General features: G+C 37.8%; 3 protein-coding genes across 11 annotated transcripts in view; 2 read left to right on the top strand and 1 right to left on the bottom strand.

Annotated features, from left to right (window-relative positions):
- LOC140163527 (uncharacterized) overlaps positions 1–6,717 on the top strand; it is an 11,648-nt gene extending 4,931 nt beyond the window's left edge. Inside the window, exon 3 of the mRNA XM_072186841.1 lies at positions 6,516–6,717. Coding sequence (XP_072042942.1) covers positions 6,516–6,717 — 202 coding nt within the window. The remainder of the gene's footprint in view (positions 1–6,515) is intronic.
- A 73,886-nt stretch (positions 6,718–80,603) lies between these two features.
- LOC140164487 (uncharacterized) lies at positions 80,604–126,208 on the bottom strand. Of its 9 annotated transcripts, none has more exons than XM_072187772.1 (6): positions 126,077–126,208; positions 103,830–103,957; positions 102,983–103,099; positions 102,223–102,335; positions 98,021–98,144; positions 91,688–94,949 (listed from the first exon to the last, which is right to left on the bottom strand). In XM_072187772.1, the coding sequence occupies exon 6, from the start codon at positions 94,105–94,107 to the stop codon at positions 91,747–91,749; it is 2,361 nt and encodes a 786-aa protein (XP_072043873.1). In that variant the 5' UTR covers positions 94,108–94,949; positions 98,021–98,144; positions 102,223–102,335; positions 102,983–103,099; positions 103,830–103,957; positions 126,077–126,208; the 3' UTR covers positions 91,688–91,746. The 9 variants fall into 9 exon arrangements, with proteins under 9 accessions (XP_072043879.1, XP_072043873.1, XP_072043871.1 ...); XM_072187770.1 differs by having other exon boundaries at positions 102,219–102,335; positions 103,841–103,957; XM_072187769.1 differs by having other exon boundaries at positions 103,841–103,957.
- A 228-nt stretch (positions 126,209–126,436) lies between these two features.
- Positions 126,437–140,082, top strand: LOC140164486 (uncharacterized). The gene is made up of 6 exons (XM_072187768.1): positions 126,437–126,567; positions 132,411–132,796; positions 133,707–133,878; positions 134,617–134,708; positions 135,268–135,342; positions 139,423–140,082. Exons 2-6 carry the CDS (start codon positions 132,428–132,430, stop codon positions 140,080–140,082), a joined length of 1,368 nt encoding a protein of 455 aa, XP_072043869.1. The 5' UTR covers positions 126,437–126,567; positions 132,411–132,427.
- The last annotated feature ends 4,097 nt before the right edge of the window (positions 140,083–144,179 follow it).

The raw sequence follows: 144,179 nt of genomic DNA, 5'->3' as shown, positions 1-144,179 counted from the left end.
TATAAATCATTATGGGACACCCTGTACATCCTGATATTATTACGGTAATAGGATATTCATGATGACATTATAATAAAGTAATTTGGCTAAGTGTACGTGGCAGTTATATGGTTGGAAAATGTCATTAGCTTATCGGAAAATGCAGATGCAAGTAATTGAACCTTGTTCATTTTCACGTCATAAATTTAATTACTGCTTTCTAATTCTCTTGTCATACCACATGATTATAAATACAAGCAGGGTTTGGTTAAATTGTTTTCTTCATTAACTTTCATTCAACATTATTAAAAAAAGTTTGCTTTAGGGAGCACGGTGGCCGAGCGGAACGGGCTCCGACTCATAATCGGGTTCGAGCCCCGGCGACGCCATCGTGTTGTGCCCTTGAGTTAGGCACTTTATCTCGATTACTCCTCTCTACCCAGGTGTATAAATGGGTACCGGCATTCTTAAATGCTGGGAAGGTAACAGACTCGCTGTGGAGGAGGTGTAGCGATCCCCCTATTCAGCATCGAAGTGGTTACGTAATTCTCTTGGTTACCGGATCACGCTATTTTGATATGCCTTCAAGTGCCATATACTTTGTGTGGTGATTGTTTCGATCGTGGTTCATAACTCAAGCGCGTGATCCCGTTGACATAGTAACATTACGTAACTTCGATACTGAATAGCAACATAACATGGAGGAGTCTGGCCCAATCGCCAATGAAAGAGAGATGGGCACTCCGATTACTGTTTATACATGATCGTCTCCTTTACTTTTTTTTATTAAAAAATGCCTAAATATGTGACCCAATTATAATTAGAGACAGGGATAAAAAGAATTTATCGCGTCTGATGTCACTGTCAATTACGATCTTTGATTGGTTAACGCAGGTTAATCAGCGCGTAAAAGGAAGACCGATCTATCTGGTGCTGATCGGAGAAAAGGAATAGCAGCAAATGGCGAAAAATTCAGTACTTTTACAAGGCAAAAAGCAGCTTTTCTATAGGCATTGTGGATATGGTGCCTTCGGTTAAGAAAGTTTCCTACTATAAAGACCTAACTTTTGAGATGGTTTGCATGTCGAAATGTGCAAAATTAACTATAAGGCTCCCGGTTATAAATCCGCGTTCAGCAAGTCATCATCACGACACTTGTAAACAAACCGTGCTCGAATTTGATTGACAGATGACGTCAGACGCGATAAATTCTTTTTATCTGTGTCTTTAATTATAGTCAGAGGCCCTAAAGTGAACCCCATCCCAGTGGCATCCGCAGGGGGGGCTCTGGTCTCTGCTCAATCCTGAATTTTTACCCGACTGGATAAAGGTGCCGCCCCCCCCCCCCCTGCGCACGCCACTGCCCTATCCATTATCCCCTCCGCTCTCATGGATATTGGGGCGTTAGAACTCTCTACATCATGTACATTTTAAAGGAATCAAGTTGAGGATCTCTGCTATAGTTGTATCCAAATTCAATTTTAATAGTAGTAAACAAAGTTTTCATGCTAGAGCTGCCACTAATGGAATAATATTTCTTCATCAACGTTGATCTTCATGTATTCACCACACCAATCATGCCAATTCAAATCACGGATCATATCAACTTATTAATTTATATTTTCACATATAGTTCTGTTTCATGATCAGTGGCGGTGCCAAACATTGGGGGGGGGCATAGTGACATAGAGTGGGTCATCTTATGGGGGGGCACCGACCATGATGGGGGACACCAGGTCTCATTGGGGGCACAAGCCGTTTTTCGGCAATTTTCAGCTATGATACTGGGTTTTTTTTTGGGGGGGGCTGCAAAGTGAATTTTAGAGGGAGCAAAATCAACAAATATTATTGGGGAATGAGGGCATTTGGGGAAAGAGTTCTGACTGGGGAATTATCCCCATGCTCTCAAGTTCTCCCGCCTCGAGGTGACACCAATGTATATAATGTATTTCCTTTGTAATTTTGTAAATTAAGTTTTAACTATTTCTTGTATTAAAGGTCTATTTGTACATTAAAGTTTTCACTTTCAACAACTTCTCACAAACTTCATTGGTCCCTGTTTAGAAATAATATAGAAGTGGTAAAACCCATTACTTTGTACAGGTTTCCTTTGTATTCATTTTGAGAATAGACTGGGTGCAAGATCTGGATGTGCTCTGTTCACCAAGGTACGGTATATTTCGTCACTATCAACCCATGTGGCGCAACATAGCAAATCAGTACAGAAAATTTTAATGGAAGAAAAGCATTATGGGAAGTGTAAGATACCTTCTCTGGGTTGAACCCAGTAGAAAGTCGACAGATTACAAATACCTATCATAACAATTTAATTTCCGTACATGTAACCATATCGTAAATCTGTTTACAATATATACAAGGTGGAAGTTGGAATATAAACAAAATTTCTTTAAAAGCTTTAAAAATGATCGAATTACGTGTCACGTTAATCTTGCCACTTTCCCCATGTAATGTATTATAATATTGTAAACAGGTGAACGATATTATTACAATATTGTTACAATATACGTGTTGAAAGTAGAAGATAACAAAAACACAATTTTCTTTATACAGAATGATAGAATTACATGTAACGTTAGCCTTGTTCACTTTTTTGTAATCAACTTCCAGTTTTTGCCATTAATCAGTTTCATCACCAAGAGTAGTGTCCGGAGTTCATTAGCTGCAACTTATGTATTGGTAAAAGGGAAAAAACTTTGTTACCTTTGATACCTGATATTGGTGTAGCCACTTAGTACTTAAAAAATATCAAAACTCTATCATACATAATAGCTCCATAAAGATCAGCAGATACCCTTTGAAATCAAAATGGCACCAAATTTGTTTTGGAACATGTAGCCCTATGTGCAGGGAGGTAAATAGCAAAAGGAATTCTTTTCATCTGGGTGAGCAGCTCCATTTGCCCACCCAGTTGTACGGAAGTAACTAAGGGTCATGCGGTTCGCTTTGTAACTCACGAAGTCAAGATCTTGCGATCATGAATCCCGACTTCTTGTGTTCGTGACTTAGAAATAAAGAAATTGTAAAGATATAAAAATAAAGAAATAGTTAAGACAATTCAGGATCTGAAGAACTCATGAAATCTGTTCAATTTTCACGGGGTCAGTACTTCTATTGTAAGCCCATCCACTTTTGTTATCTCGATATTCTATTTTCGTGACTTTAAAAGTCAGGAACTCACGCACTCAAGAATTCAAGCTCTCGCTCAATCTGGACTGAAAATGAGTCATTCACCAGATATCGTTGATTACAGCACATTTCATATCTGCCTAAATTCTTCGACAACCTCATCTCTTTTCTGAAAATAGACTTTATATCTTGAAGGTCATCACCAGAAAGTCATGCATATGCGAAATGAAGCAAATTCCTATTACCAACTTGGTAAAATGCATACTCGTAGCCCAATCTCGTACATCATAGCACCCAGGTTTGGTTTGGTTTGTAGTTTAAAAAAAATTAAACATTGGTTCTTTCAAATATGAGACGCAAAAGCCAAATCTAGTACAAACAATCATTGTATTTATAAAGATATAGCAAACTTTTCATGTTAGAGATTGGACCCAAGACAAATTGATAAGTGTAAATTCAGGGTTAACCCGCCCATGGCAGAACATGGCGGGGAAATGGTGCACCAACATACTTCATTTTGAAACAATTCTAGCAGATCCATATCACCCTCGGACACTTGATAGTGGGTGACCCGGTTGACAGCCTCATTCCCCACTTTACCTCATCAAAATGCATATTTTGGTATTGGGTGAAATCTCATATTTTCCCCATTAACATAATTAGGCATTCCAAATTGGTATTTTTCCGAAGAAATCGTCAAAAAAACCATCAGTTAGTCGCGACTGTAGTATACCTCGTCCTCATTTGAGATTAATTCAAACAGTTTTTGATGATATCTGTGGAAAAACACCAATTTGGAACTTTTCAATATGTTATTAACCCCTTCCTATTGATGACCGTGTTGAAAGTTGCAGTACTGTTACACATATGCATGTCACTTTACCATTAGCATTAGAGTTTCCTCATTCAGTGAGACCTGGGCTATTTTGTTTGCTATAAAAGTTGTCAAAAAAAGGAGTCTAGCCTAAATTATTTGGGAAAATTGCAAAACTCTGGTCGTTTGAGAACAAAATAGTGTAAATTCGGTGACGACAAAACAATAAACAGGTGGCATTGGGTGAGATAGGTATGAAAATGGGGGTTAACGTGGCCGTACATGCATCCGTCTCCCATCTTCAGTGAGTGCCCCCACCAAACATGTTTATTGTTTATAGTTAAAAACATGTTTACCAATGGAAATATCTAATGAATCTATTTTATTTGTGGTAAAGTTGGGCAATTTTATTCTTTAACTTTAGGCAACTTTGTGTAAAGCTTAGATAACAAAGCTTAGGCAGTGTTTTGAAACTTTATTTAGTTTTGGCAATTTATTTAGGCAAGTAATATTTTAAGCAATTTCCTGGCCAAGTGACATAAGCCTCAAATTCTGCGTCACCATCATGTTTATAGTTCTGAGAATTGAATACATCGGAATACAAAACCCACTCAAGGCCATGGAAAGTGATTTTGAGAAAACTTAAAACAAGCGGTGTATCATTTTAATTCCTCCAGTTAAATAGGGCAAGTTTTACATGCAGTTGAGTGGGTTAAACTGTATTAGCATTTTTAATCGATCGGGGATTTCGTGCGGCCCGGCAGTGGCGTAACTTTGGGTCAGGATGGCGGGTGCGAAAGTAGATCGGGTGCCCCTGACCAAGGGTGTGCATGGTGCAGAGCTGATCAATTTTGGTATTGAAAGCCATTGACCTACCGAACAAGTTACAAATAATTTTTCAGATCAAATTTATTTTATGTTTCAATGCACTTCATGTTAATAAAAAAATCATCTTCTGCAATGTTTTTACTTTGGAAGATTCTTCACTAGCTGCAGTGACGTAGCTAGGAATTGTGGCCTCCAGGGCCAAGAATTCAAAATACCCCCTCTTCCTAAACAATTGTGCGCGGATGTGAGAAATGTTCATAAGTACCACTAATTTGGTATAATCAAGTGAAATGACAATTTATGTTGTAATGCGCGCAAAGCTCGAGAAAAATTTGTGTTGAAGGGAGCACCCAAATGAAGAGTAAGGTTTCCACGTATTTCCTATAGCAAAGTATTATCGTGTCGATCGAAAGCGTATCCTGGCTGGGTGCCCCTTAGCCGGGTGCCCGGTGGCTTGGCCCCCCAGATCGCATAGGAATTACGACAGGTGCAGGGTCATTTTGTATGCCGGATTTGATTGGTTTTTTTTTAACCACATAATAAGTGTATTATTTACCCTTTGCTCTCACTCAGTCTTTTTTCTTGTTCTATGCCCATTCAGCTTCATTTCTGTGGTTTCTTTACCACCTTTTTTTTTTTTTTTTTTTATATCACCTTAATTTAGCACGTCAGCCATCTTGCCCTGTTTGCGAGGGAACTATACAGATAGTATGTGTGCAAAAACCTGATGGACTTGGGTGGGTGGTTTTTGGATTTTGCATGCTCAATAGATGCACGTAGAGGGTGGATTTGAGTTGTTCTTTTATACATGATAGGCCTAAGTATAAGCAACAATTTCCCATGCCTAACTCAATTTGGCCAAAGTGTGGACTTGGGTGGGTTTTGTATTCAGGTATTCAATTGTTCAACTACTATTAGGTCTGGTATTGCGAAAAATGCCAATAACTTCTGCAAACAAGGGTGGATCGGGGGCTGAGCCGCTGGGGACCCACACCTCTTCTTTATTTTGAGATTAATTTTTTTGCCTGTATTCAGAATGAAACGTAACAAATTGAAATGAAAACAACATTTAAGCATTCCATATAATTTCTTTCATTTTATTTTATTAACTAATTACACAATGGCAAAATGGTTCACTTTAGTGTCCCACAGAGCAGGCCCCAATCATGTGGTGGTACACTTTGGCAATAGAGGGTGTCCCACAAAGAGCAGCCCCAATCATGTGGCGATATACTTTAGTGGTACATTTTGGCAATAGAGAGTGTCCAACAAAGAGCGGGCCCAATCATGTAGTGATATTTTCCACATTTTCCAAAAAATCATTCAATGTTTACATTATGTGAAAGCAACACCTTTTTGAGCTATCATTTGCACAATAATCATAGATAAATAAAAAATATCGAGTTCATTTGCTCAAACAGTTTTGATGGGCTCACATCACAAAATCAAGCCTTTTCTTTATGTGCAAAAAGGTACAGGGGTATTAGTCATTATCTCATTGTCAAAACGCCATGGTGCATACAAAACACAATTTTGTCCAAATATTTATATTCTACCCTATAATCAGCAATTTCCTGGTAGTTGGGCTTGTTGAATTTTTAGATTGGTGCATCGAACACAATGTAAACTATACCAAATTGCAGCACATCGCTTCTATGTTTAATGTTTTGATGTAATTTAGTGAATTGAACAAAACAGTGTGCCTAAAATTTCTGAATAGTAATATCTTTAATATTCATATGCTTAGATATTGTGTAAACCAGGAGTACTTGAATTTTAGCTGGATACCCATGCTCGAGGGAGACTATAGAACTAGTCTGGGGACTCTCACAAGGGGTATCATCAAATTTACTGCAGCCTCATCTAGTCCCGCTAGGAACATCAAATTCACCCCTTCCAGTATCCAAGGGGGTATCAAATTTTCCATGCCCACGTATCTAATATTTTGAAAATGTGACTTTCACTTAAAAAGTCTTTTCTAGTACGATAATTGTCATATTTGTGCACTCGGTCTTATAGGGGGACTTTCCTTGAAATTCCCGCCAAAAATAGTCGCGTTTAGGGCTATGTTTTCATAGAAATCTCGTCGCTAGGAGTTTGTTTCTATAGAATCTGGTACCACTAGGGATATATTTTTACTTAAAACTAGTCTCGGTAGGGGTTACCACCAGGAACCCTGGATCTAGCATGGGTACCCAGAAAATCCTTGAGACCCCCTCAAGAAAAATCAACTACAAAGCACAACTATCACCAAAACAAATGCGCACATCAACCTTCATTCCATTTTTTTTTCTATTTACTTGCCCATAGCCACCACAATTATTGGGTGGGGGCAAGTACGGATCCACTGATGGATGCACATAGCCTGATCACACAAGAAAATTGTAAAATTGGTTTTGCAACCATTCAATTAAATTTAATATCTTTAAAACTGTTTTATTATCACTCTATTTTGCAAACGATGGAAAGAGATGTAAATATAAAACACTGAATCACTGTTTAAAACACAATTTTAAAGATAGCATTACATTTGTCAGGGCCAACTTTTGGGGGACACCTTGTGCAAAATTAAAGAGACTTAAGCAGCATAGATTTTTAATAAAGGGACAATTTTATATATATCAGGTCTTCCAGGGAGACCAGTACACTTGTATTGATGGAATCACTTGAATATACACAAATAAAATTGATATAATTAAATTTTATAAAGTAACAACAATATGGGATAATATTAATATATATTTTTTGCAGCTATTCATTCAGTGCTTCTTTGCAAACATGTTGAGCAGGATAAAAAAAATGGTATGTCTCAAAGGTTAACAAAAATATCGTAAAAAATGTTTTAAAAGCATTTGTTGGTGGAATTGTGAGCTATTGTGTGATTAACAATTTAAAGTTGTGAAAATATTTTTATGCATAACATAAGTTTTCAAAGTTTCTAGCATCTTAGCTTATTTTTCGACAGAGTTTTTGAGTTGGGTGGGGGTGTAGGAGCGGGAAAACTGCATTCCGCATTACATTTTAAAATCTTCGCAAGCTTTGAGACATACATTTTTTGGTGTCTTATGTGCAATTGAATTACTAGAGACCAGAGATCATACAACACATGAACTAACCATGTATACAGACCTCTTAAAAGAAACTAACGAACATATGTGACCGTACAGCACGAATGAGCCGTAAATGTCCTCAATTGTATTCTGAGTTACAGTGTAAAATGGGCATGAAGGTCGTATTCATAGGTGCCTCAATTTGGTGCTACGTGTACCTCATTTAATGAGGTACACGTAGCACCAAATTGAAATACCTATGAATATGACCTTCATGCCCATTTTACACTGTAACTCAGAATACAATTGAGGACATTTACGGCTCATTCGTGCTGTACGGTCACATATGCTCAAGTGTTTTTAAAGTGAGTAACAAGTATCGGTAATGGCCTTTAAAACAATGAGTTTTCCCAACAAAATTTCCCCATGCCCCTCTGACCTCTCCCCTTGAGGTTCCACCAATTTAGGGACCGTTCACAAACACTTGTTCGGGGGGGCCTTATGCTTATTCAAAATAATTTCATCTCGATTTTTTCGGGGCCCCCTTTAAAGACATCAACAATTTCACCCCACCCCCTTTTGGCATAAAACTTAGGGTCAACCCCATTGAAAAGCATATAAACTCAATTTTCCAGGAAAATTTGTGGTCATTTTTTTCAGCCCCCCCCTTAGGAGTGTCAACAATTTTCAGCCCTCCCCTTTTTTTGCATCAGGCCCCCTAACAAGTGTTTATGAACGGTCCCTTATATAATTCATGTTCTTTGTACAAAATGAATATTTGAATTTTTGTAAATTAAGTTTTAAATATAAACTACCTGTATGTTCTTGTAAGGTTTATAAGCTTTCACTTTCAACAACTTCTCACAAACTTCAGTGGCGCGTTTATAAATAACATAGAATTGGTTGAACCCAGTAGAAAGTTGACAGATTACAAATAGCTATCATAACAATTTAATTTCCGTACATGTAACCATATCGTTAATCTGTTGACAATATATACAAGGTGGAAGTTGGAATATAAACAAAATTTCTTTAAAAGCTTAAAAAATGATTGAATTACATGTGACGTTAATCTTGCCACTTTCCCCATGTAATGTATATATTGTAAACAGGTGAACGATATTGTTACAATATTGCTACAATATCGTTTATCCGTTTACAATATACGTGTTGAAAGAAGAAGATAACAAAAACACAATTTTCTTTATACAGAATGATAGAATTACATGTAACGTTACCCTTGTTCACTTTTTTATAATCAACTTCCAGTTTTTGCCATTAATCAATGTCATCACCAAGAGAAGTGTTACAGAGTTCATTAGCTGCAACTTATGAATTGGTAAAAGGGAAAAAACTTTGATACTTTTGCAAATAAAAAAGAAGTTTTTGTAAATTAAAAAAAAATTGCCATCCCTGATATTGGTGTCGCCACTAACCATAAAATTCCAAACATACCTTACAAAATATCAAAACTCTATCCTATAATAGCTCCACAAAGATCACCAAATACTTTGAAATCAAAATGCAGTGGCTCCGGAACCGCCGCACAGTGGGCCAGGTCAATGTCAAAGTGTGCCAAAACCCTACTTTAGTGACTTTCAATGTTCGAATTTTTTTTTATGCGATTTGGAAAGATAATGAACCTAAGAATATTTTCTGAAAATATTTCACCACTGGTTTGTTCTTAAAGGTGGTATTTTTATAATAAACACGCGAAATCGCCACAATCTGCTTCTTATTAGAAAAATCATGATTTGGGGGTAAAATTCTATAATTTTGTTTTGACATTTCTGATTCATTTGTGCTTTCACAGCTATTTGAGAAACTATTTGTAGAATATAACAATAGGATATGAAGAATTTGAAAACCTCCAGGGAATTAAATATTTTAGCTTAAACGTCCTCGAAACTAAGGAAAAATTACATTTTAACAATTTTGATCTCGAAAGATTAGATTCCCGTCGATTCCCGCCTTAAAACTTATACAGGCACATTCAGAAAAGGTTAATCTTTGCAATGGTACCAAATTCAGCTGCAGCTTTTTGCAGTCTTCTGCAGTGGAGTCAGGTTTATGAGGCCCTGTGCCAGTAAAAGTGGCCATAAAATCGTAAATTCAGGTGAAAAGAGATGTACCGCGCTGTGAGCGTGTACACACATCTGCACGGAAAACACCGGTACAATCGCCATTATAGAGATGGATAAAGTTTAACAAACTTTTAAATACACAAGTAGGCCTAGAATTTAATATTTAATTTGCGAATTTAACATTGAATTCGGAGATTTAATATTTAATTCACCGATTTAATATTAAATCTGCGAATTAAATATCAAATCTGCGAATTTTAAATTTATAAATAATTAATTCACAGATTTAATATTAAATTGGCAGATTTAAAATTTATTTTGCGAATTTTATATTTAATTCGAAATGTTCATATTTAATTCTTGAATTTAATATTTAATTCGCAGATTTAATATTTAATTCGCAGATATAATATTTAATTTTCAGATTTAATATTCGTATATTTTAATATTATATTTGCATTTGAATTCGCAGATTTAATATTTAATTCGCAAATTTAATATTTAATTCGCAAATATTAAATTTGCAGATGTAATATATAATTCGCGGATTTAATATCAAATCTGCGTATCTCATATTAAATTCAAGAATTAAATATAACATTTGTAAATTAAATATCAAATCTGCGAATTAAATATAAAATCCGCGAATTTAATATAAATTTCGCGAGTTAAATTTCAAATCTGCGAATTCAATATTATATTTGTGAATTTAATATTAAATAAATTAAATATTAAATCTACGAATTGAATACTAAATCTGCGAATTATATATTATATTAGATTCGTTAATTAAATATTAAATTCGTGAATTAAATTAATAAGTTGTAACATCCGGGGCGGGGTGTCCCATTGACATGGTATACGTATATGACTTGCCTTTTGGGGTGCTTTTTGCCCATTTTTGTAAAGAGATGGGTGGGTTTTCACCACAGACGAAAGCGCCCAGTATATCATTGTGTATTTGGGCAAAATTAGTTGCTTTTCAAAGAAATTGGTATATAGTGATGGGTTGAAAATTAGGCCCAAAATTACGCTTAAGATAATGGCGACGTTTTGGAGTCCGGCAGGAAGAATCACGTACAAATTTTGGGTGAGAAACAACCCTAACATTTAGTCTGGCTGGTTGTTTGTTTGCTTGCTTATATTAAACAATTAAAATGTCAGCATTTTATTGATGTCATACGTATTAGAAAATGCCGTCAGTGAATTTTGCAGTCCGTATAACCTTGAATATGCTATTTGCTAATACTTTTCCAATCGGACATTTGAATTAGGCCTACTGTCGTATAAAGAGTAATTAGCCAATCACGGTTCGGTATTTTAATGACGTCATATGCCTTGGAAAATGGATCTATAGGATTCCACAGTCCTTAAAAACCCCGATTTGAAGGTTTTTATAATAATTCTTACACAGGCATTTGAATAACTGTCGGTGGAATAATTGACCAACCACATATCAGCATATTAATGACGTCATACGCTTTCCAAAATGTCATCACTGAATTTCGCACCCCTTGGAACCCCTATTTTGCTTTTTCAATTAAAATTTTAATATATGTCATATGAAATAATGTTGTAAAAATAATCGACCAATCACCATTCAGCATTTTGATGACGTCATACATTTTTGAAAATGCCTCCATTGAATTCTGCAGCCTCAAAAACCCCTAATATAATCATTTTACCGTGTTTTTATGCGTTTGATCGTCCGTTTATAATTTTGGCACACTTTGAGGCGATTCTGGCCCACTGTGCGCCGGGGCCTGGGGGGCCCGGCCCCCTCAATAATTTTGGTGGGGGGGCCAAGTACCCTAGAGCCCCCATCAAATTAGTCTCGACTGTAATATACCACATTTGAGATTAATACAAACAGTTTTTGATGATATCTGTTGAAATACACCTATTTGGAACTCCTAATTTCATTAAAATTCCCCTTCCAATAGATCACCATGTTGAAAGTTGCAGTCACACATATGCATGTCACTTTACTTATTAGCATTAGAGTTTCCTCATTCAATGGGACCTGGGCTATTTTGGGCCATAATACAAATATTGTCAAAAAAAAGGAAAAAAAGAAAGGAGTCTAGGGAAAATTGAAAAATTCTGGTCAAATTGGGTGACATAGAGATGAAATATGTGGGTCAATGCGGACATGCACCGGTCTCCCATTTTCAGTGAGTGCCACCACCACCCCGCAAAAAATCCCAATATATGTTTATAGTTAAAAACATGACTACCAATACAATTATCTAGTGAATCTATTTTTTGGAATAGATTCATCAGGATTGTATAAAGTCATAAAGTTCAATAATTATGTAGACAAATCCAATTTTCTACTCACGGTTAGACAGTTTCGTCAACCAGGTCGGTTGACTTCGACAGTAATGCGATGATCCACCTACACTCCCGCGAAATTTCTAATTTATTTCTAATAAAGTGCAAGCATAATTGACAAGGACACTAACAAACAAACCAGATGGATACGCGAAGCACTTTGGATTAGAAAGAGGGGCACCCAGACCATCAACCGTGACGAGCGCATCTACTCTCTAAATCACATGTATGATCCACTGTTAAGAAGAACTGTGCACCCGAGGAATGAGATATTTCGCAGGAGTGTAGGTGGATCATCGCATTACTGAAGAAGTCAACCGACCTGGTTGACGAAACTGTCTAACCGTGAGTAGAAAATTGGATTTGTCTACATACTTATTGAACTTTATGAATCTATTTTTGTGGTTAAGTTATGCAATAACTTTGCAACTAACATGGCTTTGGCAATGTTTTGCAACTTATTTAGGCAAGTAATATTTTAAGCAATTTCCTGGTCATTTTGCCAAGTGAAATGGGCATCAAAGTATAGGTCACCATCATATTATAATTCTGAACATAATGTTCAACTACTATTAGGCCTGGTATTGTGAACAGAATGAAACGTAACACAATTAAAAATAAAACAACAATTAATTAATCTATATTATTTCTTTTATTTTATTTTTATTAACTAATTACACAATGGCAGAATGGCCCACTTTAGTGGTACACTTTGGCAATAGAGGTGTCCCACAAAGAGCGAGCCCCAATCATGTGGTAATTATACTTTAGTGGTACACTTTGGCAATAGAGGGTATTCCACAAAGAGCGGGCCCCAATCATGTGGTGATATACTTTAGTAGTACACTTTGGCAATAGAGCGTATCCCACAAAGAGCGGGGCCCCAATCATGTGGTAATATACTTTAGTGGTACACTTTGGCAATAGAGGGTGTTCCACAAAGAGCGGGCCCCAATCATGTAGTGATATACTTTATTGGTACACTTTGGCAATAGAGGGTGTCCTACAAAGATCAGGCCCCAAACAGGCGGTGATGGAAGCGATATCGCCAAGTTTGAGGTCGCCATTGGATTAACACATAATCATGAAATCTTCACAAACAATTCTAAATTTGTTATGTGCTGTCAGCCCTGTATCTTCGCCAGCCTCGTACGTCACGTGTTGCGCTTCCTATGCCGCCTGGCCCCAATCATGTGGTGATATACTTTAGTGGTACAGTTTGGCAATAGAGAGTGTCCCACAAAGAGCGGGCCTAATCATGTGGTGATATACTTTAGTGGTACACTTTGGCTGTAGAGGGTGTCCCACAAAGAGCGGGCCCCAATCATGTGGTGATATACTTTAGTGGTACACTTTGGCAATAGAGGGTGTCCCACAAAGAGCGGGCCCAATCATGTGGCGATATACTTTAGTGGTACACTTTGGCAATAGAGGGTGTCCCACAAAGAGCAGGCCCCAATCATGTGGTGATATACTTTAGTGGTACACTTTGGCGATTGAGGGTATCCCACAAAGAGCGGGCCCAATCATGTGGTGATATTTTAAAATACATTTCCAACAATCATTCAATGTTTACATATTATGTGAAACCTACAACCTTTAGCTATCATGTTTGCAACAAAAAAAAAGACAAAATAAGATAATTTGCTAAAACAGTTTCGAAGGGCTCACATCACACAATCAAACTCGTATTATTTGATGTACAGAAGAATAAGCCATTTTCTCATGGTTAAGGTGGTATTACACCCCTTGATAAATTTGTGACTATTTTGCATTTTTCTCAAATAATAATAACACACTGGTAACAAGGTTATGTATATTATAGGGGCAAAGAAACCAGCTACTACACTGGAATTTCAGTGACTCATGACAAGCGGAACGTTGTTTATGATAAGAAAAGAGGTACCGCTAGAATGTACCTCATTACTTAACATAATGAACCACTTGTCTTGAATCACTGAAATTTCAGTGAAGTAATTGCCCCTACATATTTTTACACATTTTTTTTGTTACCAGTGTTTAGTTATTTTTTTAGACAAATAAATGCAAAATTAGTCACAAAAATTTATCAGGGGGTGTAGTACCACCTTACATCTCCATGGTACATTAAAAACACCATTTTGCCTAGTTTTTATGATATGTGATGCAGTGTTGTAGTCGAGTCCTCATCATCCGAGTCCGAGTCCGAGTCCTTGGTGTCCGAGTCCAAGTCCGAGTCCGAGTCCCTGTCAATTTCTGAGGTCCGAGTCCGAGTCCGAGTCCTCAATGTTCGAGTCCGAGTCCGAGTCCTTATGTACAAATTCAAGCCCCGGGGTTTTCACCAATACTTTATCAACGTAGGCCTATACTTAACCAGAATTTTAGTTCTATATTATATTCATGTAAATACATAATGTGCTAGTCATACCTAGCATGCCAGGTATTGTTTTGGGGCTGTGCAATAATTATGCGGTGCCCGGGGAGGGGTGAAATTGCAAAAAATGTTTATCCCCTCCCGGCCTGCCAAAAATCGCTTGCTCCCCCCCCCCCCCCAGCCTGCCAAAAATCTTTGCACCCCCTTTGCACATACCATTTTTTTGGGATCCCAATTTACAAACCTTAAAATACGGCATGAGAATTCCAGCATTTTTGTGGTCCCAATTTCCACACTTTTCTTAAATTTTAGCCCGTTTTTGGCCTTTTTAGCCTCATTTCGCGCGCTTTTTCAGGTTTTTTCATGGATGATCATTCTTATTGCTTGTTAAATGGTTTAGATATATGTTGTGACCGGAGCGAGCAGGGAAAATTACATATGTAAGTGTTTTCGTACTGTTTTCTAAACCTTTTTAGAGCGTTTTATTTGAAAGGTGCCCCATATGTGCCCAAAATAGCTTGTTCCCCCCTCTCGATTAGCCAAAAATTGCTTCCTCCGTCCCTTTCTATCGGCCAAAAAATTCGTACCCTCAATAAGTACGAATTTTACCTCCCCCAATGGAATGCTCATGATTTTTGCTCAGCCCCTTAGGTAGCATACCTTGGAAACGGAGTATAATCACAGACTCACAGTAACTTTTTAGGCTTGTGTTTTAAAGAGTCAAAAGATGCGATATAATAATCAAATATGCCGTATTTTAAGGTTTGTAAATTGGGATCCCAAAAAAATGGTATGTGCAAAGGGGGTGCAAAGATTTTTGGCAGGCTGGGGGAGGGGGAGCAAGCGATTTTTGGCAGGCCGGAGGGATAAACATTTTTGCAATTTCACCCTCCCCGGGCACCGCATAATTATTGCACAGCCCCAAAACAATACCTGGCATGCTAGGTATGACTAGCACATTATGTATTTACATGAATATAATATAGAACTAAAATTCTGGTTAAGTATAGGCCTACGTTGATAAAGTATTGGTGAAAACCCCGGGGCTTGAATTTGATACATAAGGACTCGGACTCGGACTCGGACTCGACCATTGAGGACTCGGACTCGGACTCGGACTCGGACATCAGAAATTGGCAGGGACTCGGACTTGGACTCGGACACCAAGGACTCGGACTCGGACGACTCGGACTCGACTACAACACTGAACGAAGGGGTGTTGGATCTGCCTGTAGGCCTATTCAGTATTATTCCGGGGACGGGGGGGGTCACTCACATGTAAAGGTGGTACGGGTATGTGCGGCGGTAAAGGGTCCCTTTTTAGGTTCTCCAGCAGTTCCTTAGACCCGCATTTGCATGTTACATCAAATATTATACGTCGAATACTCGGAGTCTGACTTTAAGCACTCAGGTGTTGACAGTGTTTTCACTCTTGTCAACTGAGTCAACTGACTACCCAGCAAACACAAAAACGTTTTAAAAACGTTTTAAATAAGTTATATTTTGGCTTTTGGTTTAGGTAAAAACGTTTTAATAACATTAAAATGTCGGGTTATATAAAGGTAATGATAACGTCAAAAGATGCGATATAATAATCAAATATGACGTCACTACCAAACTTCAGGTGTTAAACGAAGGGGTGTTGGATCTGCCTGTAGGCCTATTCAGTATTATTCCGGGGACGGGGGGTCACTCACATGTAAAGGTGGTACGGGTATGTGCGGCGGTAAAGGGTCCCTTTTTTAGGTTCTCCAGCAGTTCCTTAGACCCGCATTTGCATCATATATATGCTCCAGTTCATTGAGCCTAACACTCTGAAAATTGTATATAGTTCTTTAGATCAAATTGGAAACATTTTGAATTTGTTAGCTCAAAGCCTATAATTAGGCCCAATTTTAGTTCACAGACCTCCACAAAATGTTGAAATTTCAGTTCATCAAGCCCCTATTTTGCCCCCAAATCAGTTCTTAGTTCCCAAAGTTCGGCACAGAAATCCGAAATTTAACATGAGTGCTCCAGGGTATTTATTATTCATGTATATTCTAGACTTGCACTAACAAAGCAGTCATGTCAAAACAAACGAATATGATTAAAATAAATTTAACCAATTAAAGATATAACTGAAAGCAATCTTGCTTTTTGGTTGTACTTTTATTTACAAACTGAATTTATTTGCATGCAAAATTGCTTAAATTAATCATGTGATGTGATCATTGATCAAGCATAAGAAGTTTACAATGAACGAAAATAAAAGACCTAAAAAGACCCTATTTTGCCGGACTCGAGGAGGACTCGAAGCCGAGTCCCCGAGTCCTTGGGGTCCGAGTCCGAGTCCTTAGCTTCCGAGTCCAAGTCCGAGTCCTTGAAAAAAGGACTCGAGTCCGAGTCCGAGTCCCGAGTCCTCCAACACTGATGTGATGCAATCAAGCAAAATCAGTCGGAAGTTTTTTTTTATAGGATAGTAAAAAGCATTTATAAATCTAAATTAAAAAAAAACACTATTGAAATTGAACAGTAGGTCACCCAGTTCCAAAGATATGAGCAATTAATAGTTTTCAAAATCAATACTTCTGACTTCTGACTGATTTTGCTTGATCGCATGATCCATCACTTCTAGTTGGGCTGTTCAATTTTTCAGAGTGGTGCATCGAACACAATGTAAACCATAACAATCTTACCACAGCTCGCTACCTCTGGTAATGTTGTAACATCAGTTTGTAAATAATGTGCCTAAACTTTCTGAACAGTAATATTGTTATGTTTAGATATTGATAAAAACATCCACACAGTACAACTATCACAAAGAAATGGGCACACCAACATTTTTTTAAATTCAGATCAACCATGGTTCTGTAAATGATAAAAATTCCCTTTAAAAGGGAAAGCCAGCCTCAATGTAGAAGAGGTCTTGTAATTAGTTTTGGTCAATGTGAAAGGCATTTTTAGGATCACGCTTACATCCATGTTACATGACAGTCCACCAAACCATCAATGATGAGAACATGTACACTGAAACAGCAGAAAACATTAATTCCTAATCTCATGTCAACTCTTTAATTCATTACTCCAAAATGTTCTGGTCTGGTTTTTTTTTGGTTTTTTTTGTTTTGTTTTTTTGTCTTTTCAGTTTTTTGCCCACGATATCTCAATTTCCAATTTTATAATACCAGAACTTACGAACTCAATATCTTCGCTTAGGAATGTCCGATTTCACTGCTTTCGATATACCGCGTCACAAATACACTGCCGGTTTGAGTTAACTTACATCATTACATGTACATTTTATTTTAAAATAACTTGATATTAATTCGCAATGTATAGTTTAAGCCTACTATATTATAATAGATAGTGGCCAGCACATTTATAAAGGACTGATTACTCACTATAATCTTCACTCTTAAACTGGGTTTTTCTGAATGTGCTGATCATGTTGATTGCTAGTCGGAAACTCCTGCGAAGCTATGGACATGGCATCTTACCTATTTCATTCTATAACAGTCTGCCTAGTGCCTTGTGTGTTTTCTCTTCAATCATTTTGTTGAATGTAATTTTATGAATCAAATAAAAAAGATAGAAAGTGACTTCACATAAGTTATGTGTCATTTTATTTATAATAAAGAAGTTAGTAAGTTAATAAAGTAAGACAATTTATTTATCTATAAGTGCATAACAAATGAGTTACATTGTTCAATAGTATAGGCCTGCATGCATAAATTATGCCCATAGTATAGCTAGGCCCTAACAACTTTATTTTGCATCGGATTTTTCCCGTTGAAAAGACAAAACTGATGTTTATGATAGCAACCATTTCATCAATAACATTTTGAGTCATTTTATCCATAAAACGACACAGGATATGATAGATAACTACTTTCACATCAATATGGTTCATATGATCACAGATTGTTGAGAATCTGTGATATGATGAAGATCTTGATTCTATAGATCTGTTATCAACATGATATCACGCTGTTCAGTGGTCAAGGAGTAAGGACCCCTGGTCAAGGACACTGATATGACATCATAGGTGATGTAATTTTCTTCTGCTGACCATATGATGCTGTATATTAACTATTATTGTTACATTTAGGCCTATACCTAGAACTTTTAAAGACATATTTAGTTCAAACATAACTTTGGTAATACTCACTCGTTTTCATTCGTTGAAACGGCAAAACATACTTACTTTTCCTTACAAAGCGAATAACAATAATTTTAAAACATTCCACCTCAAAAAGTAAAATAAAATAATTCTTACCAATACCAATAAAGTTAATCTCTTGAGCATACAAACCCAATCTCAGAAATAGATACCAGCCCGCGTATGGGCTGGCGAAAACACATGTTTTTTCAGTCAGATATATATAATAAGGTTGGACCCGATTTAGTGATGTGATCTCTCAAGATATGATCTCGGATGTAAAAATGGTTGCAGGATAAATTTGCATGTTTCTGTTGACACTGCAAGTCGAACCGTACTGGTTCTTTAAGTACATGCAATGCATCACTCTAGCTCTCAATGTAGAGTATTTAGAGCCTAGTGTCTCTCTGTGGCCCAATTTGTCAAATTTTTTCAATTGAGACATGTGTCTTTAAAAAAATTACCGAATTACCAAAAATGAAATTGCGAATTTGATAGGTTTGTGGTTCTTGATTTATGGGGTAACTGTCAAAAATTGCAAGTTCTCTAACACTAATGCAGAATTAACATACCTAACAAAATGTGAATGTCATCAAACCACTAACACAGAGCTCTCGGTCTGTCAGTGGGTCTGTGGATATCTCTGTCTTTACTCTAGGGGAGTGAGTTGGCAGAAATATGGCTAAGTGGGTTATAAGGTCAGGGGAGTGAAAACAGTTTATGCAGGACTTACTTCTATCAAAGTAGTTGCTTCTATGTTCAACTGCAGTAGTAGTGGACACTACCCAGAATTCATTGCAGCAAATATTTCAGGTCCGAATGGTCTGCAAATGGTACAGATTTGTCATTTCTATCTGTTGGTAAGGGTATGGAAGTGGTTGTGTAAGCCTACCCATAATGCAATGTGAAGTGGTTGTTTACCCATAATGCAATTTGTAAAGTTGCCCCAATCGGGTTGTAACTCGGGGATAGACACTCCGGGAGTATAAAACCGCAAAGGTCATCTAAGGTCAAAGGTCAGGTCAAATTTAAAGTTGCTCCGATCGGGCTGTAACTTGGGGAAAATAATCCCTACCAAACTGCAAAGGTCATCCGAGGTCAAAGGTCAGGTCAAATTTGAAGTTGTTCCGATCTGCCTTTAAGTCAGGGAAAATGATCCCTGACACTTGGGGAAACCTCAAAGGTCATCCGAGGTCAAAGATCAGGTCAAATTAAAAGCTGCTCCGTTTGGGCTGTAACTTGCGGAAAATAATATCTGACTCCCGGAGAGTATAAACCTGCAAAGGTCATCCCAGGTCAAAGGTCAGGTCAAATTTAAAGTTGCTCCGATCAACAAAGCTCATCACCAGGGAACAGTTTGGAACATTTTGCAGGAGTCGTGTCAAAGGTCATGGGTCCACCTCCCCCAACTTAATTTACAGTCTATTATCAGTAGACTATCACCACCATGTGGCTCTAGTTTTTTATAATTCTCAGAGAACTTCCTATTCAAAGCATATATCACTTACAAATATTTCCTAATTCTGGATAAAAATAGACAAATTGATCCGTGGATAGACAGCGGCTCCGGAGGATTTAAAATATTGTGGGCCCAAATGGCACCTTGCCCAAGTTATTAGGGGTCCTATGGTACTTGCCCTTAACCACCAAAATTATTGGGGGGAAATCCGGATCCACAGCCTTGTGATGTGCCCTGAATAATTTAATTTGATTATTTATCTTTGTTTACAAAGTTACATGAGTGATGACATTTTGGGGGAATTCCCCTCTCAAATTGAGCAAAACAAGTTGAATCATATCTAATTTGGAATATTTGGAAATCCCCCTGAGGATGAAAAGTAAAGATGATGTCACGGGATTCCCTCTCAGGAAGTGATGTCAGGGGATTCCCCTCAGGAAGTGATGTAATGAGAAAGGCTATAATTAAGGCTTGGGAATTTCCACATTTGGCTATTAATATTTGGGATTTCCCCTGCTTGATATATAAGAAAATGTAAACACAATTATTGTCACAGTTGATAGTGTTGATCTGGGCTAGCTAGCTAATATGCTTACAGTCCAATTCCTTCAAAGAAAGGAAATTGCAAACCAGAAATATTTTATGTGGTCAAAGTACTACTATTTGCCAGTGTTGTCGGAGAAGATCTAGAATACGTCAATGAACGTAATTCTTCCAAGAAAGGAATATATATTCTTCTGTCGACTTGCTGAAGTCTGGTGTTTTGATTCAACGCAACTGTCAAAATAAGTGGGGACAACTGCATCGCAGTCCTGCTTCCTGAAGATATTGTGTGAAAGGTGGAAATAGCACCAAGTTTGGAGAAAGCAGTGCAAGGAGTTTAATATTGGAGAACGGCGCAAGGAGTAAAGTGATTTGGAGAACTGCGCAAAGAGTTACGAATGTGTTTGGAGAACGACGCAAGGAGTTTAGTACTTGGGAGAAAGTAACACCATTTTCGTATGAGGATTTTATACGCAAGGATTTATCAATGCAAGTGTTCAAAGGACTTCGCTGATTTTCGCAGGACAAGTGAATAAGGATATATTACATCAGTCGTCCAGAACATTGCAAGAACTTTATGATCGCCAAGAAGAAGAATGCTGGCTAAGTACAAAATAGATAAATAGTGATTATATTTGATTATTGTGTATGTGCATTTGTTGTCATATATTGTACCAATAATAACGTGCTTTCAATTAAAGACTCAGATTTTGTTAGCATAATCAAACAGTGTATTTGTGTTGTGCATTCGTGTGAGTTCGGGTAAAAGGTGATTTTGGCCTTGAGTCAAGTACGACTCGTAACAGCCTGATCCCACAAGAAAATGGCAAAATTGGTTTTGCAACCATTCAATATTATATCTATAAAACTGTTTTATCACATTATTTTTGCAAACGATAGCTAAAAGCTGTTACATTTAAATATATAATGTATGTATACACTAAAGCACTGTTCAAAACACATTCTTAAAGATATAATTACATTTATCACTGTTTATCAAGGACAACTTTAAGGGAATACCCTGTACACAATTTTGGAGTAGCATGGATTTATAATAAAGGTACAGTAGAATTTTGTATTTTACATATAGAGTACCGAAGTGATGACGTCACAAAAAACTTTTTTTGCATTTCAGCATTTACATGACCATATTTCAATGTGGCCATATCTCAGGCCCTCATGATCCGATTCCCACCAAATTTGGACTTTGTGGATGTTTTTCATCATGTTCTACTGAAATATGGTCATGAAAATGCTGAAATGCAAAAAAGAAAATTTTATGACGTCACACTTCGGTACTCTATACATGATATATCGGGTCTTCCAGGGAAACCAGTACAGTATGGAATCCCCTGAAGAGATAATGAATCAATAAAATACATAAATAAAATTAATACATGTCTAATTAAATGTTATGATCTTAAATAACAATATAGGATAATATTAATATATATTTTATTGCCAAATAACTATTCTTTTAGCACTTGTTTGCAATCATGTTAGGTCAAAAAAATAGTATTTCTCAAAGCTTTACATAAATGTTTTAAAATCATTTGTTGGTGGAATTGTGAGCTATTGTGTGATTAACAAGCTTCTAGCATCTAAGCTTATTTTGAGACAGAGTTTGAGTTGGGTGGGGTGGGTGGGTTTAGGAGTGGATGCATTCCGCATTGAATTTTAAAATCTTCGCAAGCTTTGAGACATACATTTTTTGGGGTCTTATGTGTAATTGAATTACTAGAGACCAGAGACCATACAACAACTAACCATGTATACAGACCTCTTTAAACAAACTAACGAACATGCTCAAGTGTTTTTTTAAAGTGAGTAACAAGTATTGGTAATGGCCTTAAAAAACAGTAAGTACAAATCATTGACACAAAATACAATGTGATTATTAGTGACTCTACAGACTTTTTATTTGACGTATAATATTTGATGTAACAAATCTATGGTATTTAATCTAGGATTTCTTTTAGAATACCCTACCACTGTAGATTTTCAATGGACGACCCATACACATCCACTGTGAATGTAAAAAATGGTAGGGTATTCTAAAGATAGCCTTAATCTATTCCCATTCTATTTCCAGTAATGTTTGAGTATTATACGTAACATATTATCGATTTTACGTCATCAAACATTCGTTAGATCTTAAACATTACTGGAAATAGAATGGGACTAGATTAAATAACGTAGATATGTTACATCAAATATTATACGTCAAATACTCGGAGTCTGACTTTAAGCACTCAGGTGTTGACAGTGTTTTCACTCTTGTCAACTGAGTCAACTGACTACCCAGCAAACACAAAAACGTTTTAAAAACGTTTTAAATAAGTTATATTTTGGCTTTTGGTTTAGGTAAAAACGTTTTAATAACATTAAAATGTCGGGTTATATAAAGGTAATGATAACACAGAAATGTTCTTAAAATGTTTTTTTTTTTAAAACCTTTTAATAACATTTAAATGTCGACAAATGTCGACAAATGTCGACAAAGGTCATGAAAACGTTTTTAAAACGATATTGAAAATATTTTGGGCAAACATTTTTCGCAAAATATTTTTTCAACCCCAAAATAACATTCTGTTTAGAATGTTTTGTATCAAGTTTTCAAGAATGTTTTGGAATGTTATTAAAACGTTTTTATACCCTTTATATAACCCGACATTTAAACGTTTTCACCTTTTATAACCTTTTGCGAATGATGTCGAAAACGTTTTGTGTTTGGGTATTTGTGAATAGTAAATTGGCTATTTCCTTTCAAATCCATTCTATATCCTGTGAAAAACTGATTTTGGAAATATCTTGCACAGGGGGATTATGAATTACTAATGGAATTAGCACATTAACCAACTATATTTTAAACTACCTCTCTATCTCATGATCTGTGGAAGGTTTGGGTTTAATCTTTCTCAGAGGATGTATGCAATTCAAATGGAGGTCCCTAAATCTAATGTGTTGAATTGAAATTCATACTTCCCCTGATGGAAAATACAGGGGGAAATATTTCCTAAATCTTCCACAGAGTAGCGTGGATGTTAAATGGAACAGCCCAATAAATTTGAAAATATTGATTTGCGTGTTAATTATATTTCAATGTAGTGATGGTCAATGAACTTTAATGAGTTTTAAGATTCTAGTTAATTTTATTTTATGACTAATACTTTAAAGTCAAATTACATGAAATATATGACAATATTAAAAACACTTAAAATAACATAAAACGAAAAGCGAACCAAAATGAGCAGAATCCTTGAATGAATGAATGAATGAATTAATTAATGAATGAATGAAAGTTCCATTACCTCCTACACCAGGCCGTTTCAAAGCAATTATTTAATTATTTAACTCTTCAGGTTTTCAGGTTATTGCATGTTGGTCGGCTGCAGTGCAGACTTTGTCTGTGCTGCGGGCTGTCTTAGAAGCCTGCTGACATTGCAGCACTGCAGCCGGCCAGCACAGATGTGCTTCCTTGGTGTGTTCTCATATGAAGACCTGAGCGCAAGAAGACCGTAAGTCCACTTGGCCCCTCAACATGTATACACTAAAGTTACGTATAGTTTCTTCGGGTTTTATAATGTTTAATACATGTTCCAGGGTGAAAATATCTTGAAAGGTTGTGAAAGATATGTTCTGGCCCCTGAACATGTATAAAACATTACCAAACTATACGAAACTATACGCAACTTTAGTGTATACATGTTGAGGGGCCAAGTGGACTTACGGTCTTCTTGCGCTCAGGTCCATGGTGTGTAATTCTTTTAGCTTCATTTGTATGTATTTCATTTGTATTTTGATGTATTTTGTTTGACCCCTGGGCCAGACTGGAAATCAGTGTGGACCACTGAGTTTGTTCCCCAGGCAAAATAAGATCTAGTAAAATAAGATTTAAAAAAAGAAATGTATGAATGAGTAAAATGAATTTAGACTGAATACCTGCTGATCTCCTATAACATGTATAATAATGATATGGGGGGGGGGGCTAGTGCAAGAACGCCCTATCTGCAATAGCTGCAGGGTGTGTCCAGTGGTGTCAAAAAAATGTGTACAAATACAATATAGAATGCAAAAATGGTCAAATCTCTTTGGGGCAGCTATGCACATAGGGCCTTCTTGTCTTATGATCATTCCTGTTGAACTTCGCTCTTCCTTCCATTTCTCCCATTAATCTAATGATCATTTGATTTAGCGGCGTTGCAGTTCAATCATTCCTGTTGAACTTCGCTCTTCCTTCCATTTCTCCCAATAATCTACTATTTCCCCACAAATTACATACAGAAATGGATTAATTGATGAATTGATAGGTAATATGAACCCTATTATCCATGCATACATTTTGGGGGATATCTTAATAACTTCACACTGTGCAAGGATGCATGTGACACACAAAGGCACCCAACAACAGAAGTCAGTAAATACCAGCGGAAACATTTTCCTAGCCATGCGGATTTCTTCATCACGGTTTTGTATTCGTGCAGCCCCTTGTGCAGTTTTTCTAGCTATTGAAAATATTCCTATGTAACAAGCTAAAACTATCATAAAACATACAAGGTTAACTCCGATAAATATCACAATGGAAAAAATTGGGGCAACTTGGCTTCCGGTAATTTCGTCAATGGTAAGAGTGAAATTTGATTCATAATGTTTTTCATATATGATAATATCTGTTGTTAGAAATACTGTGTTAATTTCTCCGTCTTCTGCTTCAAACTCTTCTCCAGTATCAATGTTTTTTGTAACAAAAACACTCCTATTCATTGATATGGAAGTATCATTCAATTTGGTAGTGTGTTGACGAACTATTGGGATGCCAATGCACACTTCAGAAACACTAAATACATCACCTTTTTCAGTTGTTAAACCAATGGAAATAGCACCCATCAATATGGCTACTAACCAAACAAGCACAATACAAATTCGAGCCTTTTTTGTTGTTAATCGACGGCTACCAAATGGGTATTTTATTGCCAGTAGACGATCAATGCTTATTAAGGTAATAAAAAATACAGATCCTTCACTGGATAATATTGACAAAAAACCGGCTAGTTTGCAAGCAAATTTGTGACGCCACAAAATGGAATAAGATGGAAAGACCTCATTATAGTATAAATCGGCAATAACTAAAATGAACATGTTGACACCCATAAGGAAGTCTGACAATGACAAATGCGATATGAGTAGAGTTTGAACTTTGTTTGCTTGTTTCTTTCGTGAGCGTAAGTAATAAGCAATTCCATTGGACATAAAGGCAAAAAGTCCAATAATCCATATAGAAACCCTGATAGACAGATCTGGTAACATTCTAGTACAGGTGAGATAGGCAGAGCTTGGTTCTTGGGATATGCATTGCGCTTTATCCATAAAGCAACAGGAAGCATATCTGTCAACCAAAACAACAGCAGTTGAACTGTTTAATGTTGGGAAACTTTTGTGAGTAATTCTGTGCAACTCATTTCCGCTGAGGTCAATAGTTTCAAGTTTGGTGTGGAAAGCCTTCAAGCCAACTTCCTGAATTTTGTTATTAGATACGTTCAGAACTTTAAGCATATGTAAGTCATGAAAAACAAATTTTGGTAGTTCTAAAATTTGATTATTGGAAAGAAACAGAGATTGTAATTTCTTCAATCCATGAAAAGTTTCAGATGTCAGGTTTCTTAGATTGTTGATGCTTAGATCTAAAACTTGCAAATCCTTTAGTGTTCTAAATGAAGGCAGATTTGAAAGGAAGTTTTTACTTATGTTCAAATACTTCAAGGTAGTAAGACTTTTAAATGCACCAACTGAAATAGTCTGTAACCTGTTTCTAAATAGATCTAAACTTAACAATTGAATTTAATAAATTTGGTGGAAATTGGTCAATTGCATTGTAGCTTAAATCAAGTGATATCAACTTGTGATATGGATTCAAACCTTTACCTGGCACTTTGACTAAGTAATTGTGACTCAAATCAAGGACCAGTAACTCTTGCATAGAGATGAATTGGATTGTTTTAAAATCATTGTGACTAAGGTCAAAGGTCCCTGTCATGCTCTGTAGTAAGATGATAATATCATCTGGCAGCATTGTTAAGTTATTATAACTCAGGTCAAGGCTTCCCCTTATGGTCTTTAGTGAGGTGAACAGTCCATTTGGTAGTGTGGTCAAGATATTATGACTCAGGTCAAGGGTCCCATATATATATTGCACTGAGTTGAATATGGCATCTGGAAGTGTGGATAAGTAATTATGACTCAGGTCAAGGGTGCCCACTAATTCATTTCTGTACATGTGTAGTGAGATGAACATATCTGCATCCATCAGCATGGTCAAGTTATTATAACTCAGGTCAATAACAAAGCGTTCTAATTGCCTTAGTGAGTTGAACATTCCATGTGGCAGTGTGGTCAAGAAATTATGACTCAGGTTGAGGGTACCATCAAAAAGTGACCCTATTGAGTTGAATATGCCCTCTGGAAGTGTGGATAAGTTATTATGACTCAGGTCAAGGGTCCCGACTATTTGTCCTAGTGAGGTGAATATAGTATTTGGTAGTGTAATCAAGTCATTATGACTCAGGTCAAGGGTCCCACGAGATATATGAATTCGTGAGGAGAATATTCCATATGGTAGTGTGGACAAGTAATTATGACTTAGGTCAAGGGTCGAATATTGTATCCAAGTTAGTGAGGTGAATATACTATTCGGTAGTGTGGTTAAGTCATTGTGACTCAGGTCAAGGGTCCCCTCATATATAGAGTTAAGTAACGTGAATGTTCCATCAGGTAGTGTGGTCAGGTAATTATGACTCAGGTCAAGGGTCCCGGATATATGCCACAGTGAGGTGAATATTCCATATGGTAGTGAGGCTATGTCATTATGACTCAGGTCAAGGGAGCCTGATAAATAATTTAGTGAGTTGAATATTCCATCAGGTAGGGTGGTTAAGTCATTATGACTTAGGTCAAGGGTTACATCTGCTATAACCTCTACTGAAGTGACATTATACATCAGGCCAAGGCTGGACAAATTTGCACTTATAGACACCATTGAGGTAAATGTTTGATCTGGTAATGCCGTGAGGTTATTATAACTCAGGTCAAGGGTCCCATGTATTTGCCTTAGTATCGAGGAAAACATTCCATCTGGTATTGTGGTCAAGTTGTTATGACTCAAGTCAATGTAAAATGAATCAGGTACAATTGGTACCACATTAATTGTTGTGGTAACATTATGACTTAAGTCAAGGTAAGGTAAGTCAAACACATCCCTTGTTAGTGTGTGAATGTTATTGTGGCTCAGATCAATATAATGCAACCCAACCAATGAATGAAATATGTCTGATGTCAAGTCAATCAAATAGTTGTAACTCAAGTCAAGTAGTTCTAACTGTGTCAAGTTCTGAAACAGATTTACAGTAAGTATCTGAATGTTGTTGTGGTCTAAGATTAAATATTTCAGCATATTGAGACCTGCAAATGCATTTGGTTTTATGTCACTTAAACTGGTGTTAGCAAATGATAGTCCAACGATAGCTGGTTCATACACTATCAAATCTGCATATTTGTCGTGTGTGGTGTCTTTACCACATGACCATTCTCTATAACCCAATGAACATGTACAAATAGATGGAAGGCACTTACTTTCATACTCAATTGTGTGTATTGTTGCAGTGAATGAGTTAATGACTCTGAAGTCACGAGTCTGGAATTCTGTAAATGTGTAGTTCATACTTTGTATGTTTTGTGCGACAAGAGTGTTATATAAAGTCAAATCACATCCAGAATCTTTTTCAGAAAAACTTTTAAAACAAGTTGACATTTCTGTATCTTCAGCATGCATCTCAAGTAATATCTCAGTGTTCTGAAAGTGAAATATAAAGTGACTTCCGTTGATCGCTGTCTTGCAATGAACAGAGTCACCTGATACTAATGCGTACTGGAATGGGCAATTTTGGGTTTGATTATCCAACATCTCTATATAGAAATAAGAAAAAACAGTATTAAGACCCGACTGTAATATTCTGATAGAAAGAGCTCCACTTTTAGAAGTAACCGACACATTGCATTCATTTGGGCCAGTAAATGCTTGGAGTTGAATGGGAATGGTAGAAACTACTATAGCTTGTTCAATGTCGCATGCATCTGTTACATTCTGAATAGCGGGTCTAGTTTCAAGTGAAGTATGACTTTCATTGTAAAATGGTCCTTCACAACTGACTTGTGTGAATCCAATCATAAAAGCTAACACAAGAAAGCTCTCTTTTCTAGATTTGGTGAACATGGTCCCCAACTGTTTTTTACAGTGTAAATTTGGTGCAAACTGAGTCAGAAATACTTTTGTGGAACGTCAGTCTCAATACTTCAGATATCAATTCCTGTATTACAAATAATATCAAGGTTTATTCCGTTACTGTAAAGGGATAATGTTTGTGTGTGTATTTTTTGTGCCTTGCCGATTTCGTTTGAACAACTTCGCTTGTTTATAAATTTTTAATTTTGATTTGTCTTACATAGACCTATAAACAAAAGAACACATTCACACGTTTTTGATTTTTGCGGTGTAGCAGCCTTGAGCACAAAAATGAATGTTCCGCAAAAAAATCCACTAGTAGTCACCGACTTATGGTTTTGGTTTAGACTAGTATATGAATTAAGATTACAATATAAATACAATCATGTATATATAATTAATTTTAACAAAATATGCTACACCTACATACAATGGTATATTGAAAGACAGCATGCACTTAAGCTGTAAGATGATGTCGACTTAAATAGATGCTTGACGACGTCACTTTTGGTGTCCCGTAATCTTGAACAGCACTCTGAATGCAACTGTTAAAGAAAATAAAACAGAAAATGTGGAAAAGAGTTATGCAATCACCAATTTGTTTTTAATCTATCAACATGATCAATATCAATGAACCAATTTAAGTTAGTGTTGCCTTTTAAATAAATCTATATTAACTGACTGATTTTTACAAGTCCATTTCACCTTCAAACTCTATTGGCTACCATGGCTGTGTCCCTTCATCCCAGGGTTGTAGCTAGGATATTTTTAGTGGTGGGTGACATTTGATGAAATCTTGCATATAATGGCATTTTTTTGCCAAAATGGACCAAATTCTTGGCTAATTCAATAAAATGGTGCAATTTTTGGCCTCTGAGTGGTGGGCTCCAGTGCTAAAATTGCAGCTGAGTGGTGGGTTCCAAAACTTGAGTGATGGGCTCTGTCGCCCACTGTAGCTACAACCCTGCTTCATCCATAATAGTTAAGTGAAAAAACTCACTTTGGTGACCACTCTCTGGCTAGTAAGGTTTGACGATTGATTCGACTTCTATGGACCATTTAGAAACAAAATAGCCTCCATGTCCCTCGCGAAAATCCCGGCATTTTTCGCTGGAGGCCAAAATCCAAAATGGCCGCCGCCACCATTTTGAAAATGTAAGTTTTGAACCAGAGAACCTATAATCATGCACAAAGACACTTTTCGGATATGTCGAGTACAAGGATTCCGATTCTGACTTAGTTTGACATTACGGCATCATTTTCACCCAGAAATCCAAGATGGTGGCCGATGGTGGCCGGCACCATCTTGAAAAATTTAGTTTTGAACCAGAGGACCTAAAAGCGTGTACAAAGACACTTTTTGGCATTAGTCGACCACAAGGATTTTGAATCTGACATTACTTTGACATTTGACATTACGACCTCATTTTTACCCAGAAAGCCAAGATGGCGGCCGCCGACACCATCTTGAAAAAATAAGTTTTGAACCACAGTACCAAAAATCGGGTACAAAGACACTTTTTCGGGTAAGTCGACCCCAAGAAATCCGAATCTGACATTAATTTGACGTTATAACATAATTTTTGCCCAGAAATCCAAGATGGCCACCATTTGGGAGAGCGTAAATGTGATTTTTGAATGAGAGCAGAAGCATAAGTGTGTCATTTCCGCCTTATCTGGGGTTCATGTCCCTTGTCTGTGGTTTAGACGGCCTTATCCTGGAATTACGTTCCTTACCTGTGGCTAAGATGCCTTAACCTTAGCATATTGCCGTCTAAACTGAGATAAAGCATCTAAACCCCAGATAGTGCGCCGTAACCCCAGATAAGGGACGTAGACCCCCGATAAAGCAGTCCAAATCCCAAATAAGGCGCCTTAACCCTAAATATCGACATAAACCCCAGATAAGGCATCTAAACCCCACATAAGGCGCCTTAACTCTAGATAAGGGTCGTTAACCCCAGATAAGGGTCGTAAACCTCAGATAAGGCACCTGAACCCAAGATAAGGCGCCTTAACTCCAGATAAGAGACGTAAACTCAAATATGGCAGTCTAAACCCCAGATAAGGCGCAGTAACCCCAGATAAGGGGCGTACACCTCAGATAAAGCAGTCCCAACCCCAAATAAGGCGCCTTAACCCTAAATAAGGAACATAATCCTAAGATAAGAGAAGTAAACCCCAGACCTGGCAATCTAAACCCCAGATAAGGCGCCTTAACCCCAGATAAGGAATGTAAACCCCAGATAAGGCATCTTAACCCCAGATAAGGCGCCTTAACTTCAGATGAGGGACGTAAATGTAGGATAAGACAGTCTAAACCCTAGATAAGGCATCTAACCCCCATATAAGGCGCCTTAACCCCAACTAAGGGACGTAAGCCCAGATAAGGCAGTCTAACCCCAATATAAGGCGCCTTCCATCAGATAAGGAGCGTAAACCCCAGATAAGGCATCTAAACCCTAGATAAGGTGCCTTATCCTTAAATAAGGGACATAAGCCTAAAATAAGAGAAGTAAACCCCAGACCTGGCAGTCTAAACCCCAGATAAGGCATCTAAACCCTAGATAAGGTGCCTTATCCCTAAATAAGGGATGTAAACCCAAGTTAAGGCAGTTTAAACCCCACATAAGGGACATGAACCCCAGATAAGGCGGAAATGACACACCTATGCTTCTGCTCTCATTCAAAAATCAAATTTACGCTCTACCAAATGGGAGCCATCTTGGAGTTCTGGGCAAAAATTATGTTATAACGTCAAATTAATGTCAGATTCGGATTTCTTGGGTTCGACTTACCCGAAAAAGTGTCTTTGTACATGATTTTTGGTACTGTGGCTCAAAACTTATTTTTTCAAGATGGCGTCCGCGGCCGCCATCTTGGATTTCTGGGTAAAAATGAGGTCGTAATGTCAAAATAATGTCAGATTCAAAATCCTTGTGGTCGACTAATGTAAAAAAAATGTCTTTGTACACGATTTTAGGTCCTCTGGTTCAAAACTAAATTTTTCAAGATGGTGCCGGCCACCATCTTGGATTTCTGGGTGAAAATGATGCCGTAATGTCAAACTAATGTCAGAATCGGAATCCTTGTACTCGACATATCCGAAAAAGTGTCTTTGTGCATGATTATAGGTTCTCTGGTTCAAAACTTACATTTTCAAAATGGTGGCGGCGGCCATTTTGGATTTTGGCCTCCAGCGAAAAATGCCGGGATTTTCGCGAGGGAGGCTATTTTGTTTCTAAATGGTCCATAGAAGTCGAATCAATCGTCAAACCTTACTAGCCAGAGAGTGGTCACCAAAGTGAGTTTTTTCCCTTAACTAATAATGTCCTGGAGGAGCAGGTGTTGATTTGAAATTTATCACTCATACCTAGTGGTACACATGAGTACATTAATCAATAAAATATTAGTTAATTTATCAATCAATTATTAATACCACTTGCTCAATCACTGTCACCTTTATAGTATTCTGTTATTAATCATGACTGATTTTTACAAGTCCATTTCACCTTCAAACTCTATTGGCTACCATGGCTGTGTCCCTTCATCCCAGACCGCCGAGTCGGGGGGGGGGGGGGGCAAAAATCGCCCGCTAACTGGCTACTACAATTGACAAAACTAGGATAAAGACACACAACAGAATTTTTCCATTTTCATGCTTAAAATAGGCCAAAATGACAACAATTGAAGCGTAAAACCAGGGAAATGCACATTACAACTTTTGGTTACTTTTGTCCCAGTATTTTGAGACGTGGAGGAGGCGCAACCTCAGTATGCAGTCAATTAATGTAATTTTACAATTACAATTCCTGGCAAATTAAAGTTTATAGTATTGTTCTCATGACAAATCAAGGCATTTTTCAGACCATTAGTCTTACCTGCTTTTGTGATCGCCTGCTTTCAATGATACCCATGCATCACTGTACCCCAGACTTATTCTATCAGATGAAATAGGTGCAAAGGTGTTACCCTCCCACTTCACCCTTACCCTACCACACTTCTATCCACAACTTCACCACACCCTTTTCCATCTTTATTCCCACCACTCAGCACAACCCCTACTTACCCCTAACCTCACTCTCCTCCAGCATAATCCTATCCCACCTTAATCCTTACCCCACTCATCCACCAACCCTACCATCCCCAATCCTACCTTTATCCCACTCCTACTTAGGGGTTATACCATTACCCTACCCACTGGCTGCTTTACATCGTAGCCTACCACCCTACCTGTACCGGTGTACCCCACCACAACCCCTTACCCCACCATATTCCTACCACATCACACTTCTACCCTTTTATCCCACTCATCCCCAACCTTGCCCTACCCTTATCACCTTACTTCAACCCTACCCACTATCCCCACATCATACCCCATATACCTGCTACCAAACCTGCTACCCACCCCACCATACCTCCAGCAACCCTCATCCCCACCCACATCCGCACACCTCCAGTCCTCCACGTCTACCATCTAATCCTTACCATCTACCCCACCCTACCCATAACCTAACCCAACCCCACTTTTACCGTACCCCTTCCAACGACACTCCTAACCCCAACCCCACCCATCCTCAACCTCACCCATCCCCAATCCTCACCCTACAATTACCTCACCCCTAACTTACTCTCCCACCACACCTCTACCCTTCCCCACCTCTACCCTACGCAACACCTACCCACACCATACCCTACCCTATCCCCATATTAGCTCATGTCACCCTACTCATCTCTCCACTGCTTACCTTCGAACGTCTCCACCTACCACACTCCTAACATCCCACCATATTCCATCCCACAGTACCCCAGCTCTTCATTGCCACTTTTAACCCCTAATCCTCTCCACCCAACCCTATCCCAACACACTGCTACCCCCTTACCCACCCACCCCACAATCTCACCTAGGCTGTTACACACCATAACCATAGGGCCTACCATTACCCCACCCCTAACCTTACCCTCCCACCACATCTTTACTCTACCCACGCCTACCCCAGTGCACCTCTCAACTGCAAACTCTCCCACCCCTGCCCTCCCAACACCCCCACGGTACTCCAGTTCCTCGACGTTTGAACCCCTTAACCCTCTCCACCTACCACAGTCCTACCAATATCTCCAACCTCACCCTACCATATCCACAACTAGGTCTTCACCAAACCCTACCCCATCCGTATCACACCTCATCCACCCCTCAACTGCTTATCTAACATTCCACCTAAACCAGCCCTTCTATCCAACCACACCCAACCCCACGGTACCCCAGTTCTTCACCATTTTAACCCCCTAATCCTCTCCACCTACCACACCCCTCTATGGATCCCATCCAGTCCTATACCAATGCATTCCTACCCTCCTACTCCACATATCCCCAACCTAGAATTCCTACCATTACCCACCAGTTGTAAACTTTTTTGTGTTATGAATATTAATGATCTCATGAATATAAATGAGGAGCATAGCTTATTAGCATAGATTAATAATCAATCAATAAATCAATAATCGATCAATAAATCAATAAATCAATAATTTGTCAATAAACCAATAATTGATTAATAAATCAATAATTGATTAATAAATCAATAACTGATCAATAAATCAATAATTGATCGATAAATCGATTACCAATCGATAATCAATAATCGATTGATAACCAATAATTGATCGATAAATCATAGTAAACACAGCTCCAGAATGTTAATCAATAAATCGATGCCCAATTATTGCCCTGGCCTGGGATGCAGGGAAATGAATCATTATGTGGCATAATCAACCCATTTCACAAGGTTGACTATGATTTAGCAGTAAAAAGTAAACTGAAATATGAAAAGGAAATAATTCCTTAAATTTAATTTCATAACTCCTCGTGGCAACTATCACATTATAAAAAATATCAAAATGATATGAAAAGAAAAGAAGAAAATACCCTACACAGGTGCATTAAAGGGAAATATTCAATATTTATGGTCAAGAAGTGCTGCGTTTCCTTGCTTGACTCATTTCATTTGCCCAATTCACTGCTCAATGGCTCATCACTGCTCATTGACTCATTTCCCTGCTTATTTGTTCGAAAGCTTTGATTTTTCGATTTTTGAAGTATCGATGAAACGTCCCGGTAGCACCAATTTAGCAGCAATTAAACAATGCTGGAGTTGTGTTTACTATGAATTATCAATCGATTATTGGTTTATTGATCTGTTATTGATTAACTATTAATTTATCTATCGATTTATAGATCAATTAATGATCGATTGATTTATAGATTGATTATTTATTTATCAATCACTTATTGATCTATGCTATTCATAACATGACTACTCACCCCTAACCCTACCATTATCCCATTCCTAACCCTACCTCACCACTACCCTACCCCTACCCAACCACTCTCCATGCCCTTACCCCACCCTCCATAACCCCACCCCTTACCCACCCAACCACATTACCATACCCTACCCATGTGAAGAACCTCTGGCCCTGCTAAAGCCTACTGACCAAGTTTTGTCACTGTACCCCTTACGGCTCTCCACTGTTCACAAGATTATTTTGCTTTATACCCATAAATTATGCAAACTATTTACATTGCATTTAGCATATTTTGCCCTTAGAATCTAATCAGGTCGAGAATCTCTGGCCCTGCTACTCCCTATCACGATTTGTCATGGCAATCCAAATTGATCTCCAGATAACCACAAAGTTATTGGACTTAAAATGCACGAAAAATATTATCTCTGACCTATTCAGCTCAGTTGTGCACTGAAAATCTAATCAAAGTAAGAAACACTGGCATTTGCCATTTTCACCCACAAGTTCCCCCCCCCCCCTCCGAAATACACTTTCCTCTCCAATGCCCCCTGAAAAAAAACCTGTGCCGCCACTGTCTTAGGGTTTTCAAGATTATTTGTTCACAAGCTGATGGACAAGTATTATACCCTCCTCCACCCCCACTTGACCACTAAGTCTCCCACTAAGACAATAAAAGATTGATTTGATAATGAATTGATAATCACTAACCAAATCTAATGTGCAGGTAGTGCATCATCACTTATATATCTTGACAAGATTGTCAATAATTGAGTTTTTAACAGCAATTTTACATCTGAAGATACAAGCAAATGATTCACTCACCTTTTTGTCTTCCTTTCTTCTTCTTCTTCTTCAAGACAAGGATTTTTCTTCTGTTTCCTTCTTTCTCTGTACAAAGAAAATAATATATATATTCATAAAAGCAGAAAAGCCCAGCAATATGTGACCGTCCACGGCGAATGAGCCGTAAATTCCTCCCCGGTCAATTTTGTTTTATTTCGTGTTTAAAAATAAACATCATAAACTTAAAATGGTATATCATTTGACTTCAAACGATATCCAGAAGCGGCGTTATGGTTAGTTAAACTTTGCTCCTTCAAGAAAATTATAGCTTTTTCCGTTTCTATGTGTGTCTCTTTTTCCACATTTTTTTCAATAAATATCAAATAGTCATAATTGGCGGTCATTTCAAATCATCCCGAGGTTTAAGAAGGTTCTCTCATTGTTAATTGTTGGTTATGCATACCTATACAAAATACAATGCCTGGTAACCCACCACTTGCAAAGGATTTAGCAAAAGCAGACAAAGACCAGAGCTATTAAAAGTTCTATAGCCATCTAAGGTAGAAGCTTATTATCCACTTCAATAATAGGATTATTGATTGGTGTTGTGACTATCAAAATAAGACTGATGTCGCGCCAGCTTAAGTGACCGATGAATACGATCATCGTACACATTTTACACCATAACTCAAAATACAATTTAGGGAATTTACGGCTCGTTTGTGCTGCCGGGTCACATATGCTAAAGAAGCGCATGACAAACTTACATGCGCGTATTTGGGGGGCTTTGGGGCGCCAGACCCGGGGTAAAAGCAGGGGCGGCCAAAATGAAGGGCGGCGGAAGAAGAAGGGGCGGCAAAAACAGGGGCGGCAAAAACGAAAGGGGCGGCAAAAAGAATTAGTAAATAAAAGAAGGGCGGAAAAATTGGAAAAAGCATGAAAAATTGTGAAAAAATGGTACTATACATGAAAATGTGCTGCTTTTAGGGCGCTTGCGCATGAAACCCTTTTTTGTTTTTTGTTTTTTTGCTCTTCACTTTTCAATTGACCGAGATTGGGTTAACCTTATCGGGCTGTTGAGGAAGGGGCGGCAAAATTGAATTTTCTTCAGCCCCCGGGGTTGGGGCGGCCACGGTACGCCACTTAACTAAAACCAAGAATGATTAATGGTAGGCAGGGAGAGTAACAGGATTGTGTATCCAAATTAACTATACATGACACCTGATCTGATTTATCTTTCAATTAAAGGCCCTTTCAGTGATTTCACAGGAACATTAAAAAAAATGGAAATTTGTCAGAGTTGCTTAGAAATAAAGAGTAAGTCTACAGAATTTCATTAAACCACTTTTCCCTGAATACATCGACAAATTAGTCAAAAACAGAAGTTTTAGAAAGGTTTTCTACTTCAACTCAGATCGACTCGAGAAAATCGAGATTTTCGTACAGTGCGCCACCAATCGACTGGAAAAACTTCCTAGTCCAGTGTTTCTAACACGGGGAAGTAGAGTCTAAATTGATTTAAAACAGACGTTTAATTTTTGTAATAGAAAACAAAATAAGCAATTAAAGGTCAGTTAGGTCACCGAGGCAAACTAACGGTCAATTCAAATATGAAAAACAGTTAAAATTGTGTATTTTGTTTAAAATAGTAGCTACTGATGTAATAAGTAGTAGAAACAATACGCAACGCGTGTTGGTACGTGGAGAGTGAGCTTCTTTCGATCTCGAGTCGGACTTTTTGTACTGTTAGTATCAAAAGTCCAGAATCATGCAAATGCTTTATTTTGTCTAAAATACACGGCTTTCGACCGAACCACTAGCAGGCTATGTTAGCACATCTATGCCAATTACAAAGGTACCAAAATCTGAATTTTGATGATTTTTACGATCGTCCGGATGAGCAAATCACTGAATGGGCCTTTAACTAGAATGAGAAACAAAGCATGAATGCAGCAGCTAGCCTGGTCGCTGCGTTGCAGACACGCCCTTGCTGTTGCGGATCAGATATGATGCATACATTTTGTACCGTATGCTTAGCCAAAACACGGAAAAATATATAGTACATTAAATGTGATTCGTTCTCCGGTTGACAGCCTTGTCTCCCTACTTACCACATCAAAATTTTGATATCTTTTAAGAAATATCATATTTTAGTTCAAGACATGTGAGACGTTTCCTTTGAATGGTATGAGCTTGCAGTAGCATTTGGGCTCCCCCTCCCCCTCCTACGTAACATACTGACTGGAGTGGGGCAAGCTGCTCTAGTTTGAAATAACATGACCAAATTGACCATTTCCAATTTGGATCTTCTTTATCCCTGTTTTTTAAGACACAAATCTCATTTTATACAATTTTTGTAATATTTTTCAAAATTCCCATTGGAAATTTCATCTAGAACAACACACTACCCCCCCCCCACACACACACCCCCCCACACACACCACCTGTCAGGGCAAGATATCAGTACAAAATCCCATTATTTCTGGGCAAAAGTTGACATATTTCAGCCCAATGTTCAGATTGTCCCCCTCCCTCCTCAGTTTTCCCCCATCTCTCCATACCCCTCCCTCAGGAATAGAAAGTGCCGCAAAATCATACTCATGCCAGTGGTATACCACAGTGCAAGTTGTTTTATCTCCAGGACTTACTTCATGATACTGTACCCTAAAAAAGATTTCCTCAAGATTTTTGGCATATTTTTACCGTTTGGATCTTGAAGTAGACAATTTATTGTGACTTTGAAATCGTATCTGGTGTAAATCCCCCACCACCCCCATATTTAGATAAGGGGCTTGATCCATACAATCATGTTGATGCCTGAACGTGAGTTTCTGACTAAATGAACCTCATATTTGGACATTTTAACTCAAAAAGTGCCCTGATCATGAGCTATCATGCTCTTTGCACAAATGTGTTCCACTTTTGCACCATATGTCACCATTTTAGCTTTAATGTGGCAAAGTTTGTCGTGCGCATTTGTACGTTTTGACTCTATTATGTACAGAAGTCTGACAACATTTCAAGACCCCCCGAAATATTTTAATAATAGATTTGTACTTACCAGGAATCTTCAAATACGGCCTAGAACAAGTTGCAGCCTTTTTCCAAAATAATGCTCGATCTCAAATTGCCTCCTATCTGTGAAAAGAGAAATGAATTCATTTTGTGATCTGGTTTGTTGTGTAAATGTCGATGCAATAGGAGTTTGAATGAAATTTTCTGTTTAATGTAAAACTTTATGTACAATAGTGATCAATGTTTAATAAATCATATTATATAGTTTAATTTTTCTCTTTGATAGTTTTATGTATTTTTGATGTCAATGTAAATTATTATCAACTTTTGATGTTATAATTGTAACATTATCATGCAATTTGACTTTTGGGACAAAAGTTGACTACAATAATTATACTGAAATGATTCAATGTCCCGTCTTCAGAAATAAGTTCAGGGTGTTGAGAAGCAATTTTTTTTTGTATTGATTCTTTGTTGGTCTAAAATTTGACTGGAAATTTTGGAATGCATCTAATGGAATTAAATTATACTATGATCAGCTCTTAATATCGATTATTGTTACTGCGAGAGTCAATAAAGCTCCAACTTACGCGCGCGTAAATTCACAAAAGCACGCGTCATTCACGCAAAGCGCAGTTCGCGTAGGTGCTGCGCCTAGCTGTGTGTACGCCATTCTGTATCAATCCACGATGTTATGAGTCCCGCCTATTACGAGCTGATCAGAGTATAAACTCCATCATAATCATCAGTACCATTACCTGTATTATAAATGCACAGTACTCTCCAGTCATTATGCAATGAGTTGAAAATCTACCATATGGCTACAAATTATTGTGATAAATCCCAAGAATTCTTTTGACAACTGTTTCACTTCATTTCATCTTCAATTTGAGCTCAAAGCTAAAATTCAACCCAATCTAAATAAGCACACAATTGTTGCATCTAATTCTATTTAAAAGGTCATTTCGTGATCCACAGCCTCATTCCCCAACTTTTCTCCAAAAAAGTTGAGATTTTTATACCACTGGAAACCTCTGGCTACAAAATATTTCTTGCAGATTAATTCCTGTAGCAAAAATATCATCAAATTTGAACTTCGTTCTGGTATACCAGAACGAAATTACAACAGTGGCCTTTGGAGCAGTGTAATACACATAATCATGCATAACTCGCAAACGCAAAATCGGAATCAACTGAAATATTAGGAATAAGCTTTTTTCATGGATATCTACTGAAAAATGTCATATAAAGAGTATGTTATGATCACAAAATACTCCTTTAAACAGATTAAAAACAAATCAATAACTATTCATAATAAGCAAAATTAGTAAATTTACTTACCGAGTTGAATGGTTCAGATGATTGGATATCTTTTCAATCCTTCCAAAAATAAGGCAAAACAAAATGCTGAAGAATTAGTGGTGTTAGGCTGTTCTCTTTGATACAACTATGAGCCGATAAAACCCAATGGTGTGGCGATCGAGTAGAAAATGCAGGTTTTAATTTCATGAAGAGATGAGGTGTGACTGATCACGCACCTAAAGACATCAGTATTTATAGGCAACCTGATCCACTGATCTAATGCAACCACAATATTTTTTATATCCCAGGAAAATCATACCCTCGATTTTGGAAGTCAATTTTGATGAATATCTTGTGTATGTTACAGGGGGAGGGACACTCAATTAAATTGACACAATATGAGTTGGTCACGGATAATGGAGGTTGGTCTAACCAAGGGGTGGTTGGGGGATTTAATTGACAGAATATGAGTTGGTCACAGATTGGAGGTTGGTCTAACCCAGGGGTGGTTGGGGAGGGACACTCAATTTAATTGACACAATATGAGTTGGTCACAGATTGGATGTTGGTCTAACCCAGGGGTGTTGGGGGGAGGGACACTCAATTAAATTGACACAATATGAGTTGATCACGGATTGGAGGTTGGTCTAACCCAGGGGTGGTTGGGGAGGGACACTCAATTAAATTGACACAATATGAGTTGGTCACGGATTAGAGGTTAGTCTAACCCAGGGGTGGTTGATCTGAGGCTACATGGCCACAGCGTAGCTAAGAATTAAGGAGACCTCCCGGTCAGTGGGAAACATCTCCTCCCCCCTCTTGTGGGATGCTGGTCACCATGATATTTAAGTTTTGCCTAACTTGAAAGTTACATGTCTCAGCCTTCACCCTTTCTGGAAAAATCCTGGATTTTTTGGTCTGGTGAATCAAGACTAGGAATTGGGAATCAGTTTCAAGTATGTGTATTATGTACGTGTATTATGGCAAGTCATTTCATTGTTAATTATTTGTACAATTTAGTACTCTGGATGGGAAAACCCAAGGAGGCAGCCCCCATGTATATTGATATGAAGATCCATGCAACGGTGAACCTTACACAATGCCCGTACCAAAATTGAAGTTGCATCCCTGGTAGAAGGGCTATTCCAGTTGAAATCCATACACCCCAAGTGAATGGCTCCATTTTGACATCTACTGTGTCTCCAATAGAGGGTGTATGGATTTCAACGGGAATAGCCCATCTATCGATTTCATACATCCTGATATTATTACGGTAATCGGATATTCATGATGATATATAATAAAGTAATTTGGTAAAGTTTACGTGGCAGTTATATGATTGGAAATAATCATGAGCTAATCATTGCACAAAGCAAGTAATTCAACCTTGTTCATTTTCATGTCATAACACTACTGCTTTCTAATTCTCTTGTCATACCACATGATTATAAATGCAAGTAGGATTTGATCAAATTATTTTCTGCATTTGGTTATCCAAAGAAACGTCATATATTTCTCATAAGCCCAGTAATTATGTTGTCTATCTACTGCTGATATTGGCGTTGATGAAGTAGGCGCTGAGATCTACTGTTGATTCTGCATGCTAGCCATTCCTCATAAGTTTAAACTTAAGAACCACTGAACCAATACTAGGCTTGTTTGTACTCATTTTAATGTATTTTCCATGTTTTCAAATATGTGACCCTATCCACTCAGGCTAATGTCGGCAAATATGAAACCGAAAATGTGTAACTTCACAACCAAATCAGCCAAGACATGGGACTGATTTTTTTACTATACTTTATAACTCACATATTTCTTCATCAACATTGATCTTCATAAATTCACCACACCAATTCAAATCAAAGATTATCAATTTATATTTTTACATATAGTTCTGTTTCATTATGTGATCAGTAGCAGTGCCAAACATTGGGGGCATTCATCTCTTTTGATGTTTTCTACAAGTTAATGAAGAATGCGGCTGGGAATTTTATTAATTATGGGTTTATTACTCAGAAAATCAAAATTGCAAGTGAGAAACATGTAATAATGACTTAGGCACTTACAGTATATATTATGTCCGTTGTACAAATTAATTAAGTTTAATATAAACTATATGTTCTTGTAAGCTTTATATTAATTTTTGTACATGAAAGTTTTCACTTTCAACAACTTTTCAAAAACTTCAGTGGCCCCCGTTTATAAATAATATAGAAGTGGTTGAACCCAGTAGAAAGTTGACAGATTACAAATAGCTATCATAACAATTTAATTTCCGTACATGTAACCATATCGTTAATCTGTTGACAATATATACAAGGTGAAAGTTGGAATATAAACAAAATTTCTTTAAAAGCTTAAAAAATGATTGAATTACATGTGACGTTAATCTTTCCACTTTCATGTAATGTATATATATTGTAAACAGGTCAACGATGTTGTTACAATATTGTTACAATATCGTTTATCCGGCGCTTTACAATATACGTGTTGAAAGTAGAAGATAACAAAAACACAATTTTCTTTATACAGAATGATAGAGTTACATGTAACGTTACCCTTGTTCACTTTTTTGTAATCAACTTCCAGTTTTTGCCATTAATCAGTGTCATCACCAAGTCGGAGCTCATTAGCTGCAACTTATGAATTGTCCGGAGCTCATTAGCTGCAACTTATGAATTGGTAAAAGGGAAAAAACTTTGATACTTTTGCAAATAAAAAGGAAGTTTTTTTTAAAATTAAAAAAAATTGCCATCCCTGATATTGGTGTCGCCACTAACCATAAAATTCCAAACATAACTTACAAAATATCAAAACTCTATCCTATATAGCTCCACAAAGATCACCAAATACTTTGAAATCAAAATGGTACCAAATTTGTTTTTGGAACATGTAGCCCCATGTGCAGGGGGGGGGGGATTTTTGTCATCCTGACAGCTTCATTTGCCCACGCAGTTGCACGGAAGTAACTAAAGGTCATATGCGGTTCACTTTGTAACTCACGAAGTCATGATCTTGCGATAACAAATTCCGACTGTTTGTGACTTAGCCCATTTGAAATAAAGAAATAGTAAAGATATAAAAATAGAAATAGTTAAGGCAACTTATGATCTCAAGATCTCATGAAATCTGTTAAGTTTTCACGGGGTCAGTACTTTTATTGTAAGCCCATCCATCCACCTTTGTTATCTCGAGATCCTATTTTCGTGACTTAAACTTAGGAAATCACGAACTCAAGCTCTCGCGCACGAGTTCTTGACTTTAAGTCATTAAGTCACGAACTCGCGCGCAAGGAGATTATGTGAACTGGATAAATTTCTTATATTAAAATCCATTTCTGAGTGTACTAGGGATGGATGGATGTGGTATGGTATAACTTGTATATTTATAAAGCTTTGGCTACTAGCAATTTCATTGCCATTCGATTGATAAGGGAAAAACAGTTGGACAAGTATTAATTCGAATGAAAATAAACTATAAAATTTTAACCGATTTGAATGTGTTAGGTGTCAATTTGGACTGAAAATGAGTCATTCACCAGATATCGCTGATTACAGCCAATGTCATCCATGAACAAAAAAACCTATCCAGCACATTTCATATCTGCCTAAATTCTTCAACAACCTCAACTCTGAAAATAGACATATCTTGAAGGTCATCACAAGAAAGTCATGCATATGCGAAATGAAGCAAATTCCTATTGCCAACTTGGTAAAATACATACTCGTAGCCCAATCTCGTACTTCATAGCACTCAGTTTTGGTTTCTGGTTTCAAAATATTGCAATTAATTAAACATTGGTTCTTTCAAATATGAGAAACAAAAACACAAATCTAGTACAAACAATAATAATATTTATAAAGATATAGCAAACTTTCCATGCTAGAGATTGGACCCATACAAATTACACCTAAATTAAGTGTAAATTCAGGGTTAACCCACCCATGGCGGAACATGACGGGAAAATGGTGCACCAACATGTATTATTTTGAAACCATTCCAGCAGATCCATATCACCCTCGGACACTAGTCGGAGGGCGAGTTAGCGCAGCGGTAGTTCCCTCGCTTTGCACGACTCAGGAGCCGGGTTCAAGCCCCGGCGCGGCCCAAGGACTCATGTGCACTTGGTTTATCCCGATTCCATGCTCGCTCTCGCAGGTTTTCTCCGCGATCTCCGGTTTCCTCTTGTATCGCAAAAATCGGTGATTAGTTGTTTGGTTATCAAAAACTTCCTTCACCCAATGGAATTTGGGGAGCTGCACAGATAATTGGTGGATGTTACAAGCTAAATGCGGATAGGTGTGCGCCGTTCGGCAGCAACTGGCCTAGTTGATGTGACCTGATTGTGATGATTCACCATTGCAGCGAAATTACAGCGCTTTGAGTCCTCTAAGATCTGGAAAAAGGCGCTTTATAAATCCAAAATTTATTATTTAAATTTATTAAATTTATAGATGGCGGGTGACCCGATTGACAGCCTCATTCCCCACTTTACCTCATCAAAATGCAGATTTTGGTATTGGATGAAAGCTCATATTTTTCCAATTAACATAATTAGGCATTCCAAATTGATATATTTCCGAAGAAATCGTCAAACAAGCTATCAAATAATTAGTCTCGAATGTGGTATACCACATTTGAGATTAATTCAAACAGTTTTTGATGGTTAGATAGATCACCATGTTGAAAGTTGCAGTACTGTTACACATATGCATGTCACTTTAGCATTAGAGTTTCCTCATTCAGTGAGACCTGGGCTATGTTGGTTAAATACCACTAATTATGTATTATACGGGTTTCAATGGGAAAATGGCTTATTTCGGGTGGAATTTTCTCACATTCAGAAATCTCACAGTTAAATGCCACTAATATCAGGTGAAACTATATGATTTAGATGCCAAATTATCAAAATCTCAACATAGGTTGACCTGAGACTTTTCTTGTTTTAACGCACTGAACAGTAAACACCTTAAAATGACAGTGCGCCCTCGAAGCTGAAAGTTACAATATGGTAGGGCGAATATTTACTAAAAACCGAAGCCATGCGTATGAATTTTGCTACTATTACAACAAAAATGTCATATAATGAGAGAAAATATGCCATTTTGAAGCATCAAACCCTAAAATGTACTTTTTTTTGGCTATATAACTTGATCTATTAGAGCGATTTCAATGCAGTCGTTTCAGATGCCATGCAAACAAATAGTTACTCGTCGTATTTCCATGTATCGCCCAGGCCTATTACTGGTATGTAACCTTTTGGGCCATAATACAAAAATTGTCAACAAAAAAAAAGGAGTCGAGCCTAAATTTTTTGGGAAAATTACAAAAAGAAATCATAATTCAAAAATCTATCACTGAATAATAATAATAAATTAACCAAATACTATATTAGCAATTTCACCCAATTTGCAGACAAATTAAAGCTGAAAAAATGACTAAGTTCAGCTAATTAATATGCAAAATTGATGCCAATAGAAAACCGTACATGATATCAGGGTGCGGTTTTTTGCACACATATTAGGGTGCATCTATAGCCCCCATAGTTTGCATTATTTTTGTCCATAGCCTTAACATGTTCCACTTGTCCTAAAACTAATCCCTACCAAATTTGATTGAATTCGGAGTTTGTCTTATGGGGCCACCACAGACTTGAAGTCCGAAAATGGGCTTGTCCATTGAAACGTGTAGTAAAGTGAACTTTGCACTCTAAAAACACCCTATATAATGCATGTAATGTATAAATGGAAAGAAGAGGGCCATATGAAACTTAACTTTAACACTCTGCTGTGGGATTTGTTTCTTGGATATTCAGATGAGGGTCAAAGGTCAACAGAGTTCAATGTCAACAAAGGTCAAAGGTCAACCAAATAAGGTCAAAGGTCAACAAACATATAAATGACATTCAGAGCAGAGAGATGATTATCTTGAGTTTGTCGAGCTGTACATCCTCTTCTTAGGAAGCGATGATGCAGTAATGTCAAATAAACCCAAGCAACCTGGAGATCTCCACAAAGCCAGGTGGATGGCAAAGCTATTTTACTCAGTAAAGATCTGTTTGCTTGAAGCCCAAATTTCACAGCTGCCACAAGGTACCATAACAGCCACCCATCAAGTGCCGAAAGTGAGAGAATTTGTTATCTTCGCCACTCTGATCTAAAGTTTATGGTGGTTGACCTGCACTTCAGGTGCTGATGCCCCATATGGCATGACCTCAATCTGTTTCACAAGTTGCTCATGTATGACTATGAGGCTGTGAATCCAGTCATTTCTTCAAGTGCAATTAAAGCTTTGAAGCGTCACTTATGGTACTTGACAGGAGAGATGGTGCCCCTTGCACTGTTTAGTGATAGAGTGCCCACAGATGAGCGACGTGCACTCGCTGATAAACTCCTTGCAGTTAAACCTGCAATAGACATCTTAGCACCTAAGATTAGAAGCGGATTGGATTAGCCTTTGGAAAGCCTGAGTGTCCAACCAACATCATCGCTGCAACATCTCTTGGAGACTTGGTCAATGAGGACTCATGGTTCACTATCCACATCCTGCAAATAAACACTTTCTCACTGAAGATGTTAATACATGGCAAATTCTCCAGCATATCAAGAATCCTTTGCCAACATTGGAGCCATCAATGTTATCAACGACTGTGCAGAACGCGGTGTAAAGCTTAGCGCGGACTTCTTGGATGCAGCAAGAACGGAAAAGCACTACCAAAATACACTACAAGTTGTTGAATTAAGCCACAAGAACGAACCAAATCTCCGAAAGCACAAATCTAACACTGATGATTAAACCAGACTCCTCAAGAAGCACTGAACTTCTTAATGAATGTAATAGTGAGTGCTGAAAATAGCATTTTAGGATTGAAAAACTCTTTTACATAAGGCAGCTATTACTTGATACAGCAATCAAGACTGCAAACATAGCTGCCATTTACAAACAAAATATGCAAATGTTTTGGAAATGGTCTAAAATCTTTAAATTGATGCACTTTACAGTATTGAGAATATGGCAGCTATAATTAGCCACACAAAGTATATGAAGCAAAATAGCTGCCTTATGAAATTGTGATATAGCTTATCATAAATGTTCTGATGGCCGGTGGCCCCATAGGACGAGGTCCGATTTCAATGAAATTTTGTGTGAGGTATTTATTTTAATAGTGGAACACATTTATACTATGGACAAAAATCAGGGTTAACATTTTAAAAATAGGGGGGCTATAGATGCACCCTAACACATATGTATACAAAGTTCTTTCAATTGATAATAAAAAATACACAAAAAGTAATTGATTATGCAAATTAGCTAATTACAGCTAATTATGTATTCATATTATTATGTAAATTAGGCATGAGTAATTTTGGGGTTTTTTTTCAATATTTAATGAAAGTCTTAATAATAATAATAATGGAGGGTTCTTAGTAGGCGCACAATCTTCAAAAGAACTCAAGGCGCACAAACAATAAAGACAAACAAGTTACATTATGTGAATCCGGAAAAGCACGAAGAAAAAGATGAGTTTTAAGTTGCTTTTTGAACTGCGTAAGCGAATGTGTATTACGGAGGCTGTTTGGAAGCGAGTTCCAAACAGCCGGGGCAGCGAAATGAAAGGAGCGTTCACCAGCCGATTTTAGATTTACACGGGGAGATTTCAATAATCTTTCAGTAGAAGATCGAAGTGATCGAGCTGGTTTGTACGTGCAGAGCGTAGCAGACAGATAAGTTGGTAAAGTATCTTCAAAGTGCCGAAAAGCAAAAACAGCTAACTTATACTGAATCCGAAATTCTAATGGCAGCCAGTGAAGCTCATATATGACGGGGGTGATATGCTCATACTTCCTTTTCTTCATGATTAAACGGGCCGCGCAATTTTGTATTCTTTGAAGTCTGTTAAGTTGGTCAGTGGTGATACCAGTCAAGGACGAGTTACAGAAGTCAAGACGTGATGTAATAATTGAATTGACAAGACATGATGTAGCTTTATCAGACAGATAAGGCCGAATACACCCAATACGTCTTAAAGACAAAAATGATGAACGGCAAACTTCACTGATGTGACTGGACATGGATAACGTTTGATCTAATCTCACCCCAAGGTACTTAACAGACTCCTGTATTTTGATATCAGAATTCAAAATTGTGATGGAATTACTAGCAACCTGCTTAACACGCGAAGTGGTGCCCACAATCATAACCTCGGTCTTATCTGTGTTTAGCATTAGCTTATTGCTGTCCATCCAACATAAAATATCACTGATACATTCCTGAATTGCGATCTTAGTTACCTCAAACTTCTCAGGAGGACCACTTTGAAACACAACGGTATCATCGGCATACTTATGGAAAGAGCAATTGTGAAGATCGATGACATCTGAGAGGGATTGGGAATATAATGTAAACAAAACTGGCCCCAATACAGAGCCCTGTGGAACCCCGTACAAAAGTGGGCACGGATTTGAAGTAGAACCATTAACAATGACAGATTGGAATCTTTGTGACACATATGAATGAAACCATTTAAGAACATTGCCACTGATACCGAAAGTGATTTCAAGGCGTCTGAGAAGAATTGAGTGGTCAAGCGTATCAAACGCAGCACTGAGGTCAAGGAGGGCAACGAGTGAGACAAATTTCTCATCAGAGTTTTTGAGCAGGCGGTCCATGACACTCAGTACTGCGGTTTCAACACTATGACCCTTCCTATACGCAGATTGATTTATTTCCAATAGGTTATTGTCAAAAAGGTGTTGCTGCAATTGACGAAGAACCACTCTTTCTAGAAGTTTTGAGATAAACGGTAGATTGGATACCGGTCTGAAGTTCTTTAGATTATTACAGTCAAGTCCATGTTTCTTAAGAATTGGAACTACAACAGCCTCTTTAAGTTTAGATGGAACAAAACCTAATAGAAGAGACTCGTTAATGATACGAGTGATTAGAGGAATCAGGCTCTCGGCACATTGTTTGACAATATATGTTGGAAGTGGGTCCAGGATGCAGGTTTTATTGGGCATTTCCTTCATCATAGCAACAATATCCTCTTCACAAACCGGAGAAAAATTATCAAACACTGGACCATCATAAATAGCAAAGCATGGAGGCTGGCAATGCCGAGAATCTAATTCCTCTCTTAGGCCTGTTATTTTGTCAGAGAAGAATTGGCAAAACTTGTCTGGCAATTCATCAACAGGAATATTAGATGGGAGGGCACGAGATTTTGATTTGCCCAGAAGTCTTTTCATTCATCATAAATTTGTCAAGTATGAACCTGTTATGATATTGAATAAAGAAACTGCAGTTATTTACTTAAATATAATACAAATAATACAAAGTTTTGACGGTGTCTGGAATAGAATTTTCATTTTTTCTGTAAACATGGTATGTGTCACCATTGCTCAAAGCCAAATCCGAAAAGTAAAAATAAAAATTCATTTGCAATGAGACTTTAAATTAACATTTTGTTATCTGGATTAACATGTGAGGACATATGGTAAAATGAACAGCCATTCCACAATACCGTGTATACAAAAATGGTGTGGCCTTGGACACACACAATGGCTTAGAGCAATCGTGGTTTGGAATATTACTCCCTTTAAAATCACTTTGATAATGTTTAATATGTTTCAAGTCGTTTTCCTCAAGTGTGCCATTCGTTGTCGATGGAAATAATTTACATGCCAAGAAAGATTAGTATTTCAGCTAAATGGTGGTAGGTCTTTTTATTTCAAAATGGCTATATTTATTGATTTATGAAGGATCTTCAACAATCCATAAAAACAGGTAGTAGCTCTTAAATGAAGCAATATTTATTTTTTTTAAAAACCCGATGGTAGTCATAGAAAGGTTTCACACACCATATATCAAAAATTCAAACAATTGGGATAAATAGCACATGAGGAAATTAATTTTTCGACATGGATGTTTGCCATAATCGAACAACCTTGATGCGCGCGCTTTTCAATTTACTGTTATGCTTGCATGCACAGTGTGGCAGAATAATTGTGCAGCTACTGTGACATGCCTACTATTAGGCCTGGTATTGTGAAAAATGCCAATAAGTTCTAACAAAGGTGGATCGGCTGCTGGAGACCCACACCTCTTCTTTATTTTTGAGATGAACTTTTTTGCCTGTATTCAGAATGAAACGTAACATAATTAAAAATAAAACAACAATTAATCAATCTATATTATTTCTTTTATTTCATTTTTATTAACTAATTACACAATGGCAAAATGGTCCACTTTAGTGGTACACTTTGGCAATAGAGGGTGTCCCACAAAGAGCGGGCCCCAATCATGTGATGATATACTGTAAATCAACTTAATTTCGCGTGATATTTAATTTCACGAGAAGGCAAAATTCGCGAAATTAAATACCACGCGAATTTAAAATAGCGTTTGAAATCATGCCGACTCGACTAGACTCACAGTCATGAAGCTTTCAACGTCTCACAGCTTCACAATACAGCCACGATCGTGCAATGGAAATTTTTTTAGCTGCAGGAGCATCGACTCTCTGTAAAAATATTCAACTTTACTGCCCAATTTATATAGTATTACAAGTCAATAGTATTTTCTATTGTATTATTGACACAATTTTACCTTGGTTATTAATTTTGGTGCATACTGATGGCATATTTTATGCAAGGTTTCTGCCAGACTGATAGTTAAGTCAAAAACTTCAATTTGGTGACCACTCTCTGGCTAGTAGGGTTTGACGATTGATTCGACTTCTATGGACCATTTAGAAAAAAATAGCCCCCATGTCCCTCGCGAAAATCCCGGCATTTTTCGCTAGAGGCCAAAATCCAAAATGGCCGCCGCCACCATTTTGAAAATTTAAGTTTTGAACCAGAGCACCTATAATCGTGCACAAAGACACTTTTTCGGATATGTCGAGTACAAGGATTCCGATTCTGACATTTGTTTGACATTACGGTATCATTTCACCCAGAAAGCACCCAAAGCACATACCAGTAACCCATAGGTATCGGTTACTGGTGCACACCAGTAACCGATAGCTATCGAGCCAATATAGCAAATATATATAGCACTATATGGCAGTAACCGATAGTTATCGATAATTGACTTTGGTAATGTGCGACACTATGGAATATAAAAAGCATAATATGGGTATGTTAAAAATTGAAATGAGGTATGGGGCTGGCTGGGGGTGGCTACGGGGCGTGGCTACGGGGCGTTATCTCAAGGACAATATTGTTCAAGGTTGCGCCGCAGGCTTACAAAGAAACAATAGCAATCAAGCTTAAACTTTAAATTAACACCCGATAGAGGGCAGGGCCTGAAGAATGAGGGAAATTATGGGGTAAAGTTATTTTAACTTATCAAATTACTAGTTTTTATATTCTATGGTGTCAAATATTTATTCACAACGTTGTAAATACGCATTAAATACGATTAATAACAACAGAGGGCGCTTTTTCTCATTCACTATATATATTTGCTATATTGGCTCGATAGCTATCGGTTACTGGTGTGCACCAGTAACCGATACCTATGGGTTACTGGTATGTGCTTTGGGTGCAGAAATCCAAGATGGTGGCCAGCACCATCTTAAAAAATTTATTTTTGAACCAGATGACCTAAAATCGTGTACAAAGACACTTTTTTGGATAAGTCGACCACAAGGATTTCAAATTTGACATTACTTTGACATTACGACCTCATTTTTACCCAGAAAGCCAAGATGGTGGCCGCCGGCGCCATCTTGAACAAATAAGTTTTGTACCAGAGTACCTAAAATCGTGTACAAAGACACTTTTTCCGGTAAGTCGACCCCAAGAAATCCAAATCTGACATTAATTTGACGTTATAACAAAATTTTTGCCCATAAATCCAAGATGGCCCCCATTTTTGTAGAGCGTAAATGTGATTTTTGAATGAGAGCAGAAGCATAAGTGTGTCATTTCCGCCTTATCTGGGGTTCATGTCCCTTATATGGGGTTTAAACTGCCTTATCTTGGGGTTGTATCCCTTATCTAGGGATAAGGCGCCTTATCTGTGGTCTAGACGGCCTTATCCTTGGTTTACGTTCATTACCTGTGGCTAAGATGCCTTAACCTTAGCATATCGCAGTCTAAACCCAGATAAAGCATCTAAACCCCAGATAATGCGCCGTAACCCCATATAAGGGACGTAGGCCCCCGATAAAGCAGTCCAAACCCCAAATAAGGCGCCTTAAATATTAACCCCATATAAGGCATCTAAACCCCACATAAGGTGCCTTAACTCTAGATAAGGGTCGTTAACCCCAGGTAAGGGTCGTAAACCTCAGATAAGGCATCTAAACCCAAGATAAGGCGCCTTAACCCCAGATAAGGGACGTACACCTCAGATAAAACAGTCCCAATCCCAAATAAGGCGCCTTAACCCTAAATAAGGAACATAAACCTAAGATAAGAGAAGTAAACCCCAGACGGCGCCTTATCCGGGGTTTAGACTGCCATATCTGAGTTTGTTGATTCCAAATATGTGACCCTGTTTAGTCCACTCGGGCTAATGTCGTCGGCAAATATGAAACCGAGATATAGCCAGAAATATAAACTATATGTTCTTGTAGTTGTAAGGTTTATATTAATTTTTGTACATTTTTGTCACTTTCAACAACTTCTCAAAAACTTTAGTGGCCCGTTTAGAAATAATATAGAAGTGGTTGAACCTAGTAGAAAGTTGACAGATTACAAATAGCTAATATAACAATTTAATTTCCGTACATGTAACCATATCGTTAATCTGTTTACAATATTATATACAAGGTTGAAGCTTGAATATAAACAAAATTTCTTTAAAAGCTTTAAAAATGATTATTCTTCCCACTTTCACCATGTAATGTATACATTGTAAACAGGTGAACGATATTGTTACATTTTTGTTACAATATGTGTTTGAAAGAAGAAGATAACAAAAACACAATTTTCTTCATACAAAATGATAGAATTACATGTAACGTTATACCCTTGTTCACTTTTTTATAATCAACTTCTAGTTTTTGCCATTAATCAGTGTCATCACCATGAGTAGTGTCACAGAGTTCATTAGCTGCAATTTATGAATTGGTCAAAGGGAAAAAAACTTTGATACTTTTTTTTTGCCAACCGAAATAAGCTTTTCTTCCACAAAGGCAACTTTTTTATTTTTTATACATAAAAATTGCCCTCCTTGGAATGAAATATTGGTGTTGCCACTAACAATAAAATTCCAAATTAAACTTGGAATATCAAAACTCTATCCGTTACATATATAGCTCCATAAAGATCAGCAAATACCCTTTGAGATCAAAATGGCACCAAATTTGTTTTTGGAACATGTAGCCCCATGGGCAGGGAGGTAAATAGCAAAAGGAATTCTTTTCATCTGGGTGAGCAGCTCCATTTGCCCACCCAGTTGTACGGAAGTAACTAAGGGCCATGCGGTTCGCTTTGTAATTCACGAAGTCAAGATCTTGCGGTCACGAGTCCCGATTTCTTGTGTTCGTTACTTAGCCCGTTTGAAATAAAGAACTCATGAAATCTGTTCCATTTTCACGGGGTCAGTACTTTTATTGTATAAAGCCCATCCACTTTTGTTATCTCGAGATCCTATTTTCGTGACTTAAAGTCAGGAACTCACGAACTCACGAACTCAAGCTCTCACGCACGAGTTCTTGAGTTCTTGACTTTAAGTCACAAAGTCACGAACTCGCGCGCAAGGAGACTACATGAACTAGATAACTTTCTTATATAATAATCCATTTCTGAGTGTACCAGGGATGGATGGATGTGGTATAACTGGTATATTTATGAAACTTTGGCTACCAGGATTTGAATGTGTTAGGTGTCAATTTGGACTGAAAATGAGTCATTCACCAGATATCGTTGATTACAGCAAATTTCATCCATGAACAAAAAACCTATCCAGCACATTTCATATCTGCCTAAATTCTTCAACAACCTCATCTCTTTTCTGAAAATAGACATATCTTGAAGGTCACAAGAAAGTCATGCATATGCGAAATGAAACAATTTCCTATTGCCAACTTGTAAAAATCATACTCGTAGCCCAAGCTCGTACATCATAGCACCCAGTTTTAGTTTGTGGTTTCAAAATATTGCAAATAAACATTGGTTCTTTCAAATATGAGATGCAAAACCCAAATCTAGTACAAACAATCATTATATTTATAAAGATATAGCAAACTTTCGATGCTAGAGATTGGACCCAAGACAAATTACACCTAAATTAAGTGTAGATTCAGGGTTAACCCGCCCATGGCGGAAAAATGGTGCACCAACATTAGGGTGCATCAGATACCCCTCATGTCAATGGATTCATCTGTCCCTAGTCTTAAAATGTTCCTATTGTCACAAAACTAACATGTGCCAAGTTTGAATTAATTCGGAGGTCGTCCTGAGGGGCCACCGAGAGCCTAAAGTTACAATGTGTGTTCCTATGTAGTAAAGTTCGTTGACCCTGTACAATTCCAATTAGAAGCCGATCGAACAATTTAAAGTAGCTGCCATATCAAAACCGTTTTGATTTAGAAGCTCAAATCTTGGGAGCTAAGCGTACTGATAATCATCTTTGAATCTGTGATGAAAATTCATTTATTGTCAAAAGCGCCCCACAGTCCATATTCTTGGGAAAATCTATAATTTCTGTCTTAACCAAGTGCTATAATACTGCTATAATATTTCACACTGAAAGTTGTTAATATGTATTATATATTGATCTAAAGTTCAGAAAATCTGTTTTGTAAAAGTGTAATGACAACCAGGACATCAACATTTGTAAAATTTGAGGTATGAATTACCACAAAATGCCTATTTCACTGAAATTTTGTATCGAGGGCGCTTGTGCCAATTCCACACATGCTCATTTTGTTGGTGATTAATTTTTATCACCGATTCGAAGATGATTATCAGTACTATAAGCGCAAAAGATTTGAGCTTCTAAGTCCTAACGGTTTTGATATGGCAGCTACTTTAAATTGTTCGATCAGCTTCTAATTGGAATTGTACAGGGGTCAACGAACTTTACTACATAGGAACACACATTGTAACTTTAGGCTCTCGGTGGCCCCCCAGGACGGCCTCCGAATTAATTCAAACTTGGCACATGTTAGTTTTGTGACAATAGGAACATTTTAAGACTAGGGACAGATGAATCCATTGACATGAGGCCCATTGAGGGGCATCTGATGCACCCTAACCAACATATTTTATTTTAAAACAATTCCAGCAAATCCATATCACCCTTGAACACTTGATGGTGGGTGACCCGATTGACAGCCTTATTCCCCACTTTACCACCATCAAAATGCAGATTTTGCTATTGGGTGATAACTGATATTTTTCCCATTAACATAATTAGGTATTCCAAATTGGTATATTTCCGAAGAAATCGTCAAAAAAAACCATCAAATTAGTCTCGACTGTGGTATACCACATTTGAGATTAATTCAAACAGGTTTTTGATGATATCTGTGGAAATACACCAATTTGAAACTTTTCAATAATTATGCTATTAATCCCTTCTTATAGATCACCATATTGAAGTTGCAGTTCTATATGCATGTCACCTTATTATTAGCATTAGAGTGAGACCTGGGCTATTTTGGGCCATAATACAAAAATTGTCCAAAAAAAAAGAGGCGTCTAGCCTAAATTTTTTGGGAATATTGCAAAATTCTGGTCGTTTGAGAAAAAATAGTCGGAATTCGGTGACGGCAAAACAATAAACACGGGGCATTGGGTGAGATAGAGATGAAAAATAGGGGTCAATGTGGCCGAAAATGCATCCGTGTCCCGTTTTCAGTGAGTACCCCCACCACCCCGCAAAAAATCCCAAAATGTGTTTATTGTTTATAGTTAAAAACATGATTAGCAATAAAATTATCTAGTAAATCTATTTTTGTGGTAAAGTTAGGCAGTAACTTTGAGTAAAGTTAATAGGCAACTATAACATGGTTTTGGCAATGTTTTGCAACTTTGAGTCAAGTTTAGGCAACTTATTTAGGCAAGCAATATTTTAAGCAATTTCCTGGTCATTTTGCCAAGTGAAATGGGCCTCAAATTCTAAGTCACCTTCATGTTATAGTTCTGATAATAATGTTCAACTACTATTAGACCTGGTATTGTGAAAAATGCCAATAAGTTCTGTAAACAAGGTTGGATCGGGGAGACCCACACCTCTTCTTTATATCGAGATTAACCTTTTTGCCTGTATTCAGAATGAAATGTAACACAATTAAAAGTAAAACAACAATTAATCAATCCATATTATTTCTTTTTATTTTTATTAACTAATTACACTATGGCAGAATGGTCCACTTTAGTGCTACACTTTAGCAGTAGAGGGTATCCCACAAAGAGCGGGCCACAATTATGTAGTGATATTTTAAAATACATTTCCAACAATCATTCAGTGTTTACATATTATGTGAAAGCTACAACTTTCAGCTATCATTTGCGGAAGAAAAAAAGACAACTTGAGATTATTTGCTAAAATAGTTTCGAAGGGCTCACATCACACAATCAAACTCTTTTAAGGTAATATCTTTAAGGTGGTACTACACCCTTTGACAAATTTGTGACTTTTTTGCATTTTTCTCAAAAAATTATAACACACTGGTAACAAAAGTTATGTATATTATAGGGGCAAGGAATCCAATTACTACACTGGAATTTCAGTGAATCAAGACAAGCAGTACGTTATTTATGATAAGAAAAGAGGTACCGCTAGAATGTACCTCATTTCTTAACATATTATATGTGATGCGATCAAGCCAAATCAGTCGGAACTCGGAAATATTAAATTTTCAGTTTCTTATAGGACAGTAAGAAGCATTTACAACGCTGCATTTTGCAGAAAACCCCATTGAAATTGAACAATCAGTTTCAAAGATATGAGCAATTAAAGAGTTTCCAAACAACAGGAAACAAAAGGAAATATTTCCTTTGTTTGGCTATATCTCAAAATCAATATTTCCGAGTTCCAACTGATTTTGCATGATCGCATCACATATAATAAACCACTTGTTTTGAATCACTGACATTTCAGTGAAGAAATTGGATTCCTTGCCCCTATAATTAAACCTTTGTTACCAGTGTGAAGTTATTTTTTGAGAAAAATGCAAAATTGGTCAAAAAGTTATCAGGGGGTTTAGTACAATGTACCACCTTAATATTGTTATGCTTAGATATTGAGAAAAACATCCACAAACAAAGCACAACTATCACCAAAAAATAGGCACATCAACATTCATTCCATTTTTTTAAATGCAGATAAATAAAAACACTTGTTGTTTTTTCAGTCAGATGTAGGGTTGGATCTGAATTAGTGATGTGATCTCTCAAGATATGATCTCGGATGTAAAAATGGTTGTAAGATAAATTTTGTAATTTTCTGTTGACTGCAAGTCGCACCGTACTGGTTGATTATTACGATGGAACATTCCATTTAAAATCCACACTAGCCCTGTGGAAGATTTAGCTAATGTCTTCCACAGAGGGAGTATGTTTCAAATTAAATAAACAATGGTAACTTCCATTAGAAATACTCACTCCGGTTGTGGAAGATATAGGTAAAGCCATAATACAGGGGGAGTATGGGTTACAAAATGATTAACCGTGACCAATTACATTTGAAAAACTTACTCCCCCTGTGGAAGGTATTTCCAAAATCTTCTACAGGGGTAGTGTTGATATCAACTGGAATAGCCCAATGCATCACTCAGCTCTTAATGTAGAGTATTTGGAGCCGAATGCGTCCGTCTGTGGCTCAATGTGTCTATTTTTTCTCAAAAAACGTTTAGCAACAATTGACATATGACTGTGTCTTTAAAGGGGGTCTCCGGCAATCATAACATTATGCCTTATATGTTAGAAAAATAATTATCAAGCACGAATGACATGGTTTTATTTTAACAGAGTTTGAGTTGGGGGTGGGGCAGGCCCGTAACCAGAATTTATTTAGGGGGCTGATTTTGAAAAAGTGGACTTTGTTTTCCAAAATTGTGACCTTTTTTGACCAAAAGGCATAAAAAAAACCCAATTTTTTCCCTCGCTACGCTCGCAAATGGTAATTTTTGGGTCAAAAAGGGAACTTTTGGAGCATTTTGGGATTGGGGGCAATCACCCCTTTTCGCCGGTTACAGCTTTGGGGGTGAAAGAGTGGAAAAATGCATTTGACATTGGAATTTTAAAATCTTCGCAAGCTTTAAGACATACTTGGGGGGGGGGCTTATATACAAATGAATAAGCAGAGACCAGTGATCATACGACTCATCAACTAACCACATATAATGCCCTCTTTAAACAAACGAACAGGCTCAATCGCTTTTTAATGAAATTAGCACATTTACCAACTCTATTTGAAACTCACCCTCCATCTGTGGAAGATTGAGGTTGAAAGTTCATGCCATTTCAAATTCATACTCCCCCTGTGGAATATATTTCCAAAATCTTCAACAGAAGTAGTGTGGATTTTAAATTGAATAGCCAAATTTTTTGCAAAAATAAATTTGGGTGTAATATAATGTAGTGATGGTCAATGAACCAGGAACAATGAGTTTCAAGTTTCTAGGTAATTTTATTTCATGACTGACCACCTTTGCACAGTATTTTTTGTGGAACCCGCGAGCACATCAAACACACCAAATTGCATTTTGAATAATTTGCCATAAAATTTGTATTATATCGCGAATTTCTAAAAATCAAAATAATTTGATATCAGGAGGCCATTCCTCGTATTTGGTGTGTGTGATATGCTCCAAGGTCCCACAAAAAATACTGTGCAAAGGTGGGCGACCGAACCCTTAAGCCAAATTGCAAGAAATATTGCAATATGAAAAACACTTCAAATGACATAAAAGAATTGCAACCGATGAGTGAATTGCAAAAATGAACTAGTGAAACAAATGAGCAAAATGCTTGAGTGAACGAGGGAATGCAAGATTGAATGAAATGAATGAATGAATGAATGAATGAATGAATGAATGAATGAATGAATGAGTAAAATGAACTTGGACTAAATACCTGCTGATCTCTTATAATAATGATATGGAGGGAATAGTGCAAGAAGGCCCTATCTGCAATAGCTGCCATGTGTCAGATGTGTATAATATACTGCAGTTCTTGTCATATGTCTATAGGGCAGCTATGCAGATAGGGCCCTTGACACATGAGTGACCATTTGATTTAGCGGCGTTGTAGCTCAATCGCTCCTGTTGAACTTCGCTTTTCCTTCCATTTCTCCCAATAATCTACTATTTCTCCACAAATTACATACAAAAATGGATTAATTGATGAATTGATAGGTAGTATGAACCCTATTATCCATGCATACATTTTGGGGGATATCTTAATAACTTCACACTGTGCAAGGATGCATGTGACACACAAAGGCACCCAACAACAAAAATCAGTAAATACCAACGGAAACATTTTCCTAGCCATGCGGATTTCTTCATCACGGTTTTGTATTCGTGCTGCCCCTTGTGCAGTTTTTCTAGCTGTTGAAAATATTTCTATGTAACACGCTAAAACTATCATAAAACATACAAGGTTAACTCCGATAAATATCACAATGGAAAAAATTGGGGCAACTTGGCTTCCGGTAATTTCGTCAATGGTAAGAGTAATATTTGATTGATATTGTTTTTCATATATGGCAATATCTGTTGTAAGAAATACTGTGTTAATTTCTCCGTCTTCTGCTTCAAACTCTTCTGCAGTATCAATGTATTTTGTAACGAAAACAGTCCTATTCATTGATATGGAAGTAGCATTTAATTTGGTAGTGTGTTGACGAACTATTGGGATGCCAATGCACACTTCAGAAATACTAAAAACATCACCTTTTTCAGTTGTTAAACCAATGGAAATGGCACCCATCAATATGGCTACTAACCAAACAAGCACAACACAAATTCGAGCCATTTTTGTTGTTAATCGACGGCTACCAAATGGGTATTTTATTGCCAATACACGATCAATGCTTATTAAGGTAATAAAAAATACAGACCCCTCACTAGATAATATTGACAAAAAACCTGCTAGTTTGCAAGCAAAGTTGTGACGCCACAAAATGGCATACGATGGAAATACCTCATTATAGTATAAATCGGCAATAACTAAAATGAACATGTTGACACCCATAAGGAAGTCTGACAATGACAAATGCGATATGAGTAGAGTTTGAACTTTGTTTGCTTGTTTCTTTCGTGAGCGTAGGTAATAAGCAATTCCATTGGACATAAATGCAAAAAGTCCAATAATCCATATTGAAACCCTGATAGACAGATCTGGTAACATTCTACTACAGGTGAGATACTCTGAACGTGGTTCTTGAGATATGCATTGCTCTACATCCATAAAGCAACACGAAGCATATCTGTCAACCAAGACAACAGTTGAACTGTTTAATGTTGGGAAACTTCTGTGAGTTATTCTGTACAAGTCATTTCCGCTGAGGTCAATAGTTTCAAGTTTGGTGTGGAAAGCCTTCAAGCCAACTTCCTGAATTTTGTTATTTGATACGTTCAGAACTTTAAGCCTATGTAAGTCATAAAAAACACATTTTGGTAGTTCTAAAATTTGATTATCGGAAAGAAACAGAGATTGTAAATTCTCCAATCCATGAAAAGTTTCAGATATCAAGTTTTTTAGATTATTGATGCTTAGATCTAAAACTTGCAAATCCTTTAGTGTTCTAAATGAAGGCAGATTTGAAAGAAAGTTTTTACTTATGTTCAAATACCTCAAGGTAGTAAGGCTTTTAAATGCACCAACTGAAATAGTCTGTAACCTGTTTCTAAATAGATCTAAACTTAACATATTTGCAGTTGAATTTAATAAAGTTGGTGGAAATTGATCAATTGCATTGTAGCTTAAATCAAGTGATATCAACTTGTGATATGGCTTCAAACCTTCACCTGGCACTGTGACTAAGTCATTGTGACTCAAGTCAAGGACCAGTAACTCTTGCATGGAGATGAATTGGATTGTTTCGAAATCATTGTGACTAAGGTCAAAGGTCCCTGTCATGCTCTGTAGTAAGATGAAAATATCATCTGGCAGCCTGGTTAAGTTATTATAACTCAGGTCAAGGCTACCCTTTATGGTCTTTAGTGAGGTGAGCAGTCCATATGGTAGTGTGGTCAAGATATTATGACTCAGGTTGAGGGTCCCATATATATATTGCACTGAGTTGAATATGGCATCTGGAAGTGTGGATAAGTAATTATGACTCAGGTTAATGGTCCCATCTATATCCCTTAGTGAGGTGAAAGTACTATTTGGTAGTGTGGTCAAGATATTATGACTCAGGTCAATGGTCCCAGAATTAAACCGTAGTGAGGTGAATGTACTATTTGGTAGTGTGATCAAGATATTATGACTCAGGTCAAGGGTCCCATACATATATTGCACTGAGTTGAATATGCTATCTGGAAGTGTGGATAAGTTATTATGACTCAGGTCAATGGTCCCATCTATACCCCTTAGTGAGGTGAAAGTACTATTTGGTAGTGTGGTCAAGATATTGTGACTCAGGTCAAGGGTCCCATATATAGATTGAACTGAGTTGAATATGCTATCTGGAAGTATGGATAAGTTATTATGACTCAGGTCAATGGTCCCACCTATTCCCCGTAGTGAGGTGAAAGTACTATTTGGTAGTGTTGTCAAGTAATTATGCCTCAGGTCAAGGGTCCCTGTAAATAAGATAGTGAGGTGAATATTCCATATGGTAGTGAGGTCATTTCATTATGACTCAGATCAATGTTAGTCATATCCAATATTGAGGTAAATATTCCATCAGGAAGTGTGGTCAAGTAATTATGACTCAGGTCAAGGGTCCCATACATAGATTGAACTGAGTTGAATATGCGATCTGGAAGTGTGGATAAGTTATTATGACTCAGGTCAATGGTCCCATATATATCCCTTAGTGAGGTGAAAGTACTATTTGGTAGTGTTGTCAAGTAATTATGCCTCAGGTCAAGGGTCCCCTGTATATAAGATAGTGAGGTGAATATTCCATATGGTAGTGAGGTCATTTCATTATGACTCAGATCAATGTTAGTCATATCCAATATTGAGGTAAATATTCCATCAGGAAGTGTGGTCAAGTAATTATGACTCAGGTCAAGGGTCCCATATATAGATTGAACTGAGTTGAATATGCTATCTGGAAGTGTGGTTAATTCATTATGACTCAGGTCAAGGGTTACTTCTCCTATTACATCTAATAAAGTGACGTTATAATTCCGGGCAGGGTCTAATGACTCATTCACACTTAAAGACAACATTGAGGTAAATATTTGATCTGGTAGTGCTGTCAGGTTATTATAACTCAGGTCAAGGGTCCCATGCATTTGCCTTAGCGAGGTAAACATTTCATCTGGTATTGTGGTCAAGTTGTTATGACTCAAGTCAAGGTAAAATGAATCAGGTACAGTTGGTAAGTCAAACACATTGATTGTTGTAGTCAAGTTATTATGACTAAAGTCAAAGTAAGGTAAGTCAAACACATCCCTTGTTAGTGTGTGAATGTTATTGTAGCTCAGATCAAGATAATACAACTCAACCAATGAATGAAAGCTCGAATGAAATATGTCAGATGTCAAGTCAGTCAAATAGTTGTAACTCAGGTCAAGTAGTACTAATTGTGTCAAGTTCTGAAACAGGTTTACAGTAAGCATGTGAATGTTGTTGTGATCTAAGATTAAATATTTCAGCATACTGAGACCTGCAAATGCATTTGAGTTAATGTCACTTGTAAAAGCTGGTGTTAGCAAATGATAGTCCAATGATAGTTGGTTCATACACTATCAAATCTGCATAGTTGTCGTGTGTGGTGTCTGTAATACATGACCATTCTCTATAACCTAATGAACAAGTACAAGTAGATGGAAGGCACTTACTTTCATACTCAATTGTGTGTATAGTTGCATTGAATGAGTTGTAAAAGACGGATAAGGAGTCTGGACTTCTCTAAATGTGTAGTTCATAGTTTGTATGTTTTGTGCGACAAGAGTGTTATATAAAGTCAAATCACATCTGGAATCTTTTTCAGAAAAACTTTCAAAACAAGCTGACATATCTGTATCTTCAGCATATATCTCAAGTAATATCTCAGTGTTTTGAAAGTGAAATATAAAGTGATTTCCGTTGATCGCTGTCTTGCAATGAACAGAGTCACCTGATACTAATGCATACTGGAATGGACAATTTTGGGTTTGATTATCCAACATCTCTATATAGAAATAAGAAAATACAGTTTTAAGACCCGACTGTAATATTCTGACAGAAAGAGCTCCACTTGTAGAAGTAATCAACATATTGCATTCATTTAGGCCAGTAAATGCTTGGAGTTGAATGGGATTGGTAGAAACTACTAGAGCTTGTTCAATGTCGCATGCATTCTGTATAGCGGGTCTAGTTTCAAGTGAAGTATGACTTTCATTGTCAAATGGTCCTTCACAACTGACTTGTGTGAATCCAATCATAAAAGCTATTACAAGAAAGCTCTGTTTTCTAGATTTGGTGAACATGGTCCTTAAGTGGTTTTTTTAGTGTAACTTTTGTGCAAACTGAATCAGAAATACTTTTGTGGCACAACTCTGTCTCAATATTTTGTGGATATCAATTTCTGTATTACAAATAATATCAAGGTTTATTCCTTTACTGTAAAGTAATCATTTTTGTGTGTGTAATATTTTCTTTTTGTTTGATTTTGTTTGAACTACTTCCCTTATTTCTAAATTTGTAGTTTTGATTTGTTTGACCTATAAACAAAAGAACATATTCGCAATTGTAATTTTTGCGATATAGCTATCTTGAGCACAAAAATGAAGTTTCCACTAGTAGTCACCGACTTATGGGTTTGGATTAGACTAGTATAGAAATTAAGATAAAAATATATATACAATCATGTACAATTAATTTTACTTATTTTATAACATATGCTACACCTAAATAATGGTACATTGAAAGACAGCATGCACTTATCAAAAGCTGTAGATGATGTAGACTTAAATAGATGCTTCACGACGTCTCTTTTGGTGTCCTGTAATCTTGAACAACTCTGAATACAACTGTTAAAGAAAATAAAACAGAATGTGGAAAAGAGTTATGATCATTTTTTAATCAATTAATATCAATTAATGAGTTTAAGTTAGTAAACAAATTCTATATTAACTGTCTGATTTTTAGAAGTCCATGTCACCGTCAACAAAAAATTCTATTGGCTACCATGGCTGTGTCCCTTCATCCATATTATCCTGGAATAAATGATGACTGGAGGGGCTGGTGTTGATTTGAAATTGATTACTTTAATACCTGGTGGTACACATGGTATACATTAATCACTGAAATATTAATCAATTATTATGATACCACTTGCTCAATCACGTTAATTTAGTATTCTGTTTTAAATTAATCATGACACCTGGTCAAGGGATGCACCGGGACCATCAAACGGGGGGGAGGGGCATTTTCCAAATCGTCCCGCTAACCGGCTACTAAAATAACTAAACCGGTATAAAAGCTCACAAAGGAAATTTTCAATTTCAATGCTAAAGTAGGCCAAAATGACAACAATTGTACGTGACTCCATAAGGATGCACATTACAACTTTTGGTTAATTTCCAAAAGTTTAAACTGACTTTCAGCACAACAATTCACTAACCTTGAATTTTCGATTTGTGACACACATCTTCATCAGAAGAAGTCCTAAGATGTTGTGATGGACTTGCCCTTTTGTTGATCATTGGCAACTTTTGGTCGAATGAGGGCGTTGTATAAGGTTGGCAATTCCAGTCCTTGATCGCGATTTAGTTCTGGCGATTTCTTCTTGATCTGGAGGGCCTCCCGCACTAAACGGGGAGGATAGTGAATTTTTGTGCTGAAAGTCAGTTTAAACTTTTGGAAATTGTTTATTACCAGCACGTATGAACTTACATTCGAACTTTTGGTTAATTGTCCCAGTATTTTGACCCGGGGATGGGGGAGCAACCTCGGTATGTACTAGTCAATTAATGAATTAATCAAATATTAACTACATATCATTTACATTTCACTATCCTGGAAAATTAAAGTTACCATTAGTCTTACCTGCTTATGTGATCACCTGCTTCCACCGATACCCATACATCACTCTACCCCAGCCTTATTCTATTTACAGTTGAAATAGATGCAAAGCTGGAACCCTCCCACTACACCCTTACCCTACCACACTTCTCTCCACAACCTCACCACACCCTTTTTCCACCTCTACTCCCGCCACTCAACACTACCCCTAATCCAACCTAACCTCACTCTACTCCAAGCTAATCCTATCCCACCTTAATCCTTACCCCACTCATCCACCAACCCTACCATCCCTAGTAACCCTACCTTTATCCCACTTATACCCTTATCCTACCTCCCTACCCTTTGGCTACTTTACATCATAACCCTCTCAACCCCTTACTCCACCTTACTCCTACCACATCACACTTCTACCCTCTTACCCTACCCTTCTCCAACATTCCCAACCTTACCATACTCTACTCCAACACTACCCCCTACTCCAACCCTATCCACTACCCCACCCCACCATACCTCCAGCAACCCTCATCCCCACCCAAATTTCCCCTGCCTACTCACTTACCTCCTAATCCTTACCATCTACCCCACCCTACCCATAACCCCACCAACCCCACTCTTACCGTACCCGTCCCCTACCCAACAACACTCCTACCTAACTCTAACCCCACCATCCCCAACCTTACCCATCCCCAACCTCACCCTACAATCACCCCTAACTTACTCTCCCACCACACTTCAACCCTTCCCCACCTCTACCCTACGCAACCTCTACCCACACCCTACCCTATCCCCATCTTACCTCATGTCACCCTACCCATCTCTTCACTGCTTACCTTCTAACACTATCCACGTACCCCACCCCTACATTATCCCACCCAACCCTACCCCAACACATTCTTACCCTCTTACCCACCCATACCTCACCCCTACCATGACACACCCTAAACCTACCATTACCCCCACCATAACCCTACCCTCCCACCATACCTCTACCCTACCCCACCCTACCCCAATGCACCTACCTACCCATCCCCACTACTCAAATGCTTACTCTCACACTCCTGCCCTCCCAACACACCCCAACCCACGGTACTCCAGTTCCTCACCGTTTGAGCCCCCAATACTCCATCCAGCCCTACCCCCATACACTCCTAACCTCTTACTCCACACATCCCCAACCTCACTCCTACCATTACCACCCCAGTAGTAAACTTTTTGTGTTATGAATATGAATATAAATGAGGAGGCATAGCTTATTAGCATAAATCAACAATCGATCAATAAATTAACAATTGATCAATAAGTCAATAATCGATCAATAAATCAATAATCGATCAATCAATCGATTATCAATAAATCAATAAGTCAAAAAGCAATCAATAATCAATCAATAAATCAATAATCGATCAACAAATCATTAAATTGATAAATAAATGATTAATTGACTAATAAATCAATAATTGATCAATAAATCACAATCGTTAATAAATTATATAACCTATAACCAATCAACAAATCACAGTAAACACGGCTCCAGAATGTTTAATCAATAAATCGATGGCTAATTGTGGCCCTGGCCTGGGATGCAGGGAAATGAGTCATTTTGTGGCATAATCAACGCATGTTGACGCATTTCACAAGGTTGACTATGGTTTAGCAGTAAAAAGTAATTGAAATATGACAAGGAAATAATTCTTTAAACTTACTCTTTTAACTCAAAAATTACTCCATACAGTACAGGTGCATGAAAAGGAAATATTCAATATTTATGATAAAAAAATGCTGCATTTCCCTGCTCATTTGCTCAATTCACTGCTCAATGGTAAATCACTGCTCATTGACTCATTTCCCTGCTTATTTGATCGAGAGCTTTGATTTTTCGATCAAGTATCGATAAAATAACCTGGTAGCACCAATTTAGCATCAATTAAACATTGCTGGAGCTGTGTTTACTATGAATTATCAATCAATTATTGGTTTATTGATCGGTTATTGATTTATTGATCGCTTTATAGATTAATGATCAATTATTGATCTATGTTAATTATCCATGCCTTCTTAAACTTATTGGACTTAATATGCATGAAATATATTAGTTCTGAGCTACTCAGCTTAGTTGTGCACTGAAGATCTAATCAAATCAAGAACCACTGGCTGTGTTACCCCCTCCCCGATTCGTCGTCATCATCATCATCGTAGCCCTTACGGCAGTGATGGCATTACGGGGGTGGGGGTCGGCATTTGCCCAAACAAATTTTTGCCCCACCCCCTGAAATTCACTTCTCCCTCCCATCCCCCCTGAAAAAAAAATCCTGGGGCCGCCACTGTCACAAGCTGTTATCAAACACTGATGGTTAAGTATTATACCTCCTCCACCCCCACTTGACCACTAAGTCTCTCACTGTTCAGGAGAGACAATAAAAGATTGATTTGATAATGAATTGATAATCACTAACCAAATCAAATATGCAGGTAGTGCATCATCACTTATATATCTTGGCAATTTTACAGCAAATGTTGGTCAAACATTCAGTTTTTAACAGCAATTTTACATCTGAAGATACAAGCAAATGATTTACTCACATTTTTATCTTCCTAACAAGACAAATCTAATCAAGGCAAAGATTGTTCTTCTTTCTCTGTACAAAGAAAACAATATATTATAAATTCATTAAAGCCATATTATAACATTTGCTGTTGAGGACGCCCTCACTGATTTTTTAAAATTCATTTTTTTACACAATTATATTGTACTTTATTAAACCAATATACCCTGCAAAAATCAAGACTCTAGGTGCTGTAGTTTTGTCAAAATCCGATATTTTGAATAAAGCGCCGGAACCGGCGTCTTATTATTACGATGGAATTATTAGTCGAGCGCATACACGATGTTCATAACACACAGTGCGGGACGGTGATCTACACAACAAAGGGTCGTACCATAACATGACCGAAGGAGTGGTACGTATTGGCGACATACGCGCTGGTAGTAAATTCCAATTTTCTTTGCTTTGACGTAGTTGTTCGGCTCAAAAATAAAGGGGATATATCTGACAGTAAAACTAACATTTTATGTCAAAGAAATGCTAATCTATTTTGTATGATAATGTTATAATATTGCTTTAAAGTAAAAAAAAAAGCAGAAAAGACCAATCATTAAGCTTGAGAAGCTCATGACAAACTAAAACCAAGAATGATTAATGGTAGGCAGGGAGAGTGGCAGGATTGTGTATCCAAATTAACTATACATGACACCTGATCTGATTTATCTATCAATTAACTAGAATGAGAAACAAAGTTGGTCCTGTTGTCGTGGTGGGGCAGTATTATTTAAATCTCATTGTCATAATCTGATTGTATCTTTGCATCTATCTTGGTTACCATGGAGCTATTATAAGATGGAGAGGAAATAGATTACGTAACGCATTGAAACCTTGTGCCGATTTGAAATCTGACAAGCTATTCATCGAAAGGTACCTTTTGTTTGGGACAAAGGGCTTCCACCATTAAATCGGTAAGCTGACCCGACAGTGTATTAACGCTTTACCTAGCAGGCTACTGTCAATAAGTGATCAAATGCAAGTCGCGTGAAAGCGCTTAATGGAATGAAAAGTACCTATTGTTATACATAAACCCAAGGGTGTAATTGAGTAGCCGTAACACAAAAGGCACACATTAGCCGCTAATGCATAGTTCGTTGTCACCCCACTGACATTAGGTGCTTCATTTAAATAAATTGAATGCGCCTGCTGAATGATTACACATCATGGCTGCCATGTCTATAATGGTATTAAATAGCTACGTCCCGGGAGCTACGTATGCATGTAACATATAATAAGTATACAGGTATAGGCCTATATAAAAGTTGTTTTACAAATTGAGATTTTATTTTATTTTATTTTAAGAAGGAGAATGTCATAATCAGTGGCGTACTGAAGGGGGGCAGCTCTTCTGTGAGAGGTCTTGGGAGGGTATGAGGTTGAAGGAGGGGACATGAAGAATGAGAGGGGACTGGAGGAAGAGAGAAAGAGGACGAAATAAAGAGAAATAAATAAATAGACGTAAATAAATAGAAAGGTAAGGAAAATGATAGGAATGAGAAGGGACAAAACGTAAGAGGGGATGGAGAAGGGAAGGGAGATAAGAAGAGGGAGTGATACTTTAGCAAGTACAGAGAAAGGAAAAGAAATGAATGACAAATAAATGTAGGCCTTATAATAATTATTATAGAAACTAAACACAGCCCCCCCGCCCATAACACTAACAGCACTATATGCAGCCATTCGATAATGCCAATGCCTTTATGCGTTACGTATTTAAAACGCCCAGTCAGATGTATTTTACACCTGCCAAGCACAAGTCACCCAATTTCGAAAATTGGACGTTGAATGTACACTCTTATGAATATTGATTGGCAACATTTTCCAATATGTCAGCGCTCAAATCGGACACAATAGAACAATAGACCATTCAGTGCGTTGTTGGTTACCGTAATTAAGTTGGGGTCTGGTGGACCATGTCTGTATGTTCTTTTTCCCTTCCACCAGGCCCAAGTACAGGTGAATACAAATGGGAAAAAAAGAAGAAAAAAAAAAGAATGAGAAACAAAGCATGGATGCAGCAGCTAGCCTGGTCGCTGCAGACACGCCCTTGCTGTTGCGGATCAGATATGATACATACATTTTGTACAATGCTTAGCCAAAACACAGAAAAATATATAGTACATTAAATGCGATTCGTTCTCCGGTTGACAGCCTTGTCTCCCTACTTACCACATCAAAATTTTGATATCTTTTAAGAAATATCATATTTCAAGTTCAAGACATGTCAGACGTTTCTTTTGAATGGTATGATCTTGCAGGTATCATTTGGGCTCCCCCTCCTCCGTAACGTACTGACTGGAGTAGGGCAAGCTGCCCTGGTTTGAAATAACAAGACAAAATTGACCATTTCCAATTTGGATCTTCTTTATCCCTGTTTTTTAAGACAAAATTTAATCTCATTTTATACAATTTTTGTAATATTTTTCAAAATCCCCATTGGAAATTTCATCTAGAACAACACACTACCACCCCCATACACCCCCCACACACCCACACACACACACCCCCACACACCACCTGTCATGGCAAGATATTAGTACAAAATCCCATTATTTTTGGGCAAAAGTTGACATATTTCAGCCCAATGTTCAGATTGTCCCCCTCCCTCCCCAGTTTCCCCCATCTCTCCATACCCCTCCCTCAGGAATAGAAAGTGCCGCAAAATCATACTCATACCAGTGGTACACCACAGTGCAAGTTGTTTTATATCCAGGACTTTCTTCATGATACTGTACCCTAAACAAGATTTCCTCAGATTTTTGGCATATTTTTACCGTTTGGATCTTAAAGTAGACAATTTATTGTGACTTTGAAATCGTATCTATGATGGTTTAAATCCCCCACCACCCCCATATTTAGATAAGGGGCTTGATCCATACAATCATGTTGATGCCTGAACGTGAGTTTCTGACTAAATTATCCTCATATTTGGACATTTTAACCCAAAAAGTGCCCTGATCATGAGTTATCATGCTCTTTGCACAAATGTGTTCCACTTTTGCACCATATGTCACCATTTTAGCTCTAATGTGGCAAAGTTTGTCGTGCGCATTTGTACTTTTTGACTCTATTATGTATAGAAGTCTGACAAAATTTTAAGACCCCCCGAAATATTTTAATAATAGATTTATACTTACCAGGAATCTTCAAATACGGCCTAGAACAAGTTGCAGCCTTTTTCCAAAATAATGCTCGATCTCAAATTGTCTCCTATTTGTGAAAAGAGAAATGAATTCATTCATCCACAAGCCTCATCCCCCAACTTTTCTCCAAAAACGTTGAGATTTTTATACCACTGGGAACCTCTGGCTACAAAACATTTCTTGCAGATTATTTCGTGTAGCAAAAATATCGTCAAATTTGAACTTTACAAATTACAACAGTGGCCTATGGAGCAGTGTAATACACATAATCATGCATAACTCGCAAACGCAAAATCGGAATCAACTGAAATATTGGGAATAAGCTTTTTTCGTGGATCTACTGAAATATGTCATAAAAAGAGTATGTTAGGATCACGAAATACTCCTTTAAACAGATTAAAATCAAATCAATAACTATTCATAATAAACGAAAATCAGTAAATGTATTTACCGAGTTGAATGGTTCAGATGATTGTATATCTTTTCAATCCTTCCAAAAACAAAGGCAAAACAAAATGCTGAAGAATTAGTGGTCTTAGGCTTTTCTCTTTGATACCACTTTGAGCTGCTAAAACCTTATTGGGTGGCGAGTAGAAAATGCAGGTTTTGATTTCATGAAGAGATGAGGTGTGACTGATCACGCACCTACTGACATCAGTATTTATAAGCAACCTGATCCACTAATCCAATGCTACCACAATATTTTTTGTGTCCCAGGAAAATCATACCCTCGATTTTGTAAGACAATTTTGATGAATAGCTGGTGTATCCTAGTACAGGGGGAGGGGATTCAATTAAATTGACACAATATGAGTGAGTTGGTCACGGATTGGAGGTTGGACTAACCCATGGGTGGTTGATCTACGGCAGGGGCGGATCCAGGAATTTTCAATAGAGGGGGCGCCGAGCCACCGCCACCGCCGCCGCGGCTCGGCGCCCACACAAAGTCAGGCGCCACTCTGCAAAAATACACAGAGTCAGGCGCCGATCTGCACAAAATAGAGGGGGCGCCACTGATCTACGGCATACATGGCGATAGTGGCATAGCCAAGGGGAGGGATAAGCTTGCCCTGTCTGTGGGACTTATCCCCTCCTGAGTGATTAGACCTACATGCATTTTTTGTAAATTTTCATCAAATTTTGCCTATTTTAAAGTTACCTTGCCTCTATCCCCACCCCTTTCTGGAAAAATCCTGACTTGAGAATCTCGCCTTTATAGGAATTGGGAGTCAATTTCATGTGGGTATGATGTCAAGTCATTGTTAATTATTTGTAGAATTTATTACTAATTTGAAAACTCAAGGGAGGCAGCCCCCACTCCTTCCCTATGAGGATTCAGACCGATGCAACTTTACACAATGCATGCCCATCCCTGGTATAGGCCTAGTCTCCTACACAGCCAGTTTGTGTCGGTCCTAACCCTCGTAATAGCCACATAGTCTGGCCTGAGACTAGTATGGGCCCTGGTAGTATATTCCTTATATACGGGAGTGTGAATTTCAAATGGAGTTACCAGAATGGGTGGCTCCCTTTGACATCTACACCCCCTGTGACCCTGTACGTGCGGGAGATCAATGCTGTGTCTTCCATAGGCAGTGATAGGGGTGTATGGATGTCAACTGGAATAGCCCATCTAAACATGTCTCATACATCCTGATATTATTACGGTATTAGGATATGATGACATAATTTATATGAAGTAATTTGGTTAAGTTCACGTGGCAGTTATATCATTGGAAAAAAATCATTAGCTAATTATAACAAGATACAGATGAAGCAAATAATTGAACCTTGTTCATTTTCATGTCATAAATTTAACTACTGCTTTCTAATTCTAGCTAATTCTCTTGTCATACCCCATGATTATAAATGCAAGTAGGATTTGGTCAAATTATTTTCTTCATTTGGTTATCCAAAGAAACCTCATATTTTTCTCATAAACCCAGTAATTATGTTGTCTATCTACCGCCGAAATTGTCTAAGTGCAATGACGTAATGATTGTTTGTGCTCAATTGTCGTCAGCCTTCATTGTATTACTGGGACGTCATTGCACTTGACAATTTCGGCGCCCGGGAATTTTGAATATCGCGTGTTGAGTACCGAATGTTTTTATTCGTTTTTATGATCACTATGAGTTTGTTTTAAATAAAACCATGTGGTTCGTGCTCGATAAAAATTTTTCTTACATGTTTTGAGCATAGGCGTAGATCCGGGGGATGGGGATTTACCCCCCATATTTTGCCAGGGGATGCTCCATACAATCATCCCCCAATGTTGACGCCTGAATATAAGTTTCTGACCAAATTAACCTCATATTTGCCCATTTTAGCTCCCAAAGTACAAATTTTCGCGCGCTTCGCGCGCATTTATTCCACTTTTGCACCATATTTCATCAGTTTAGCTTAAAAATAGCAAAATTTTTCGCGCGCATTTGTACCATTAACTTATTCTGTCGCCAAAAGGTGCTGCTTTCACTATACTTCAAGAATTTTTTTCAACCCCATCCCCCCCAATGTCAAAAAGAAATCTACGCCACTGGTTTTGAGGCATGATGTTGTGATTGCCGGAGACTCCCTTTAAGAACCACTGAACCAATACTAGGCTTGTTTGTACTCATTTTAATGGAATTTTTCATGTTGATTCCAAATATGTGACCCTATTTAGTCCACTCGGGCTAATGTCGTCGGCAAATATGAAACCGAGATATAGCCAGAAATAGGTTAGGGTTATAGTTATGACTATCATGACTATGAACATGGACTGATAAGGGATTTTTTTATACTTTATAACTCACATATTTCTTCATCAACATTGATCTTCATGAATTCACTACACCAATTCAAATCAAAGATTATTAATTTACTAGGCGGTTACCCATTTTTGGCGGTTCTCGGCTGGGCGAGATGGTGACTGTACCCACCAAGTTTCATGCCCATACGACAGTTTTTACTAATTTGACCTCAGATGACCCCAAAATGACCTTCCAAAAAATTGGCTCTCAATGTTGTCTGTACCCATCAAGTTTCATGCCCATACAACAGTTTTTACTAATTTGACCTCAAATGACCTGTGGGTGACCTTGGATGACCCCAAAATGACCTTTCAAAATTTTGGCACTAAATGTTGTCTGTAGGGGAGAGCGGGGAGTGTTCGCCCTAGGGGCAGGTTCGCCCACCCCTTGTTTCTCAGCACTACGGCTATCAGGGAATTTGGTGATGGCAAAATTAGGTGACATATGTCGTTATAAACTTCTCATATTAGCTACGCGACATATAGGAACGTGTTCATCGAACTGCAGCCAAAACAAAAAAATTACACCAAAACGTAATTTTTTCTTGCATTCATAATGTTGTATTATCATTGATACATAAATACAGATGGTTTTAATGGAAATCTGTATTGGGAACATATGGGATTTGTCAAAGATTTAATGCAGTTATAATCTCCTTATTCGATTTGTGTTTTGCATACCCTGAAGAAAATACAAAAATGTGCACAAGGGGCTCGTTCACCCTTTTGAGGATGGGGCATGTTCGCCCTATATCTTCCCTGGGCGGACTTACCCCAAACTGGAGGGCGAACCTGCCCCATCAGCGTATTATGCAAAATATTGATAATTAAACCATTAAACAAGGTAAAACTACTGAAAAACATGTTTTTTAAAGTTATGTGATATCGGTAGTACTCATACCACAGTTTATGTCCTAATCCATTTCTCCCCGAAGTTGTAAACATGATACGTTTAAAGCTCACTTTGGACCCCTACATTTTACCCTGACCCGATCCCTGCAACAAATTGAGTGACTCCCCAGAAGAGAATGAATGCCCTGTATACTCTTGCTAAATGTTTGCATTGAATATGTTATTGTTATGCAATGTTTCAACCTTTTTTGTGATTAGGGTGAACTTACCCCACCATATGGGCGAACCTGCCCCAATATGGGGCAAGTTCGCCACTTTGCAAAACTTTTTTGTTTGCTCTATCCTGTTGCTATTGTAAGGCCTATAGGTCTGGGATTGTGGCCGTATATAGCTAAGACATAGGGCTTTCACATGGGCTAATCAGGTCATCCCTAACCTTAAAATTGACATCGCTAGGCTGGTCAGAAAAAAATAGGGCGAACACTCCCGCTCTCCCCTACCCACCAAGTTTCATGCCCGTATGAGTTTTTAGTAATTTGACCTCAAATGAGCTGTGGGTGACCTTAGATGACCCCAAAATGACCTTTCAAAATTTTGGCTCTAAATGTTGTCTGTACCCACCAAGTTTCATGCCCGTATGACAGTTTTTAGTAATTTGACCTCAGATGACCCCTGGGTGACCTTGGTGACCCCTAAATGACCTTCCAAAATGTTGGCTCTAAACGTTGACTGTACCTACCAAGTTTCATGCCCATACGACAGTTTTTAGTAATTTGACCTCAGTTGACCCCTGGGAGGGGGCCCCGGGGTCAGATGACTTAACGAACCTAAACCTATTCTTGCCAGGACAGAACTACACCCACCCACCAAGTTTGGGCCCTGTACGACCTACTACAGCCTCACACAACCGTTTTCAGTAATTTGACCTCAAATGACCCCTGGGAGGGGCCCCGGGGTCAGATGACTTAACGAACCTAAACCTATTCTTGCCAGGACAGAACTACACCCACCCACCAAGTTTGGGCCCTGTACGACCTACTACAGCCTCACACAACAGTTTTTAGTAATTTGACCTCAAATGACCCCTGGGAGGGGGCCCTGGGTCAGATGACTTAACAAACATAAACGTCTTCTTGCCAGGACAGAACTACACCCACCCGCCGAGGTTGGGCCCCGGACGACCTACGACGGCCTCTCATTAGCAGTCACAGACAGACAGACAAACAGACAGAGAGACAGAGAATAGCGTATTATTATATAGACTTCCTTGGCCAAAGTTACACCTACCGACCAAGTTTGAGCACCATGAGCAATTTGAAATCTTTGTTTTTTGAAAAGATCACAGTGGAAACTTTTGGTTGTTAGTCCAAGGTCAACCCACCCACCCACCAAGTTTGAGCACCATAGGAGCAATTTGAAATTGTTACCTTTCTTGACCTATGACCTCTTAACCGTATTATATAGACTAGGCGGTTACCCGTATTTCGCGGTTCTCGGCTGTCATAGTTATTTGCTTTTGCAGGTCTCAAAATCGTTGACCATGGATGACCTAACAAACACAAACCTGGGCTTCCTTGGCCAAAGTTACACCTACCGACCAAGTTTGAGCACCATGAGCAATTTGAAATCTTTGTTTTTTGACCTATGACCTCTCAACCGTAGGTCTGACAAAAAGGTCACAATGGAACTTTTGTTTGTTAGTCCAATTTCCACCTACCCACCAAGTATGAGCTCCATAGGGGCAATTTGAAATTTTGACCTTTCTTGACCTATGACCTCTTAACCGTAGGTCTGACGAAAAGGTCACCGTGGAAACTTTTGTTTGTTAGTCCAAGGTCCACCCACCTACCAAGTTTGAGATCCATAGGGACAATTGAAAATTTTGACATTTCTTGACCTATGACCTCTTAACCGTAGGTCTGACGAAAAGATCACAGTGGAAACTTTTGGTTGTTAGTCCAAGGTCAACCCACCCACCCACCAAGTTTGAGCACCATAGGAGCAATTTGAAATTGTTACCTTTCTTGACCTATGACCTCTTAACCGTAGGTATGACGAAAAGGTCACCGTGGACACTTTTGTTTGTTAGTCCAAGGTCCACCCACCCACCAAGTTTGAGCGCCATAGGAGCAATTTGAAATGGTTACCTTTCTTGACCTATGACCTCTTAACCGTAGGTATGACGAAAAGGTCACCGTGGACACTTTTGTTTGTTAGTCCAAGGTCCACTCACCCACCAAGTTTGAGCGCCATAGGAGCAATTTGAAATTTTTACCTTTCTTGACCTATGACCTCTTAACCGTAGGTATGACGAAAAGGTCACTGTGGAAACTTTTGTTTGTTAGTCCAAGGTCCACCCACCCGCCAAGTTTGAGCTCCATAGGGGCAATTTGAAATTTTTACCTTTCTTGACCTATGACCTCTTAACCGTAGGTCTGACAAAAGGTCATCGTGGAAACTTTTATTTGTTATTCCAAGTTCCATCCACCCACCAAGTTTGAGCTTCATAGGGGCAGTTTGAAATTTTTACCTTTCTTGACCTTTGACCTCTTAACCGTTGGTCTGACAAAAAGGTCACCGTGGAAACTTTTGTTTGATAGTCCAAGGTCAACACAATGGCACGGCTAGATTTGCCATTTAAAGTATTTGAAATTAGACTTCAATTGAACTTGACCCCGTCCTTGACCTTTGACCTTAAAAAATATAAACTCGTTCTTCCTCATACCAAGCTGCACCCACCCACCAAGATTGAGCCCCGTATGACCTACGGTGGCCTCACATTAGCAGTCACAGACAGACAGACAAACAGACAGAGAATAGCGTATTATTATATAGATATTTTCACATATAGTTCCGTTTCATTATGTGATCAGTAGCAGTGTCAAACATTGTGGGGCATAGTGGCATAGAGTGGGTCATCTTATGGGGGGCACTGACCATGATGGGGCCCACCAGGTCTGATTGGGGGCACATTCCCCGGCACAATTCGTTTTTCATCAATTTTCCTATGGGTTTTTTAAAAGTGTGTGAAAATATTGGATCCAAATCATAATACTGTTAAAATTGAATAATTTATGCCCAATATTTATTAATCTTGCGATCCAATTTTTATGTCAAATTTCGCAAAAAGTGGACATTTTTGTAATTATTATTTGGAATTATTATTGGGGAGTGGGGGAATCTGGGGGCAAGAGTTCTGACTGAGGGAATTGTCCTCTTGCCCCTCTCCCTCTCGAAGTGACACCAATGTATATAATACCGGGTGTCCCAAAAAAAGGTTACATGTTAACAAATATAAATATCCTTTTCATGACATAATCTATGTACTCTACCAGTACCCATGTGAATGTCAAGTTCACAACCTACGTACTTAGCCCGCATTCCACGCATTCCTGAGCAAGCTCTTAATGTGATAATGCAACACGAGGTTCATTATATCACCGTCAGTCATTGTGCAGTTGGCGGGGCATTTGAGTAGACCCAGCCCCCGGCCCAGCCATAGCATGACAGATGCAGTATTTTATTTTGATAAACAAAGAATAAAACCTGTTCAGTTTTATTTCAAGAGTTCAGTCAGAAATGTAACTAGAGCGGTTACCGCACCATAGCTGAACCATGGGGCTTCGGCAGTATATTGTGTTCATAAGGATTATTGCATTTAAATTTCAGCTCAATTGGAGCATTTTGAAAACTTGACCTTTGACCCCTTTATGACCCCTTAATGACCTTAAATGAATTTTAAAATATTTTAAACATGTTTAGAATGTCATAAGGATCATTGCATTTAAATATCAGCTCAATTAGAGCATTTTGAAAACTTGACCTTTGACCCCTTAATGAACTTAAATGAATATTAAATTATTTTAAACATGTTTAGAATGTCATTAAGATCATTGCAGTTAAATATCAGCTCAATTGGAGCATTTTTGAAACTTGACCTTTGACCCATTTATAACCCCTTAATGACCTTAAATGAATATTAAAATATTTTAAACATGTTAAGAATGTCATAAAGATCATTGCATTTAAATATCAGCTGAATTGGAGCATTTTTGAAAACTTGACCTTTGACCCCTTTATGACCCCTTAATGATCTTAATTGAATATTAAAGTATTTCAAACATGTTTAGAATGTCATAAGGGTCATTGCATTTAAATTTCAGCTCAATTGGAGCATTTTTGGTTAAAATTAGCTTTTTTGACCCCTGGGATGACCTTTGACGTTAGGAAATATTTTACTCCTTTCTCTTTCATTTGACACCACTCGGGGGGTTACACCTTTGTGGCATTTCGAGATATGCCCATTTCAGACCAAATGGTTAGTCAGTTAGTAAGCTAGTAAGCAAGCTAGTAACATACACTAATATAGGCTGATACCATTCCATGGTTCAGCAAAAACAAACAGCAGCGATTTCAAGTCAACAAAATCCAAGCAAGCCCTAAATGCAAAAACAAATGTTATTCATTTTGTGTTGATGACAGGAGATACAGCGTGCAGACCTGCTTTCACCAAAAACGTGTTCTTCTCTATAATGACCATCTTGCTTTATTTGTTAGCACCAAAAAGAGTCAAGAAGTCCTAAAAATGATTATTTTCAGTGTACAATATCTAATTGTTCAATATGATTCTTTTGTGCAATAAGTTCAACAATGAAAAATAAGAGAAACATAAAAAGTAATTAAGACAAAATCTAAAAACAAAGTTGTGCAATATTTTGATGGTTAGCACTCTTGACACCCTGCCATCTTGCGCTCATAAGTTAAGATGCTTTTAAGATACCGAATTGAAACTTAGCAAACAGTTACAAGAAGGATCAATTAATAATATCTGAAAAAATTACATTATTTTGTTGTACCATCACAAAATGCGGTTCATTTTCTACATGTAACCTTTTTATGGGACACCTTGTATATATTATGTCCTTTGTACAAATTAATTAAGTTTAATATAAACTACATGTTCTTGTAAGGTTTATATTAATTTTTGTACATGAAAGTTTAAACTTTCAACAACTTCTCATGGCCCGTTTAGAAATAATATAGAATTGGTTGAACTCAGTAGAAAGTAGACAGATTACAAATGGCTATCATAACAATTTAATTTCCGTACATGTAACCATATCGTTAATCTGTTTATAATATATACAAGGTTGAAGCTTGAATATAAACAAAATTTCTTTAAAAATTATTATTCTTCCCACTTTTACCATGTAATGTATATACATTGTAAACAGGTGAACGATATTATTACAATTTTGTTTATCCGTTTACAATATACGTGTTGAAAGCATGAAATTAAAACACAATTTTCTTTATACAGAATGATAGAATTACATGTAACGTTACCCTTGTTCACTTTTTTATAATCAACTTCTAGTTTTTGCCATTAATCAGTGTCATCACCAAGAGTAGTGTCACAGAGTTCATTGGCTGCAACTTATTGGTTTTAAAAGGAGAAAAAACTTAGATACTTTTGCCAATAAAAATAAAACTTTTCTTCAAAAAGGAAACTTTTTTTAAAAATGAAAATTGTCATTCCTGCAAAGAAATATTGGTGTTGCCACTAATCATAAAATTCCAAAGTGAACTTGGAAAATATCAAAACTCTATCCTTTACATATACTAGCAGCTCCATAAAGATCAGCACTGAATACCCAAATTTTGTTTTTCGGAACATGCAGCCCCGTGTGCAGCGAGGTAAATAAATTTCGGAATTTATATAGCGCTTTTTCCAGAGGATTCAAAGCGCTGTAATTTCGCTGCGTGGTAAATCATCACAATCAGATCGCATCAACTAGGCTAGTTGCAGCCGAACCCGGCGCAAACCTATCCGCACTTAGATTGTAACATCCACCCATTTTCTGCAGCCCCCCAAATTCCATTGGGTGAAGGAAGTTTTTGATAACGAAACAACTAATCACCGATTTTGAAAGCAGGAGGAAACCGGAGATCCCGGAGAAAACCTGCGAGAGCGAGCATGGATCGGGAAAATAGCAAGTGGAATTCTTTTCATCTGGGTGGGCTGCTCCATTTGCCCACACAGTTGAAAAGATCTCAAGTGCTATTTACCTGCCTACCCATGTGTACATTGTACTATCCAACTGTGGCATCCCCCACCGCATGGATGTGATCAAGTATGAACTATCCACTTGGGGAGGGGGAGGGGGGTACTCAAGCTGCTATTTACATGCACAGGCATGACCAGCAGAACATAGCAAATGAGCATGAATCTATTTAAGTACATGAATGTATTTAGGGGATTAAAAAGATTCTAGGAACAGGGGTGTTTTTGAATATCTAGTTAGTTCATTTTGGGGTGGTGCAATAATTATGTGAACCCCCACGGTGGTGAATTATAGGGGGGGGGGAGTTTTTTGGCAGGCCAAAAGAGGGGAGAGCAAGCATTTTGGCAGGTCGTAGGGGGTCAAGCGATTTTTGGCAGGTCGAGAGGGAGAGGGGCAAACAATTTTTGGCAGATATTTTTTGGCACGTCAAAAGGGGGGTAAAGATTTTTTGGCCCGGCCAAAGGGGAGTCAAGCAAGTTTTGGCAGACCACTTTGAGAATTCACCACCCAGGGGTACACATAATTATTGCACCACTCCTCAGGGGTGATGAGCATGTGCAGCCACTTTGACCCCGCTTTTCAAGTCACTCTCACCCAATGATCCTTTTTTCCCTTTTACTTTTACCAAAAGACCCCCATTTTCCAAAAATAAAAAAAAAATTCTGATAATCTCTCCCCAAATTACCGTTTTTTCCTCTAAAATTCACAAAATTTCATTGTTTTTCTTTAAATTTTACAAACAATTTCATGACAACTTTTATAAATAAGTACTCTTCTGCCCGGGATGGGAATACTTGGTTTGCTCCTGTGTAAAATATTTCCAGTTGAAGTCTATATGAAAAAGGCAAAATTTGTGGTGAAAGTTCTCTTTGAAAAATGCACTCAAACCAAAAAAAAAAATAATAATAATAATAATAAAAAACAATGAACAAACATTTCATATTCCCAACAATTTATTTCCAACAAATATGACCAGTGTGTTTCATACAGAATATATATGTGACACAAATCACACAATCTGCTCCATGGGGGCCAAAGGAGGCATTTTTGAAAATTAAGTTACTATAATTACATGTATTACCTTATACAAACATTAGGCTATCCTATACTGAAAACACTTAAGGGCCGGTTTCTCGAAGCATGGCTAATGGCCAGGCTTCCTAAAACCTCAATTAGTCCTATATACCAGTGCTTACAATTTCACATCATACATCACCTAGAAATATAAATCAATAAAATGGATCCACATTGGCAGGGCTAGCCACGTGGCTTAGGTAGCCTGACCACTAGCCAAGCTTCGAGGAATCGGACCTAAATGTCTAGCATACTTGGTTCTAAAGATATGAAGGTTTGTCATATGTATATTCGTATGTATTTTATCATTTGCTTTATTCCATATTGCCTTAATCTCAATTTCAAATTTGCCACCTTTGGCCGGTCCCCCATGGACCAGATCGTGCAACATATAGACAAATAATTTCATTCTCCCAAAAATGTATCAATCAAGATGGTGTGTTTCATACAATATGTACATGTGTATGTGATAATGTGACCCAATATGACTCCATATTTAAATGAGAGCTGAATGAGGCAAAGCGCAAAACTGAGATATTTACATCAGTGATTAATATGAACATTGTGATACAGCATTTCTTTCAAAAAATTTTGATAATTGAAAAATCGTTTTCCCTCGTCACATCAAATTATGCAATATCAAGCTATCCCCATTTGAATTTCTGAATTTGTTCAAGTAAATGGAAGAAATCAAATTCCTATTACAATTTTTTTAATTAAAATCAAGCCTTGGCCAAACCTGATAGAATATGACATATGATCTGGTCAATGGGGCCAAAATTGAGTTACTATAATTATTACCTGCTAAATACAAACATAAAAGCTATCATTATACTGAAAATACCAAAGGTCTAGCACACTTGGTTTTAAAGTTATGAAGTTTTGTGATGCCCATTTTTCTTATGTATTTTACTGTTTTTTGACACCAAATTTTTGCCTTTATCTCAATTTCAAATTTGCCGCCTTTGGCCCCCATGGACCAGATCGTGTCACATATGTTACTAAGTCTATTCAAGTGCATTATTATAAATTTAACCCACTTTGACCTTGTTCCACTTTGTGCTCATAAATCAAAGTGGCATTTCCCTCAGTCTGCCTCATTCACTGGTGTTAAGTCACATACTAGTACATACAAAAAAAGTGCCAAGTTCAAAAAATGTTTTGTACATTATATACATATTTTAAGTTAATAATATCAAAGCATAAATTCTTTCTTTCCAACCTACATGTACTTCAGATTCCAGGAACTTATTATACTTGGTTACATTTCAACTGATAATTCAGTAGAAGGTACATGTAATTCGCTGTCGTAGTGCATGTTAGTAACCATTGGTTATCGATTCAAGCCTGGGCTCATACACCTGTTCCAAATTATGATATGCCATAGGCTTTGTGTTGTGATCATTTCAATCAGTGGTGCATAACAAAGAAAGCATGAGCCAGTTGACCTACATTGTAGCAACGGTCATATTCTAACGTGCACTACGCCAGCAAATAGCACCGGTAGTCCATTTCGTCACTCAACATCCTTTACAAAAGAAATCAGCATGTTCAGGTTTCCCTCCCAAATACTGGGACAATTTGACCAGGCAAAGGTTGTAATGTGCATCTACTTTTGGTCCAGTTCTAGGCCACAATGGGCCATTCCATTTAAAATCCACACTACCCCTGTGGAAGATTTAGCTAAAGTCTTCCACAGTGGGAGTATAAGTTTTGAATAGAATAGGCAATTGGGTAACTTCCATTTGAAATACTCACTCAAGTTGTGTAAGATATAGGTAAAGCCATAATGCAGAGGGAGTGATAGTTTCAAAATGATGAACTCTGACCAATTACAATCTAAAAACCATATTCCCCCTGTGAAAGGTATTTCCAAAATCTTTCACAGGGGCAGTGTGAATTTCAATTGGAATAGCCCACTTGTCCTCATTCTTGATTTTGGCCCATTTTAGCATTAAATTTGCACATTTTCTATGCGCTTTGTCGAGGTAAAGCCATTCGAATAGAGTTACACAATGAAATCATAGATAATGTGTATGTTATTGGTCAATTAACACCATCAGTGATTCAACCAAAAAGCATTAAAAATATTTTATAGAAACGGCATAAAAGTAAAGGAATAAACTTTCCAGTATTTAGGTATATATTTCTCATACAAAAAAACATTTCCAAGGAAGAAAACACTGATGAGCAGTGTTGATTCAATTGCAACTGTCAGTATGAACAATTTAATGGAATAGGTACAATTCTGGTTTACCCTGCCCAGCCTGTGTTTTCAATACAATTCTGGTTTACCCTGCGCACCCTATTTTTTATGGTTAGGGTTAGGGTTGGGGTTAGGATTAGGGTCATACTTGTGTGCAGAGTATACCAGAACTATTCCACCGGACAAACTCCCCAAACATTGACCAACATGTGACATTTTATCCTAAATCTGGTTGTTTCTGGTTTTATCACTTGCTGGGTATATGTGACCATCCACCACAACTGTCTCCAGTGCCACTATTGAGATATGCTCCATTTAACTTAATAATAAACAATAGGAAACAAATGATTTATTGACTGTTTTATTGATTTTTTATTTTAAATGTCAAGTACTATAGACATGATATACATCATTTTAAAGCTAATTTCAAGCAGAATATTTTGGTTGAATATCTCAAAAATGATGATTGGCAACTTCAGGGCTCAGTTGTGCTGGATGGTCACATATTAGCAGACCCATTCTGGCATTCTCCATACAAAAATCTGATACATGTATTTGATATGTGTTTTTTTTTAAAGATTGTCTGATTACTGAATCACTGATACTATAATGATTTTGAAGAACAAAGCTCTAGAGGGCAGTCTAGATTCTTTATAACTTGCCCTCTTCAATTTGTGGAATGTACTTTTTCATTGTACATTACATGCGATGGAATGCTTCAGATACGTGTCAAAACAAAACAATTATGTGACCTGTGATCAATTGAAATAACAATTGCGACGCATCGTACAGGTTAAGTCAAAACCTATCATAACTCAAACATAATTATGATTCTTCTAGGGGAGTATGTGTTTCAAAATGACTAACCTCATTTAATCCATTTGAAAAACATACTCCCTCTGTGGAAGACTTTTCTTAAATCTTACTTCTAAGACAGATTTCAAATAGAATAGCCCTATGATTCTAAAATACTGTATGATGGGTTTGGAGGACTTACAACGCAAAGAACGCATCACAACTGTTGGTAAAATCAAACCCTGGTCAGGTGTTGATTTCAGCAGCATTAACAATGGGCTGTTCCGGTTGAATTCTACACACCCCCTATGGAACACATAATATTAATCTTCCACACAGGGAGTGTGAATTTCAAATGGAGTTGTTATGCTTGCAACTCCATTTAAAATCTGTGTGGGAGATCATACTTGCCAACATTGGGAAATCCAAAACAAGGATTCATGCGAAGCGGAGCTCACGCTTGTCGTAATTCTCTTGATTACGGATCACGCTAATTTTAGTATGCCTTGAGTGCCATATACTTTGTATGGTGAATGTTTCTATCATGGTTCATTACTCAAGCATGTGATCCCGTTGACACAGTAACATTACATAACTTCAATACTGAATTTTGTGCGCCAAAAGTTAAAAGAATGTGCCTATGACCCCCATGGCCCAAGTTAGCGCTACCCCTGATTTGCAAAGAAAATGTCCACTTTTTCGCTTTTAATTTCACAACACAATAAGCACACACACCCCATTTAAATTACCTTATTTGAGTGGGATGGAGAGCTAATTGGGTCAAATATGGAAATACTTTTTTGGACATCCAAGGGGGCCTAAAATTGCAAATATACAGGTGGCCCTAAAGTACTGATGAATTCTTGGAAACTGTTGGTTCAAAAAAAAACAAATTAAAAAAAATAAACATAATATATACACTAAAAAAATTCCAAAATATGGACATACATATTAACATATACAAGAATAATTCTTAACACTGTCAATTTTATGGCATAGAGTGCATTATAATACAATAAGTGTGAAATCCAAAATTATGCACATTCATAATGTAATCATGCAAAACTAGTCTAGAAAAGTATCAGGGGCGGATCCAGAAATGTGCAATACGGGGGGCGCCGAGGCACCACCTACACAAAGTCAGGCGCCGCTCTGCAAAAATACACAGAGTCAGGCGCCGCTCTGCAAAAATTAGAGGGGCGCGTGCGCCAGGTGTGCCCCCCTCTAAATCCGCCCCTGAGTATGATTTGCAATTTCAGTCGTTTAAACAGATGGCTGGGATAGACCATTTGGTTACTGTAAAAGTCAATATTTTCGCGATTTTGAAGATTTTATCAATTGCGCGAGAATTAAATTTCACGGTTTTGATATTGATACAATAGAAACCTAATGCAAAAGGTTATTTTCGCGAGTTTTATGTGCACTCGCGAAATTCGCGAAAATAAAAACCTCGCGAAAATTTCCACTTTTACAGTATTTCCATTTGAAACTGCTGTGGAAGATATAGATAAAAGCCATATACAGCGGGTGTAAGTGTATCAAAATGACTAACCTTAGCCAAAGGTATATGGAGACCAAAGGTGGCATTTTTGAAAATTTGAGTTTATACTATAAATATTACCACAAACATTAGGCTATCATATCCTGAAAACACCGAAAGTCTAGCATACTTGGTTCTAAAGTTATCATGGTTATGATGTCTATTTTCCTATATGTATTTTATTGATTTTTACTCCATATTTTTGCCTTTAGATTGTATCTCAATTTCAAATTTGCCGCCTTTGGCCTCCATGGACCAGATCACGTTACAATTTGATACAGAATTTTGCAGCACAGTGATCTGCCGTTCCAATTAAAAAAGGTTTCCTTAAAACTAAAATATATCATGTGGAATATTTTATTGTAAACGCCGTTATTTTTGCGATGGTTTTATTTTCGTGAGTGGATGTGCAGGCACGAAAATAACAGCTCACAAAAATAGTTTTTATATACTTTTTCATGTGGAGTTAAATTTGCATTTTGCTCATTTTGAACAATTTCGTGTGTGTTTATCTTTCACGATTTTGAGCTTTCTTTCAAAGACCTGCACACTAAATAAACCTTTTTGTGTGTTGTTAAATTCATGGTTAGATGCCGATTTGCAAAAATAAACGCTCATGAAAATAACCATGTTACTTAATTATTTTTTACACTTACAAATTCCGCGAAATATACATCACGCACAATTTCCAAATATCCCAAAATCATGAAAAATTCTGTACACGAAAATAACAGCATACATAGTCAAGTAGCTACGTGGATATTAATAAGCGTAAAAATATATACATGAAACAAAAATCCACTGTTGCACTAGATAGCATGAGCAACCCTCATCACCCTAACCCCAAATCACCTAGAACCTAACCCTAAACCTCACCATTTACTCTAACCCTATTGGGCAAAAAATCTCTACTAATCAAAAATTAAGAACCCCTAATCCATGCACATTGCTGGCAAATTACCTTTTGTTTGGTTTAGTGGGATTATGGTCCCATCAAAAGCCTCATCAATACTTTTTTCTCTATCAAAATTGAGATTTAGGGATGAAATCAAAACTCGACCGGAGGTTGACTGCCAGTTCCGCCCAGTTGCTTTTGTTCTAAACAATGGGAACCGGACGGAGTTTTGATTTCATCCCTTAGTATCATTGGAAATTCAATACTTTTCTGTGATCCTGTAACAGAGCTCAAAAGTTGCCTTTTTTTGGGGGGTTGGTTTTTGGATTTTGTAAGCCACAGTAAAACAGAGGTTAATTGTCTTATTATTCACATTACTGCTCATGTACTTTGAATGCAATTTTTGGCTCTAGCTTCAAAATACAGCCGCGGATGTCATTTAAACTATGGCAGGAATAAGCACATGCTAAAATGGGACCATCCATCATCCTTTAAAATTGTAATTTTTAATGTCATGACCAAATCTTTTTCAAAAAACACCCTACCCCATCAGGCAATCCATCATGAAAAGTTTACCACGCCTTGCTGTATTATGTGTCAATTTAGTTGAAGAAAGGTATGACAGTCAGTCACTTCTGATGACACTACTGCCAGATGTCCTAATCCAGGTGGATAGCCAGCAGCTGCAGCAACCTCCTGCAGGAATGACTGTTGCAGAGGCTGCAGCTACTTCTTCATTGCCTGCAGGAATGACTGTTGCAGAGGCTATATTATAGCTACTTCTTCATCTGTTATAGCAGCTACCTCTTCCTTTCCTGGAGGAATGACAACTTGACCATCGCTCTCATCTGGTGCTCCTGCAGGAATGACTGTTGCCGAGGCTGCAGCAACTTCTTCATCACCTGCATGAATGACTGTTGTAGAGGCTATTCTTCGTCTGTTACAGCAGCTACCCATTCCTCTCCTGCAGGAATGACTGCTGCAGAGGCAGGGATAAGCACAACTTGTCCATCGCTGTCATCTGGTGCAACCAGAGGAACAAGAATGGATGATATTGCCTCAGCAGTTATGTCCTATGTGGTGTCTGTACATGCGATATCTTGATTGGTATTGTTGTAACCGTTGGATTGCTGGAAGCGGTGATATTCTCTGTGTCTCCTTGCGATACGACTGGCTGGATTTGTCTCTCATGTTTCTGCTCAACATTCATTTCACATGCCGGTTTTGAGTTGAACTTTCTATGACAGTAACTGGATGCAAATTGTGGTGTCCTTATTTCTGCAGTATGGCAGATTTTCACGTGATTTTTGAGGGCACGTCGATTATCTGCGGAAAAGTCACTCTGTACATTATCGCTCTTTTTTAGCTACATATTCGACGCCATCCTTGTGTTCTTTATTATGTGCATTCAGAGTCTGCGCAGTGGAAAACGACATGTTGCATTTGGTGCAAGTCAAAGTTTCCCCTGAGTGTTTTTTTTCCTTGTGTTGTTTTAAGGACTGAAAACTAATGGTTTTATACTTGCAAACATCACACTGGAATTCGAAGTCAGCAACATGTCCCTTCCGGTGTCTCCATAAACTGTCAGAACTACAGAATGCCTTTCCACACAATTCACAAGTATAAGGTTTTTCACCGGTGTGAATTCTTTGGTGATCATTTCGCGTTGTCGGAACCGCAAAAGATTTTTCACAAAACTGACACTTGTAAGGTTTTTCACCGGTGTGAATTCTTTGGTGAATATCTCGCGCTCTCCGATTCGCAAAAGATTTTTCACAAAACTGGCACTTGTGAGGTTTTAGCTTTTCGTGAATACTGTTGATATGAGATCGAACACTGCTTTTGTGACTAGTTACATAATCACATTGATCACAAGAATACAATTTTTCTTTAATATGCACAGCCATGCGATGATATGTCAAAGCAGCGTTAGTTGCACAACAAACTCCACAGAGTTCGCACATGTGGTTTTTCAAAATGGGTTTGCGTTCTTCTGGTTTATTGCTGTGTTTTTTTTTAATATGGCTCTGAAGAATTGAATTTGTAGTTGTGCGGAATGTGTCGCATAAGTTGCAGTAGATGTAATCTTCAGTATGAATTCGTTTGTGTGCCTTTAACTGTGATGGACGAATAAAACCTTTGCCACAAATTTCGCAGACATAAGGCCTGACACCAGTGTGTATCATTTGATGCTCCATCAAGTCTTTCTTAGCTTTACACTGTACCATGCAATATAACTCGGGGCATTGAAACAATGGCTTTGTAGCCTTTCGTTCATGTGTCTTGGCATGTCTCTCCAGAAAGTTTGCTTGCGTTGATGATTTGTTACAAATCTCGCACGTGTGCACTGGTTTGTGTTTAGTTTCCAGATGCCGTTTCACAGCCCTGGCACGCAGAAAACGCAGTTGACATGTAGGGCACTGATATGGTTCAGTGATCTTCTTCACCTCCTTGTGTTTGTCAGCTACGTGATTCAGCAAGTTGTACACAGTAGTGAAGCTTCTCTCGCAAAACTTACACTGAGGTACAATACCCTCAGCTTGTTCATTGGCGTTGCCCAAAATCTCCAATACGTCTGGAGCAAGTAAAGTTTTGTTTACAGTGTGTATAAGAGGTTTGTCTTTGCCCTGTTTTTCTTTCATCTCCTCTTCAACACCATCATCTGGTTCAAATTTGTCATCATAATCATTGTTATCCCCATCGCTACTCAATTCAGGTGTATGGATCCCATCTTTCATCTTCCCTTCATCATCACCATCTGCATCTGGTTCAAATTTGTCGTCATAATTAGAATAGTCATCCCCATCGCTACTTAATTCAGCTGTATTGACCCCATCACCAACATCATCATGAATCGGCACTTCAACAGCATCATCAACGCTCATATCCAATGTCCCAGTATCATCAGACTTCTTCACCAAGGATGATAGCTTCCTCTTTTCCATAGCTATCTTCTTGCCATTCTCCTGTACATTGCTTACATCATTTTCTGGTTCTACCTCAAGTTTAATCTTGATAACATTCTTTTTCTTCCCTGCTTCTCTTGCCTGACTGTCTGATATTGTGGCGTTACACAGACCACATCTAGTAGGTATAAATCTGGTCTTTTTCAGTAGTTTTTCAATCTCGTCTTTTACTTGTTCAAGTTCCCCATCTTTTACTGCTTGTTCAGGAGCTGCTCGAGAGATGTGACGACAACAATATAGTTCAATAACAACAGTAATGTGTGTTATGAAGTATTTAATAGATGTAGAGCTTGATGGTAGCAGTGTATAATCTGGTCAGCAGTGTAACTTCAGAGGCTAGGTAAACTCTTCGCCTTCATAACATGTTCCTGTACACAAATGATCAAACAGAACCTTTACAACAAAAACTTGAAGTACCTCCTTGATGAAGCGAGAAAATACATTTAAGTAGTAAAAAAAAATAAACTTTTACGCTCTGTACAAAATGCACAACCCTAACCTTTCCCTATAACCCTATTAGGCAAAATAACAGGAATTTGTTTCAAAATCCTGCAAGCATACATGTAGCTTTAGATATATACAACTTTGCAAATCACATTTTTTAAAAATTATTTAAAGGAGGATGGTCTGATCAACAGCCTCATCCCCACTTTTTTGGTGTAAGAGGAAGCTCATATATTTTTCAGTAATCCTTTAACATTTTGGAGCTGAAATAGATGTTTTGCTCTGATTTTGTATGTCAAAATGTGTCAAAAGTGGGCTAACCTACTTAAAACAAATAACTAGCACCACAATCGTGAAAATAGAGCATTACAGTGGAGTACAGCGCATTACAGTGAGATATGCATGTCAAAAGTCGGCCAATCCTTGGTGCAGCATTTGAATCAAAATTTAGTCATTTTTCTGACCTGCTGCTTATACTCTGTGCAGTCAATATTCCGGAAATTACTGTAGTATTGTTAATGTATGGGACCTGAAATGCTCATTTTTTGATCTCACATCAAAAGGGATAGCGATATAAATTTTCATAGTAGAGGAGTGGGGTCAAGGTCATTCGACCATATGAAGATAAACACATGCTGAAATTGGGCCGTCCTCCTTTAAACAACATTTTTTAATTATGTCATGATAAAAACTTTTAAAATTGGCAACAAAGTGGCAAAATTAAAGTAAAGTAAACATAAACACTGTAGCCGCTACCCCATCAGTCAATCGGACACGAAGCATTTTTTTGTTTTTTTTACAAAAAATGGGGGGTGGGACTATACTTGGACGAATATGGTATATTTGTGCTATTATCAATTCATTTGGAGAACGGTACTGTCACTTCCGATGATACTATTGCCACTTGCCCCGATCCAGGTGGATAGCCACCTGGCAGCATTCCTAATACAGCAGCAGCTGCAGCAACCTCTTCCTCTCCTGCAGGAATGACTGTTGCAGGGGCTGAGGTAGGGACAACTTGACCAGCACTCTTATCAGGTAAAACCTGAGGGACAATAATGGATGATACAGCCTCAGCAGTTATGTCCGATGTGGTGCTTGCATATATCTTGATTGGTATTGCTGTAACAGTTGGATTGCTGGAAGTGGTGATAGTTTCTCTCTCTCCCTGAGATATTGCTGGCCGAAAATATCTCTCATGTGACTTCTCAACATGATTTTCACACAACAGTTTCGAGTTGAACTTCTTATGACAGTAACCGCATTCAAATTGCGGTGCCTCCGGATCTGCAGTATGGCAGTTTTTCACATGCTTTTGGAGGGCACGTTGATTATCTGCAGAAAAGTCACACTCTGTACATTGGTGCTCTTTTTTAGCTACATATTCGACACCATCCTTGTGTTCTTTATTATGTGCATTCAGAGTCTGCGCAGTGGAAAATGACATGTTGCATTTGGTGCAATTGAAAGTCAAAGTCTCCCCCGAGTGGTGTTTCTCCTTGTGTTGTTTTAAGGACTGAGAACGAACGGTTTTATACCCGCAAACGTCACACTCAAATTTGAAGTCAGCAACATGGAGCTTCCGGTGAGACTTTAATCCGTCAGCACGACCGAATCCTTTACCGCAAAAATCGCACACAAAAGGTTTTTCACCAGTGTGAATTCGTTGGTGGTCATTTCTTGTTTTCATAAGCGCAAAGGATTTTTCACAAAACTGGCACTTGTGAGGTTTTAGCTTTTTGTGAACTGCATTGATGTGGGTTGGTACATTGCCCCTGTGACTAGTTACATAATCACATTGATCACAAGAATACAATTTTGCTTTAGTATGCACAGACACGCGATGATTTCTCAAAGCAGCGTTGGTTGAACAAGCAACTCCACAGAGTTCGCACATGTGGTTTTTCACAATAGGTTTGCGTTCTGTTGCAGACGCTGAGGTAGGCACAACTTGAATGGATGATATGGCCTCAGCAGTTATGTCTGATGTGGTGTTTGGTATTGCTGTAACAGTTGGATTACTAGTATTGGTGATAGTCTCCGTGTCTCCTTGTGATACGATTGGACGGAAGTACCTCTCATGGGACTTCTCAACATGATTTTCACAGGACGCTTTTGAGTTGAACCTCTTATGACAGTAACCGCATTCAAATTGCGGTGCCTCCGGATTCGCACTGTGGCAGTGTTTCACATGCTGTTGGAGGGCACGTTGATTATCTGCGGAAAAGTCACACTCTGTACACTGGTACTCTTTTTTAGCTACATATTCGACACCATCCTTGTGTTCTTTATTATGTGCATTCAGAGTCTGCGCAGTGCAAAACGACATGTTGCATTTGGTGCAATTGAAAGTCAAAGTCTCCCCCGAGTGGTTTTTCTCCTTGTGTTGTTTTAAGGATTTAGAACGAATGGTTTTATACCCGCAAACGTCACACTCAAATTTGAAATCGGCAACATGGAGCTTTCGGTGAGACCTTAATCCATCAGCACGACTGAATGCCTTCCCACAAAATTCACACGTATACGGTTTTTCACCGGTGTGAATCCTTTGGTGCTCATTTCGCGTTTTCGGAAGCGCAAAGAATTTTTCACAAAACTGGCACTTGTAAGGTTTTAGCTTTTCGTGAACCATTTTAATATGAGATTGAACATTGTTCTTGTGGGTAGTTGTATAATCACACTGATTGCAATGATACAATTTTTCTCTTGTGTGCACAGACACACGATGTTTTTTCAAAGCAGCGTTAGTTGCAAGAGCTAATCCACAGAGTTCGCACATGTGGTTTCTCACAATAGGTTTGCGTTCTACTGGTTTATTGCCATGGTGTTCTCGCATATGCTTCCGAAGCGTTGTATTTCTATTGGTGCGGAATGTGTCGCACAAGGTGCAGTGGATGTAGTCTCCCGTATGGGTTCGTTTGTGCGCCTTAAGATCCGAAGGACGAATATAACCTTTGCCGCAAGTTTCGCAGACATAGGGCTTGTAACCGGTGTGAATCATTTGATGGCGCTGGAAGTCTTTCTTCGTCTTACACTGTACCAGGCAATATAACTCGGTACATTGATACAATGTATCTCTTCGTTCGTGAGTCTTAGCGTGTTTCTCCAGAAAGTTTGCTAGCGTTGATGATTTGTTACAAATCTTGCATGTGTGCACTGGTTTGTGTTTCGTTTCCAGATGCCGTTTCATAGCCTTGGCACGCAAAAACGCAGTTGACATGTAGGGCACTGATATGGTTCAGTGATCTTGTTCACCTCCTTGTGTTTGTCAGCTACGTGTGCCAGCAATTTGTGCACAGTATAGAAGCTTTCCTCGCAAAACTTACACTGAGGTACAACAAGGTCAGCTTGTTCATTGGCGTTGCCCAAAATCTCCAATACGTCAGGAGCAAGTAAAGTTTTGTTTACAGTGTGTATAAGAGGTTTGTCTTTGTCCTGTTTTTCATTCATCTCCTCTTCAACACCATCATCTGGTTCAAATTCGTCATCATAATCATTGTTATCCCCATCGCTACTCAATTCAGGTGTATTGATCCCATCACTAACATCATCGGTAACATCACGAATCGGCACTTCAATCATTTCAATATCATCATCATCATCAACGGTCATATCCAATGTCCCAGAATCATCATCAGTCTTCACCAAGGACGATCGCTTTCTCTTTTTCATAGCTGTCCTTTTACCCTTCTTATCAGTTTCTGGTTTTACCTTGAGCTTGACCTTGAAAACATTCTTCTCCTTCCCCGAACCTCTTGTCTCTCTCTCTGATATTGTGGCATTACACAGACCACATCTAGTAGGTATAAATTTTGTCTTTTTCAGCAGTTTTTCAATCTTGTCTTTGGCCTCTTCAAGTTGCATTGACCCACAAGTCTTGCAAAAATTTAACTTCCCCATCTTTGGAGCTGGTCGTGAGAAGTGACGATAAGAATAGTTCAACAGCAGTAACGTGTGTTATGAAGTATTTGTAGATCTATTGTAGAGCTCGATGGTAACAGTGAGTTGGTCAGCAGTTTAACTTCAGAGGCTAGGTAAACTCTTCGTCTTCATAACATGTTCCTGTACACAAATGATCAAACAGAACATTTACAACAAAAACTTGTTTTGAAGTACATTGTACCTGCCGGATGAAGAGAGAAAATACATTCATCCCACTAACCCTAAATCATCTAAACCTTTCCCTATATAATCATTAGGCAAAATAACAGGAGTTTGTCTGAACATACATGTGTACCACATGCACTACAATGTAGCTTTAGCAAAATGCAACTTTGCCAAATTTTTACAAGCAGGTTGGTCCAGGGTCTTAACTAGAAATTCAGGTTTGCCCATCATTTGAATAAAAGTGCCTGTCCTAATTTGACTTAAAAACATTTACCAGACTTCTACAGTGCACTGGGGGGTTCAAAAAATTCAAATATATACAGGTATGGCCTTGTTGTGCAAATCTGGTCTACTAAAAAGGTCAATAACCTTTTTCAACCCCTACAATTATAATGTAGCATAATTCAGAGGCATTAATTTTGCTCGTCCCAGGAGCCAACTCCCCGTCTAAAATGACGAGCAGGTGGGTAGTCCAATCAATAGCCTCATCCCCACTTTTGCTCCAAACCATGCCTGATTGGGCTAATCCAGTTGAAATCCTTACACTCCCCCTATGGAAGACATGACCTTAATCTCCCACATAGTCAGGGGGTGTAGATCTCGGTTGGAGCCACCCATTCAGGTAGCCCAATTTGAAATTTACACTCTTTATCTGGAATAATAAGGTCATGCCTAAGTTTTCTATTTAATGGATGTATGGGTTTCAACTGCAATAGCCCATTAGGCAATCACACACCACAGCTTGCTCACTGTATGTGCTATCAAATTTAGTTGGAGAATGGTACAGTCACTTCTGATGACACTACTGCCAGATGTCCCAATCCAGGTGGATAGCCACCTGGCAGCATTCCTAATACAGCAGCAGCTGTTGTAACCTCTTCCTCGTCTGCAGGAATAACTGTTGCAGCAGCAATTTCTTCCTTGCCAGAAGGAAAGACTGTTGCAGAGACTGAGGTAGGCACAACCTGTCCATCATTCTCATCTGGGACAAGAATGAATGATACAGCCTCAGCAGTTATGTCCGATGTGGTGTCTGCATTTGATGTCTTGATTGGAATTGTTGTAGCAGTTGGATTGCTGGAAGCAGTGATATTCTCTGTGTCTCCTTGCGATCGACTGGCGCATGTGTCTCTCATGTTTCTGCTCAACATGGATTTCACATGCCGGTTTTGAGTTGAACTTCCTAGGACAGTAACCGCATGCAAATTGTGGTGCCCCCGGATTCGCAGTGTGGCAGCGTTTCACATGCTTTTTGAGAGCATGCTGATTGCCTGCAGAAAAGTCACACTCTGTACATTGGTGTTCTTTTTTAGCTACATATTCGACACCATCCTTGTGTTCTTTGTTATGTGCATTCAGAGTCTGTGCAGCTGAAAATGACATGTTGCATTTGGTGCAATTAAAAGTCATGGTTTCCCCCGAGTGGTGTTTCTCCTTGTGTTGTTTTAAGGATTGAGAACGAACGGTTTTATACCCGCAAACGTCACACTCAAATTTGAAATCGGCAACATGGAGCTTCCGGTGGGATTTATATCCGCCAGCACGACTGAAGCCCCTTCCGCAAAATTCACATTTATAAGGTTTTTCACCAGTGTGCCTTCGCTGGTGCTCATTTCGCGATTTTGGAAGCGCAAAGGACTTTTCACAAAACTGGCACTTGTGAGGTCTGAGCTTTTTGTGAACGGAATTGATGTGGACTGGAATATTGCCCTTATGACTAGTAATATAATCACATTGATCACAAGTATACAACTTTTCTTTTGTATGCACGGTCATGCGATGTTTTTGCAAATTAGCGTTACTTGGATAAGCAACTCCACAGAGTTCGCACATGTGGTTTTTCACAATAGGTGTTCTGCGTTTTTCTCCTTTCTCCTGTTTTTCGATATGCTGTTCTTTCATATGCTTTCGTAGCGATGTATTTCTATTGGTACGGTATGTACACAAGGTGCAGCAGATGTATTCTCCTGTGTGGATGCGATTGTGTGCCTTAAGATCCGATGTACGGATGAAACCTTTGCCGCAAGTTTCGCAGACATAGGGCGTATAACCCGTGTGTTTCATCTGATGTTGCTTTAAGCCTTTCTTACTTTTGAATAGTAGCGTGCAATATAACTCGGGGCATTGCAACAACGGTTTGGAATCCCTTCGTTCATGAGTTTTCGCATGTTTCTCCAGAAAGTTTGTTTGTGTTGATGATTTGTTACAAATCTCGCACGTGTACACTGGTTTGTGTTTCCTTTCCATATGGATTTTTATAGGCACAGCGCGCAAAAAACGCATATGGCAAGTAGGGCACTGGTATGGTTCAGCGATCTTGTTCACTACCTTGTGTTTGTCAGCTACATGTGCCAGCAATTTGTGCACAGTCGTGAAGCTTTCCTCGCAAAACTTACACCGAGGTACAACATGGTCAGCTTGTTCATTCGCTGTGCCTAATATGTCTAATACGTGGGGAGCAAGTAAAGATTTGTTTACAGTGTGTATGAATGGTTTCTTTTTCATCTCCCCTTTAACACCACCACCATCATCTGGTTCTAAATCGTCATCATCATCAGCATTGTTATCCCCATCGCTACTTAATTCAGGTGAATCGATCCCATCACTAACATCATCAGTAACATCACGAATCGGTACTTCAATCATTTCTACATCATCATCATCATCATCTAATGTCCCAGTATCATCAGACTTCACCAAGGTTGATAGCTTTCTCTTTTTGCTTGCTCTCTTCTTACCCTTTTTCTCATCGTTTACATCATTTTGTGGTTCTACCTTGAGCTTGATCTTCAGAACGTTCTTTTCCTTCCCCGAACCTCTTGTCTGTCTCTCTGATATTGTGACGTTGCACAGACCACATCTAGTAGGTATAAATTTTGTCTTTTTCAGCAGTTTTTCAATCTTGTCTTTGGCCTCTTCAAGTTGCATTGACCCACAAGTCTTGCAAAAATTTAACTTCCCCATCTTTTACCAATTGTTCAGGAGCTGTTCACAAAAAGTTACGGCAATAGTGCATTGACACTTACAGTATGCATTTTGAAGAATTTACAATAAATGTAGAGCACAGTAGTAATCGGGTGTTGGACAGTAACCATGGTAACTGCACTCCGAAGGCGAGGTACATGTAGTCTTCATCTTCATAACATGTTCCTGTACAGAAATGATCAAACAGAGAACATTTACAACAAAAACTTGTTATGAAGTACACTACATGTAGCTGCCTGATGAAGTGAGTTAATTGTTTATAGGTTAATGAACGCGTACTTGTTGGGAGAGAAATTAGACAAAATAATGCACACGTGCTGACGTTGATGCATCTAATGCACAAGCCCCAAATGCGAGTGTATTAGATGCATCAACATCAGCACAAGTGCATTATTTTGTCTTATTTCTCTCCCAACAAGTAAAATGCATTCATTAACCTATTTCATACACGAGAAGAAAAAAACACACATGATTTTTGTTGTTTTTATAAAAAAATGATCACTATAAGTTTTGGAAAATACAAGCAAATGCATCAACCCGTAAGAAAAATGAATTGAACACGTCCGAAAGCACTGCGTGTAGTACACGGAGTGCACGCCCGTGCATATATACACAATCAATGCATGGTTTGGATTTTTCTAACGCTTGCTCCGATTGGTTCTCGCTATCTAAGAGTGTATGAATAGCCTATAGAATAAGCTATGTGTAGTAAAAAAGAATTAACTGTTGGGCAATTTCTGATTCTACACTTTTGAGCATCCTTGTACAAACTTTTTCCTCCAGCTTTGAGTGGAATCTTAATTTTTTTTTTGTTTTTTTTTTTTGCAAGGCTAGATCCTCAGAGTATTGCCAAATGAAGTTATCAACTTTTGTATGTACATGTTTCTGCTGTGAAAAACAGTATGCTAGGAACAGAGGACATGCTAAAAAATCACTCCTTTGTATTTTGAAGGTGTCCTAAAACAAAAAACACTACAAAGTCTAACTACTATGTTAAAGTTTATCTTGCAGCTTAAAAAGATTTGCCTTTTATAGTTATACATTTGCTTGCCTAAAAATTGACAATTTTGCAAATTAATTAAAGATGATGGTCCCATCAACAGCCTCATACGTACAGTCTCTATCAAGATTTGGTATCAGTAAAGCCCATATTGTTCTCAATTATCCTATCGGTAAAATTTTGGAGGTGATTTTGTATGGCCGGAGGATATATCTAACACTTCCCATGATGCATTTCTCTCATTTTAATTTCCTGTGCTGATTTGCTATCTAGTGCAACATGGGTCGATAGTGACGAAATGTACCTCAATGAACAGAGCACATCCAGATCTTGCAAAATGTGTTTATTTCTTTACTATCGACCTATGTTTAAGCTGTCTATTCTCAACATGAAAACAAAGTGAACCTGTACAAAGTAATGGGTGTCACTTGATGCAATAATAAAGCTATGGGCAAAAAAAGATTTTAAAAACCAAAAAAAAAACCACAAACAATAATGTTATAATATAAGATAAACCTGCCACATCAGTCAACAAACAGAACACAAAGGTCCGATTTCTCGAAGCTTGGCTAGTGCTCAGACTTCCTAAGCCAGCAGGCTATCACTACCAATTTGAATCCATTTAATTGATTTAACTTGCTAGATGATGTAAAATGTGAAATTGTAAGCACTGGTGTATTGGACTAATTGGGCTTAATCCTGATGGCTTGGGAAGCCTGATCACTAGCCATACTTCGAGAAACTGCCCAAAATGTTCACCAAACCCCTCTCATTGTATCTATCAACAGTATGTTCTATGTATAATCAAGTTCATTTAGAGAAAGGTACAGTCACTTCTGAAGACACTACTGCCACTTGCCCCAATCCAGGTGGATAGCCACCTGGTAGCATTCCTAATACAGCAGCAGCTGCTGCAACCTCTTCCTCTCTTGCAGGAATGACTGTTGCAGAGGCTGCAGCTACTTCTCCCTTGACTGCAGGAATGACTGTTGCAGAGGCTATAGCAACTTGTTCAGCGCCTGCAGGAATAACTGTTGCAGAAGCTATAGCTACTTCTCCTTTGACTGCAGGAATGATTGTTGCAGAGCCAATAGCTACTTCTACCTCACGTGCAGGAATGACTGTTGCCGAGGCTGAGGTAGGCACTTGTCCATCACTCTTATCAGTTGTAACCAGAGGGACAAGAATGGATGATATGGCCTCAGCAGTTATGTCCGATGTGGTGTCTGCATGCGATATCTTAATTGGTGCTGCTGTAACAGTTGGATTACTAGGAGTAGTTGTTTCACCTTTCGATATAGCTGGCAGGAAGTATCTCATATGGAACTTCTCAACATGGTTTTCACACGACGGTCCCGTGTTAAACTTCTTATGACAGTAACCGCATTCGTATTGCGTTGCATCGGTCATGTGGCAGCGTTTCACATGCTTTGTGAGGGCACGTTGATTATTTACAGAAAAGTCACATATAGTACATTGCGCGCTTTTTAACTACATATTCGACGCCACCTTTATGTTCTTTGTTATGCGCCCGAAGAGTCTGAGGATTTGTAAATGACATGTTGCATTTTTTGCAATTAAAAGCCATACTTTCCTGAGAGTGATGCTTCTCCTTGTGTCGTTTCAAGGACTGAGGACGAATGGTTTTAAACCCGCAAATGTCACACTCACATTTGTAATCGGCAACATGAAGCTGCCGGTGCGCTTTATATCCGTCAGTACGACGGAAGCTCTTCCCGCAGAATTCACACGTGTACGGTTTTTCACCGGTGTGAATTCTTTGGTGAACATTTCGAGTTTTTGCGATCCCAAACGACTTTTCACAAAACCGACACTTGTATGGTCTCAGCTTTTTGTGAACGATTTTGATGTGGGATTGAACATTGGACCTATGAGTGGTTTTATAATCACATTGATCACACGAAAACAACTTTTCTTTGGTATGCATTGACACAATATGTTTCTTCAAAGCACCGTTAGATGCGTAAGCGCCTCCGCAAAGTTCGCACATGTGGTTTTTCACAAGAGGTTTGCGTTCTTCGTGTTTATTGATGTGTTGCTCTTGCATATGCTTACGGAGATTTGAATTTCTATTGGTGCGGAATGTGTCGCACAAGGTGCAGTAGATGTAGTCTCCAGTATGGATTCGTTTATGCGCGTTTAGATCCGCCGTACGAATAAAACCTCTGCCGCACGTGTCACACACATTGGGCTTTTGACCCGTGTGTATCATTTCATGTCTCTGCAAGTCTTTCTTAGATTTAAACTGTTTCATGCGCAATATAACTCGGGGGCATCGGAACATCGGTTTCGAGTCGTGAGTCTTGGCATGTTTCTCCAGAAAGTTTGCCTGCGTTGATGTTTTGTTACATATCTCGCAGGTGTACACCCGTTTGTGCTGAGTTTCAAGATGTCTTTTCAGAGGCTTAACCTGCGGAAACCGCAATTGACAATTAGGGCATTGGTACGGTTCAGTGATCTTGTTCACCTCCTTGTGTTTCTCAGCTATGTGCGCCATCAGATGGTGTATCAAACGGAAGTTTTTCTGACAAAACTTACACTGAGGTACAACAAGGTCAGCTTCATCGGCGGCGTTGCCCAATGTAGCCAATACGTCGGGAGCAAGCAAAGTTTTGTTTACAGTTGGCACAAACACTTTGACGTCTTTCTCCTTTTCTTCCTCTGCCTCCCCTTCAACGTGATCATCGTCATCTTCTGGTTCAAAATTGTCATCACAATCAGCATTATTGTTATCCCCATCGCTACTTAATTCAGCTGGATCCATCTCACCATCAGCTGCATCTGTCTCGCCATCAGCATCATCAGTAGCATCCCAAATCGGCACTTCAATCATTTCAACATCATCATCAACTCTCATATCCAATGTCCCGGTATCATCAGACTTCTTCACCAACGACGACAGTGCCCTCTTGTTCTTCGCTATCTTCTTCCCCTTCACATTGTTTACATCAATTTCTGGCTCTACATTGATCTTGATAACATGCTTTTCTTGCTAGAACCTCTGGTTTTCTGTCTGATATTGTTAAGTCACACAGTCCACACCTAGTCGGTATTAAAATCTCCTTTATCAATAGTTTTTCTATCTTGTCTTTGGCCTCTTCAAGTTGCATTGACCCACATGTCTTACAAAAATTTAACTTGCCCATCTTTTACTGATTGACTGTTCAGGAGCTGTACATGGATGAGAAGTCAAGACAATATACAAATAGTTCAATTACCTACACATGTACAGTATGATGCGTTTGAAGTACATAGGCTGATCTCGTTGGTAGTGTTGCTCAGTAACTTCTCTTCTGTAGCAAGATTCATGGACTCTCCACCTTCAGCACATGTTCCTGTACACAAATGAGCAAACAGAACATAACAAAAACCGAATTGACAAGATGAAAGAGTAAAAAAACAGAATGGTGCGGATCTGAGTATGACGGTGACCAAAACCAGGATGGGGAACAGATTTTTTAGCATGTTAAAAGGGCGGGACATAGATTTTGTGGCATGCCGAAGAGGGAAGCGATTTTCGGTACATATAATTTGGGCAGTTTTGATATTAAAAAGGTGTAGAAATTTAGTAGAGCTGCTAGGCTCCCAAACTGGGAACCATACAATGTACTTGCTATCTCTAATATAAGGACTATACCTAAGGTTCGCCATCTTTAAGGTTTGCTATCACTAACAAAAAAGGCCTTTATTTCTACATGTAGTAGGCCATTATCTGGCAACATGTGTGATTTAACTGGGGTATTTCACACTAATTCTCATGTGCCTGCTTTTAAAATACACTGTATAACAATAACACCATATTGTTTGCCTCCGGTATTAAAATCTCCTTTATCAATAGTTTTTCGATCTTGTCTTTGGCCTCTTCAAGTTGCATTGACCCACATGTCTTACAAAAATTTAACTTGCCCATCTTTTACTGATTGACTGTTCAGGAGCTGTATATGGATGAGAAGTCAAGACAATATACACATAGTTCAATTACCTACACATGTACATTATGATGCGTTTGAAGTACAAAGGCTGATCTCATTGGTAGTGTTGCTCAGTAACTTCTCTTCTGTAGCAAGATTTATGGACTCTCCACCTTCAGCACATGTTCCTGTACACAAATGATCAAACAGAACATAATAAAATCTTATTCAGTACCGTATTTAAGTCAAAGTAAAAGAAGCTTGGATGAGCTGACATGTTGAAAGAGTGAAAAAACAACAACAGAATGGTACGGTTCTAAGTATGACGGTGACCAAAACCAGGATGGGGAACAGATTTTTTAGCATGTTAAAAGGGCGGGACATAGATTTTGTGGCATGCCAAGAGGGAAGCGAAATTGCACATATAATTTGGGCAGTTTTGATATTAAAAGGTGTAGAAATTTAGTAGAGCTGCTAGGCTCCCAAACTGGGAACCATACAATGTACTTGCTATCTCTAATATATATAAGGACTACTATACCTACATGTAAGGTTCACCATCTTTAAGGTTTGCTATCACTAATTACAAAAAAGGCCTTTATTTCTACATGTAGTAGGCCATTCTCTGGCCACATGTGTGTTTTAACTGGGGTATTTCACACTAATTCTCATGTGCCTGCTTTAAAAATACACTGTATAACAATAACACCATATTGTTTGCATAGTTACACTAAAATCTAGAACCTCCGGTATTAAAATCTCCTTTATCAATAGTTTTTCGATCTTGTCTTTGGCCTCTTCAAGTTGCATTGACCCACATGTCTTACAGAAATTTAGCTTGCCCATCTTTTACTGATTGACCATTCAGGAGCTGTACATGGATGAGAAGTCAAGACAATATACACATAGTTCAATTACCTACAATGTACACATGTACAGTATGATGTGTTTGAATAACATAGGCTGATCTCGTTGGTAGTGTTGCTCAGTAACTTCTCTTCTATCTGTAGCAAGATTCATGGACTCTCCACCTTCATCATATGTTCCTGTACAAAGAGTGAAAAAACAGAATGGTACGGATCTAATTATGACGGTGATCAATACCAGGATGGGGCACATATTTTTTGGCATGCTAAAAGGGCGGGACATACATGTAGATTTTGTGGCATGCCAAAGAGGGAAGCGATTTTCGGTACATATATTTGGACAGTTTTGATACTAAAAAGGTGCAGAAATTTAACAGAGCTGTTAAATTATAAATATTCATTATAAATAAAATAAGCACCCAGAAACCTATAACAATGCATATCAATTTTGATATCACTGATATCGAAATTTGAAAAGAATAAAGTGAATTGATACCTAGCCAGCCTGTTTAATATTGAGGTAGAGTTATTAAAACAATTAACACTCAAATCATATATACCGGTACACTGTACATGTATCAGACTGTTTGTGTGTGCTTTCTTTGCATAAAGTGATGCCCTCTTGAAATATTAGAGTCACGCGGTAGCCGTGACCAGCAAGTTTTTTAAAAAAAGACTGATAAAGAAGACTAATAACATATGCTCCAGCGAGACTATATTTACACCTAACATTAAAACACTTGACTTCTATTGTTCGATGTTATTTTTCGCTGGGTACAAAATGTATCTAAAACCATGGTAAATGTTATTTACAGTCCAAGGTGTAATATCTTGACAACTCATTAATTCCAAAAGGGCCACCAATCCTACAGTCAATCATTGTTCGTAATAAACAAATATTTTTGCTTCCATTTCACGCGGTATTTCATAGCGAAAATTAGTTGCAAATCAAACTGATCCAGAATTTTTGGACACTGCTACAGGTCTACCTGGTTCTCACCTTCACACTACTTTTTCAGATTCACTTCCAAATATACCCTAGCAGTTTCTGAGATACCCTACATACAAATTCTGAGCCCCATTCGCCAAAAAATCAAATTTTTCACAATTCTTTTGTTCTTATCGGAAGACGCATCCATTTATATAATAAATGCTGTATTTCGACACAGCAATTTTCAGCAGAGGCCCATGGCCTAATGGTTAGGGCGTTTGACTCCAGATACGCTATCCCGAGTTCGAAACCCGGTGACCAACTGATTTTTTTTTTTTTCAATATTTTATTAAACAATTTAATGTCACTTATCAAGGATAACATAATTTTAAACATCCAGTGCTCTTGTGATATTATTTTTTTATTAAAGCAATTTAAAAACACAGCATAGTGTGATACAACACCATCAAGGATCAAAAGAAATCTGAATAACACAAGAAACTAGATCAGGTATTTATAGGGTATACGACGTTACTCATTGTTATTCTCATTTAAATATATTTTGTCCTACCACGGACAAATTCGCATGATAATAGGACAATAAAACATGATTGTGATATGTATGAATGGTTGTTGAATCGATTTAGAGACCTGACTCTCTGTCATCTTCAGCTATCGTAGAACATGACAATTGTCATACCGTCCCGGTAGGTTGATTACAAACACTCTGTAGGTGTGGAAAATTGTTCCGCTAGTATGGACGGCCAGCAGGAAAAAAATCCAAATAACATTTATCAAGCATATATACATGTAGTACGGAAGCGTCTATGTGACACAACTTGACAAGATAATTATCTTGCCATGTCGACTTATTATCAGCATTATGTCAACATGACGATATAAAATATCTCGCCAAGACAACTGAACAAACAAGTCAACATGGCAAGATATATTATCATGCTAAGTCGACATACCAAAAATGGATGTCGTCTTCAAAATAAATTATTATGCCAAGTCAATTTAGCAACAAATTAATGTCAACATAGCAGGATATTTTTTCACGTCCAGTTGACTTAAAAAACAAACAATAAGTCAACATGGTAAGATAAATCATACCAAGTAATAGTAATTTTTGACACCGTATAATTTAAATTATTTAAAAGCATCCTCGGGATGTAGAGGAGGGGCGGCCCGAAATTAAAGGGAAGATTAAAACGACAACCCTCACAAGACCGCCGACAACCGCCGCTAATATGGATATCCAACAAGATTGCCCGCAGGGCTACAAAGAACCACAAACTGCGAAATTTGGATATCCAGCTAGATTGCCCCGCAGGACTCAGGAACCACAAATCTTGAAATATGGATATCCTACAAATTAAAACCACAAACCGCGAAAAACCGCCAACAACTGCCGCTCAATAGAAATATCCAACTAGATTGCCTTTCGCAGGGCTACAAAGAACCACAAACCGCGAAATTTGGATATCCAACTAGATTGCCCAAGAGGGCTATAAAGAACCACACACCGCGAAATATGGATGTCCAACAAGTTTTAACTATAAATTAGCCCTCGATAGAGGGCAAGGCTTGAAGGATTAGGGAAATTATAACAACGAACCGCGAAAGTTACCTTAACAAACAATATAAGTCAAAATGGTAAGATAAATTATCATACCAAGTAATAGTAATTTTTGACACTGTATAATTATTGAAAAGCATCCTCGGGATGTAGAGGAGGGGCGGCCAAACTTTAAAAAAAAAAAAGGGAAAATTAAAACCACAAATCTCAAAAGACCGCCGACAACCGCCGCTCAATAGGGATATCCAACTAGATTGCCCCGTAGGACTCAGGAACCACAAATCTTGAAATATGGATATCCTACAAATTAAACACACAAACCGCGAAAAACCGCCAACAACTGCCACTCAATAGAAATATCCAACTAGAAAGAACCACACACTGCGAAATAAGGATGTCCAACAAGTTTTAAATATAAATTAGCCCTCGATAGAGGGCAAAGCATGAAGGATAAGGAAAATTATAACCACGAACCGCGAAAGACCTCCAACAACCGCCGCTCAACAGAGATATCCAACTAGATTGCCTGCAGGGCTACAAAGAACCACACATCGCGAAATATGGATATCCAACAGGCTTAAACAATAAATTAGCCCCGATAGAGGACAGGGCTTGAAGAATAATGGAATACCACAAACCGCGAAAGACCGCCAACAACCGCCGCTCAATAGAGATATCCAACTAGATTGCCTGCAGGGCTACAAAGAACCACAAACGGCGAAATTTGGATATCCAACTAGATTGCCTCAGGGCTTCAAAGAACCACGTACATTTTATAGGTTTAGCTACATATACTGTATTTTTTATTGTCATAAATCAAGGATAATATTATTCAAACTTCTATTTTTCGCTTTATTCGTCTTATGTAGTACTTCAGTAACGGATGACTTTTCAAGCTTGGAGCTACTCGCCTTCATTCATAAAAAAGAAAGGAAATCTACCAAAAAAACGTTGACAACGTAAAGAAAGCAAGTTTAAAAAGCCCCACCTCGGCTCACTTTTTGAAACTTGGTCCCATTTTGAACATCAAATACAGCGCTTCCAGCGTTTTAATAATAGCATGACTGGCATTATATGCCTATTTGTTATTTATTTAATTCGATCATTAATCATGAAATTAATATTATAAAACAAAACATATATAGGATGTTGGCTTACCATGCAAGAGCAAGATTATAACCTTTCTGATCTTACAAATTAATATCGCATCGGCACATTAAAGACTCATAACACATATGGAAATGTTTGAAGTTGATAATATTATGATAAAGTTTAAATCAGTTCCAGGAAATCAGTACGTTTTACAAATGGGACCAAGTTTCAAAAAGTGAGCCGAGGTGGGGCTTTTTAAACTTGCTGCTTTCTTTACGTTGTCAACGTTTTTTTGGTAGATTACATTAACTGCCGACTGCCTTGTCTTTTTAGTGAAAATCCAAGGCAATTATCAACTTGCCCTAAAAAAGTTGCTGTGCCCCTTCAGATCCTTAAAAAGGAGGGACTGCCGTTCTTCTCTCAAACCCAGTGTAAAAAACACAATTTTCCTTCATTTTCCCTACCCGGTGATCGCACATCCGGGCACCGCCTGATTAACAACGTTTACCCAGGCCGGGCCCTAGCTCTTGACCAATCAGGGTCACGTGCGCTGAATGCACATTAAACCGCTGTGATATTATATACGGTAATACACTTATCATCATGATTTAGGGGTTAACCGGGTTCATTCATAATGTGTATTTTCATGACTAAACGACCGTTGTTGATGCCCGAGGGGCCCGGGCGAGGGCATAAACAACCGTTTAGTCATGAAAATATATGAATGAACCCCGCACAGCGTCATCATCACTATATCTTCGTGTCAAAAATTGCCGTGATAGTACGATGAATCCTCTCGTTTTTCAACAGCTACGCATGGCGATTTTGTTCGAGATAGGCCGAGCGACTCAGGCTAAGCATGTACCATTTACACATGATATGAGATTCCACAGAGCCTGCCACACAGTTTCTATTCTATGTTTTACGATTTGCGCATGATCAGTATCCCATATTACAAGAAAATTTGATTTGTTGTCAGGTAAATCCCAGGTTTTATACACTAACTGTGAATTAAATACACTAATTAACGAGGACCGGTGTTTTGCTGTGGATATATTTTACTGCATTTTATAAGTAACGATTTTGATCTTCAAAATAAAAATTGTGATATATTCAACTGTTTGAGAATTCCAATTCTATAAAGGAACACATGTATTAGAAAATTAAATCACAAGTCATACAATACACACTTTACCACTTTCTTTATCTGCGACTGCGTCAATAATAGAATATCGATTTCAATCGAATTGAATACATCGCTCCATTTTGAGTTTGTAGTTCACCACTGAGCGATCCACCGATCGATTGCTAGCCTATCAGATCAGGGTTGTAGCTAGACCAAGTTGAGTGCCGGCTAATTTTACTATCAAATATAGAGTGCTGGCTCGGGGCACAATCTTTTTAGCGAACACGAGGGATCAGGGAATAGGAAAGGGGGTATACCCCAAAATTTTTTTTGTTTTTTTACTCTTTTCATGATGAATAAATCATTTGTGGGGAAAAAATTTAATTTTTTTTTTTTTTTTTTGAGTGCCGGTCCGTGCCGGTCGGCCCGACCGGCGTGGCTACAACCCCAGACAAACAAGAACCTAGACCTATGACTTTGACTCGCGTAGTGAAGCCGACAATGCTTGGCAACGAATTTGACAAGGACGCATACCGGACGCAAACAAGCAGACATGTTTATGCGTCTATGGAACATGTTGCATTTGACGCGCGATAACGGCGCAGTAATCACGCAAACGAAGCGCGTCAAACATGTATGGCGCGATATTTCTCCGCGCCTAGTAACCCCGTCAATATCACCTTGGATACGGGGCTTCACCTCCCGCTGTGGTAAAGGATGGGCAGTAATAGGTCTAGGTGGTATGTCTATGGCTACAACCCTGTATCAGATAGAACTTCTTTTCTTGCGTTCGGTGAAATACCACTCGCCCGTCGCTCACCAACGGAGTATTAAGTTTATATTTATAATATATAGGGTGTCGACACTGAGTCTGTGCCCCGTTCATACATACCAGAACATTTTGTGATATTTCATCAAAATAATAACAAAAAATGACAAGTAACATTATTAAAAATCATGGGCATTTTTCCTTCCCGGCGATCGCACATCCCCATTCCAGGTAGTACACCGGGAATAAAAGGCTCTTGACCAATCATGCGCGCCGTTAGCATGTATACAAAACTGCTCCATTGACACTGTACATAATTTCGATCGGCAGTCTGGGCATGCGCAGATTGACATTTGCATAGCTAACGAGCTTCGCCCACATGCACAATGGCGCGCACCATATGTTTTACCATTGAATTATCGTCCACAACAACCATTTGATCCATGCATATCGATTAGAGGTTAATAACTGCGCATCGGTTATTTGGAGGGCATTGTGAAAAATCTAAACATTTTGCCTTTGGAACCGAGGAATATCCCGAGGGGCGTAGCCCGAGGATATTCCGAGGTCCAAAGCAAATGTTTAGATTTTTCACAATGCCCATATATTACCGATGCAAAGTTATTAACCTCATTCATAACTTTCGTCACTTTAATCTCTTCACCTTACAAAATAACACAAAATTTTGCTCAAAAGTTTATAAAAATAGATGATTTTTACATCTTCCCTTGCCAAAAATCGATCAGGCTAAAACAGAATGACCAATAACAAAAGTGCGTATCACAATCTGTGCAAATATGGTAGCGCGCGCAATCCAAATCGCAGCCAGCGCAGCAAGAGTTTGTTGGACGCTTACAATACCGCAAGATCGAGAAGTCAATTGTGTGCGACATTGGAACAATTACGCATTTTGCGGTCAATTGTGAGATATTAATGACCTCGATTTGCGTTCGCGTTTTGCAAATAATAAAATATGATTGGATCGCACGCATCGCGTTTATTAATGAGGTTATGAATCGTGCTTAATCACTTCCTGGTAGTGCTTGTTGCTGAATTCGGCACCAAAAGTAAAATATGACTCTCAAGTCTCAACTTTACGCTAAAAACATACCCGATTGCTGAAAAAACCTCCTTTATGATAGGAAGCAATCAAATTTCGACAGTTTAATTTACTTAGATTTTGCAATCCCGAGTTCCGAGCTGCAAAACTGACTCGAAACAGCGATGAAAAAATTGCTGTACATGTTTGTAACTTTGGTAATATTTGTCCAAATTCGCCGGGGTAAAAAGTATCTTGATCAAAACATATAGTGCTGGGCTCACATGTACAAGATAAGATGACACCGGAAGGGTATTGTCATTGGTTTGCAATGGGAAGTCAATTATGTTTGCCAATCGGGATATCGATTGATTCGCCCAGCGCTCAGATTTTCCCAATGACGCATGACGTCATAATAAGCGGCGCTGTTTATTACGACTTGCCTTATTGGGATATAAACGAGCTACCGTATTTGGATACGATAGATAATTTATGTCCGTTGAAATTCCCTACACAGTTTTGTATGTGGTTAGATAGCGTGTATGTGTATGAACATGCTTTTCTATCATACATACGCGTTATATAACAGTATACCGTATGCGATTGATCGTAAACAAGCTGCGTCAGAACCGATGGACGCTCGCGAGTATGATATACGCGCGTATGGTCGTGAGCTATTTACGCAAAGCGCGAATGATGTACATGAGTTTCGCGCGCGTCCAAACACGGTGGACTGAGCAAGTAAACGTTTTCTTACAAAATCTTAGCAATGGAAAAACTTTAAAAGGATCAGAAATTGGTAGTTTTTAGTCCAAAATGACGATATTTTTTAGTTGTGGAGGAAAATAACAGCACGCAAAATGTTACGTATACATGAACGTGGCGGGGTTCATTCATATATTTTCATGGCTAAACGTTGTTTATGCCCGAGCCGAGGCATAAACAATCGCTTAGTCATGAAAATATATGAATGAACCCTAATTTATATAATATTGTTTATCATTTTTAAAAGTTACAATAAAAATGCTCATTGCTGCATTTTTTTAAATATGGCTGCATTTGGCTTCGGAAGCTTTCCTTTCGCAGACGCAGTGAGACAGGGCCGCAGACTCGCAGCTAGCGCAGCGACGCAGTGCAGATAATTAATTTAATGGAAACAGGACGGTTCGCACCCTTTCAATTTCGGACCCGTGCACTTTCGCCCCCTTTCAATTTCGCACCCGTGCACTTTCGCCCCCTTTTTAAACCGCGGGTAATGTGCTGCTGTTGATTGATGATGCACGATCGATCGCTTCAACTCCCGGCGGTACAGTGGGGTGTTGTATGTGTATAGTATTGGTTGACTTTTGAGTGTTGATTGTCTGTGTTTGCAGTACCGGTACTGGGTTCAGCGTGTACAAAAGCAAATAGTATGTTGATGGACTCTCCGGTTCGATTGAATTTAATAGGCCTATATTATTACGATATATTAAATGTGCTTCGACTAAAGATTGGTATTCATTATGTTTTTGAGTTGTTATTTTGTTTTACTTAGGCCTATTTTATTTTATTTCATTTCTATTTTATTTTATTTTAAGGGATCTGGAATGAGCGTTTATTGCGTTTCGACAGTATTTTTTGAGGGACATGAGAGCACCTCAGACCTATCGAATTGCATTCTGAATACGAAGCATGTCTTTCTGATATCAAATAATTTTTATTTTTTGAAAATCACAATATAAGGCCAAATAAAAAATAAAACATGTTTCACGTCCCCTCCCGCTTCCTTTTTTGAGGTTTCTTCAATTTTATTTTTATTTTTTGAAATTCAGTTATAACTTTTCAAAAAATATGTCTAGGAAGTAGAGATGCTTTCTATAGCCTTGCTAATATACAAGAAACACTTTTGTAAGGTTTTGTGATAGTAAGAGGGGCCTATCTCTCAAAACAACAAATAAAAAGAGGCCTCCTCCTTTTTCCAGGCATTATTGTATACGCTAAAACAGCTCTAATTATGGGTATTTACACCGATTTTGCGATAAAAAATAAAAAATAAAAAGCCCCCTCTTCCTCCTTTTTTTCAAAAACCCGGACGTGAAACATGTTTTTTATTTTACTTGGCCTAATACAAATTTTATGACAAATTATAAAAATTTAATATTTTTCAAATTTTTGATATATAACAGTCCTCAAGTAATTATATAAATCTAATGATATATTCTTAAAGTGTATGTAGCTGGGAGGAAAAGCCGACGGTCAATTGAAAATTTTGACCTTTCATATTGAAAATATGGATTTTTTCCCCAAAAGACCAATTTTTTTTTGGTGTTTTGGGAAAAAAAATCCATATCTCCAATAATGAAAGGTCAAAATTTTCAATTGATCGTCGGCTTTTCATCCCACCTACATACACTTTAAGTAAAAATCATCAGATTTATAAAGTTTACTTCAAGTACTGTTAAATATCAAAAATATCAATTTTTAATGATTTGCCATAAAATGTGTATTAAATTGCAATTTCAAAAATCAAAATTATTTGATATTAGAAGGACATTCTTCGTATTCAGAATGCAATTCGATATGTCTGATGTACTCTAATGTCCCAAAATATATACTGTCCAAACGTTCATACCCCAGCCCTTAAGCCTATTAATTATTTTTATTTTATTATTATTATTATTATTATTATTATTATTACTAGCGGGATACCAAGGCTTCGCTGGTCCCCGCCAGATGGGAGCGCTTCACCATAACAGGAATAATTACTGAACAGGTAGAATCATTGAAAAGGTACATTTTATTTTTCTAAACCTGTCTCTTCTTACACTTTCTTTTTTAGTTTCTTTTGCTTAGCTTGTGATTTTCCGTTTCCATGTTATTTATTTATTTAACCTCGTTCCCATTATTTTCTAAATCTGTTCTTTCTTACATTTCCCTTGAGCTTCTTTGTTTATTTGCTGCTTGTGATTTCTCGTTTCCATGTTTTTTATTTAATTCTGTTCTCATTATTTTAGCTTGAACTTTTTTCTTACATTTCCTGATTAGTTTCTTTCCTTCTTTGTTTCGTTCCCGTTTCATTTAGTTACTTTAACTCGTACTTTTTTGTCCTCATTTTAATTTAATTTTTCTTCATACTACTGCTTCATGTTGTTTATACAACAAACATCTTTTTCCCGTATTTATTCCTCTCATAGCGTGTCTGCGGACTTGTTCACCCGTTATCATAATCCCGTGACCCGTCCATGTACCTTTTTGTCCTTTATTTTTCCTTCTTTCCGTATTATCATGTCCACTGGTCTCTGGCTCGCAGTCGCGTGGCTCTGCGCCGCTTACGCGCCCATTGGCGTAAATGCGCATTACGCACGAGGCGCCGACGCTGCCGGCCAGCTGCAGTGACGCGTAGTCTGGCAAAGGATTTTCATAACAAAAAACCCGTTTTTACCCATATTTTCACTATTTTTGCAGCCAATTCGTGACCGTTTTCAACCAAATAAAGTTTAAACACGTTCCCGTATATTCATCGATCTCCCGCATGAATTTGGCGACATTTGGATCGAAACTGACGGAGCCTTTATAGCGATACATACATACATAGATACATAGATACATACAACATTCCCCTATTTATAGTAAGATTATTATTATTATTATATTAATTATTATTATATTATTGTTATTAGAATTATGTTACCTTATTAGTACTTTATAATAGGCTATATAATTTAGTATTCAATTATTTATGGCCTATAAAGTATAAAATTTATAGGGCCTAATATTGATATGGCCAAAAATATGATGGCTTATAATTTATAATTTTATCCCATCTTTATGTTGCCGAATTGATCTTCTTTGACATGACACTAATGGAAAAAAAATATTTAGCAAATTTCTCAAAGACAAATGCGCACAAGCAAAACAAATGCCTGCAGCAGCTTTGCGATAATGCTGTGCCGACTTTCACCACCTTTCTTCACCGCGAGTATTACCTGCCACTAGTGCGCGAAAGCGCCGGGCGTGACATGGGTTCAATCAATGCAATGGTAGCCTACGGTGACTAGGCAGTAGCACGCATATATTCGTCCCAGAACACACCCGTGCGGATCGATTGCTTGACAAGTCTCCGGCCCGCAGCGCCAGCGTGATTGTATAAAGTGTGACTCCTTCAACCCATTATGTAATGAATGACTTACGCGAAAGCGCCGGGTATGGTGTAGGTCCAATCAATGGTAGGGTACCTACCGTAAACAGACACGCAAAAGTGCCATATGCCTCTTGACGTACGATCGTAAAATAGTATTAATCAGGAAAGTTTTCTGTTCGTTTTAATGAGAAATGTAAATAATGAACCAAATGTTTTAACTTTAAAGAATTATTTTTTGGACATAAACATTATGTAGCCAGAGGTTTCCAGTGGTATAAAAATCTCATTTTTTTGGAGAAAAGTGAGGGGCTAATAATAATAATTATAATAATAATAATAATATAAATAATAATAATAATAATAATAATAATAATAATAATAAAAATAACTTTATTTATACACGGTAAAACATGTTCAATACAATATTGATCTTCCACATGTCCGTGTGGATATTAAAACATTACTAAAATATAAAATATAAAAAGTTTGTTAAAAGATAATTATAATGCAAAATGTACATAGACTAATACAATATTTCACTAAGAGACAAACAATTTATAATAAATGAATATGATAAAAATAATCTGCATTCATCCTCATATCATTGTTATTCTTCTTCTTATTATTATCATATTATTATCATTATATTATATTATTAAATAAACTTTGTTTATATTATTAACATTGTTATTATTATTATTATCATATTATTATTATTATCATCATATTATATTATTAAATTAACTTTGTTTATATGTTTTGTGTGGAAACAGGACACCTCGCCCACAAGCAACTTCGCCTACACGGCATCTCGCCTACGTGCCATCTCGCCCCCTATGCAATCCAATGCATTGCAATGGCGGTTGTGGATGTATCATGACGATCGATGTGACCGGAAGGGTCGTTGTGTTCCTGTGTTGGTAGCAGACTATACGATCAATGATTCGTTCCAATGAATGCACGGGAATATTCAACAAATTTGTGTGTGTGTTTTATAAATTGAGGCCCCTACCGTCCCGTCCCGGTGTAGATTACCGGTATGTTCGGTTTTTAACACACCGTGCTGATGTGATTATAACAATATTTTTTTAATATTTTAATATGTGTATGCATTTTTTCAACATGCATTTTTAATAATTTGATAACTTCGTGTTAAAGTGTGTTATCGTGAATTTTTATGAAGATAATTATAAAGAAAAAATATGGCAGTCTTAATTTTTTTAATACCATTGATTGTTAAAACTTTCAGCCTACTTTTAATAACTTGATAACGTGATAAAGTGTTTAAAATAAATTTTGGCAATTTTCAGCGAGCAGGGCCTGTACTGTGCGTTTCGCCCCTTTTAACACCGCGGGTATTTGCTGCCGACGATTGCTTGACAAGTCCCCTGCGTGACTGCCAGCCAAACCACGGAATGGCCCGGAAATGGAATATACTGGATACGTTGCGTACTACGGTCACAGTGCCATTGATTTACCCATGTCATACCAGCGATTTCATGGAAGTCTTTACTTGCCAGCGTGTTGGAGGACGGGTAGTGTGCGCAACAAAAAATTGTAATTATGGGCCGTGTTAAAACATGTTTTGTGCTTGTAAGTCCGTACCATGCACACGAAGACGAGGGAAAGCCATTGAATTATGATTCAAAATCATAAGGGTAATGAAAGTTGATTCCAAGTTTCCCATCATCGTCATCTCTTTTTTACATTATATTAGCTTATATTTTCACGAACAATAATTAATTTAATATACATGTCCGAAATTTAGGCCTTATAAATGTATTTTTATGTTAAATCCTTATGTATTTTACTTTTACAGATATGTTTTCATGAACAAAAGAATCAATTAGGCCCTATTATATGTGTTATTTTATTTTACAAATTATGTTTACTTCATATAAGTTCATACTTTTTTTTGTTAAATTAATTATGGCCAGTATGGCCTAATAATTTATATAATATGGCCAAAAAAGCGCTTGCGAGTTTTGTGTATTTTTATTTAATTAACCGAATCATTCATTTTACCGGCTCAAACTCACTTAAAATAAAGTTAGAGATGTTCAAAACTTTTAAAACTTGCAGTCGTGTAAAAGATATTAAATCAGAGAAGATCTTCTTTGACATAGCCTAATGAAACAATTAAGGGAAAAATAAATTTTTCAAAGACAAATGCGCACAACTAGCAAAACAAACGCCAGCAGCATGCAGCTTTGAGATATTTTGTGGGAGGCTGTGCAGTGACTTATGCCCCATTTTGCACCGCGTGTTAACGGGCGGATATTCATTAGCTACCACTTACATGAATGGTACCATGATCCAAGCACGCAAAAATGGCAGAATACACCGATGTACCTTCCTTGACAAGGCCGGGCCCCGCGCGCGGCCGCATGGCATAGGCTACACACAGCATACACACTGATGTACGATCGATTGCTTGACAAGTCCCGGTCAAGTATGCTCTCAGTTTGTGATTAAGACCCCGAGAATTATCACGGGCCATGTTTTGTGCTTGGTCGGACGTAGGCCTATCGGAGGCACGCGAAGAAGAAAAAGTTGCAAATGTTTGCAAAACTGGTTAATACTAAATACGATTTCGGTAAAATTTTAATTTGGGTTTTTTCTTTGTCAAATATTATTAGTATTAACGTGCTCCCTTATAGGCCTACACATCCAAAGACCCATCATTTTCTTATTGTTTTCACGCATAAAGACTAGCTCCCAAGGAATATTTCCTCCCAAGACCATCAAGTTTTAGAATATGGCCCAGAAAGAACTCTTTTCTTTTTCTTTTTCTTTTCTTTTTTTGGGGGGGGGGGGGTCTTCCCTCGAAGGCCTCATTTGTTAGCAACTGCCCTCGAAAGACCTCTTTTTTGGATCCTACTCCTATTTATTGCACAATTTTGCCCCCGAAATACCTTATGAGCGCGAAAATGGAAAATGTTACTTTTGCGCGCATAAAACTGAATCTGGAATCTGTGTTTTGTTTTCTTTCTCCTATAATTCTATAATGACTTTGGTTTGTTTATTTGTTCTCTCTACGTCCACTCCCGCATACACACCCCACCTAACACTCCCGCTAACACTCCATACACCCCCCTTCATGAACACATCTCGAAGAATCAAGCGCGGAAATTGAAAATGTTACTTTTGCGCGCATAAATCCGAATTTGAATTTTTTGTTTTTGTTTGAATGTTGTGTTTGTTAGAAATCAGTAAAGAAATATGATGTGCATATGTATAATATACAAGAAGGTATACACATGATAAATGAAAGAAAGATAATAATTATAATAATAGAAACAAGGAAGGAATTATTTTAGACAAGTGTTAATTGTGTGTATGCCCAGCCTGATCATGCAAACGCGACATCCGAGTAATCCGAGCTTCCAAATCTGGGTGTTTGATAAGCCTAGATAGGGAAGACCCATTCAGTGAGACGGTGCGCACATGAACAGGCAAAATTGGGCAAAATAATAATTTATATGAAGTTTAAAATGAAATCATGTATGGTATTTGATAGACCTAGAAGACGCGGTGCGCGTGTTAATAGGATCTAGGAAAAATATGGAGTTATATGAAGTTTAAAACGAATCATAAAGCCAAACAACCTACATCTTCCAAATCTGGGGAAAATGTAGACTATGCCATAGTCTATTTTTGATAAATAAAAGCATGTTAATCATGATGAAAGCATTCAGTTGAACTCGAAATTATACTGATATTTAATACATCAAAATACTAGTATAAAATTGTTATGAAAAAGTTAATTATATTAGTGACAGTAAAAGTAAAGTGGCTTATATTATTGAATGCAACATATCATAATGTCATAATTGTATTGGCACTTCAGTACTGAACAATTCCGATTTTAGAATCTGCCAGTTTATTAATCGCGAAATTCCAGGTTAAAAATAACAAACAGAGGGAGTAGGGTGACTGAAAAGATCAGATGTGAAAATCTATCAATTGTGCACACATTAATTAAATCAGAGTTTTAAGCTTAAATACATATCCAGAGTATGCACAATGGGCAAGTGGACTACGGGGTAGTCTGCACTTGGGAAGCTAACAAACAGAGGGAGTAGGGTGACTGAAAAGATCAGATGTGAAAATCTATCAATTGTGCACACATTAATTAAATCAGAGTTTTAAGCTTAAATACATATCCAGAGTATGCACAATGGGCAAGTGGACTACGGGGTAGTCTGGAAGCTAACAAACAGAGGGAGTAGGGTGACTGAAAAGATCAGATGTGAAAATCTATCAATTGTGCACACATTAATTAAATCAGAGTTTTAAGCTTAAATACATATCCAGAGTATGCACAATGGGCAAGTGGACTACGGGTAGTCTAGGGAAAATAACGAGTTACGTGAAGTTTCAAATTAAATCACAGCTCGTATATCAATAAACACATTTATTGCAGAAAATGTTTCCATTTGTTTGAAATTTTTTCCCAGGGTAGCTCCGATGTCTTACAAACATAATGAATTTGATTCCAATGTATATACTCAGTGGACATGTTAAAACATTACAATGCCAAATAATCAGAATGATCAGGGTTGAAACGTATTATGTAAAACGATCGAAGGCCTACACTATATGGTTTTATCTCTTGGCCCCGGCTCTTGCCAGTGCAGTTTCGGCACACTAAATTAATACTAGGAGAAACTTAAGAAATAAGGGAAGGATTCGATTTTGAGCTTGTCACCAAGAAATTTAAGAAAGAAGGACTCCGGGAAGGCCGAATAGACTTTGATCATTGGTCATCAAAAGGCCCTTCCATCATGAGACGACCATCTATATATACATGTTATGTGAGAAACGTAACACTTGCAGCTGTAAATGCGTAGGTCTTTTAGTTTTAGCTTTAGTCTTTCACATATCATTTCAGTACACCCATTATAATCATTTTTCTCTTTCCGTCCAATTATGCTTGTTTTGTACTCCGTCGGTAATCAAATGGTTCAAACTATAAACGAATACCGTATTAGATTGTTAAACCCGGTTTCCTCCTTCAGGCATAAGGCCAAAGTCTTTCTTTCCTTATGTCCTTAATTTTTCTTTATTCAATCCTGTTCTTTCTTGAGGCCCTAGGCCTAATTCTTTTTTCCCCTTTGATACGTTATTGTATTGTCAATGGTCATGTCATATATACATAAATAATTCAAACTTTCTGACTTTGGTTTGAGCTGAGACTAAAATACCTAAACCCTTACTTGCATTTGAATCAAATAAATATATTATATAGGATACATGCTAAATACTTGAAGCCAAAGCAATTAAGTATAACGAGTCAGATCATGCTGACGGTGTTTATGCTACATCATATGCGCAGGTGCTCCTTTGTTAAAAGGGAAATCCCTGATGAGGAACGGTCAAAGAGTATTGTTATTTCACTCCAGAAAATTGATTTCAATTCTATTCAAATTCAATTCTTTCTACACCTGGAGTCTTGCTATTCAATTCCAATTCAATCCACCTTGCTTTAGAATTAATTCAATTCGATTCCAATTCAATTTGTCATTTTCAAAATTATTTCAATTCAATTCCAATTCAGTGCAGTGAAATTAACAGCTAATCAATTTCAATTCAATTCTGAGCATTCATTTCAATTCCAATTCAATTCCAATTCCAATACAGTTGCAGTTTGTGTTAATTGATCAAATTTAAGGCACACTGCAAAAACTGCGTCGAGAGATTGAACTTTTTTGTCCTCGATTTGTAAACACATGTAAAATCTAAACACAAATGTCAAACTTCAAAACATCAAGTGTTTAATATTTAAACACAAGGCATTCTTCAATACGAAGGGTCAAAATTTTCAATTGATCGTCTGTTTTTCATCCCACCTATACATACATTTAAGTATAAATCATCAGATTTATAAAGTTTACTTTGAGTACTGTTTTAAATATCAAAAATATAAATTTTTAATCATTTAATTTGCCATAAAATGTGTATTACATTGCGAATTTCAAAAAATCAAAATTATTTGATATCAGAAGGACAATCTTCATATTCAGAATGCAATTCGATATGTCTGATGTGCTCTAATGTCCCACAATAAATACTGTCCAAACGCATACCCCATCCCTTAATGGTTTTCTTTTTACTTTTGAGCATAAAAATTAGGAGCTTGAGAAAAATAGGGGCTTTATATTAGTGCCAAAAGTTTGAGATCTTTGGCAAGTTGAGGGGATCTCATACTCACATTATCAATCATATCAAGCAATTTAAAACATTGGAAATGCTAAGAATCAATTTGCATCATACGGTATTAGAAGATATTAGTGTCTTTATGAACATAGAACCTATAATTTTTCCACATGACGAGATATTCTTCTAAAGAAGAACTCCAGAAAAATCTCAAAAAGTTTAAGTATACCAGTGTATCATACTTTTAATTTTCTTCAATATATGTGTATTTTATGCTATCATTTTTAAATGAAAGCTTTCCAGAATACTTAGTTGCAATATGTTTTGTAACACTTTATGTTTATGTTTTGTACCAGTTTATGGTGACTACTGTTTCTTTTTATTTATCACTAGCGGGCACTTTCGCGGTTCGCAAAGAAATGCAATTTTACAAATGCATCATCACCATGTTATAGTAGTGCTTGGTGATCACCACCCTCCGACTTTTTATTGCGAACAATTTTACCAACTCCCCTAATAATTTATTACCGATTAATCAGTCGTTTCATTTAATTCATTTGTGTTGTCCCCTATTATCCCGAAAAACTCACTTTTTTACTTATTTTGAGGCCAATACTTGACCGTTTTCAACCAAATAAACTTTAAACACATTGTCGTCTATTCCTCGATTTCCCGTGTGAATTTGGCGACATTTGGATCGAAACTGACGGAGCCTTTATAGCATACATACATAGATAGATACATACAACATTCCCCTATTTATAGTAAGATGTTTTAAAAAGTGATCTGGAATGACAGACATCTGCTTGTGAATTGAAATGCTGAATTGAAATCGAAGCTGAATTTCATTTCAATTCCACTTCATTCGTCATCACTCAACATGATTTCAATTCCAATCCAATTCAATTCTTCATTGCTCACGATGATTTCAATTCCAATCCAATTCAATTCATGCCCAAGCCCACTCATTTCGATTCCAATTCAATTCCAATGCATTGAAATGAAAATCGCCCAAATTCATTTCAATTCAATTCGATTTCAATGCATTGAATTAACATTATCAAAGAGTAGTGTAGTTCTCGCCAGTCAAGAAAGATAAACTGTGAAAGTCCACTTCCCGAAAAGGAACTTTCATTTGGCTTCATGGTCTTTCTTACGCCATGTGAGATACTAGTAGTGATCATATATTCTGAGCTAAGCATAGTTTGGTAACTATAAAGAAAAAAAAGGTCCTACTCGTCCGACTGTCAAAAAGCTGAGACCGTTGCATGAGTACGACATAGAGTAGGCCTACTAGCTTAAACATATAAATCATCATTATCAGTTTGTTTTATAAAGCAAAGTTTCAAATTATACGACATGCATGAATAAAGTACACATGACATAGGCCTACGTATCTTCCAAATCTAGGTTTATCAAACTCCCAGATTTGGAAGTTATATGAAGTGGTCCTTTTTTATTATTATTCATTTTTGCATTTATAAAAAACAGGACAAAACACAAATAACTTGAGAAAAAAAGATAGAAAGAATAAAAAACAACATACACAACACAAATACAAAAGCATCTCTAACATTATAATATATGACTAGTACATTATTATGCATATTTTTAAATTCGTTTTATACTTTGTTTGTCCGTGGGCACACGAGAAAGACAATAATATGTTATATTTATGTAATTACTAATTTTCTTTGTTGTTACATTATTTTCTTACACAAAACATTCCCATTTCATACGAAGTGGTCCTTCAATAATGTGTGATTTGCATAAAAAATAGCTTCCTATTTAAATGCTAGTTTTCACTGATAGCTCTTATATATTAGCTCGTACTGATCGCATTATCCCCTTTTAATTTCGAGCCAAACAAGTGAGGTAAATTTAAAACGAAGAAAATTGCTATTTCATTCCAGCGCCTACAATCTGTGTATTAGCTCACGATCATATTATTATCGGGCGGGGAGCTAAAGGAAAATTATGGACCCAAACCATACCGATCAGATAGGGCCTACCATGAGTCAGACTCAGATGCCAACAACAACCCACCAGGAACCACGGAAATCCATCCAAAAGTGGCAATATAATAAGAAGAAGTTAAGAACACATGCAGTAAAACATAAAATCAGACCAAATAAAAGAGGCGAATAAAAGTAAAACAAAATTGTGACTAAAAATATTTTTAAAAAAGTAGAACCACATAACAAAACAATAACATAACACATAACAAAAAGTAGAAAAACAAACATAAAAATAGAACAAAAAGACCAAAATAAAAAAAGAAAGAAAGACAAAAAAAACATACACAAAAAAAAAAAAAAAAAAAAGTGGAAAAAATGGAAAAACAAAAATAGGACAAAAAAAGCCCAACCCCCAAACATGTCCGAAAAACAATACCAAATAAACAAAATCAAAAGGAAACAGTACAAAATACAGACAGACATAATATTAATTGATACAGACAAAATAAAACAAACAAAAACGCATAATATACAAAAAACAATACGATCGTACCAAATTAGTATGTAGTAGGCTAAAAAACATTACAAAATAAAGAAAAGGATAACCAAATCAAAACGAGCCAAAATATAACTAGAAACGTAACAAAAAACAAGCAAAAAGCCATAGACCTATCCCAAACAAAGAAATTATTCACCAAACAAAGAAAAGCATAAACAATACACTAATTAAAGGAAAAAAACTAAATTGAAAATATATAACCCAAAACCCACTCAGACAAAGCTGTAATAAATCCAAACGAAGAAAAACAAATAAACATTAAACAACATAACAAATTATAGCAAGAACCAAGAACAACAACAAAGCCAAACACTAAAAAAACATTACGAAATATGAAAGAAGAATATTACAAATTACCCAATAAAGAAAACATGCAAAAGTCCAAAAGACTATTAAAAAAGCGGTACCGTAGGAAACGTAGGCCTATTAAATTTTGATGCACTATACTTTCCTTATTTCAAAACGCAATACTGAGCTACTATTCTAATTGCCGATATAGCTAAATTAGGTGAGGGGGAAATACAACTATTATACTTCTCAACTTCAAATCACCACAGCACCATCATCAAATCATCACCTATAACGACACCGGGCTATTCTCAAGACTACAACAGGACGTGGTCACTAGGGTGCATCTCTTGCCCCTCATGTTACACAAATTTCTTGTCCCTAGTCTCAAAACGTTCCATTGGTCAAAATATTACCCCATACCAAATTTAAAATTATTCCGAAGTCGTTTAGGGGGGCCTCCGTGTCGTTGAAATTGTTGGTCAATTGCCATACCATATGCATAAGGCAGCTATTTTGTTATACATGGTTAACATTAGAAATTACTGCTGCCTTATGTATTTTGTTCATGTAGTTGAGACTATTATGAATCAAGATGTTAAAAAAGCCCATGTCCCAAAATTAAACGTAAGGGAGCTATCTACAAGACCAAGTTTATGTAAACATAAATGGCTGCCCTTTGCTGCCTTTACTGTGTAATTGCGAAATTACTTAAATATTCATAACTTTCCTGTTTCCATGCCAACTTTGAACCGTTAAGCTGATAGTTACTACTATAGTGATCACACACTTGCATCTAGACCTTGCTGAATTTGATGAGACAACACACACAGGACTGAGGTTCTTCAAATCTTGAGATTGGATATCTCCGACTGGTACTGGCATGATCATTTACCTCATTCGGCTTTATACATTGTCTTTGTTGTAGCCGTTTAAGCCAGTGCTTCTCCTGTGTTGGTACTTTGTCAATTGTCACTGCAGAGTGCAACTGCAAAGTGTATAACATACCATTTTGTTTGATTTGGTTTTACATTGCAACTTTCTTTTATGTAGCTATGATTTAACTGGCACTTTTTGAAATTATATGATTCACATCATACATCAAGTAACCTTTGTAGGCCTATGAATATTTCCATGAGGTACATGTGTAGTTCTTGGATTGGAACCTCAAAGCAGCTCTTTATGGGGAACAAAAGTTTTGCCATTCACCTGGCCTAGCATCTACAATGCTCTGGAATCTTTAACTTAACTTCTGAGTTTGCTCACCACTACCTACAATAATGCAATTCACAACTTCATGAAACCATCTCTGCTGAGAACTCCGATCTGAAGATTTGAAGAACCTCAGCCTTCCATTCTTTTTTTTATTTAACATGATGCTGTCTCAGCAAATTGAGCAAAGTTTATAAATGTGCAAGTGTGCGATCACTCTTCTGTAGTAGTATCAGCCTAACAGGAAAGTTGGCACGAAAACAGGAAAAGATATGTATATCTCAACAAATTCACAATTACGCAGTAAAGACTGCAAAGGGCAGCCATTTATGTTTACATAAACTTGACCTCTGTAGATAGCTCCCTTATGTTTTATTTTGTTGAGTTAGACTATTTTAACATCTTGAATCATTAATAGTCCTAACTACATGAACAAAATACATAAGGCAGCAGTCATTTCTAATGTTAACCATGCAAAACAAAAAATAGCTGCCTTATGCATATGGTATGGCCATTGACCAACAATTTCAACGTCACGGAGGCCCCCTAAACGACTTGAATAATTTTAAATTTGGTATGGGGTAATATTTTGACCAATGGCACATTTTGAGACTAGGGACAAGAAATTTGGGTAACATGAGGGGCAAGAGATGCACCCTAGTGGTCACTATATTCTCGTCCATTCAATGGGGGCGATTTAATGAATACATCATTGATAGTACGATCTGAATACACACACATCCTGTGCGCATCGATCGTATACATTCCACAATGCCATTGCGTTGCATTGTCGCAATAGCTAATTAGGGGGCGAGATGGCACGTAGGCGAAATGGCGTGTAGGCGAAGTGCATTGTGGGCGAAGTGTCCTGTATTCGTTTTGTGTTACTCCCCCATTGGATGTTGTGTCATACTTTCATTGTTTTTAATTTTATCCATTGCTTGTTGACACTTGTATCCTTTTGGATCCATCCTTTGGTCGTCAGTTGGAACAAATTTTCACTGTTTTTATACATATTATAATTAATAATTAAATATAAATTTATTATTATTATTACTATTTATTATTATTACAATTTTTATCATTGAATTCTAATTATTTCATTATTTTGGGTAAGCCTGCTGCTAAAATATCTGGCCTGTAATATATACTGAGAAAAAAAAATCGTTCCTCTATTTTGTTATAAAAATATCTTTTCTTTCCTTCCTTCCCGGGTTTATCATGACTTAATAAGTGCATGCCCGACGGCCCCAGCATTAACATACTACGCCGCACCGCCGGGAGTTCAAGCAATCGATCGTGCATCAATCAACAGCAGCACAATACCCGCGGTATAAAAAGGGGGCGAAAGTGCACGGGTGCGAAATAGAAAGGGGGCGAAAGTGCACGGGTCCGAAATTGAAAGGGTGCGAACCGTCCAGCATTCAATTTAATGCGCTAAAAAACAGAGACTGAGTTTCTTACCATCACCTTTCAAGTCAGGGTGATACTAGCTCAGAAATGCAGTCCAAAACAGGCCTCAGACATCACCATGACACATAAAAACATGAAAACATGCAGGACTTCTTAGAGCATGAGAGTGGTTGATTTTGTATGATGCTGGATGCTGCAGCGCTTGATATTGAATTAGTGGAGGAAGGAAATCAATATTTTTTTTTTTTTGCAATTTACTCTATATCTGAAGTTTAAAAGTTTCCCGTCTTAAATGATTTATACAAAGTATATATAAAATAAAATACATCTGATGATTAGCATTGAATTAAAACAAAAAGTGACAAAAATTTGAGGTCAAAATCGGGTCAAAGTTTACAGATTGGCGTCCGTATTTCCGCCAATTTTCCGGTAGTTGATATCTTTTTGTCGATAAATTTATCATTTTGCAATAATAACAGTCTCAGTGTGTGCTGGAACTTCAGAATTGCAGTCTTTAATATCGCATCCAGTTTTGGGTGGTGGTAAGTCTACATAATATTAAATAATAACCTCCAAAAAACGCTTGGAAAGTGGGCCCTACTCGCTGAAAATTAATTTGCAGGAGCCGAATTCGACAGACTTGCATCCCCATTCATGTATCTGTATCTGTAGCAATCAGACAGGATCTAATTCTGCATAAAACCGGGCAACGTTATGCCCCCAGCATACTTTCCTGCCGCTGCGGCAAGCGGCAGGGCGTTTCAACCAATGACAAGCCTTGATTGTGTCCGTTACGTTTGTCTGCAATGCGCGTGCGCCGCCACGCCGCTCAGCGGCAAGCGGCAGGGTAGTATGAAACCAGCTTTATTTCTATTCTGTCGGTCGAACATCCGGGCTATCTCTAGTCTCGGGCCCAAACTGCATGTGGCGCACGGTTTGTTGTGAACAACAGAAACCGGCTGTGAAGGAGGCTACATAGTCATAGCGATGTTGCTGGAGTGGCATTCAATTTCGGGAAAAAACGACACTCGACAATGGAATTTAATTTTAAGTTTGTCAGTATATAAACGGTAAATCAAGGAAGTTTCTTTCACTCTTAAGACTTAGTAGAAACGGTTGTTTGATTCCACTGACTATTTGCGATCGAAATTTACATAACACCAATGTCAGAAATCATCAACAAAAATCGAATCAGGGACTTGTTTTCACTCGAACATCATCAACCGGAAGTGACGTGACACGGACCGACAGAATAGATCTGCTGCGCATTCAAATTGCATTGTATTGCATCGTAATTTCATTTGTGTCTATGCTAATTATGTTTACACAACATGTAGGTATGCCAGGCAAACACATTTGCTAGTCAGCCAAATTCGCCGACAATGCATGAATGTCAACAATGCATTTTTACATAGAAATTTAAAACAACTGGCCGAAGAAAGAAACCTACATAAATGTGTTTTCTATACTTCACTTGACCCAAATTTATATGATTTTTTATGGTGATAAGTCACTCGCACATGGAATTTTAGAGGGATTTTGATAGCAGTTCCATTAAGGTTAGCCGAGAGTTTTTCATGCGCTTGATTTCAGAGGGGCGTAAGTTCATAACAGAAACAGCCATGCAGAAAATGAACAAGCGTACCGGGGCGTAGGCCTACTTACAATAGAATATCGATCCACGGTCAAGACATGAAAAGGCTATGAAACTTGGCTTAGCTCGTGCCCGGGGGGGGGGTGCCACAAACCGTTTTCGCCAATTTTCACAAGGCTTTTATAAATTTTAAAATTGATTGGGGGCAATTCGTCAAGCTACGCCCTGGAAAATGTGTTGATTTTGAATTTATAGCCTTGATATCTTTGATGAAATCAATGCTGCTATTCCCCTGATTACAATGTAAGGGTAGGCAACAACAACAATATCAAAAAGCAATTATTTGTAAATCGAATTTGGGATGAAAATCAACAAGACAGACTTAGCAGGCCTACAAATTTCTGAATTATATAAAGTGAAAAACAATCAAGCGATTCACTGCACTCAGCGAATCAATCAAATAGGCCTAAAACTAAAAAGAAAGGAGCAAGAAAGAATAAAGAAATAGTGAAAAAGAGAAAAAGAAAATGAACGAAAAAGAAAGAAAGAAAGAAAGAAAGAAATGAAAAAAAAAAAAGAAATGAAAAAAGAAAGGGAGAAAGAAAAGAGGAAAGAATGGAAGTAAAAATGAGAAAAGAAAAAAAAATTCAGCCACACGGAGACTCGAACCCACAAAAATAGTTCATACTAGATTCCCAGTCCAACGCTCTATCCACTCGGCCATAGATCAGCTTACACAATTGACTGTTCTCAAAGCGGATGATAACTATAATTGGATGCAATAATCTACATGATTACAATCGCGTCCGCATTATGGCTCTTAGAATAAACACGCATGTCGGCGCTGAAATTTTGAACGAACTGATGGAGGAAAACCTCGTTTTTTGCAAAACTAGCTTCAAGTTGGAGTGAAAATCAAATGGAATAGCAATTGGCAGAATGTTGAGAAATAATGTAGGTATTCAGATGTCTAAATTAACGCCTCGTAATCAAGATATCGATAATTTCACAAACCAGCTTTTCTCAAGCAAATTCTCCAAAATTTCCCCCCAAAACTGGCTTTTAAAATTTAATCTGTACTGTATTTGGTTCTTCCCCATGGCAACATTATTTCTTTGATCGATTTGTAATACAATACGAAAAAGAAGAAAACAATCGCTCGGTGTGGATTTATACGGAGCGCACATTTGAAAAAAACCTCATGGAACGTGTTTTTGATCTTGTGAACATGGTGGGTAAAAATGCTTTAAACGAAGGATTTTCAAATTTATTCTAATAATTTGTATATAACACACACAAAAATGTTAAGCTACATCCAATGCACCAACATTTCACTCGCTGCGATATTTGATTACTGAGAAAACTCTGTTTTAGAGAACAACTTTATACGTCTTTTATCGTTTTTTATCGTCTTTTGTGTAACCTTAAAGCTGCTATCATCATGAGATTAAGATCTAGAAACACCCCCGAAATGCCGTTTTGGGGAATTTTGCTAGCTGAATCTTTTTGACATTGTTTGATGAAAGTCAATCTTTGACAAGATGTAACTTTGCTATGGAAAGTGCTATGAAAAAAGGTTTTCAGTTTTGGCTTTGTTTACTCAAGGGCTTTAATTTGATATATAAAATGATGCAGTTTGATGGCAAATTTGAATTCACCTAGCATACCTACAACATGAACTCACATGTTTTCAAGCAAATTCGCCGATAATAGGTGATCAAAAGCGATCGGAATGTTACAAAAGTACAGATCGCATTCAGCTTACTTCATATGAGATGATCTTTGGAAAAATACGGCATAATTTGTGTTGGTGTTTGCGGAATGCCATGCAGTAAAATATTAATACGTTGCGGCTTGCGGCAATTCATGATTGACAACTAACAATCGGCGTGTCCTTCGTATCCTCCACTGTCAATTTCTTATCCATATCCACTCACTAATCCTCACAAAAGCTTTGTGTTGATTACGTAATGTGTGGAGGCAAATTGCAATAAGTACAATGAAATAATGAGTAGGGCGGGCTCCGAGGCGGGTTTCTTCGTCATCTTACATAACAGTATTGTTCTCAAAAAAAACCCAGGAAGCTTGTCGTTTGGAGCTCTAGCTGAAATACAGCAAGATAATGTAAGATAGTAAATGTAAACCTGTATTTTAGCTATCTAGAGTATCTTGAGCTAGTAGTGCTCAATACTGCTCAACGCTTCAAGTGAAGCCAGACGAACAGGAATAGTTGTGCGTATACGGATTGCTATTTATTGGAGTTGCTTGCCTTAGTGCTGGTTTCATACTACCCTGCCGCTTGCCGCTGAGCGGCGTGGCGCACGCGTATTGCAGACAAACGGACACAATTCAAGGGCAAGGGCTTGTCATTGACATTGGCTGAAACGCCTTGCCGCAGCGGCAAGCGGCAGGAAAGTATGCTGGAGGCTTTAGGTAGTTGGTTGCTTGGTTCTTGAAATCTTTGGAGTCTTGTATCGTGGACGTGGTGATGTGGTAGACCGAATAATCAGTCGATTTAAATACATTCTATAAAATCGACTGAACTGGTCCCACCGCGTTTGGGCATGGTGTTATTGATGTCACTTTTGAGTTTAATTTGTCTCACCTGCATATATGAAGCACTCCAAATTTAAATTGTTGCTTGTATTAGGCCTGGCATTTTCGGGTAATTTTGTACCCGGTACCACGCCGCATTTTTGAGGCGGGTAACGGTACCAATACAAATTGCAAAAAAAAAAAAAAATTTTCTTTTTTTTTTAAGTTTTTATTTTTCGGTTTTAGTAGTCTCTGGACCTAGACGTAAATGCCAGGATCATTCATGGTTGACCTAAAAAAAAAAAAAAAAAAAATTTTAAGATATTTTGTTATTTTTAATATGAAAATTGATAATTTGTATTCATGTCATAGTCTATTAATGATTTCAAAATGTATTGAATTTGAATGCATTTTGAAATCATTAATAGACTATGACATGAATACAAATTATCAATTTTCATATTAAAAAATAACAAAATATCTTGAATTTTTTTTTTTTTTTTTAGGTCAACCATGAATGATCCTAGCATTTAGGTCTAGGTCCAGGGACACTACAAAACCGAAAAAATAAAAAACTTTTTTTTTTTTTTTGAATTTGGTACCGGGAGGTATTTCCTACCGGGTAATGTAATCTCGGCGGTACCCGTTTACCCGACCGAAAATGCCAGCCTTAGCTTGTATACAATAGAAGGTTTGGGTGTACAATCGACGTAAAAAGCCGTTCTGCATTCGTTTAAAAAAAACAATTTGTAGTCACGTCTTGAGCACAATCTCGTCGTGTCCTAGCTGCCTGTTTATTTTGAAATACAAAATGACTGGCCCTAAAGGTTAATTGATTGTGTTGACCTCACACAATCAAACTTGCCAACCGAATTTCATCTATGCAAATGAGCAAAGGCACTACTACTAAATAACTAATGACTATCACATGCTCAAAACCAGCCAATCACGTGCGTGAGATTGGTCACGATCTTAGCGTTGACGTCACAATGACTACGGTACCTCTATACTATTAGTTCGGTAGTAGTTTTGGAAAGCAATGCCGATGGGCAATCGCCGAATTTTGCGATGCATCACTTGTCGCATATTGCATTTGTACTTATCATGGTGATAGCGATTGCAGACGACAATTTATATTCTAAATGCCACAAAATACATTTTTTGCTATCAATAATTATTGCTTTGAATTAATTCATTACCAAAAGTTAATAATCGAGAAAGGTAAATTAAAAAAACATTAATTTGACGTTATAACATAATTTTTGCTCAAAAATCCTAGATGGCCCCCATTTGGATTTGGATGTCGGATATAGGATTTCTTGGGGTCGACTTACCCGAAAAAGTGTCTTTGTACATGATTTTAGGTACTCTGGATCAAAACTTATTTTTTCAAGATGGCACCGGCGGCTGCCATCTTGGATTTCTGGGTAAAAATGAGGTTATAATGTCAAAGTAATGTCAGATTTGAAATCCTTGTGGTCGATTTATCCAAAAAAGTGTCTTTGTACACGATTTCAGGTCTTCTGGTTCAAAACTAAATTTTTCAAGATGGTGCCAGCCACCATCTTAGATTTCTGGGTGAAAATGATGCCGTAATGTCAAACTAATGTCAGAATCGGAATCCTTGTGCTCGACATACCTGAAAAAGTGTCTTTCTACATGATTATAGGTGCTGTCACTGTCTATTATGATCCTTGATTGGTTTACACAGGTTAATCAGCGCGTAAAAGGAAGACCGATATATCTGGTGCTGATCGGAGAAAAGGAATAGCAGCAAATGGCAAAAAGCAGCTTTTCTAGGCATTGTGGACATGGTGCCTTCACCAAAGAAAGTTTCCAACTATAAAGACCTAACTTTTGAGATGGTTTGCATGTCGAAAGGTGCAAAATTAACAATAAGGCGCCCGGTTATAAATCTGCATTCAGCAAGTCATCATCACGACACTTGTTAACAAACCGTGCTCGAGTTTGATTGACAGGTGACGTCAGACGCGATAAATTGTCTTTATAAATCTTTGTCTTTCATTATAGCAATAAATGCCGGGATTTTCGCAAGGGACATGGGGGGCTAAATTTTTTCTAAATAGTCCCTGGAAGTCAAATCAATCGTCAAACCTTACTAATACTAGCCAGAGAATGGTCACAGAATTGAGGTTTTTGACTACACTAATCTTTTTTTTTCAAGAAAAAGAAAATATTTTGTTAAAACCCATAACATAATTTTTGTCTGTGTCTGTCCAATCTTTACTTTGCCAGACTGTTTAAAGACTACAATGTCCCAGAGTGAAGAACAAGCATCGCCTGTACAGATTGTTGTCATGCAAGCTGAGCATGAGATGGCCGCAGTGCCACCTGCTGACGATCAAATGGCTGAAGCACCACCAGAAGATCAGATTGCTGAAGCACCACCCGAGGATGGGATCACTGCAGCAGGCGTTGTTGAAGATCACATCACGGCAGCAGGCGTCGTTGAAGATCACATCACTGCAGTCGCCGCTGCTGCTGCAGGTGTTGTTGAGGAACAGCAGATCATTCATGTGACTGGTGTAGATGAACACATCAGGAATCACATTGTTGAAATGGAAAACCAACTGAGACAAAATGTGGAGGCAGTGCATGCTTTACAACAGCAAAATCAAGAGGTAGGTACGGTACATTAATTAGTTTCAATCAAAAGACTTTTACTCAGGCATGAAAATTTTTCTTGCTTTTGCAGGATTTCCTGCTTTTTTGTGGTCCAAATGTCCGCACTTTCTTTTAATTTCAGCCCATTTTTTGCCTTTTTAGCCTCATTTCACAGCTTTTTCAGGCTTTTTCAAACTTTTTAGGTTTTTTCATGGATGATCATTCTCATGCCTGTGCACTGTGGCTGCATTATAAATGACTCAACTTGGCACCTGTTAATTTGTTCTGTTGATCTTCACAGATACAGGATGCCTTAAACACAAGTAATAGTAAATACATCTCTGGTCCAACTCCAAGCTGACCTGTTATACAGTGTACTTGGGCCATAAAATCCTGTGTCTCAAAGCTGCGGCGTGTGTTAGTAAAATAGTGCGCGTAATCCAGCACTCTTTGAAAATCAAGAAATTCTTGTCTTTTTATTTTTTTTAACAAAAAGGCAAAAATAATTTTAACCCAAAATTCATACTTAATCATAAGGTTCAGATTTTTTTGCAAATTTTGGACACAAATCCAATAAAATCTTGAGAAGAATAATACTGTAGTTTGTAGCAGTGACTTTATTTGTCTACTATTCCGACATTTGCAACATTGGATAATTTTTGCACAAAATTCTTGTCCGAAATCCTGAACTGACACGTAAAAAAATAAACATTCCGCATTAAGTTTTCAATTTCTCACAAGCTTTGAAACATAGGATTTAAGATGGCCTTACTTAATGTTGATTTCCACAGATACGGGATGCCTTGGACACAAGTAATGCATCTATAGTCCTACTCCAAGCTGAACTGGTATACAGTGTGTTTATATCTGCCAATTGATAATTGACTAAACTTGGCACCTGTTAATGTATCCTGTTGATTTCCACAGATACGGGATGCCTTGGACACAAGTAATGCATCTATAGTTCTTCTCCAAGCTGAACTAGACTCAAGGAAAGACGAGCTAGAGAATTGTCAGGAGGAGAACAAGAAATCCAGGGAAACTGTGGAGACAAAACTTAGATCATGTCAGGAAGAACTCCAAGCACAATCTGTCAAAGGTAATTATTACTGCTCTGTCTTTAACTTTAATTCACCTTTAATTCACAAGTTTGGTACTAAAGTAGGTGTGTATTTCACTTGGCAGAGTATCTAATCGCGTGTGTAAAGTTGACTGCACAGAGCTTACAGGGCGGTTTATTGACACGCATGGTCGCATGCGGTGCAACCAGGTAAAAGTATTGCTCTCGCTCTCCTCAAAAGGCAGTCCCTGAGGCCCTGCATGCCTAGGTATGTGAAATCGGATTTGCCATGAAGGGCTTCACGATATAGATGCATCCGACGAGCCAAGTGATGGTCAGAATTCAGTTGGCCATTACTGGGTCCCCTCCGCACCAAACTGGTGTTGTGATTGCCCAATTGGGTGGATTAAAAGCTGCTTAAAAATCAATCTGATAATTGTATTGTGTTGTAAACGTTCATCATTCTTTTATGTGTAACACGGGTGATTGAATGCAGTTTAAAATCTTCGCCAAGACCGCATCATTTCACATTTCAGGTGGGATGGACCTGACAGGGACCCAGTAATGGCTGCTATTGAGGTGTAGGAATGTGTGAAATTGGATTTGTCTATATGTAAAATGTTTATGGATCAGTTCTGCGAGGCGTTTAGACAAATTACTTTCTATTAGAATGTCTCTGGTATTTCTCTGCATATTCTTTAACCACATAATTGATAAGCAATGGAAATTTCACACAATTTAAACATGTTTGATAATCATATGCCATTTTATTGACAGGCAAAGAGATGGAACAGAAGTTGGCGGAAACACAGAATTCATTAGAACTGAAGGAGCAAGAGTTCAAGGAATTGGAGGAAAAAATGCAAGAGGTAAATTCACTGTTTTTGGCAGTTCTAAAAATGTGCTGCACAGAAACAGAGTCTATGTCATCATCTATGCACACTAGAAACTGGTTGTGCATGCGCAGTAAGGATGTGCGAACACAGTAAGGAACTAAAGATGTGCGTGTGGACAAAGGCATACTTTATAGTCTTGCCTTTTGTGCAAAGGATCTAGGGAATAATCAAAATAGTTTTTTGAGTAGAAGGACATTTATATACCGCGAGTAATATATATAAAGTAAAGCATGGACTTTGATTAGAGAAAACGGATGCAGTATGTATGCACAGCATAGAATTAAACTGGCTCCATGTGTTGCATTATGGGAAATCTGCCATGTTGGATGGAGACCAAAAAAAGTGTACCAACCGTTTACACATAATAGGCCTGTAGTTGCTTACTGCATTATCAGTGAAATCCCATCACATGACTGGGCTTCAAGCAAACAGGTGATTATTTCATCAGTTGTGACATTTTACCGCAGTTCATTACTGCATTTGCTTAGACAACAAATCAAAATCTGATTATCCTGTTTTATTGTGTTTCTAGAAGAGTGAAGAGATAGAGGAGGCAGTGGTCGCACCTGCAGCACAGCCAAGGGTTCATAATACACGCAGTAGAGGAGTAAGTTAAGCCCATCTTTAGCTGTACCATATTGGCAGGGTTGTAGCTAGCAGAAATTGAGTGCCGGGCAGCAATGTACAGAATTTGCTTGATTTAGCAAGATTTCAGCAAAAGTGGACTTTTTAGTTTGAGTGGTGGGCTCTAGCATCAAAATGAACCTTCAGTGGTGGGCTCCACCACCCACTGACACCCACTGTAGCTACAACCCTGCATATTGGACCTAATTAGTGCCCCTTCCCTAATAAGCACCTGTACAGAATGTTTTGAGTGACAACTGTTTAAGGCACCCCCTCCCCATATGTTTGATGCACCTGCTCAACTACAGTGGAAATTCCAATTGAATGAACACAGCCTGACATAGCGTGATGATTTTTTGCGTACACTGCGTGATGTACGCCAGCGTGTGCGACTGTGCATGGGTAACGCGTAAGTGAATCCAACCATGCCAACACACTCGTGATTTTGAAATCCGAAAAAATACAATCGTGGTTGGATAGAATACAACTGTTGAAAGCTGCGTTCATTCAATTGGAATTCCCGCTGTAAATGCCATCAAATGGCTAAATAAATGTTCCATCTAAGCCTTCCAATTTAGAATTATGATGATTTTGATTTAAGATACACTGAATTTTGCAAGTAAATTCCCATTTGTAACCCCCTCCCCTCCCATGAATGACTGAAAGCACACTGGGTGCTAAATAGTCCGAATATTGTGCGTATGTAATCCCACCTACTTGTTTTGAAATTTTGCTAAAAACAAGAGTACACCTATATGTGTGATATGGGGGGAGGGGGCACTTAAGGGTGATAATGAGTGTACAAATGTGTGGCAAATTTGTTTTAATGATAACCTGTAAACAAGTCTCGGTCAATATTCCTTCAAATAATAGAAGATTCAGGCAAACTCAGTCAGAAGTTGGACATATTGATTTTCAGATATAGCCAAAAAAAGAAAATAATTTCTTTTGCTGTCTTTTGTTTTGGAAACACTTCAACTGTTCATATCTTTGGAACTAAATGTTCGATTTTAAATGTAGCTTTGCAAATGCCTTATACAATCATGTAGAAAACTGATAATTGAATATGCTCGACTTCAGACTGATTTTCTCTATCACGCCACATATATCATATTTTGCCCCCCCCCCCCCCCACCACAAAAATTGAAGGAAAATCTGCACTGTTCTAAAACTGAAGGCATGGCTGCTTTTTGTCATGAAAACCAATACATGTTGTATTCCAACCCCTTTCAAGGGTAAGTTCCATAACACATAATCATATTACTTAACCACAAATTGCAACAAATATCTCTTCGTCATCTGCATACATGGTACATGTATTTGAGGAGCTTTGTTTCAAAAACCCTTACATCCACTTGCCCAATTTTGAGAACACATCAAAAAATCATCAAAATAATCACTGATATAAGGTGTTTTTCAACAAAAGCAGTTTTTGGCAGGATGCTCTTACCCAAGCATCCTGCCAAAAACTGCTTTTGTTGCAAACCCCCTTATATCAGTGATTGTTTTGATGATTTTTGGATGTGTTCTCTAAAATGGGCAAGTGGATGTAAGGGGTTTTGAAACAAAGCTCTTCATTTCTTGAGAGCTGAAACAGAAATTGAATGTTTAAATATCACTGTGTGAGACAGTATGACATAATAAACTCAAGTCATGTAGAGGCCGAATTATTCAACAAACAAACAATATCTGACATAATTTTAAAATTAAGAAAAATTATTTTTAATTTTATAGACTCATAAGATATATATATTGGGCTACTCCAGTTGAAATCCATACACCCCCTAAGAAAAACCTGACCTGAATCTCTCACACAGGGGATGTAGATTTCAGATGGAATTACCCATTCAGGGAACCCCTAGACTTACTTCAAGTCCTTTGGTGTCCATAGTTAGTGAATGTAAAATTCATGGAAGCTTTGCCGCATCTTCCAGAAATTTCTATTTCTTTCCAAAATTTGAAGTCATTTATTCTTTCAAAATAATTATTTACCATAATAACTTTCTATTTGGCACTTGAATTGCTAGATAGTGGACTTTCTTATCATACTTTACCACTGTGTACTGCAGGGGTAGTGTTTGAGCAAAATGCACACCATGCCCACAAGGTGTACTTCTTCCCTAAAGCTCATGTTGCCCACGCCAAGGACTTGTAGAGTTGGTAATTGATTACATATACCATGGGAGGCTTTCAGTTATTTTTCAAAATCTGGGAAAGTCCATTTATTTTAGTAGGCTTGTACTGCAAATTTATACACAAAATGTAAAAAGAAATATATAATACAGCGTGTCCAAAAAGTAACTTAACATTGTGAATTTGCCCTATCTCAAATATTTCCTACTTCATACCAAAATGGAGAACATATTCACATAGATTGATCTTTTAGAATTATTCTGATACCAAAAACAGCATTATTGATGACTCCTTGGCCTTACTGTGTGACTGTACATATGTGTGTATCAAACCCACAAAAGCAAGCTTTTGTGGGTTTGTTCTAGCACATGAATGTTCAAGCACATGAATGATGTGCTTCCCTCAACAATAGAGTTGGTTCACTCACTGCACACACTACATTTAGGTATGAACATTCATGGATAACATGGCCTAGAGTAAGCGTGACTGCTGTTTTAGATTGTAATTAGGATATATTGACAATATTAAACTTTACTTTAAAACAGTTGAAGTGAAGATGAATTTCCTTTAGATCAACGGATTCATGTTTTTTTGCCGAGACAAAGTCGGACAAACTCACTCAAGCAAAGTTTAGGGAACATTTTAATGTAAATTATGCACCCAGCCGAAATACAATCCAGCAACTAGTGCAGGAATTCCTATCAACTGGATCTGTTCATAATCTACCTCGGGCAGGACGTGGAAGAACAGAAAAACGGGTACAAACATTGATGTTATATGAAGAGTGGTGGCTAAAAACCCAAGACGATCAGTACGTCGACTTTAAATGGAAAACAACGTACCGCGTACAACTGTTCATCGAATCCTCAGAAAAAACTTAAGCACTTGTTTTAATATAAAATCCAGATAAAACAGAAAATGAAGATTACGCATTGAAAACAAACAAACAATCAAACAAACATAGCAAAATTAAACAAAACAGATTTGAAAACAATAACACGTTATATCGTGTTATTACGTCTCAAATGACGAGACTTATTTTGCGTTTATAAAAGTGGGTTTTACGATACGGTAGATATCCGTTAATTTTATACCAAAGGGTCATGACCACATAGGCATGTTTGGTATCATAACATTTCTAAAAGAAGTATCTACATACTGTGCAATTTTTGTAACAACACTATTAACGCAATGCAAGTTATGGCCAATTCACAATGTTAAGTTACTTTTGGGACACCCTGTATTTATACAAATAATGTCACTTCCTTTATGATGGTTAAGCTTGACTTCCCAAGAATGGGATATAGTTCTTCCTATAAAATAAATAGTTGAACATATCTTAACAAAACCACTAATTTTTTTTTAATGAAATTCAAAGTTGATCCTTTTTAAAAGTTACGATTCCCAAATAGCAGTGACTTAAACAGGGAAGCATATGATTGGTTTCTTCTGGTCTGTGTTGCAGATTATTTGCTCTCCCATTCATTTGTGTAGGGCCAGATTTAATCCAATTACAAACCCGTCAAGGCTTTCATCCTAAACAAAAATTCTGACCTGACTAAAAATCTGAGGGAGTCCAGTATATGATACTTCGACCATGGGTCCTAAGAAGAGCATGAATAGAGACAAAGTAAGGAGGAAGCCTTGATCGTCCTACACAAAAATTCTGACCTGACTAAAAATCTGAGGGAGTCCAGTATATGATACTTCGACCATGGGTCCTGAGAAGAGCATGAATAGAGAAAAAGTAAGGAGGAAGCCTTGATCAAGGCTAGGAACCCCATTTGAAATTCACACTCCCTATGTGGAAGATAAAGGTCATGTCTTCCATAACTGGTACAGAGAAATAACCCATTTCAATACTAATGTTTTATTTGTGTGATCTCAAGCATTCTTATAGATTTTTCAATTTCAATTATTTCTTTTTCAGAATCAGAAGGCAAAATCTACCACCGTCTCCACCACTCCGGCCACAAAGACCAAAGTTGCTTCAGCAATGGAGATTATTAAACAAGACTTTGTGCCTAATACACTCAGATTCTGCAGAACATGTGGTGCTAAGCAACTGTTCAAAGTCAAATCAGAAATCATTGGCATTCTGTCGGGCAAGATGGAACTCTCAAACAGGACCTGTGCCATATGTGGAAATGCGGTCTCACCTCCGAAAACCACAAGTAAGGTTAAAGACGGTGAGCAAGAAGAGAGCGAAACAAGAACGGAGGTAACTCCCGCAAAAGTCGAGAAGATGCCAAAGAGGCCGAGTAGGTTGGCAAAAAAGCGAAAAATCTCGGATGAAACTGAGGAAGTGGACAACGAAGAGGCTGGTGATAAGTCTGACAAAGAGAACAAAGGGGATGATATGGGCGCGCCTCTGATTAGTTACCCTGTCGACGACACGCCAGATGTAGATGCATCTGGAGATGGTGTTGCAAAGCCATCAGAAGTTAAATCGGAGACAGGAACTGGAGAAGGCTCGGAAACAACAGCAGGTGATGAGGGAGATGATGTTTCGGAGCCAATGGACACAAAAGAAGATTCACAAAATGAGTCGCAAAAAGCGAGGACGGAAACCACTCGTGTTTCCCAATGACCGCCGTCCAGGTCGTCCACGTAAAACAGTCAAAGACAAGAAAAGCAAACAGGAGAGAACACCGTCTAATGCGCCTGTATCGAAAGAGTTGGCGCCACTGTGCGAGACCGACGACAATGAGGGAACGATGTTTATCGACGGAAGAAAGAAGGAAAATCGTCTGACTTATGCTATGCTTGGTTTGGATCCAGCTGTGAAAGACATGATGCATCCGGATGCAAAGCCAGAATTGCCTTTTAAGTGCAAGATGGCAACCTGTAAAACTGTGGAATTTGCACACGTGAAACCGTTCCTAAAACACATGACAACACACACGGGAGAAGAGCCCATGAGTCATCCATACAGGTGTAAAGACTGTGACAAGACATTCAAACAAAGTCGAATCCTACAAATACACGCCATGTCGCATGCCGAAGACAGACCGTTCAAGTGTCGGTTCTGCGAAGCAGCTTTCAAAGTGAGAAGCGGCCTCTGGAGGCATGTTAAAATTCACACAAATCCCAAGCAGCACCTCTGCAACATATGCGGGCAGAGGTTCCAGGAAAAACGCAAGCTGCAAAATCACGAAATGATTCACTCAGGAGAGCTGCCTTACAAATGCCAGCATTGTGGCGAGGGGTTCCGACGCATCGAAAGCATGCGACGGCACGAGAAAATCCACACTGGTGACCGCCCTCATGTGTGCGAGTTTTGCGGGCGAAGTTTCAAAGAACGTGGCGATATTAAAAAACATCTGGTTCTGCACACAGGAGAGAAACCTTTCAAATGTACTTTGTGTAGTTACAGGAGCAGTCGGAAAGAGTACGTCAAACTCCACATGAAGACGCACGGTGGCGGTAGCATATATAAGTGCGTCCACTGTGATATGACCTTCTCTTCGCAACTTGTGTGTAAAAAGCATGAAAAAGAGCATTATGAACCTGCCATTAGACCAGAGGAAGTTATTCAGGTCGATGAAGGTCAAAAGGACAAAGTTCAAGAAGAGGTCATTCCAACTACTTTGATTATCAATCAGGGTGATCATCCGCATCAGGAGATGCTGAGCGCTGTTGATTTTCTTCTTCAATTTGACAGTGCCAACAGGGTGTTTGCCTCATCGTCGGGACAGGACGGTACTGTCACATACGTCACACAAAACGCAAATACGGAGGAGGGACAGGAACCGACAGTTGCGTACGTGACGCAGGGTGAAGGACAAGAAGGTATGGTGACGTATGTCGCCCAGCATACAACCTCAGAATCTGGTCAGGAAACAGTGACATACGTGACAGAAGCGGCTCATCCGATAGTGGAAGGAGAGGCAACGACCGTTGCGTATATTACGGAAGAGCCAAACCCAGAGGGGGGTGATCACGAGGCTACTATAACATATGTGACACAAACTTAGTAATTAAAAATGTTTTGGTTCAAACAATATTTTGAATCATACCTTGGGGTCATTTTACTAAAGCATAAAAGCTAGTTTCATCTAGTTGTGACGCCTCTCTGATGATGATTTTGAAGTCAGTTTACAGTCTAGCCAGTGGCAACCCCATATACCGATCACTCCCCAAAGCGGCAAATCGCCTTGAGTTCAGGGGTAGCGCTAGAACTTAACACTCCAGTGTCCGCAGGGACCCCCGAACTTGAAGAAAATTAAAAAGTAGGGGGTCCGGAGTAGAGTTTGGTGAGTCCGAGTTGCACAAATGCAGCATAAATAGTATGTCTGCAATAGCGCTAGATTGAAAAATGGGGGGTCTGCTGGGACCCCTGAACTCGCAGAAAATTTAAAAACAGGGGGTCCGAACTCTATTTTGGTGGGTCCGGGACCCCAAAAAGCAACCTAGCGCTACCCTAGCTTGAGTTTAAAGGGAAGTCGGGAGCATTGCATGACATATGGATATGATTTTTGGCCAATGAGCAGCATTGGACGTAGCTGGTATCGCGGAGCAAAATGCAACTCAATTTTGATCACGTTGCTACACAATTTTGGAAATATGTACATGTAGCAGTTTATGCCATACAGTGAAGTGTGCAAAATTAATCAAAATCTTGTAGTGCAAGTTGATAATGCTACGCATAAAAAATGTCTTACTTCCAATGCTACCAATGAGCAAAAGAGCGCCAACACTAGCTTACATAGTCATGCTGCTGAGCAGTGTGCTGCTTAGTGACCGCCAGTGTGCAGAAAAATGTAAGCGGCAGCGGCAAATGCATGATATTATGAAACCAGAAGTACAGATGATCTCAAGTATAAAGGGACATTCACAAATTTTAAGTTTCAAAATTTTTCCACAAATGTTGTCAAAATTTAAAAAAATGTTGTTACAACTTAATTTATTATTTCATGTTAAATTGAAAACGAATGTACCACATGATGTCAAAATAAGTTTTAGTTGACCACCCTCATAAAATCTGTATGCCTTTGACCCCTGTGAAATCAAACTTCTTCCATCTAGGGAACCAAAATCCACCCTTGTCAAAATTATCAGGAAATGTGTTCCTGCATTCCCTTTTTCCCCCCAGGTGTAGACATTGATACTATGTCTTTGTAAAACTGGTCCTTGGTGTCTTTGGCAAGTGACAATGGGCTATTTCAGTTTAAATCCACACTCCCCCTGTGGAAGATTTTGGAAATATATTCCACAGGAGGAGTTATGTTTTTCAAATGTAATTGGTCAGAGGTAATCATTTTGAAACCCATACTCCCCCTGTATTATGGCTGTACCTATATCTTCCACAACTGGAGTGAGTATTTCAAATGGCAGTTACCTAATTGTCTATTCTATTCAAAATTGATACTCCCTCTGTGACAAACTTGAGCCAAATCTTCCACAGGGGTAGTGTGTATTTTAAATGGAAGAGCCCAACGCAGTAACTTGGATCTTGCTTAGTCCCCTGTGATTATTCTGTATTCGGTCATATGTTCAAGATTTAGGGGACCGGGGGAATGATCCAGGTTGCTGCAGTGGTTACGACCCGTTCACACCAGGAAATGTCTTCATTCGATGACGATTAGATGACATGACACTTAATGATGATCTCATGAAGATACTATTCTCTGCACTATTGCATAAGCTTGTTATCAGCAGTTGCATATTGTCAAAGTTCTGCAAATGGAAACTTACTGTTATGCTACTCATTACACAGTAATGAGCTCACATAATCAAACGTTGCATTCCCACCACACAATAGCTTCATTCTAGTAAGCAATTATCTAATCAAATGATGGCTCATTTGTTCATCATTATTTATGAGAATAGAATGAAAAATGTGCGGTCACACCAGGTAAACTCCATTTTTAATCTTAATCGAATGAAGCGATTTTTACAGGGTGAACGGGATCTATGTTCAGTATTTGTCATCACAGTAAATGGTCATGTTTTTTGAGGTGGGACCCAATTGCGTCACATTTTGCAATTTGTCAAAAATCAACTCCTTTTTTGTATTTCTGATTATATTTCAAAAAGTTTTCATTCAAACTATGTAAAAGTATATATTTTTAGAAAGCATACATTGTCAGGATTGCAAATCTGGTAAGTTTGAGTGGATATACAGGGTGTGCCAAAAATATACAGGGCGATTCCATTGAAAAATACCTAAAAAATTACATTTTTTTACCACTCCAATATTTCTACATAGTATATTAAATTGGAAAATGAACTTGATATTTGGAATGTACAAAATTAGTCGTTTCATCAAATATTTAGTTTGCACTATATTTGTTAAGCCCATTGTGTTATACAGGGTGTGAAAAAAGATGTATTTTAAATTTAATGTAAAATTTCCCTAAGTGCCATTTGTAAGCAAAAGCACTTCAAATTTGGAACAAAATAGTTTAAAGAATTGCTATAATATCACATTTAAATATCCAATTCCATATAGGGTGTTTCAAAAATCAATTTACAGTGAATAAATTATAACAATGGTACATGTACATGTTGGCATATAGATGCACAATTAGCCTGTAGACATCCATAAACTATTTAACAATAACCAGAGATCAATATGTCATCAGATTAAATCCTTTGACTGCAATAATCTCCTTTGAGAAGATTTATTTGATAGATATTTCAAAGATAAAACAATTTAAAAGATCTATTTATGACAGATGAGAT

The sequence above is a fragment of the Amphiura filiformis genome, chromosome 11 (assembly GCF_039555335.1).
Source record: "Amphiura filiformis chromosome 11, Afil_fr2py, whole genome shotgun sequence".
Taxonomy (NCBI): domain Eukaryota; kingdom Metazoa; phylum Echinodermata; class Ophiuroidea; order Amphilepidida; family Amphiuridae; genus Amphiura; species Amphiura filiformis.
Note: the sequence above shows the minus strand (reverse complement) of the source record. Positions and strands in the feature narration are given on the sequence as shown.

Coding starts and splice junctions, on each gene's coding strand:
- LOC140164486 (XM_072187768.1), top strand. CDS start 132,428: ATGTCCCAGAGTGAAGAACAAGCATCGCCTGTACAGATTGTTGTCATG. Junction 132,797..133,706: donor TACAACAGCAAAATCAAGAG/GTAGGTACGGTA, acceptor TGATTTCCACAG/ATACGGGATGCCTTGGACAC. Junction 134,709..135,267: donor TGGAGGAAAAAATGCAAGAG/GTAAATTCACTG, acceptor TTGTGTTTCTAG/AAGAGTGAAGAGATAGAGGA.
- LOC140164487 (XM_072187772.1), bottom strand. CDS start 94,107: ATGTCAACTGCGTTTTTGCGTGCCAAGGCTATGAAACGGCATCTGGAA.